This window comes from Lutjanus erythropterus, chromosome 18 (genome assembly GCF_056507025.1).
Source record: "Lutjanus erythropterus isolate fLutEry1 chromosome 18, fLutEry1.hap2, whole genome shotgun sequence".
NCBI classification, from domain to species: domain Eukaryota; kingdom Metazoa; phylum Chordata; class Actinopteri; order Lutjaniformes; family Lutjanidae; genus Lutjanus; species Lutjanus erythropterus.
The window spans coordinates 20,280,156-20,402,051 of record NC_139334.1 but is presented as its reverse complement, the minus strand read 5'-3'; the positions used below and the strand labels follow the sequence as shown (position 1 = coordinate 20,402,051).

Here is a 121,896-nt window from a genome sequence, read left to right as displayed (position 1 = left end):
TAGAAAATAGAACTAGACTTTTGCTTTGAATGCATAGAATATCTGACATCTAAAGCAATTAGTGATAAAATCTGAAGTGACATCACTGCAGTAATTTGATTACTTTGAGGCATGAATTTATTTGAGATGCAGTGGGTTAATATGACTGATTTTATCAGTGTTACAAATGCTCGCAACCCCCTTTAAAACTGCAGTTTTAACACTCTGACTTCTTGCATTGAATTTTTAATATTATAAAATATATATAAAATATCAGTTGCATTATTAAATTGTGCACATATGCATGTTTCTTATATAAAAATATTACTTGGGTATTTCAAGTTGTCTGTGAGTTATGAAAGCTACTGCAAGGAACTTCATATTCTGTTGATTTTGGAGGCTCCTGTGGACAAAAGCTGTCATATGTGAAAAATGTAACTGGTCTAGTTTGCTGATGTATGTCATATCGAGGCATCAATATTAAATTGAGACTGTTGCATAATCAATTCAAAACTCCTTGTAGTGGATTTAAGGATTTTTTTTTTTTTAAAAATGTCACAATTGCCCCAGTTACAAGTGTCTCCAGTTTATTCAGTGGCTCACATAAAGTACATGTAACACTTGGCTACTGTTTTGCAGAACAAGTTGCAATTTATTTTGAAAGCGATAACCGGAAGTCTTAGTCGGATCTCCTTGCTGACTTGCCGGTGATGATGCTGCGGTCTTGCTGGTCCCGGACCGGCCAGGAAGGCATCCATCTGGTGTGTGTGTGTGTGTGTATCTGGTTGGGAAGTGCCGTCCACGGATTGTGTTGCAGTGTGTTCCTGTCAGAAAGTGACCAGAGAGCCGAGAGGAGCAGCAGCATCAGGAGGCCCACAGTCAGAGGAGGTATGTGCCCCATCATCACCTTTATATTCTCGCTTTAATTCCCTGCAGCGGCTCCGAGTCTGCGGGGAAATCCTCCTGCTTGGAGCCCGGAGACTTTGTTTCCATGCCTGCCCTCTGGCTGCGCGTCTGGGTGTCTGCCTGCTGCGCTCTGCCACCCTGCCAGGAGCCACACACACCCTGAAGTAGCCACAACTACACCTCTTAACCCGGCCGGAGGGCTGCAGGAGAGCAGCGAGAGGCCAGTTTGTGGGGTTAAGGCGAGCTGGAGGAGGGAGAGGAGGGACTATAGAGAGTTGTGAGGCGCTTTCTAGGTCGTTAATGAAGGCTGTGTGCAGGCGATCATGCCGGATGGAGACCGGTTTCTTTGTGTCAAGTCGCACAAGTGGAAGTGTCATCATTTCAGTAATTATTTGCCTGGATAATTACTCTGTTTGATACTAACTGACATATACTTAAGATTACAATTGATTTTAATAGATTTTAAAGCACAAATCCAGAAATATAAAGACATTTTGGCTAGTATAGCAGCAGCAGGGCCTGTTGTTTTCTAATTCTGCTCTAAAGTGACTATTTAAAACGTGTTTAAACTGTAGATGCACGTATTTAATCTTCATTTTTAAATTCAGTTATGTATGATACAATTTCTTTACTCTGATTTATTGTGCAGGTCTTTAAACAGGTAAGCTCACCTGTTTATTTTTGACTAACCGGCGTCAACTTCCATAGTGCTTACTGAGCAGTAGGCCCTTTAAGATGTTATAATAATAACTTTATTAAAGCCTGTAGCTGCTCCATGCTTTAGCTCAATATGGTGCAACTGTCTCGCCTTTTAGCTTCCATCCTGTTAGTATAAATGCATGAGCACTTAGCATCCTGCACATTATCAGCCCTCAGATCTGGATGTGTGAAGGAGTCCATGCCATGCAGTAAAGTTGCCGCACCCTCATACGTACGCATCCTGCACGCACACATGCACGCAAGCACGCAGGATGGAGCACACACACACACACACACACGCACACACACATACAATACATCACATCATTATTACAGTGGTGGTGTAAGAGGGGAAGAGGGAGGAGGCACATCTTGGAGTTTCTTTGTTATTGATGTATAATCACTGACAGTAATCACATCCAGTTTAACTGATGGGAAGAGAATATTTTTTGCATTATTTTGCGTGTGTGTTTTTTGTGTCTTTTTTAAAAGATGAGAGTAGACAGTGGAGCAGAGTGGCTCATAGCCAGAGTTGTAAAAAAAAAAACTGGGCATGATGAGACCCCACCCTCACCCATCACAAAATTCCCCCCCTGCTGTTCACTAAATTTAATTTCAGAACATGAAGGTCTAATTCAATTCTCCACACTGCCATGGATGAAATTGTTATTCCATTTTTGTGCTTCAAAAGTTGTCCAATTTAAATAAAAAAAATATTAGAAGACTATAACATACCCACCATGTGTATACTTATAATTACTGAGTTGAAATCCTGACAAGTTGCAAAAAAAAAAAATAATCTGAAATTGGCATAACCTCACTGACCTCGATGGTCTGCTTGGACACAGGATGCATGTCTATGAGTTATTTTAGATGCAGAACGAGTAAAACCATACCTGCCTGAGTTGTAACTGATGACTGATGTCTGTATTTCCAGGAGCAAAATACTTACTCTACTCTGACTTAAATATCTATATACACGTGTACAGATTTCTCTGCACATTTACAGATCTACAAATCTATATATATATATATATACAGAAATAACAAAATGTTGTAACTGACCAATCAGAATGGAGAATTTAACAAAGGCATGTAATAAAGGGTAGAAAGCCAGGGGGTAGTATATGCAAAAAAGTTCCCCAGCAGGGACATTGCCTTTACATGGTATGTATCTCTACCGCTTGGCCGCCATGCCACCCCTGAATTTGCTTTTATGTTGTAACTTACCCCACTAATCCTCTGACGACCCATTTAGATTTGTCCTGCAACCTTTTCTGGGTGCTGACCCACTGGTGGGGACGCACTGTAGTAGAGAGGTACAGTAGAGCTGTTCGATGTGTGTGTGTGTGTGTGGAAGAAAACCCACCTCAACTTACTTATAGTTTTTCATATGTATCTAATTAGAAGGATATTTATGTCCTTTAGATTTATGGTATCTTATGGAGATGTTTGTTTTTTGGATGTGTTCATCCCCTGCAGTATCAGATATGGAATATCTAGATTTTGTACTCCGACATTAATTGTTATAGAAACTGATCTGTTGGATTATCTGATGATCAGCACCTGATTATTTTCAGCTGATGGTGATCAAGCACAGAGTGAATCTGATGAAGCAAAACCTCAAACACGTATTTTGGTTCTTTTTTTTGTTTCTAATGAAATCTTATAATAATATTGTGCCAATCCTAGTATCCTGGTGTGTGTGCTGGAACGTCATAACCATGACGGAACATCTGGTATGAACATGAAAGAGGCTTTATGAACTTTTATGGCTGTTGAGTGTCATTTGGTCAGTTATGACCAGGGTTCAACATGTTTTTTTTTTCACTTGGATGTGTTGGAAATATACTTATCAAAAGTCAGTTTTTACTTGCTCCTGTAGAAATTGTTTTATTTATTAGTGGTTATCAAATAACAAAAACAAAAGTTAGCTGTCATGTTTGTAAGGCTACGACATCTGTAAAATGCCAGAGAATAGAGAAAAAGTGTCCAAGGTGATGTCTTTAAATCTCTGTGCCAGTCTAAAACCCAAAGATATTTAGTTTAATATGATAATAAACAAAGAATAGCAGAAATCTCCATATGTGAGAGTCTGAAAACTGTTTTTTTGCATTTTTGAAAATAATAATGTAATTCCTTTTAACCACTTGGCTCATGGGACACGAGTTGCTTGATTTACTCGCCTGACATGACATTTTACTTTCCCCGGTCAAGCATTAAAATTGACGTAACTGTAGGGCTGCAATTAACGATTATTTTTATTGGTTAATCGTTGATTATTTTTGTGATTCATCAATTAATTGTTTGGTCTATAAAATGTCAAAAAATGGTGAAAAATGTCGATCAGTGTTTCCCAAAACCCAAGATGACGTCCTCTAATGTCTTGTTTTACTCACAACCCAAAGATATTCAGTTTACTGTCATAAAGGAGTAAAGAAACCAGAAAAAAACAGCTCTACACAATTGACCAAATGACTCTTACTAACTCCTTCATGTTCTTGTTATGTCATGGTTATGACAGTGTCATGACAGTTTTATGCACGCCCCTTCAAATGAAGTGTTACCATAAATATTTTAAAGCGATTATGATTCTTTCTATGCATCTCCATAATGAGTGAACACCATTTGTAAGTAGCTTTATGCTGCTTCAGTCCTTTCAAAATAATGGCCTTATTGATTTATTGTCTGCCTAAATCTACAAGTGGATTCAGCTCCTTTCTGTTTATCACTACGTCACTGTCCACTGGGACGTCAGGCCACAGGCGGTGACTGACACAGCTTACTCAGTCCTGTAGCTGATGTCAGTCAGTGTCTGACAGACCAGCCACAGAGCAGCATCACTGATTCTTGTCTCTTCCAGACTCACTACACTGTGTCAGGATGAGGTACTGGAAAAAAGATCTCTTTCTCAAGTTGCTTGTAGAAAAAGTAGCTGCAACTTTTCTTGTTCTTTTTGTAGGTTAGTGGTTTTACATTTAGTCATTTTTAGCAGCACCTGATGAAAATGGTTAAAAACCCATCAGTAAATGTGTCTTCTCTCTCGTTCTCACAGAGCTATAGCCATGTCTTCCAGCTCAGCGATGGTGCGGATCCTGATAAAGGGTGGGAAGGTGGTGAACGACGACTGCACCCAGGAGGCGGACGTCTACATCGAGAACGGCATCATCCAGCAGGTCGGGAAGGAGCTGATGATCCCAGGTGGAGCCAAAGTGATCGACGCCTCGGGAAAACTGGTCCTCCCCGGGGGCATCGACACCAGCGTCCACCTGGAGGAGACCTTCATGAACGCCACCACGGCAGACGACTACTACAGCGGCACCAAGGTAACCGTCCTGCTGGAAATGGAAAGAATGGAGGATTTGGATTGGAAGTAGGACATTGCCCTAATTGTTAATGTCAGAGGATGTTTTCCAGTCAAAGCATGGAATAAGAACCAGAATAAGATTCAGAAACTCAAGCTAATGAGTGCAGTTTTTGTGCTAAATTTAGCTGGACTCTATTCCTTTAACTTTAACTGCTTATGATCACAAATGTGTTGTTTTTTTCTGTCAGATATAGATCAATGAAAGCTTTCCACTGATGCTAATATTAGCCGAGATGTCAGTGATGCTACTTTAGTTTAGTTTTGATAAAATTAGACTGCTTTCTTGATATTTTGGCATCAAATGTGTTGGTTATTTTAGACACAACTTATCTTGCTGTCTGTGTAAAAGGACAACATTATAACATAAAACTGCAACAGAGAAATCTAATATGCATTAAGCATTAAAATGTGTTAAAAGTTATTTAAACTGGGCAAATGATGGCGACAGTTGCTTAGAAATATGCTGACTTATTTAGTAGTTGGACTTGGACTTGGACTTGGATTTGCATGTTCCTTCAGCCAAGACATCAATCTGGGAGATTGGAGCCCCAACAATTAGTTGATTAATCAATTAGTAAATGGAAAGAAAATTAATTACACACTATTTTGATGAAGTTGGGTTGTATGAAGTTCTTATCCATAGTCAGTGTATTACCTAAAGCAGATGGTGGTCAGCACGTCCCCAGTTTGGAGAAGCAGCAGGGGGAGCAGGAATAATGGACAGTGTCAGCAGCAAGACTTGTTATCCACCTGGCTGTTTAAAAAAAGCCTTTCGATCATGTGACAAGGAATCGTACAACACCGTCAGAGCAAAACTAAAAGCTGGTAAAAGTGGAGACATCATCAGAGACTGTTGAAAGACTTGTACACCAGCAACACCAAAGATGTGTGGCAAGTGATCTAGAACATCACTGGTTGCAAAACCATCACACATTACCAGATGAGCTACTGACATTTTATTAACTTAAGTGTTTTTAAAGTTTAGTTCAGAACAAAATATTTTTCCCTCCAAAGCAAACAGTAATCACACCTCACAGAACGCAGGAGGTGCTGATGTACCGTTGCCTCGATTGGTTAGTTTGGTTGCGTAATTGTGTGACTTTGGTATTTTAAAAACTTGTTGGGATTCACCTCAGGCACACAATAACAGAACATAATATAGCCACCATAAAAAGGTCCACCAAAGAAAATCAGTATTAGTTTAAGTGTACGCAATATTTAGACTATATTTTAAACTTTTCCAATGAGAAACTGCTGTTATATAAGCCAGATATTACTCTCTTCAAAGCTACTAGACTCCTTTGGTAAAAACAATCATTTTAACCCGCAGAATACCAGAACCAGAACATCAGAAAATTCTGCCTGATAAGATAAAGCACTGAAAATATTCTAAATACAGTGCACACTTAAAATGATGTTGATTTTTGTTGGTGAGCCTTTTTAAAGTAGGTAAAATGTGCTCTACTGCTGACCCTGTCCACAGCAGTACATTGCTTAGCTTCCTACACTGTTTCTCCTGCTGCTTCTCCAAACTGAGGGCGTGCCGACCACCATCTGCTGTAGGTAGTACACCGACTATGGATAAATACCTCATACAAGCCCACTTAAAAAAATTGATTTGTCCCTTTAAATAATTTTTAAGCAAAATGATGATGATTGTAAACTGAATGTCTTTGAGTTTTGGACTGTTTGCTGGACAGAACAAGATATTTGAAGACATCACCTTGGACCCAGCTTGCAAGTGGTTATCATAAACCAGACAAAAAGCAGACAGAAAAAGGATGATTGCTGAAAAAAATGCACATAAAACAGTGAATATCATTTCAATATCAGACCAAGCTGTGAGCTAAAAGAGCAGGTGCAAACCAGGCGCAGACGACTGGTGACGGGTGTCTTTCACACTTTTCTGATATTTTACAGATAAAATGTTGAGTCGCTTCCTCCAGAAAATAATCAGTAGATTTACAGAAATTAATTAACTTAATGCCCTACTTGGCAGTTCATTGTGTTTTTTCTGGAAGCGTTGGAGGGTTGCAGCGTCTGTGTTTCACGACATCACACAAAAATGATCTGGCACTTTGCTGGCGGCGAGGCTGCCAGAAAGTGTGTAATGGAGTCATCGTGGCTGCTGATAAGACCGGGATACCCCACTCTGCTTCAGGGCACCATGATGACTCATCACTCTGTAGCACTCCGAGATGATGGAGGGCGTCTGAGAGGTGACGGACGCCGGCCTCCGGTTGTTTCACGCAGACGGTAGCTGCCGGTAGACGCTGGTGACAGACACTATTCTCCACTGTCCTCTGTCCTCCTCGCCCCTCATTCCTCCGTCTCCCACCGTCACTCTCTCCTCCTCGCCCCTCCCCGCGCTGCTCCAGAATGAGTCCAGAGACAAATGCAGATCAGTATCTGTTTCCATGGATACCGGGGGGCTGCTGCAAAGACTGCTGCAAAGCCTTTTCACTCACGCCATTGTGCCTGGAGACAATGGTTCTCAGACCCACGCCCCCCTCGTCCTCCCTCCCACTACTCACTACTCGAGTCTCTAGGGTCAGCTGACAGATGCTCAGTGAAGCATGCACTTATACACAAAACACACTCTGTCTTCACTTGTTGTGGTTATTATAATTTATTGTAAAAAAATATATATTTAAATTTGTTTTTGGAGGATAACAAGTAAGAAGTGCTGATACTGTAAAGAAATTATTGCTTTAAATGTCTCTTACTTACACTGTGAGGGTTGGTCAGTTCTGCTTTAACTACCGGAGGATTTATATTTCCCTCAGCAGTCGTCTGCAAATAACCATAAAGATAAGCATTAATGGCAATTGAAGCTTTTACTTCCTTTACTTAGACCAAGAGCTGTGTTGATTTGTGGATTACTCCAGTATTTATGGGCTTAATAAATCAATATCTTCTGCTTTAACGTCACTTGATGCCTCAGTTTAATGTTCATTTCAGTTAACCTCAGTTTATTTTACTGAAACTGATAAAAGAAATTTAAAAAATAAAGGAAACACAGGAAAAGTCAGGATGATACAGAGATTGGGTTGCAAGATTTGGGTTGAGTTTAACAAAAGCAGGTTTAAAATGAGTAAATCCAGGTATAAAATTAGGCAGAGTTCTGTTGCACGATTAGTAAATCCAAGTTTATTTGGCAGTACATTTTATTTAGTTAATATAGAAATGGTTGTTAAACCAAATTAATGAAAAATAAAATCAAGTGTTGTGGGGAACCTAATAAATATAAAGGAGAAGAGACACTGCACATTATTTAAACTTAAACAAGGATTTTATCAGGTTAAAAAATCCTTGAACCCAATGAAGTAAGTATGAAGTCACACCCAAAAAACAAAACAAAACATTCATATTTATTCACATAAATACCTCATAAAGAACTTGAGATCTTTGTTTGTTTTACTTGTCTTCTAGGCTGCTCTAGCTGGAGGTACAACAATGGTGATCGGACACATTTTGCCAGAGAAGAATGAGTCTTTGCTGGAAGCCTATGAGAAGTGCCGCAGCTCGGCGGACTCCAAAACCTGCTGTGACTACGCTCTGCACGTGGGAGTAACTTGGTGGGGACCCAAGGTACTGAGACACTTTGTGTCCATCTACACATAATAATATTTTTTGCGCATTTTTATGCCAAAAACAACATTTTGTTGAAATGTCAGTTATGAGAACCCTGTACTGTTCGGCCAGGTTGCATTCTGGTTAAGTGACGCTGGCAAAGATTTGTTTTCTCTGTTTTTCTATGATGGATTTTGGACATTGGTTCAAAATGGTGACATAAGAAAGAAGCTCTTGCTGTTTGATTTAAAATCCTGATATTTGCTCTAGATATTTTAGACAGTAAAATAAATATACAGTCGAATAACAATATGGATACAATAAAAAGTACAGGCTGATGCTGACAGAGAGATGCTAGAGAATATTTTTACACTTTCCCTTCCTGCAGGTGCGAGCTGAGATGGAGAAGCTGGTGAGAGAGAAGGGAGTGAATTCCTTCCAGATGTTCATGGCCTACAAGGACATGTTCATGCTGAGGGACAGCGAGCTCTTCCAGGCTCTGCAGCACTGTAAGGACATCGGAGCTATAGCAAGAGTCCACGCTGAGAACGGGGAACTGGTGGCAGAGGTGAGAGAAAATCATTTCACTTCCTTTGTACCTTAACAAAACGTTACTTGTATAACTAGCTAGCTAAAATGTTAACAAAACGTTGCATTGTTTGGTAACTAAAAGTAAAAACAAACAAACAAACAAACCCCCCAACAATGTTATACTGGTTGCTAGTTTGTAAAAAAGTAAAAAACAAAACAAAACATTACATTGTTTGCTAACTAGCTAAAGGGTAAAAAAATAACAAAAAGAAACAGTCAACAATGTTACATTGTTTGCAAGCCAGCTATAATGAAAAAAAGCAACAATACACTCTTTGCTGGCTAAGAAGTTAACAAAATGTTGCATTGTTTGCTGTTTTTCTAAAAAGAAAAAAACAAACATTACCTTGTTTGCAAACTAGCTTAAAAGGTAATAAAATGTACTTTTTCTATCTTACTAAAAAATACACAAAAACCATTACATTGTTTGCTAGTTAGCTAAAAAGTAAAAAAAAAAAAAAAACATTACACGGGTTACTAGCTAGCAATAAGATTGTATAGACTAACTCAGCTAACTAGCCTAGAAACTAAATAAACTAAACTAAATAAAAAACAATGCAGTAAGGAAAACAGAGACTGCCTCACAGCAACCTGCAGACTGTTTTAATGGACCAACTGGAGCAAACAAAAGAAGAGACGCATCATAAAACTCAATTAGGTTGAGTTTGTCCCATAACTTTATTTGAGGAATTTGATTATTTTGCTTCTGTCTAGTTCATATTTCTCTTTATTATGTCTATTGTTGAATACACAAACTAAATAATTATTATGAATTTTCCCTGTAATTTTATTGATCTATATTTATTCAGTTATGTAAAATAGACTGATTTTTTTTTCCCAAATGCACTTTACCCTAATTTGTTGTATGCATAATTTATTGCACTCTCTTGCCTCCTGCCAGGGTGCAAAGGAAGCGCTGGACCTGGGCATCAGTGGCCCAGAGGGGATTGAAATCAGCAGGCCTGAAGAGGTATGATAGTCTGGATTATCCTGGTTTCCCCTCAAGTATTGCCTGTCAAGCTAACGATATGTTTCATTATATTCACAGTCTTGTCAGGAGTATTAATATGTCTGTAATGAAATAAATCTGGTCTCTGTCTTGGTATCTCATTATGATTCTTCACTGTCTTCTGTCTCTTCACAGTTGGAAGCAGAGGCGACCCACAGGGCAATAACCATCGCAAATAGAGTGAGTGAGACTTGTGTGACACAAATAAAGGAATATATAATGATGAAAAGATAAAATCAGTTTTTCTATATTCTATTTATGTTTCTGTCAGGCCCACTGCCCAATCTATCTTGTCAACGTGTCCAGTATGGCTGCAGGAGACGTAGTGGCTACAGCCAAGATGCAGGGTAAGGCCTATTTTCATACCTTAGGAGGTGTGGTGACAATAGACATGTTCTGATACCATTTTGGTTTTCACATGGGACATGAACCCCAGTCTCCTTGGTTAAAGTCCTTGGTTTGTTTGATCCATCCATCCATCCCTTCAACACAGTTTTCTCTCTCTCAATGCCGATACCCGAACTTTGCCAATACTCAATCCAGTATTTTAGGCAGAGGCTTTTCCGATTCTGGTATTCGTATCAGAACAACCCTAATTACAAGCCAGAGAAACTCAGTGAAATGGAGAGATTATCCTTTAAACTTTGTCCCTTTTTCTTAGACTCTTCTCAGCATCATTTAATCCAGTATGCATCCATATTGCTCTGCCTGATCACAGGTAAGGTGGTCCACGGTGAAACAACCACGGCCCACGCTGTGCTGAACGGCATGCAGTACTATCATCAGGACTGGATTCACGCTGCTTCCCACGTTACCGTGCCCCCTCTCCGCCTGGACCCCAGTACTCCCAATTTCCTGATGAGCCTGCTGGGAAAGTGAGGAAAACACTATAAAATCTCACATTAAATGTAATTGACCCTTCCCAAGACCCGTCCCTTTTGGAACCTCAGATAACTTTCTCCCTTCCTGTTTCCTGTTTTTAGATATATATGCACTAGGCTTGTCTATGTTGAAAAGAAAAAATGACTTTGAAGATGGTTAAAAACTTCTCATAGTCCCATCTTAAGTTAGCTTATTTTGGCAAAACACTAGATAACAAGTTAGGTACTCTACACCAATCGCTAGCTAGCTAGTTAGCTTGTGTTTTGCTCTGTAGCAAAACAACTAGAGTCCACTTGATGGTGCTCTGAGGCCCACCAGTGGTTGAGAATGGTTGGTCTAGCTAGTTACATCTGACATCTAATATTAAAAAAATGCTAGCTAAATAACTAGCTATTCTGCAAAAATAGTTAGCTAGCTTGCTAGTATTTTTTTTTCCAACATGGATGAGCCTTGCACACAGTATATCTAGGAACAGGAAGCAGGAAAGTAGGAATCTGACTGAGGTTTTTTTATGTACCACACTAGCTCAGCTGTTGTGAGCACAAAGCAAAAAGGAGCGGGACCGAGGACGGGTCAATAGGATGTCAAGTGTTTCTGCAGTAATAAATGTGACCCTCCATCTCGCTCTGTTCGGCCGCAGTGATACTCTGAATGTTGTTGGGTCCGACCACCGTCCGTTCACCATCAAACAGAGAGCCATGGGCAAGGATGATTTTACAAAGATCCCCCATGGGCTTCCTGGAATTCAGGATCGCATGAGCGTCATCTGGGAGAAAGGAGTGGTATGTGTAGCTCTTTTGTTCCCGTCTGGCTGCCAGACAACTTCCACAAATAGAACGTCTGTTTTGGTTTGACAGTTATCGATTTGAACTTTAAAAAACAGACAGCAAAGATGCAAAAAAAAACATCCTTGTTTTTATTTATTTAGTTGGAGACTGTGTCTCATTTTAAAGGGATAGTTCAGATTTTTTAATGAGGGGTTATAAGTGTAAGACACTTATCCATAGTCAGTGTATTACCTCCAGTAGATGTATTACCTACAGATGTGTACACCAGTTAGGAGAAGCAGAGAGGGGCATCAGCAAGAAAAGGTATTTTAACTGCTTAAAAGTGTAAAACACAATTCTGGTAAAAGTAGAAGTACGGTTTCAACTTCTTTACTCAAGTAAAAGTTAAAAGTACAGGCTCTGAAGTAAAGAAAAATTAAAAGTACCGCTCTGAGCGACATTTCTATCGGCTGTTTCTGTGCAAAGCTAGTTGAACCTCAACTTTTCTCCACGCAGAGGCTCACTGTCTTGTCTTTTCTGTCTTGTTACATCTTTATCAAAGTTTTTGTTTTGTTACGTTGTTTTAGTCCTCATGTAATTTACATTCTTTTTGTGTTGTGTAGTTTTTGTCTTGTTATGTCCTTTACATCGTTGTTCATCTTTTACGTCATTTTCGTCTTTTACAGAATTTTTATCTTGTTCCATCTTTTAGTTGTTGCATTTTTTTGTCTGTTGTGATAGGCACTTATGGATACATCAAGGAATTGGTCTTTTCTATGTATTAATGTCCCATTCATTTAGGTCAAAATTGCTCTTGGTGCTGGGAAGGCGGCATGCAATTATCAATAATTCCCTTCAAATTCATTAAAACTAAAAAAAACAAGCCTGTTTTGAAAATGTAAGGAGTAGATAGTACAGATATTTGTGTTAAAATGTAGTGAATAAAAATAAAATGTTGTCAGAAAAATAAATACTCAAGTAAAGTACAGAAAAATCTCCTTAAGTACAGTAACTAAGTATTTGTTTCTTTCCACTTCTGGCCAAAGTATCACTCTCTCCAAACCAACCAGACTCCTTTGAGAAAAAACAGTAATTTTACCTCACAGAACACAGGAGTTGTTGGTCTACAGCTGCCTTGATTGATTAGTTTGTTTGTGTTATTGTGTGAATCTGAACTGTCCTTTGAAAACATCGAAATCACACAAAAGTACAAACAAACTAACTGATCAAGGCAACAGTGAACCAGCAACTCCTGCTAAATAGTGTACACTAAAACTGATATTGATCTTTTGTAGGTGGACCTTTTTAGGTAACTAAAATACATTTTGTTGCTGCTGTAGGTAACACACTGACTATGGATAAGTACCTCATACAACCCCACTTCAAATAATCTGAACTATCCCTTTAAGATTACAAACATACTTTAAATTGTGTCTTTGTTGTAACAGATAGGAGGTAAGATGGATGAGAATCGCTTTGTAGCAGTCACCAGCTCCAACGCTGCCAAGATCTACAACCTCTACCCGAGGAAAGGGAGGATCATCCCCGGAGCAGATGCTGATGTGGTGGTCTGGGACCCCGAGGGATCCAAGTATGAAACCCGATCCATCCATTCATCGACCGGCTTGTCTCGCTGCAGCTTTTATCTGGACTATCTGAAGCTGGTTTGTCCGATTTAACAGGGTCATCTTTTTTTTTTTTTCTGCAGGACCATTTCTGTGGATAGCCAGGTCCAGGGAGGAGATGTAAACCTGTACGAGGGTCTCCGTTGCCATGGCGTTCCCCTGGTCACCATCAGCCGTGGCCGTCTGGTCTACGAAAATGGCATATTCACGTGCGCTGAGGGCTCTGGAAAGTTTTGCCCCCTGAGAACCTTCCCAGATTACCTCTACAAGAAGATGGTTCAGAGGGAAAAGGTAACAGACAGTGTTTGTGTGTTTGTGAAAACCACAGTGGATCAATATGAAAACTGACCTGAAATACACAGGAGAGAAGCTTACCATTAGTAACACAGCCTTTGATCATGTGATAACAGAAGCCATTTATCAAATATTATAATGAAAAACACTGAATTTGAGGCAGCTGTTCAGGTTGACATGTATAGTTTTTATTCATTTTACACAAACTCTTGGATATAGAGCTAAACAGTGAGGCTCCAGAAGTGAAAATCCCATTTATTTTCAGAAAATAAAACTTGGATTATTAGTCATAATGTCGTTACCATCCAAGGTAGACTCACCACGAGCTATGAGATTGTGAAACAATGAAGGATACTGTAAAGTGAACAGGTCATCATTGCGAAAAATCAGGATGATTCACGATGATGATGATTCCTGCATCACCCTGTCAGGGTTATTTTGCAATAATGACCTGCTCACTGTACATTATCCCACTTATTGCATGGTTACTTAACAACAACAACAAAAAAAATCAACAATTTGCCACCAAATATTGTTTTAAAGAATCTATCATTATATAATATGGTCAGAACTGCGTCCGTAGCAACAGTGTCTGTTGTACATAGCAACAGTCTTGTCAATAGAAATAACAGACCTTAGATTGATGGAACTGACCAATCAGAATCAAGTATTTAACAAAGCCATGTAATGCTGCTGTAGAAGTCACAAGTCTGATATCAACCTTGTTCAAAAAAAAAAAAAACACATTTTATTCACAGTGCCCTGGAGATTTGCAGTATAAACACTATAATAATGACAAAAGTTAAATTTAGAAAGAAACTGTATTATTTGCAAGGGTTTATGGGATGAGTAGTTCCTTCACTTTTAAATTAATTATGCACACAGTCTTGTACTGTTGCTTTTTCACCATCTTACAATCATTTTTTTGGTCCAAATCAAACATTTTATGGTTATGATTGATTCTCATGGCTGGATGGCTCAATTTCAGGCTTGAAAGTATTTATATATGGATTTTCTGAATTGTCAAAGGATTGAATGAATGGGAAATTCACTTTCGTAATCAGAGATGTGTTCCTTTTCTTTTTTTGTTATTGTGCTTTGAGCACCACAAACCGAGTGCAATTTTGTCTGACTTCTTTTTTTTTATCTCCAAAACTAACACCAAAATAATGTAAATAAATAAACAACTCTACAGCTCAGGGGAAAATGTATATTTTGGGATGATTTTGGGGTGAACTGTTCCTTTAATACTTGATTAGTTCCTTACTGTTAAACCATAACACATTTCCTCCAATAAATCATTTCTACAGCCAGTTACAAGTCAGTATAAAACTTCTGTGATTTAGGTTAACATTCAGCACCTGGTTGTATTCATTTGTATGTGTGTGTGTTGTCCTACCAGAGCCAGGCTGTGAAAGCTGTTGAACGGGAGCCCTACACAGGTGAAGTTGTCGCGGTGGCCAACTCAGGAAGGAGGGACTTGGGAGCTTCAGATCTGGACACTCCGACACGCCCGTGCACCCGGCACGGGGGCGTGAGGGACCTCCACGAGTCCAGCTTCAGCCTGTCTGGTAAGAATCAACAGATATTGGTGAACATTTCAATTTTTCTTTCATATAACGACACTACAACTGTAAGACGGAGTATTTTTTAGACCGTTCCACCTGAAAACTCAGGTATTTTTTCATACACTGGCAACTGGAGAACTTTTGCTGAAACTTGGGAGGGATGCTGTGTTTTGTCACTGCCTTTTTGACTTTTAAAACTTACAATAATTGGCCTGATGAGGGCGCCATATTTAAATAAATTTGGAGGGGCAGTGCTTCTTGTGGACCCCATACAATCAGCCATTGGCACAGTAGATGCCTACATCATTTGTGGATGATTACATGTGTGGGAAGCTAATTTTCAGCTTTTCATAAGACAGATTTGTAAATTCATAGCACTTTTCAGAAGAATATAACAGGTTGCTTTGCCAAATGAAGGTACAGAAGGCTTATACCATCCCTTTTCCTTATCTAGAAGTAAGTACACTTGCAAATTTTAAATCATAAATTAGAGATTTGACAGCAGAGAGCTGACAGGAAATGACAGGAGAGATGGGGACTGACATGCAACAACCAAAGAGGTTTACAGTCAGCAGGATTTTATTGATCCCTATATCAATGCTGATACTGCTTATCGATACAATACTCAGCGATACTCTCATTGGGCCTCGTGTATAAATATTTTCTTGCTTGTGTCTCATATCTGTTCTTAAACAAAGCAGTAGGAGGAAGATACAAAAATCTTGCGTGGGATTCATGAAACATGCACTGACAGCCAAATCTGTTCTTACCCACCTCAGTATGTTGACGAATTGCATTTGATCTGAAACTGAATGTGTACCTGGAAGTTTGTGGTTAGCATATGGAAACACCCCAGTAAAATGTTTACTTTACACCCAAATACTTGTTAGTAACCATAAGTGGTTTAAGCAGTATTTTAAAGGGAATGAGAAGAATTGCTTTGATGTTTTGACGTATACCGCGTTGCTTAAATCTCCTTGTAACTGAGCATAAGCTGTTAAGAGAATCCTTTACAATACCATGAGAACATATGGCACATAAATACTACCAAGAATTTGTAGTTCGTTGTGTTTCTCTGCTGAACCGCTGCATGTGTTCATGTTCCCTTCTGCTCCAGGTGCCCAAATCGATGACAACATTCCAAAGAGATCCTCGGCCAGGATCCTCGCTCCTCCTGGAGGGAGATCCAGCGGGATCTGGTAACTGATCAGGCGGCCAGCACACGAAACAGAAGAATGACACCTGAGGGAAACATACGGCCTGAGCAAGATGACTTGTTTTTCTTTCTGGAAGCTTAGAATGTGTGTGTGGGGGGGTAACGAATTCATGTTTTTACTTTGAACGCAGCACAGTTACATAGGACTGTAAAACTGTATGACAATAATATTGAAATACAGATCGAGGAATTGCTAAGTGGTTATTATAGCAACCAAATTTCAGTCAAATGTTAACCAAATATAAGCAGCAAATAAAAAAAAAAAACGAGTTGCCAGTGAATTACTTTGGCCGATGGATCACGTTAGGGGAAATATCTTACTGATAGTTTTAGGAATGTGAAGGTGAGTCATGGTTTTTATGATGCGATTGTGTTACCTCACTGTAAAATACGATTTTGCACTTGTATCATGTACTATTTAGATGCCTTTTTACATGATTTAATGTCACAAATGTCACAAATGTCTTTTTACCACGAGCCATGGTGAATGAATTATTACAAGGGTGTCGGCATGACATTAATATGTCAGTTATGGAAAAAAAAAAGTTGCAATTGACCAATTGGTGAAAACTATCATAATGGAAGCTAACATTTTAAATGTATTTCTTTTATTTATTTTTTATATATTTCATTGTTTGTGTTTTTTTCCGTTGACGCTACTGTGTTAGAATTATTTCCTAAACATAAACCCAATTCTAAAACAGTTGGGACGTTGTGTAGAACAGAAATAAAAACAGAATGCAATGGTTTGCAAATCCTTTTTGACCTCTATTCAACTGAGTACAGTACAAAGACAAGATATTTAATGTGCAAACTGATTAACATCACTAGTTTTTGAAAATATTCAGTCATTCTGAATTTGATGCCTGCACCACTGTGATACGTCTCCTTTTCTTTAACAACACTCAGTAAATGTTTGGGAACTGACACTAATTGTTGAAGTTTTGAAAGTGAAATTTGCAGTCTGGACTGCAGGGAGGACAGTTTGGTGTCTTTTACTACAAAGCTGCACTGTTCTAACACGTGCAGAATGTGTCTTGGCATTGTCTTGCTGAAGGGACGTCTCTGAACAGGACGTCTGGATGGCAGTATATGTCACGTGACGGTTAGCCGTGTCATGTTCAGACACCCCAACACCATTACGCCCTTGCCCCTTAAATACAGATATTTCCCTGGATTCTCTGAAAGTTTTAATGATATTATGGATTGTAGATGGTGAAATCCCTACATTTCCTTGCAGATGTGCGTTTAGAAACATTGGTCTTAAACTGTTAGACAATTTGCCCACGCAGTTTTTTACAAAGTGGTGAACCTCAGTCCATCTTTGCTTATGATCGACTGAGCCTTTGGAGGATGCCCCTTTAATACCCAATCATGATACTATCACCTGTTACCAAATAACCTGTTTACCTGTTGTTCCGAACAGGTCTTTTTTGAGCATTTCCCAACTTTTTTTGAAATGTGTTGCAGCCATCAAATACAGAATGAGTGAATATTTACAGAAAACAATAAAGTTTATCAGTTTGAAGCTTAAATATCTTGTCTTTGCACTGTGATCAACAGAATACAAGTCTTTGCAAATCATTGCATTGTTTTTATTTACATCCTAACTTTTTTTGGAATTGGGGCTGTAAGAATGAGGTCTTTGTTCTGTAGTTCATTGTCAGATTAGCGTTTCAGCTCATGTTTACAGCCTTATAGCAGAATAGACTTCTGTTCCACCCCCACCAAATGTGAATGAACCTATGCTGTGTGTACTGTGCATGGTAGCATAGTTAGAACTACTGTATTAATAAGCACTGTTGTTGCTCATGTAATACGCAGCATTCTGTTGTGTTGTGATCGTATCCATTTTTCCACAGAGAGCAAAAAGTCTCACCCAAACTGCCTTTTTCTCACCTGAGAACACTGACACCCACAAACACACCGTCCTGTTCATGCTGCCGGTACAGATCGAGACATGTTGATCGCTGTCATTTCTTTTGAGAGTGGGCTCTTTCTTTTCTTTTTTTTTTTTTTTTTTCAAAACTGCTCTGGTCTGAAACGGCAGGGTTTTAAAATGTTCCTCTGACCGACACCTCCGATCTAACACACCACTGTGAAACATATAGAGAAGGTGGAGTGATCCTCTTAAGTGTTCACAGAGTTGAAGGTAAACAGCAGCTACTCTTCAGGGGATCAAATGCCTTCATTCTGTATGTCACTAAAAACTCAGCATCATAACTGGAAGGCATGCTTGTTTAGCAACTACAGAAAAGCACTGATACTACTACTGTATTTTTTATTATAGTTGTTTTTTAGTTACAGAATTGTTCTTGTCTTTGTAATTTTGTTGGACTTTTGTCAACACTGCAGTGTAAAGCAGGGGTGCACACAAGATTTTGATCATGTTTAGACTCAGTTGTGTTCATTAATTGTTTTTTGGGGACCAGATCTCACTTTTTGATCTTTCAGAAGCTCCAGTGAATCTTGTTGTGTCTCGCCCCCCTCCCCACTGGTGCTGAACAATGTGTCGTCACATTGAATTCCTTTTATCTCTTATTTCGTCCTGCAGCTCTTTATCACATGATTTGAGTGCAAATAAACCACAAAGAAATCTCCAAATGAATCCTGTGTCTGATTGCTGACTTTTGGCAGAGAGGATGTTTAGTTAAGTACTTTACTTTGACTTTATGCTGCTTTATAATTCTACTTCACTGCATTTCAGAGGAAAATATTGTAGTTTTTAATCCACTGCATTTATCTGACAGTTAGTTATTTTTAAACCAGTGGTTTCCAACCTCTTTGGCTTTTGGTCTCTAACAAAAAATGCCCAGATATCTGATGATATGAATTCTTAACAGTCTCCCCAATAATAGTATAATAATAGTATATTTCTGAGAGATGCTCACAGTGACTATCTTCTTTGAAAACTCAGTTGTCTCACTCAGTAGGTTTTAGAACTTTTGTATGAAACAAGTGTTGAGAGTATTTTAAATTTCCATCTTCCTGTCTGGTTTGCTCACCTAAATTATAGATTTAAGGATAAACTTTCTAGGATTGTGTCATTGGTAAAGCCCCAAAATCCCTTGCCTCAACTTTTGACAGAGAGGATGAGGAAGAAGGCGAGGAGCATCCTGACAGAGAGCTCCCATCATCCTCTCTTCAGCCAGTTTGAGCCTTTAAGCTCTGGGAGGCGACAGAGTCCCTCTGGCAACAAAAAAATATTAAAGAAGTCCTTCATCCCATGTGCCATCAGTATTCTTAAGTCTGACATGACATTGAACTGCTTTTAATGTTTAATGATTAATGTTTAATATGTGATGTGAGCCTCCTCATTTGCTTGTTTTATTAACTGCTGTTGTTGTTTCTTGTCCACTCTGGTGGGCATTAAAGATAAATTCTATTCTAATAAGTGTTTGAGAACCACAGGAGTAAAACTACAATATATATATATATTTGTGTGCCAGCATTTTCTGTCTTCTTCTTTCCTACATGTTGTATCATCTAAAAAAATCCCCAGATTTATCTTTTGACCCTCAGGTTGGGAACCACTGGATTAAACTACTGAACTTTTGAAAACATCACCTACAAAGGGCCATACGTACTGCCAGTGCTTGGTTTGTCCATGCTGGGCCACTGTAGAAACATGGCAGTGCATCATGTCGGCATCTGTGGAATAAAAAAGGGGGCTCATTCTAAGGTAGTGTTTCCCAGTCCTGGTCCTAGGGGCCCACTGCCCTGCATGTTTCAGATGTTGTGAAGTATCCTTGAGTTTTTGAATTGTAGCGCCACAACAGGGGGGCCTGGATGATCAGAAAAGAAATACAGAGTGAAACAAAGTTAAAGAGTTTGCTGATGATATCTTGATTAACAGTTGATTAATCTGTCAATTATTTTCTCAATTAATCGACCAGTGTTTTGGTCTTTAAAATGTCAGAAAATGGTCGAAAAATGTCGATCAGTGTTTGCCAAAACTCAAGGTGAGTTCTTCTAATGTCTCGTTTTGTCCACAACAAAAAGATATTTAGTTTAATGTCACAGATGAAGCTCGAATCAGAGAACGTGGACTTTTTTTTACTCAGAAAATTACTCAAATGATTAATCAATTATTAAACTATTTAATTATCTGTTGCAGCTCTAGATATCATGTTGACCTTTATTTCATTAAAATTCAACTACTATTCATCCTCATCAGTCGCTTCTGCAATTATTGTTAAAATTGATAATAATTGTGGGGTTAGGGCCTCTGAAGGAGGACGTGCCACAGAAAGTTTGGGAACCACTGTCTTGTCTCATCTTATTTGGAAAAAACAAAATAAAACTTCTGGTTTTAGGAGAGTGTGGGGATTTTTCACTAGACATTATGCACCAAATAATGAATTGATTGATTGAGAAAATAAGGGCCAGATTAACTGATAATGAAAATAATTGCTAGTTGCAGTGGTAACTGTTGCATTGGCACTTTTATTTCAGTCATGGATCTGCTGCTGGCATTTTCTTATCCAGCAGCAGATGAAACATTAACATGTTTTTGTGAAGTCTGACCTCACTAAAACCTCAGTCACCGGCAGGCCTAAAATCCAAACCAGACACATCATGTGTCTCTTAGCTGGAACAGGCCAAAGTCCTATTTATAATGAACCTTTAACAGCATGGAGTCGGGCGCATGCGCGTCGGGAGCTGGATTGTTGCAGCCCCAGACAGGGCGGCCCGTTACCAAGCAAGCACTGCTGCACCGCGCAGGGTCTGACAACGACGACAGCAGCAGCGGCAGCAGGAGCGGGCATTGACACAAGGAATACTGATAACAACACAGGCACTCCTGAATACAGTGAGTATGACCGCACGAACAACCCGCTGACCCGCTCCGCGCGGCGTTTCTCTCCTGTTTTTTTGTGCGCGTGTTTGCTTTATTCCCGTGCAGGGGAGGATATTTCCCCGTGCACTGACAGTCCTGAGGTATTCTGGGAGGCCTGTAGAGGGGGCCGCTAGCAGAGCAGCAAACCAGCGTTGCGGGGTTTTTTTTTTAAACCAAAAGGCACCCAGCAGCAAACGGCCGCATTTATTGTTCTCGGCTCGGGCTGGAAATGTCAGTACCCCCCTCCGCCCATTTGTCCTCGCCAGACTCGGAGGTTTTGCACCCAGGAATTTGCTGCAGTCATTATCGCAGCTTTTCTCACAGGCCCGGCAGATTTTTTTGGAGAATAGATTCACTCCTCTTTTCTCGATACAATAATCAATATTTACCAGAAATCGCACCCACTGCGGGATGTGCGCCAGTAAACATAGCTGAACTTGTGTGTTTTTGTCTTATTGGCCGTTTTATTGTGTGTTATATGGTTGTTAGTTATAATCATGTAATTGTAGGCTAGCCAAGCCCCGTGGGAGCCTGCTGCTGGTGTAATGCACGCTGCTGCTGAAGGTGCATTCACAACATTATTAGTGCTATCACCAGAAATCACTGCTGATAATGCAGGTGATTTCTTTACTGTTAAATTACGTGACATACTGTAATTTGTCTCTCTGTCACCTGCACACACTCAGAGGAGTTTGACCTTATAATCAACATTTTAAAGATAAAATAGAACTTGATTAATCCTTAGGGAAATCCTTGAGCTCCAAATTTGCAATAACATAGAATAAATACAATAGAGTACTAAATATAAAGTGAAATAATAGTAATAAAGTGAAAGTAATATTGGTGGTGATATTTAAAAGTCATAAAAAGTGATATTGCACCTGATAATGAATGCAATATTACTTGCATGATGAAAAAATATGAAATCTGTCTCTTCCACCTGCTCACACACAGAGCAGCGTGACCTTTATTATCATCATTAAGATCAGAGCAGATAAAACAGAACTTCATAAATCCTGAAGCGAATTCTTGTGCCAGAGATTGATCCAAAATGACAGTAACATAAAATAAAAGCAACAGAAAACAATAAGAGTGTTAAATATAGAGTGAAATATGAAATATAAAGTGTAAAAGCGTATAATGCAAAACAGCAGTGCAGTAGAATAACAACAGAGGAAACATAAGTTGAGTAAAAAACTAAGGTGAAATGAACTAAAATAGAAAAGTGGCATTGCAGTGGCATTTAAAGCATTGATATTAAAACATATTTAAAAAAACAATATTGCACCTGAAATGCATTCAATATTGCACATGATATCACACCTAAAATTGTACATAATAATAATGATGATGAAAATATTTCTGACTTTTATAATCATAATTTTAAGATAAGATAAGATTAGATAACAGATTTTTTTGTGCCATAGATTTTGGAAATTACAGTAGCATTGAATGAGAACATTCAAAAACAATATACTATCAAATATGTGAAATATATAATGTTAAGTGTATATAATGTAAAATAAAATATAGAAATGCTAGTATGAGAAAATTTATATAACCATGTAAAGCCTGGCACATCATATAATTGCCAGAAAATTACATTTTATGAAACTGAAGTGTTTATTGGACAAAATCAAAAAGAAAAAAACTGTTATTAGCAAGTGTTGACTTACTAATAATTGACCCCTCCTAAATCCCACCCCTTTTCCCTCTGTGCTCCAATAACAGTTGAGCAAACTTGGTACCTTGCACATATTCTTGTAAAAGCGACATATAGGGTCACATCTTAACATTATCTTAGCTAGATAACTAGCTAATGATTGATGGAGATTAGCTAGATAGCTAGTGTTTTGCTGACATTAGCATTTGCTAACATTTGCTAACACTGCAAACAACTTGCTTCAACCATAGATCATATATTAGATAGGACTTAAACCTATTTAATATACAGTCTATGGTGCCAACTCGCTATTTGGACTGCAACACTCATTTCTGCATGTGCATTTGATACATGTTGCCCCTTTATACCTGAAAAATCATTGGTTGCTGGCCCTGATTTACAATTATGTCAAGTAAACAATGATTTAAAAGATGCAACATAAAAACAAACAAAGATAAAAACTAAGAAATTCAAGGTAAAAGAAAGCTGTTAAAACAAACATGTGAATACTATTCATAAAAATACAAGATATAAAATTGTAAAGTGAAACAGAAACAAACAGAGGCAGCATCTATGTCTTGGTTGTGTTAATGTGCACTTTTGCTGCAGGGGGAAATCAAGGTGTTACAGGCCCATTTCGACACAATGACACCATCGGAGGGTTTTATCAGGCAAGCGAAGTGAGCACACAGAGAGGCTGGTGCTGCCAGATGTGTAAAGCTGCTCACAAACATCAGGATATTTCTGTTTAATCTAGGAAGGATTATGCTCACAACACATCTGTAGATTAAAACTGAAACTAAAGATGCTTGTCAGGCGCTGTGTTTACAGGCCAAATTCAAGTGTCACCAGTGTCAGTGGGCTTTTCAGGCCCACAGCTGCAGCGTTTTTCTCGCCCAGCCCAAAATCCTTACCCCTAAAAACCCTTAGGACATAAGGAAAAATGGTAGAAACCTCCAGAAAGTTCCTCCAACATGTTGGCAGATATTTATAACAGTTTGTATAGATTATAGTAGGATGGGGCTGCATGATATGGACAAAATAAGATATCATGTTATGCTTTCACCAGATACCTTGATATGGATATTTCTTGGTAGTTCAACAACATTGCAGGGATGACTATTGGTGCTATTGGCTTAGGTTTTTGATAAATAATCATAATGTAGATATTTAACTTTAACTAACAAGCTAAAGGCAAATAATAGAACAGCTGCATCAGTCTGATAAGTTCAGACATTAACATGACTTTCATGAAACAACAACAATCAAAATATTAATATAATATTGATATATTGTCCAGCCCGAGGGTCTAATACTACCATAGTGCATCTGTCAACAATCACATTAAGAAATTATTAAAGTGAACGTAATCCAATAAAGCCCATGAATAAGTCTGGAGATGAAACAAATAGTCGATCAGTTGACAACAGAGAAATAACCAGGGGCTGTTTTATTTATTGATTAAGTCATTTATTGACATGAAGATGTCAAACTTCGCCATGTTTGAGGTCCTCTGTGTGATGATTTGCTGTTTTTCTGTTGCTGTGTTGTGAGTTAGTAAATCTATGATCACTTGGCTTTGGACTGATGAGCAAACAAGACAAGTTTAAGTTCAGTTTAGGCTTTAGGTAAAAGTTTTTTTCAGTATTTTGTTGTATTTTATATAGGGATGCACAGTGATATGGATATTTCAGTAGTTTTATGCATACCTGAGGGTAAGAAAGATGGATCATTAATATTCCACAGATTACATCAAATCTAACTGATGTCATTATTACAGCAACAACAAAGAGCAGCTCTGATTCATTAAGTGTTCATTTTTTTTCTAGTAAGATTCATCAGAACTTCACAAGTATACTTTGGCTTTTATAAAACCTGCTGATTAAACAACTGTCAAATCAGACATTACTGTATTTTATTATGTCAGTTTTCCATTCCTCTTCCCCCCTCAAAATCAAAAGTCTAAAAGAGTTTTGGAGATATTGACCGCAGAGATTTCTGCCTTCCCTCCAGTATAATGGCACGAGATAGCATGTAGGTATGGTACGCCATGTAGGAACATAATACTTTGTTCCTGCTAATCTACTGAAACTACTTCTGAATTTACCAGAAGAAAGTAGTTCCTACGTGAACTGCTCACAACAGGGTCTGTGAATTATCTTGAATAACTGAGTTATATAGGAGAGAAGTTTCTCCAAAACTTTGCAGCTCACACCAAAAGTCTAAGATGGATAAATAGCACTACAGGTCAGGAGAAAATATGTATATTTGATTTTGGGATGAACTGTCCCCTTTAAGTCCCAGATGTCTGGTTGTTTGGATAAAGTCATGGAGGAGGCCCAACTTGATTAATGATGATAAGAGCAACTGGGGCTCATCATTTACACACAGAGGCCTGTCAGAGACAGATGAAGTAATCAGTTGGAAATATGATTTGCTGCAGTGTGACTTAACCTTCAACCAAAGTCCATCGAAGTCATTAAGCTAAAAGATTAACCAAATGACATTCTCTCTTCTTCTGTTGTTTCATTCAGGTAGGGGATGGCAGTGAATGTGTACGCCACATCTGTGTCCATTGACAACCTCAGCCGACATGACATGCTGGCATGGGTCAACGATTCTTTGCATCTCACCTACACTAAGATTGAACAGCTCTGTTCAGGTAAGGCTGAAGTTTCAACTTGACAACAAATAAATCAGAAACAAGACGAAGACAAAAAGTAATTGTTGCGGGTTTGTGTTTTCCAGGAGCGGCATATTGCCAGTTCATGGACATGTTGTTTCCCGGTTGTATCCTTCTGAAGAAGGTCAAATTTCAAGCCAAGCTGGAGCATGAATTTATACACAACTTCAAAGTTCTTCAGGCGGCTTTTAAAAGGATGAGTGTTGACAAAGTCAGAATGCTTTTAATATATTATCACTATATTTTGACCATATTTAATGGGGTAGCTCAGGTCATTTGAAGTGGGGTTGTTTGAGGTACTCTTTGATATTCAGTGTATTATTACCAACAGTAGATGGAGGTTGGCAAACACTCAGTTAGGAGAAGCAGAAAGGAGCACCGGCACAGAAGCTAAGCAATGAACTGCTGTAGGCAGTGTCAGTAACAAAAGGTATTTTAGCCACTTAAAAAGGTCCACCTAAAAAAAAGAAAAGAATATCAGAATTTTTTCACAGCTTTACCTTGCCGTCAGCCTTTTCTGATAGGTAACTATCAGTAAACAATAAAAAAGTTATATGCTTGTAATTTTACCTCGTAGAAAGCTCGTCTATCCATTGAGTTAGTGTTTGCAGGTCGTCTCAAGTAAGGCTTCAAAAGCAAGCCAACAAAACGTGTTTATGCCAAATACTGCTCTCTCCAAAGCTGCTTTAGCTAAAACAATAATTTTACCTCACAGACCCCAGGAGTTTCTGGACTACCACTGACTGGTGGCTTTGGTGAATACAAAATAACCTTTTAAAACATTGAAGTCACACAATAACACAAACAAAAGAAAAGATTTAGGTGACGATGGAGCAGCAACTCCAGTGTTCTACAAGGCAAAATCACTGTTTTTGCCAATGGACTCTGGTTGGTTTGGAGAAAGTGATATTTGGCTTATATAACAGTGGTTTCCTGTTGGAAAAGGCTGTCTGATGGCAAGTTAAACCAGTGAAAATATCCTAAATATAGCGTACACTGAAATTGAGGTGGCTAAAATGCTTTTTGTTCCTCCACACCAGTACTTTACTTAGCTTCATACACTGGTACTCCTGCTGATTCTCAAAGCTAGTACCTCATACAACCAACCCAACATCAAATAATCTGAACTATCCCTTTAAAATTATTTATTGTTTAATTTTCCTGCTTCTGTGCCTCATCATATAACAGCAGCATGAGATGCATGTCATATCACATGGAGCTATTCAAGAATTTCCTGTTTCCACCCTCCAGATTATTCCTGTAGAAAAGCTTGTAAAAGGGAAGTTCCAGGACAACTTTGAATTCGTGCAGTGGTTCAAGAAGTTCTTCGACGCCAACTATGACGGGAAGGAGTATGACCCTTTACTAGCCAGACAGGGGCAGGACGTGGCCCCCGCCCCCAACCCAGGTGATCACTTTATCCACAAACCAAAGAGAAACCCAGGTAAACCAAACAGTTCTGCCTTTGCTGCACGGTCTTCCTGAGCTTTGGATGGCTCAAAAGCGCTCCCTGCAAGCAAGTGGTGTGAGCAGCACGATTCACAGAATGACCGCTGTCTTCCTAGATCCATCTCACTGCCCGGCACTCACTAGCAACATGACACTATTGTAGGTATGACTGAGCCACTGGTGGGATTGTAGTAATCACCACAGAAATGAGTGGGATGCAGCATTAACGGGGTTGAAAATCCACAGCACACATCTCCAATTGCTCTCCCCAATTCTAATTGATCATGATCGGTGATGCCAGAAGACCTGCAGAAATATCAACTATTTTCTCCAGTGTCCTGCATCAAGCAGCTGATGCAACACTGTTGCAGCTCCATCGCTTTCTGAAAGCTGGACTGAGAAGAAACGAGAGTTTGTCTCATTTTACTAACAAGAGTAACGTCAGCCTGAGCAGCCTTGCTATGTCTTCTGTGAAAGCTTTTTTGCTTGAAAATCATGGCGAACAATCTAATTTGACTTGTAGTGTGTCATAAGCCTGCTTTGTGATTTTATCACTGGGTAAGCAAATGAGCAGAATGACGGCATTTATTTTCAAAACCTTGACAATGTGTGTTGGCATGTTTTCAGTTTATTTGAAACACCTCTGCTGAAGCACTTATAGAGGCTTGGCAGGATACACGTTTTTTTTTTCTTAAATATTTTGACTCAAATAAGTGTGACATTCAGCCATTTTAAGATATTTTTAAGTTAAAGGGTAACTTTGTTTTTTTTTCATCCTGGGCTCTATTTTCCCATGTTTTTCTGTCTAAGTGACTGATGGAGACGATAGATTTTGAAATTGGTGCTGCAGCCGGCAAAAGCAAATCTTAGGTGCAATATAATCCTGTTTTTTAATCAGAAACATGTTTTTTTTGCTCTTGCAAAAGTAACCAGACTCCCTTTGCAAAACTGTAATTTTAATTTTAACATCCTGAGCATCATCATTTTCATCCTGCATCATCATTCAAACTCGGCAGAAAAAATTTAAATTTGCAGAAAACATCTTGGTTTGTCTTTCCACTGTTCCAACAATCACCAAATCTGGTTTGGTCGAAACAAACCCTGTGTGTGCAGGGTTGGATGTGAAAATATTCTGGCTGTATGTGCCATTTCTCTTGCTGTTTCTCTTATGCCTGACCTCTCCCTCGCTCTCCCGATATTTTCACATCTAATACTGTGAATTTATTTCGATCAAAGCAGAGTTGGTGAGTGTTGGAACAGCTGAAAGATGAGCCGAGATATTTTGGGGAGTTTAATTTTATTTCTGTCGAGTCTGAATCAAGAGGATGATGGTGATGTCAAAATTACAGTTTTGCAAAGGGAGACTGGTGAGTTTTGCGAGAGCAATAAAGCTGCTGTCTCTGGTTAAACAAAACATATATTATTTTTTTAAAAAAGGTGTGTCTCTGTAGCGATCCTTTCCATAATGTTGTCAGACACTTGGAATAACAATCTGAGCCGGTCAGTGGCAAAAAGAAGCACTTTTAGTGGACGTACTTTGACAGTGTCCATTTGCCCAGAGGGATTACGTTGTAGCTTAGTTTTGCTTCTGCTGGCTGCAGCGCTCTCCCTCAATGCTGGACCAGTTTCAAAACTTTTTGTCCCCAGTAGTCACAAAACCTGAAAAAAATTGAAAAATGCCAAAGTTATCCTTGATTTTTATTTATAATTTGGCTTTTTAAAATCTGGCAGTCCAAATTTGTGTCTTTTATATGAGTTCAGTTGTAAAAACAAATTTAAATCCTTTCACAAAAATGGCATATCAAAGGCACAACATTATGCTATAAGCTGATATCATCAGCTCTCTATAATGTGCTATATCCATCGCCACAGTTGCTACACAGCCATTATAAATGCCGAAAATCCATTTTAAATCAAATGATAAACATCTCTGATCATCTCTGACCACTCCAGGACCACAGAGGACATCGCCAACAGTTCCCAAAAACATGCCAACACCACAGCGGGTCCAACACAACACTCCAGCTATGAGGAAGAATCCATCTTTGTCTAGAAACGGGGGCAGTGATGCTGAGATCATGGAGCTAAATCAACAGGTAGAGTTGTGTGGAGAGGAAGGAGAGTCTCAAACCACGTCTTCTTATTCTTTTTCAGTGTAATGTCTGTTGATTCTCTGTGGATTTACATGATTTATTGCTTTAATAGGCTGTTTTCATAGAAGACTTTTTGACATGTCACAGTAGGAAAAGTATGTACATGCGTAATCGATATAATAAATGAGGGCTGAATTCCATTAAGCTTCAGTTTCAGGGTATTGTGCATGCTGACTCACTGTGTTCTTGTCTCTCCTCCCTAAGTTGATGGAGTTGAAGTTGACTGTAGACGGACTAGAGAAGGAGAGAGACTTCTACTTCAGCAAACTACGGGACATTGAGCTGATCTGCCAGGAACACGAGAGTGAAAACAACCCTGTCCTCAGCAAGATAATCGACATTCTCTACGCAACAGAGGTATCTGTCCACCATCAGCAACAAACACGGGCTGCGCTGCATCCTTTCAGTCTGCATGTTCTTCACTCAGAGTGAATTACTATAGGCAGTCGAAGTGAAACCTCACCCTGCAGGTTCTGTTCCAGAAGTCAGTAAACCTGGTTCAGAATCCCATTTACATTTGTAATAATGCAAATAAGTGATGCACGGACTGCAGTTACAGCTGCGGATTGAGCAGGCCAGGTCATACAAATTAATATTTTGAGAAACAGCAGGTGGGAAATACGGTTCGTGTCTCCAGAGAGAGGAAAAGAGATGTTTGCACATTTACACACAAGACAGCACCACAGCTTTCCTCTGGAGGGATGTTTCTGTCCTGTCAACTTTAGATTTGCTGCCATTATATTTGCTGCAGTGATATTACTGCATGCATGGAAACAAAACTTAAAGCAGCCTCTCTAATCATTACGGTAAATCATTAAAGAGAAAGAAATCAGCTGGAAAGCTTGTGCTGAACATAATTTAAAAGGTAATATACAGTAGCCTAGAGCAGGGGTTCTCAACCTTTTGTAAAAGAAGGCCCACTTCTGATTGTTAAAAAATTTCCAAGGACCACCTTCCTGAAGAAATGAGACAAAAAGGATAAAGAATATTAATCTGGGTGTAGGATAGGATTTGAATGCATTCAGGACACTGTCCTTTCAGTCCAGCATCATTGCCTGCCATTATGTACCCAAATTTAATGTATTCAGGGTTATATTTCCTCACCACACGCTTTGGAGCTACGTTTCAAAAATTGGATCCATTTTGTGTCACTGCGTCTGAGGGAATGTTAGCTAGCTAACAGTGGCAAAATATGTTGCATTCAAATGTAACTGGTAATTTAAATTATGCGGTTTATTTTAAAGTTTCTCATTAATGTGAATCTTTGAGCTTGGTAAATTAGTAGTACTACCTCCGGGGCCCACTGCGCTCCGAGGCCCACCAGTGGGTCATGTGTCAAGAATGAAAAATGGAGACTGGTTGGCCTAGAGGGACCAGTAGAGGTGCAGGTGTGGGTCTCTAGATTGGAGAAAAATAGTATGTTTGGATTTGTGGCAGATAGATGATTTATGCTTACATGCAGACATGGATGAATTACTAAAATTTCAGCCTGGGAACAGAATGCACTCGAGTATATCAAGTGGCTGCCTCCATATGTTTTAGAAAGGATGGTAATTAAAACATTGTTAATTTAGTAATTTATTAAATATTTTTGCCTTTAACAAAGACGTTCTCCCAAAAGTCATAGTAGAGATTGGAGGTTGGAGCCACTCACTAAAGAGAGATGGGGGTGTAAGGTTCAAGGGGTTTTAAGGGGCTGGGAGAGCGAGTACTGAGATGAAGTAAGCAGTTAATACAGCAGTTATGTTACACACAAATTCAGTAAATATTAGAGGTACACAGTAGTGTAAGTGACATGGTCTCGCCTCGTCTTCGCAGTTCATATCAGCTAGTAGCAGGTAGGAGGGATGAGTCGGTGAACGAGCGAGTGGAGATGAGGACTTGTCACTTCCAGTTCAGTGAAAAGAGTTGTTTGTTTTGCACAATTCATTCATGACTCACACATCGCTAAGTCCCAGACAATCTTGGGTGAAATGTCATAGCTCAACAGACAAGGTGTGTCCATGGGCAAGTCAAGCGTCATGGCATGTCTGGACATGTAATAACAGCAGGAACGTGGATGTATTAAGGAGAACTTGATACCAGGTTCAAAAATGACACCTCTTTCAATGCAAATTGAAAGTTGCTCTCTGGGCGTGCACACTATAAAGGTCTCTGTGGCCTTCCTCACGCTTCTATGTTTTTGAGCCTGTAGAACATGCACACAAGGGACTTTTTCCAGCCAAACCAGTTTAGAGCGTGTGCATCAGGTCCAAGACCTCCTCTGACTGAGCCGGCTGGCTTTTCATTGGCTAATTTTATCATACATCTCTTGTAGACCAGTTGGTCTCAAATAGAGGACCACTGGATAGTAGATTAAGATAGTCAAGAACTTAACTGTTTTGTGCAACCAATGAATTTAGACACCAAAGTCTATCTGTGTGAAACTGGCCTCGGGACTTCAGCTGTCTATGTAGAGGACAGTGCTTATCTGTTTTGATGTCCTCTTTTATCAGGCAAATTTTGTGGCTTACAGAAAATAAAATAAAGCGGAAAAACTGAACAATATGTTTCTTATTTCCCGTTTTTCAGGAAGGCTTTGCGCCTCCGGAGGATGACGAGCTCGATGAACAAGCTCACCTGGACCAGGATGAATACTGAGCCCTTCATCACCCTCCCCCCTCAACATCTTCATCACCATCTTCCCTTTTCCTTTTCTTTTTGCCCTCATTTGTTTTCTACTCTCTCTCTCTCTCTCTCTCTGCACGCTCTATAAATACTCACCATTATCCCTGCTGCTCTCTGTCTGTCTTTTCCTTTCTTTCTCATGTGTATATCTGTTCGTAAAACCTCCCCCCATTAACCCTCTGGCCGTCTACATACTGTACACAACTACTCTGCATCATCATTTGCTGCTCCCCCCCTCCCTGCCTCCACTTACACAGTAACAATAACCGTAACGTACAACATATCCCAGTTATTTCAGCATGAGAAACGCAGAACCGAGCCTGGCATGGAGGTTGTTATGGCAAACAGTGAATTTTAAGTCTGTAAATATTACCGCCGTTGTGATTTCTGAGAGAACAACGTCTTTGCTCGTGATGGAGTTATTTATTTGCCTTTGGTGCGCTGTGATACTTCTATTAGAGCACAGAACAACGCTGCTCCAATGTGCCATCAGGACACTCCCAGAGCTACTAAAACTGTAACAAAAGTGACTTTTTAATAACAATTTCTTATTTATTTAACTTATATTTAATTTAGATTAACTTTCTGTAGCAAAGATTGGTGCAAAACCTACTGTACATGATGTGAAAGCTGAGGCCATGTGTGTTATTTCAGTCATGGTTTGTGCTCGAGTCAGCATCAAGCTTTTTTGGTTTCTGTTCTGGTGGGTTCATGGCATGTAGAAACGCTGAAGGAAATTCTTTGGTGTAATGACTCAAGGCATATGATCAGTGCTCTGCGATTATTCGTTATTGATCAGCAACATATCTGAGCATGAGAATGTTACACATTGACTGTGAATGAGTGATATTTTGTATATGTATGTATTTTGTGTGGAGATTTTGTCTGATGTCGCACGATCCTGGTTAAATTGCAGTTGTATCGTTTAGGCCGACATGCAGAAAACATATAAGTTTAAAATTTAGAGGTGGAAAGCCACCTGCAGACTGACAACATGGTTATAGATTGTAGCAGTTCTAATATTTTATCCTAAAATATAAGGGAGCCTGACACTGAATTAATACAGACACATTTTCATGACAGCTTCTATCATATTTTTCCTGCTATAATCTTGTGTTATACAGTTTTAATTTGCTGTTCCAGGTTGCCCAGGGTGTATGAGTTGTAGTTTAAAAGAAAGTCTGTATAAAGAGAACCGCAATCAGTTGACTGGTCATCATTAGCATCCAGTTAAACAAAGGAAGTCTCCTTAACCTTCCCCAGCTATTTTTATTTTGCAAGCTGGCTGTCGTCTGCTCTGGAACTTGCATTCATTGACCATGTAAACATCAACAGAACACTCATCTTTTGAGTTTTGAATAAATAAACAGTTGTGAAATAAATGGTTGTGGTTTATTTTGAGTGAGAATGGATTTGTAATGCCAAAAGTGATTTGTTTGTTTAGATACTGTATGCGGTGTCAGTTAAAGGAAAGCTCAGTAAAGGGCAGCTCACACTGCACTGCCAAGGCTAAGAAAGGTTTCACACTGGCAGATTTAGTCTAAGACCTGCTGACCCTGATCTGGACCACACTTAGCCCCGAGTTTGTAGGGTTATCTCCTGAAAATTGACTAAACCCAGGGCTAAAATGTTTGGTGTGAATCATATAGGTGTGGTCTCAGCTTAATTCTGGAATAACAATGTGTGGGTGAAAGAGGGCTAATTTATCCCAGGGTTAACTCTTAGCTATTTCTCAAGGTTATACCTTTAACTCTGCACTTCTTCTAGCCCTGGGTTTAAATGGACAGTTCACCCCCAAATCAAAAATACATATTTTCTGCTTGTACTGGGCTGTAGTGCTGTTTATCCACCTAGATTTTTGTTAGTGTGAGTTGCAGAGTTATGTAGGAACTACTTTCTATATGCAGGAGAATCCACTGGAGCTACTTTAGAATCTACCTGAACTAAATAGTTCCTATGTGAAACCACTCACAACAACATCTGTGGATTTGTGCTTTGAGCACCACAAGTCGAGTGCCATTAAATTCCGTTACTATACTGGAGAGAAGGCAGACATGTTTACAACCGATATCTCCAAAACTCTGCAGCTCACACCAGAAAATCTAGATGGATGAATAGCACAACAGGCTAGGGGGAAAAAATAAGTATTTTTGATTTTGGGGTGAACTGTCCCTTTAATGTCAATTGCTACAGTAGAGGATGTGAACATTCTAGAATGTTCACATCCGCTACAGTAGCGGAAATCTAGAATGTTCACATCCGCTACAGTAGAGGAATGTAGCGGAAATCTAGAATGTTCACATCCGCTACAGTAGCGGAAATCTAGAATGTTCAGAATGTTCACATCCGTTTCCGTTTCTGTGACTCTTCTGTCAGCTGATCTGTTTAGTTGTCTGACAATGTGACCTACACTAAAGCTGATACAAATGTATCACTAGGACACACTATTATCTGAAGAGATACAAAAAAGAAAATGATTATGAGCCTCATACCTCTTGAATTTTAATGTTCATGTTCACGCAGAGTTTTGTGTCCCATCTTTCCACCATCCGGTTCCAACACAGTGAAATATTAAACCTATTAGATCAGGGGTGCAAAATGTAATGTCTTTGTAAAAAAAAAATGCAACAACAGAGTTCCCTGGAAAAATACAATGCATTCTCGTTGTGGTCATATTTAAATCTTAAGGCAGGTGATAGTTGAACTTTCTTCCGCATTAGCTTCACTTTATGTTGTGTTGTGATGCAGCATTATTATCCAGGAGTGGAAATGTCAGGGAAAAAAAAACATTTCTAGAACTCCACAAGTTGTGCAAATAATACAGTAATAGTAAAAAACAAGGCCTATATTGCTGTTCAGTTTCAAAATGCGTAAATGTTTTATGCATTTGTAGATCCGCCATAATGTCTTTATTGTAGTGTACAACTCCTGGTTGTACGTTCAATTATCACTGAATGACTATAGTAAAGTAAGTGGGGGATTAGCTCAAATGGTAGAGCGCTCGCTTAGCATGCGAGAGGTAGCGGGATCGATGCCCGCATCCTCCAGTAAATCTTTTTAATCTAACATCTTACTGTGTGTTTCGGACTGCGAACTACTGTTTTACCATCTATTGTCTTAAATAAAATCAACTATTTGTCAGCTTGCCGTCGTATTGAGCGAAGAATATCATAATGGAACCATCCGTCCGCAGTAACTAACTGACTAACAGGTAGACTACCTTACGTACCTTTTATCCAGTAGAAACTGCAAAGTCGTTTGTCGGGATAGGAAACTAATCGATCCATGAATTTCTACCGTGCTCAACTCAGTTTAAACAAAAATCTCAAATATATCAGCCATATTCAGTATTCTAACGTCTTGTGATCTAACTCTAGCGTTAAATTGTAAAAAGTTAAAACCTCTATTGACAGAAGTCACTGGTCCAATTGGAGTTTCATTGTCTTTCAAAAAAACAGAATTACGATTATTTTGCAAAGAAAATGTAACGCTAGCGTTAATTTAGAGGAGCCGTTTGATGAACTGACAGGCAGTATGTTGTTTCCATTTATGGCCAGCAGGTGGAAGCAAAGCATCGCATATGTGTTAGGAGCTATTCGTGAGCGGTCTAATGAAGTTAGACTGTCCCAAAGACTGTTAGGAAATGTAATTCATACACAACCCAACAAAACAACTACTAAAGACATATCAATTAGCAATGTCTGATTCTGGATCACTGAATTCAGGTTTTCAGAGGGGGATTAGCTCAAATGGTAGAGCGCTCGCTTAGCATGCGAGAGGTAGCGGGATCGATGCCCGCATCCTCCAATGGTAACTTTTGCTTTAACGTCTACCACAAATATTGGCAGCTATCGACACTTCCGCCCTTCCACTTTCTCCGCGTCGATCAGCAAGGAATTTCATAGTGTTCCTTGCCGTTATGTAACTTTATCTACTGACCCTCGTCAAAAAGTCCTGAGCCACAGGATTTTATTTGTTTTCCAATAGAATCCCTTATGATTCCCATAAATTTAGAAGATACTATAGAAATTCAAGAATTATGAATAGGACTCTTATCCGTTATTTAAAGTCTAACTTGGCTATGATGCATTCTTGGAAAATCATGTCAAAATATCGGACGCCACTGCACTACAAATAGATGGTCATGTTTTTAATTGTTGAAAAAAAGAAAATTCAGAATGTCTTTCTCAGGATGGCTGTTGCAAATTAACATTCACAATACTGATCAAATAAACCATAAATAACAGATGACTGGACAGATGATGTTAAGATTAGAAACGTTTGTAGTTGTCACTTTATTCACAAATTCAAAAAGTCAGACAAATACTGCACACTGGTGAGTTCACAATAAATCAGCACAAAGGTGACAGTCTTACCTAGCAACAGCAACAACCACAACAACCACAAGAACAAAATAAATGGTAATAATAATAATAATAATAATAATAATAATAATAATTTGAGCAAGACAGAAATAACCATCATTGTGAAATAATACCAAACTTGAGTTTGCTGTAATGGATTCTAGTGATTACATGTCAATATGAGAATGAGCTTGCCTTATTGTGTACTGTAGCTGTATTAATGCTTATAATCTACAACTTGATGGTGTCTTTTGTCAAGTGGCAAAAATTTTTTTCAAGAACACAAGGGCAACATACAAGTGAAATGATTTTCATGTGTGTGACAGTAAGATCCAGCAGATGTCTCAGGCCCCCAACATTTTCTTCACCATGTAACCGGGCATGTTGTAGAGGAAAAGAGCCAAGATGGCCAGCAGCAGCAGAGCCGTGAGGATCTTGATGGTCAGCCACCTGTACTGGTCACAGATCAGGTGTTTCGCAGCTTTGAAAGGGATGAGGAACCAGAGGAGGGCGATGTCTGGACGGCTGGTGGAGCACAGAGATAAACAGTGTGTTAGAAATTTGATAATGTAAACTCAACTAAAATTACCAGACTCAATAAGTGTACTGAGTGTTTTTTTTTTTTCAAAATTAAAGTTATCACTGTCATACTGAATAATTTCCAGTGAGATATGTGAGCCTTGAGACTATTTTAACAGAGTACAGAGGGGTGATAGCTTAACAACATGATGTCACAGTGAATTTGACCTTTGACCTTTTGGATATGAATCGTCATCACTTCACTGTTTTATCCTATTAGATAATGAGCATACACATTTGTGAGTTATGGCCGGAAACATGTCTCGAGAGATATTACAGTGGCCTTGACTTTTGACCTGAGTCCAAGTGGACATTCGTACCGAATCTGAAGATATTCCGTCCAGGTGTTCCTCAGATATCAGGTTCATAAGAATGAGACGGACGCACAAGGGCACAGTGACTTTGACCTTTGACCTCCAAATTCTAATCAGTTCCTTGAGTCCAAGTGGATGTTTGTGACAAATTTGAAGAAATTCCATTAAGGTGTTCTTGAGATTTGAGATGGACATGAGTTCACAGTGACCTTTGACCGCCAAAATCTAATCACAGGAATGGGACAGACGTGGACAGACAACCCAAAACCATTATCCCTCCGGCTGTGGCTGTCATCGGTGCAGAAGCATTAAAAATCCATTGGTGCTGTAATAAAGTGCTGCTAAACCCTCTCAACCAGGTCTGAAAGTCTATAATTTCAAGAACTTCACTGATTGCCGTCATGTAGATATTAATTTGTCTCTTTTAAGACATCGAACCCCGTAGATTATTTGAACTTTTGAATGTCAACAGGGGCCAAGCTAGTCTGAGGAGCATAATTTATGTGTAACCCTCTTTGTAAGTAAGTAGCTGCTTCAGTTTCGGCTATTTAGTACTTATACATGGGAAGTTAAATGCATGCAATAGACCAAGTCACATGTTTAAACTTTACAATTATTGATGATAAAATATTAATACTCATACATACCTCACAAACTAGGACATATATACACAAAAGACAGGACTGGCAGAAAATTGGATGGTTCAGAGGTCAATTTATGCACAAATTTGAAATATCATACAATGACACATAAACAAGACAAAACAAGTTTGTTCAAGCAAGAAACTATGAACTCCAATAGAAGCAAACTATGCTGAAAATGCTTACTTTACTTTTCTTTAATCAATAAATCTTCAACTCATTGTGTTTTCATAAGTGAGAAAATGACATTAAATTTGAATAAAGAAAACCAGATTACAAGAAACAACAAAAAATGGTTAGTTATCACACCAAGAGCAGCAACATGTTAAGATTTGTACACATTAATAACCAATGATGGATGCACTCAGGATTTTATATTAGTATTTCTATTGTAATAGACCTTTTTCGCAGCAGCTATATTGATATGAAACAGTCAGGTAAACACAGGTGTTACAAAAGACACGAATTAAGAAGCAGAACCTTAATTAGTGTCATTGGTAATACCTGTGTTTACCTGACTGTTTCATATCAATATGGCTGCTGTGCTCTTTTAAATAATGCATCAGTTATTTTCTCAAATGGTAAATTGCAAAATGTTCACAAAACAATGCTAATTATCACTGAAAGCACACCCTTTGAAAAAGTTATCATCCGCTGGTTCAAACTCAGGCCCCCAACATTTTCTTCACCATGTAACCGGGCATGTTGTAGAGGAAAAGACCCAGGATGGCCAGCAGCAGCAGAGCGGTGACGATCTTGATGGTCAGCCACCTGTACTGGTCGCACACCAGGTGTTTCGCAGCTTTGAGGGGTATGAGGAACCAGAGGAGGGCAACATCTGGACGACTGGTGGAGCATAGAAAGGTAAACAAGAATTACTAAAAGCCAAAGACAGTCAACACTGATAGTTCGTGTCTTTTTGAGGCGGGGTTGTATATTATTGTAAATTACCTACAGTAGCTGACGGTTGACACGCCTCCAGTTTGGAGAAGCAGCAGGAGTACTGATGTAGGAAGCTAAGCAATGTACTGCTGTAGTTTAACATATTTTAGCCACCTACAAAAGGCCCATTTTAAAAAAAATCTACGTATATCAGTTCAAGTGGATGCAATATGTAGAATATTTTCACCACTTTTCACCATCAGACAGCCTGTTCCAACTGGAAATTACTGTTATATAAGCCAAATATTGTTCTCAACCAGACTCCTTTGGCAAAAATAGTGATTTTACCTCACAACACACAAGTTTCTTGTCTACTGCTGCCTCGATCTGTTAGTTTGATTGTGTCATTGTGTGATTTCAGTGTTTTATAGGATTAGTTTGGATTCACACAATAACACAAATAAACTAGCTGATCATGGCCGCAGTAGACCAGCAACTTCTGTGTTCTGCAAGATAAAATTACTGTTCTTGCCAATGGAGTCTGGTGGTTTTGAAGAGAGCGACATTTGGCTTATACAACGGTGGTTTCTTGACGGAAAAGGCTGTCTAAAGGCAAAGTAAAGCGGTTAAAATATCCTCAATATAACATACCTTTAAACTGATAGTGGTTTCTTTAGGTGGGTCTTTTTTGAAGTGCCTAAAATACATTTTTCTGATAACCCTGCCCACTGCAGTACATCGCTTTGCTTCCTACTCAGGTACTCCTGCTGCTTCTCAAAACTAGGTCTCTGCCGACCACCATCTACTGTAGGCAGTACACTTACTCATACAACTTCACTTCAAAAAATCTGAACTATCCCTTTAAAATAATGTACATAGAAGGAGGAAGGTTCTTACAAAGTATTGATATAAGCTGAGGGAGGACCAGCTTACACCAGGGAGGCTATTCTTTTTGGTGCAGAAGTTGCATGAAGACAACAGATTTGGCAGAAGGAGCCATGTGTTCGAGCTCTTTTATTACGGAGAGGTTTCTTGTGTGTTGAATGGCTGTACGGTGAATAGTGGTTCATCATTCCTCGTCCATAATGGTCATAAAGTGTTCATTAAAGTAATAACTTCTTTATGACTCTGTGGTAAGAATTAGATGACAAAATCTGATTCTGAAGTTCAGCTGAAGCTAATATGAGGGTCTGGTTAAGACCCTAATCAAGTGGGTGTCTTCAAAACTTCCAGTCTTTCAAGTACAAATTTCCCTCTGTGTTATTATCCTTCCACTGCAGCTCAGCAAAAAGGCAGTTTGGCAAAACACAGAGAGAAAATTTCATACTTTATAAACTTTGGAGGACTCACACTTGATTTGGCTACTCAGGCTGCTGAGGCATCATATTAACTTTGGCTAAACTTTTGAGAAACACAGAGGACTGCAGATTTTGTCCCACATCAGTTTCACTGAAGCCATGTTAGGAAGGCATCATGTCACAGCCACACCGTGGAGGAGAGGAGGCATGATTAATGTGAACGACAGCTGTAACATGCGAGTATGTGCGAGTATTGTGTTTAAATCTGAACTCACCCTTTATGATCACTTAAATCTTTCTCAGATCTCTCATTCTCATTTCCACACACTGTTTGGAGGTCAGGAAATGTTTTTATTCAATTATTCAAATTCGGTCCAATTTTGAAGTGCAAATGAACATTCATTTCAAACCAGAATAAATCAGAAACTAAATCAAAATTAAGAAATCCATAAATCCACCACAGTGAGGGGCTATATTTAATTTCATACACAGTGAGCATGACCACAGGGAAGTTTAGATTGGTCAGTTTCATGAAGATTTGGTTCCAGGTTTCTGCTGTACCTACGTTAAGTTGTTGCTTATAGTTTTCTTATCTTCATTACCTCTTAATCAAGTGAAATAAAAGAAAGAACTGTATTCTTATGATTGAATGAATTAACAAATCCCCTTCAGGAGAATGTACAGAAGTTATTGCTGTGATTTAAATATTAAAGCTAAAAGTGGAAAATCTGCTTTAGATCTACATAAAAAAAAAAAAATAACTATAGAAAATTTAATAAGTTAAAATGTGGAGTGACTAGGCAACATCATATCTTCATACCACTTCAACACTAAACTGAACTGATGCACTTAAACTTATTGTTATTTTTCAAATATGCCTTAGAGTAGTTTTTTGGGTCACATTTTATTTACACCAATGCTGATACTCAACTAATTAGGAAATTACAATGACCATCTTAAAGGACCAATATGTGGCAAATGCACATCCAAAAATGAGCACTGCAGTCCAAATGCCAAGTTGTAGCCATTGACGATAAAATAAATAAATAAATAGGTTATAATCATATTTAATATACAATCTATGGTTATAGCGAGTTGTTTCTCCCCACCCCATCCTCCCCAGACTGGAGGAAGCTCAGGCAGGCTGCAGGAACGCTGCAGGAACACGTGCAAGACGAGTGCAACATTATAATTGGACAACAACAAGCAAGTTGGAGTTCAGTGACTCCATTAATGTTTATCTGTTATAAAGATCCACTCCTTATAAAATAATATTAATTATTTCTTTTGACTCAATAAGCAAACACTAACTCATTCGGTGTATTTTCAGCATTAATTTTAACTCTTAATTAACCTGAAATGGGCAAACAAAAACAGTTATTTCGGCCTGGAATAGAGATTTTAAAGGAGGACTCCGCGGCTGTAGCATTGTTGTCAAAATGAAAAATGCTATGATTGAAGGGAAACTGTGGTAAGAAAGCAGGAAGAGAGCAGGTCAGAGGCCGTCTGGTTAGTGAAACTGCTGGAACCTTCTGCAGACGTGTCTGAGCAACATCTCAAGCTCCCAGCATTTTCTTGACCAAGTAACCAGGCATGCTGTAGAGGAAAATAGCCAGCAAAGCCAGCAGCAGCAGAGCAGTGACAATCTTGATGGCCAGCCACTTGTACTGGTTGCAGATCAAGTGTTTAACGGCTTTGAAGGGAGTGAGGAACCACAGAAGGCTGGTGTCTGGACGGCTGGAAAGATAAAAAAAAAAACAACAAAAAAATCATGTAAAACACTATGGCTCTAATGTGGCACTCTTTATAGGATTAATTTAAATGTAAATATAATAAATATTACTGATAACAGGCCAAAACTAAATGAAAGACAGAGAAACAATATGCAGTATTTCGAGAACTTCAAGATAATTCTAGGTAGAAATACACAAAAGATATGAAGAAACAGCAACTTACCATGTAAAGAAAGAAGATCGTTGGTGTAAGTCCAGAACTTGGTTGAAGTAAATGCGAAAAGTCTTTCCTCGTTTCAGGAAATTACTTATTTTATTTAATGTTTATTTTATAATTGTTTAAAAACATGTTTATACTTGTTTTATGTTTTTTAGGAATTCGAGTTTTCAGTTTAGGATTATTTTATCTTTGTATTTATTCATGTATTTATTATGATTTTATTTATCATTGGATTTTGTTATTTCTGGTCTGTTTCGCATTCGACCAGTTTTTGGGATATGAAGGGTAACGTCAGTATCTTTCAACCTGGACTTTATTTCCCAGTGTTTTTGTGTCTTAAGCAACTAATGGGGACAAATTATTTTGAAACTGAGCCAGTACTGACCAAGAGCGCCGCCGCCATCAGCTGTGAATCAGGCTGCAATGTAATCCTTACAGGGAATTGTGGACTGTCAAAGCACGTCCATCAAAGTGCTTGCTTTTGCCGTTGACAGGCTCAGTTTCTCACAGCATTATGGAAAGGATCCCTACAGAGATAGGCCTTTATGCTAAAGAGTAAGATATGTTTTGTTTGACCAGAAACAGCTGAGTAATCACTCTCACTGAAGTCACCAGACTAGTTCACACAAACAGGAATTTAATCGTTGTAAAACATACTTCATTCAAACTTAAGAGAAACAAAATAAAGCTCACCAAAAACATGAGCTTCTGAGCTTCTCAGTGGCACAAACAAGCACTTATACTAAATGTACTTTGACGGTTCACAACTGACCACAACCCGTTGATTATACACGTCTGTGCTGCGGTTTTGATCCGTCCTTCATATGATTGCAAATCCCTCAGCAGCTTTTCTGATGCATTTCAGCAGTGGAGCATTTTGCCTGCCTGATTATGATTACAGATTTTGTTGGTTTGGTCACCTAGTTTTTGTGTTTATACTGTTAATAAGTATGCTACATCATTACATCGTTTCTTTTTTTTTGATCAAAAGTCTGCATGGAGTCTTTTATTGTGAAAATTGACCAGATTCTCTGTGGTGTTTCTGAGTCTGACTTCCTGCCTGCTCAATCTGTTCTGTGCAGCTTAACGTGGCATCCATCAAAAATAGACACAACGCATATTTGAAGTGGAGCAGATAGAGACGCTTCTGGGACACGCTGCAGCACTTCAGGTGGAATCACAATCACCGCGCAGAATGAGAGCGATCAGCTCCGGTGGACGTGGTGCAGCCAGTACGTGATGCAGTCGTGCCTGGTGGAATCAAGCCGTAAGGATGACACTGCAGCCTGTTTCACAGGTTGCAGTGGTCTCACTCAAAACTAGACCAATTTCAAAAATTGTTATCCCCATTAAAATGGACACATGCATGAACATGGGAAAATAAAGTCCAGGTTTAACTTTTTTAGTCAAGCTGGACTTGCAGAAGCTGAACAGTATGTATGCCTGCATTTTCGTGTCAGTGTCAGGGTTGCCAGGTCTGTGTGACAAAACCAGCCCAAGGCATGTTGTGTGTGTGCGCTGTGGGCATGTGTGCAATGTGTCCCATGTGTGTCTATGTGCTGATCTGGAGTCTGTCTGGTAGAATCTGGGTATAAATAAATGATTTAATTTAAAGCTACTGCAAGGAACTTTTCTATTTTGTTGATTTTGGAGCCTCCTGTGGACAAATGCAGTAGTTTCCACCATTATAACCAAAAAATACAACATCAAAAATAAAAGTATCTAAATAAAAATCTCCTCCTGCCTCTTTTTAACTGTCTAATGTGCTTCTGGCTTTAATTTTTCCCTCTGAAAATGTAAACACAAAGACAATCTGACCCTGCAGCCATTAAGAACAATACCACTATGACTAGTCTTCTCGCTGATCTTGTTTGCTTAGGTAAGTCATACAGAGACATCAGTATTAAACTGTTTCATAACCAGTTAAAAACTCCTTGTAGTAGCTTTAAAATATTGCTTTTTAATCATAAGCATTGTTATATTATTGCTGTAACTTGCATGCAGACCAAAATATCCAACCAGCAGCAACACTTTAAAAGAAGCCCAATTCTGCTGAGCAAACCACAGACCTGGTAACCCTGGTCTATGTGTTTATAGGAAGGGTGAAAGGCAGCCAAGCCACAGAGTAAACTGTACAATATAACTGAGAGAAATGTGTTCAGTGGGGTGATAACTGAACATCCTTCATACTTGGGTTTCTCCAGTGGCTCTGGTTCGTTGCGTCCTTCACCAACTGGGCTTCTCTCTGCCTCCTCTCCTGTCAGAAGGTGCAGCTCTGCTTCCACTTTTCCCTGAAAAAAAAAAAAAAAAAATTTAAATAGATTTTTATTAGTTCTTGTGGTCATGATCAAGATTCTAGGTTAGTTTTTACTTTGACCTACCGTGAGTTCAAACTCGTCCTCTTCGTTTCTGGCCACAAACGGCCACCAGCCTTTGATCCTCTTCTGTTTGAAGATGGAGACCATGGGCATCTCTGCTTCATTTGTCACCATCTCGATGGTGCACTGCTTGGCCGTCTTTGCACCACGTGGAAAACGGTTCAGGTCCAGCTCAATTGCACCTGTAAAGAGACATTATAGAAATGAATTGACATGTTGGAATAAATGAGAGATGATTAACAGACAGATCAACGTCTTTACAAAAAAGATCTGATGAGTTCCATTGCAAAATGTGGCAAAAATTTGTAGTTAAAAGTGATATTTGGACAACAAAGCTGTCAGGTTAACCCATGTACAACATCAGATCTAATTCTGTCAAAAGGTTAAATGATTGTCCACTGCACCTAAAAAGTCATCTGCAGAGAAATGGTCGGCGTCCCACACTTGCAAATTAAGGCGAGCTGGGATTTTGTATTCGGTCTCATCCCAGGCAAACATGGACTCTTTTTTCGATATGACGATCTTCTCTTCAGCCATGAGGTAGTCGAAGGGGTACACAAAGCGCCAGTTGAAGTTGCCCTCCCCTGTGATGGAGTGGTAGTGGACATCTGTGTCCTGCTTGTCCTCCTGCTGCCCTTTCAACCAGCTGTTACAAGAAAAGGTGTAGGACGGATTCATAATCTTGAACAAAGCAACCGCTGTTTTTAGAAATTGGTTTTCTTTTCTTCTCAGTCTAAATTAGATTTAAATAATTTTGTTTCCATGTATTATGAATTTGATTTGGTCTGGTTGGGACCAAAACTAAGAAGACAGAAAAAGAAGAGAAAATTGTACCCTCGCACAAATATGTCACTGGATTTCTCGCCAGTGAAGATATCATCGTCCTCAAGAACGACCTCATCTGTGTTCCAGACGATCACCCTCAGTTCAAACCTGGACAAAAGCAGAAATACAAGATATACTCTCAACAACGAATATTGAAGATAGTAGTATAATATTAAACCAGCTGACCTAACGCATTGATTGGCACCAACCATGTCATGCCAGCTTGTCGGAAGGGGAGCTAAATAATGCCACAAAGTCAGGCACATTTTAGTGTTCATGCAAATACCCTGCAGTTTTGGGCAGAAACCATGCAGTTTTCTGCATACAGTATAAATGTGTAATTTGTACCTGCTCTAAAAAAATCGGTATTTGAATATTTCTGCATACTGGGGTCTCCAAGCAGTATTGGGATTGCATAAATTGGCTATAACTGGAAACCAGGACTCTTGTTGATCCAATGAACCCAACTGTATACACGTGTGAAGATTTTAGACTCCACAGTAGCCATTTCATTGTAGTGAGACCATTTTTAGAAATGTCAACATGATAGTGGTTACCTGTTGTGAATTCAGTCCAGTTACTTGCTGTGACCTAATCAGCTCTACACCAAAACATTAACCTTCTGAAAGAACCAGAACTTCCTTTATGACAACCAGGCTTCAATCTTTGACTAGGCAGTAGGTGCTTCATTTTCATCTCTTGCCTGGTGGAGATCTGCACCCTACTGAGTGCACTCATCTAGTTAAACCTTAAAATTTATTAAGTAGCACTCCTCTGGCTATTCGATTTGATGAGCCCTGTTGTACAGATAGAACATACTTCTTTGGTTTCCTTGGTGAAATGTCAAGGGCGGGGCCAGGTGCAGTCATATCCTTCGGGAACATATCCACCCACATCTCGATTCGCCCCTGAAGGTAAATAAACACACAAAAGTACGGCCTTAAAGCGTGCAAACAAAACTGCATGGTGAATGACGCATCTTGATTTAACTGCGTAGCTGGCTGGAGTAGAGCCAGTAAACCAAGTGACATACTTGTTCGATTCCTGGTTTGTCTGGGTGGAGCAGTGGTCTGGTTTCCACGTGTTCTGGGACAAGTTTGCAGCCGACCCGAGGGATTTCCTCCCAGTGCCTCAACACGGTCAGAGCCAGATGTTCATCTGTCTGTTTCTTCAAACCTGACAAACAGCATAATAATAAGCATAATTCTGCATCTGCAAGAAGTGATAGAGGTCTTGTTTTTCCGATAAGACTTTTTCTTTAAAAGCGTTTGAGTGAAATGTAAATGTACCATTTTCATCCTCTATCTCAGTCTGTGCCATGAAGACACGGTTCTCCACCTTCACTCTTCCTCCGGGGCCATAGTGAGGCCCATCCAGTTTGCCATCCTTACACAGCTTAGCCAGGATCTGGGTGGGCTTCATTGGGTCCCGCCACACATTGTAACCATGGCTTCAGAAATGAGCAAAAGCAGTTACAGTTACATGAAGGAAAATACATTATATAAATCTATGATAACCCTATAGAATGTAATAAAACATAACTTCTTTATAAAACATGTAAGGACAAAACATTCAGTTAAAAAACACATATGCAGATACATTTTTCAAAAATCTACAACACACTGCTACAGGGAGTTTCAGTCCTGGATTCTTACATGGCGTAGTTATTTGTGATACCACATGTGGCTCTGTGTTTGCTGTAGAAACGGTTCTCAAGGTCAAGTTTGGTTTCTCCAATCAGATCATCGGTTCCCACCAGGTCCCAGTCATAAATTGACACGGTGAGTGTGGAATCCATCGGGAATGTGGCCTCCACGTCAAAAGATCTGATGAGATGAGAAATATGTATTTTGTGATACTTAAAACATTACATAAGGAATGATGCTCTAATCGTTAATAAAGCATTTCTACTCACTTGCCAAACAACGGGTTCAGCTGTTTTGAGATGTAGTTCTCTTTGTCTTTGATTTCTGTCTTTCCCAGTTTGATTGCGATGTATGGATCAGCTTTCCCATTAATGTCAGCTGGATGCAGATCAGTTGCCTACCAATAAAAAAAGATAACTTAAGAATGCCATGGGTAATCTGAGCATTTTAGTATTATATACAGTATTAAAATGCAGTAAAGTGCAGTACACGTACCCTGATGACATAGATGCGGACGAGGACATTAATGGGATCATTGTGAGGAATGTTCTGAAACATTCCCATATTGGAGTCGAAGTTCATGTCTCTGGGCGTATCATCTGACACTTTGTACATGCACAGTGAGCCCTAAAGGGATGCAATTAAACAAATACATAGCTACATTGCAAAACATATTTGGAAAAACATTATTCCTAAAAATGGTTACATAGCTAAACAAAAGAATAATCTATGACGAGATTTTTCAATAAGTAAAATATTTACACACAATGTAACTTAAGAAAAAATTATTAAATCCTGTGTGAAACAATCTGTTCTTACTTTGAATTTTCCAACAATTCTGTCTTCATCTGTCACATTTTGGTCGTCATCATCGCCACCTTTTCCCCTGTAGAGGTTAAAACTGTGGAGCCAGTCCTCAAAGCTGTCAAATTCACCCTCCAGTTCCTTGGGGTACACCTTGTTAGAGAACACAGAAAACCTGTGTAATCAAGTCTATTTACAAAGGCACTGACTTGGGTTGAACACTGGGGGCCAAAAAATGTCTGTCTGGCCAATTTGTTTCCTACCCCCCATCTTTAACTTTGGGAGGGCATAAAACCCGATGCCCCCCTGTAGTTTGAGCCTATGTAAATATATACAACAGTTTGGTTGAGAATTGCTTTCAGTCATAGTGTTGGTGCCGAGTCTGGTACCTTCAGCTCATCCAGCTTTGGCTTTTTCTTCTCAAACGGATCTGCGGTCTTCTTCTTTTCTTTCTTCCCTTTTCCTCTCTTGGTGCCTTTTACAGGAGAGTCATCAGGTTTGATATCTGAGTACAGGTTAGCAGTGAGGACGGAGTGAAGGTGGGAGGGGGCGGAGCGGGGATGAGGGGGTTGAAGGAGCAGAGCACTCGAGACATGAATTCCACATGAAAGTTGCCAAAACCAGCTGTTACTATATACAGCAAGCATACCATTGAATTGTATACTACTGAAGTATACAGTTCAGTGGGGATACTTGGTGGTGTGACAGGATCCTCCAGGCTGCTGTGTAGTCTCTGTAAAGCTCATAACTTGACTGGTTCTTGTCATGATCATCCACAGTCAAGTCATGACAAAGTATTTGTATAGTAATATGCAACAGTGTGTACTACATTTGCATGCACACTATTATTTCTTCATATAAATAGTTGATTCTGTGCAGCCTGTTTGGCAAACACAGAATCAAACATGTTTCAGATTTATTACATATCACTAAAATAAATTTTAGTTAGTTTGTTTTTTGATCCACTGCCATTTTTCACTGACAACTTTCATGGCGAGTATACGGATAATATGCATACTGTATGGGAGAGAAAAAGCGGTTGTCCCACAAATGGAAATTTGGATTCATGTCAGCATCTACATCTTGGGCTACGGGGGTCTAAGAGGTTCACTACTGCACTGTAGAAGGAAACAACAATCAGAGTTAGTGAGCTTATAAAACATAAACATGCATGAGCATAAAATAAATCAATATCAGTTTAATTGTGCGCTATATTTAGAGTATTTTTTACCATTTTACCTTGCTGTCAGACAGTCTTTTCCAGTGGGAAACCACACTTATATAAACCAAATATCACTCTTTCCAAAGCCACCCAATTCCTTTGGCAAAAACAGTAATTTTACCTCGCAGTACTTGATGGTCTACCACTGCCTTGATTTGTTAGTTAGTTTTTGTTATTGTCATCTAAACTCACCCCTTAAAACACCAAAGTCACACAATATCATAAACAAGCCAACTGATCAAGGCAGCAGTAGAACAATAACTCTGGTGTTCTGTGAAGTAAAATGCCTGTTTTTAATTAAGCAGTCTGGTTACTTCATTTGAGGCACATAACGATGGTTTCCCATCAGAGAAGGCAAGGTAAAGTGGTAAAAGTATTCTAAATACAGCCAACGCTTGGCTGGACAATAAAAACCTTGGACAACATGAATAAAACATCTGTCTTATTAATTCATTTTACCTCCGCCATCTGCAATGTCCATGTCATCTTTGTCCTCTGAATCTGAGAGAGCAGCTTCTTGAGCCTTGAGAATCTGCAAGAGCAGAAAATTATATCTCAGATGGATCAATCACAACTAAAAGACCTGAGCTGACTCAAAATGGCTAAACTATTTTCTTGTTACTAACCTCTGTCAAAGTTTCAATGGAGGCAAAATACTTGGACCACCAGTCCAACATGCTCTCGTCAAGCTCCTCCTCTTCGATCTCATCACCCTTCTTCCTCTTCCTCTTTTTCCCCTTTCCATCCTTATCATCATCCTTTTTATACAAGATGCATTAAACATGTTGTCAGTTAAGATTTAGGGTTTCTTGCAACGACGTAAAATCTTTTAGTTTTGATTATATAACCTTAAAAGCACTTTGCTTACCTCAACTTTGACCACAGCATCAGAGCACTGCATAGAGAACCAGATTACATAATGTCAAATAATGTGACAATTCTTTGAATAAAAGTTACATCAACTTAAAAAAAAATAAACTTACAGAGTCTAGTTTGACCACAGTGTCCATCTTCTTATATGCAGGCTCAGTTTCCATGTTGACAACAATAATTTCCTCTGAAAGATAAACAGATAACATACATTTGTTTATCTATGTAATCAGATACACAACCATGTTATTGCACAGGCAAACACATACTGTATTTCATTTGTTCAGTTTGAAATATTGTTTATTGTTCCTAAGTAACAATAATGTAAAGAAAATGTATATGAAGAAGAGGTTAAACACGATTCAATCAACTAACAATGGAGTCAGAAAGGTTAGTCACTGATCGAAGTTTGTTGCTTTAGTCTGTGGCATGGACCAGATGTTTGACATGACACAGAAAGAGAAAATTAACTGTTCAGTACCTAACGAACTAACTGTCCTGTGATGTAATATGACCGCAGGTCTTAGTTTATACCTGTGGTGGTAAAGTTGTTGGCCTGCTTGTCTGTTGCCCTGTAGATGAACTTCCGCAGGCTGGTGACAGCGTTGGATCCGACCAGAGTGTAGCGGCCGAAAGCTCTGCAGTCCACGACTCGGATGTTCAACGGTGGGTGAAGCAGCTCATTCTCAGGCAAATCCTGACACACAAAATCAGTCAAAATTAATTTGACTGAGGACAGTAAGTGATAACACTTTCTATAATCCATTATAAATACAAAAATAAGACTTCATAAACTCTTTATAAATGCTTCTAATCATGCTTGACAACTCTGAACAAGATTTATAATGTATTAGTAGAAGTATTAATAGCAGCAGTAGTGGTGGACATAATATATTGTAAAGTCAAACAGCAGATTCTGCTCATAAATCCTCATAATTGTCTTATGGTATCATACAATTGCTAATAGGCTTATACATGTTGTAACTTTCACTGAAGCAAATTCTGTCACACATTATTGATGTTTATAAGATATTATTACATTGAAGAAACACAGAACTTATAGTCTGTTATGATACATTAGCACAGTTCTCTATGTGTCTTTATAACTAGCTAATGTCTTGATAGTTATAATGCACTGTGTAATCCAGGATTCAGTGTCACTGTTGTTATGGTGAACTTATAATACATTATATCCAAACACTTATACTTTATAAACTTTGTTGTACACTGTTATGCATGATTATAAACATAAAACATTATAAATGTATTATAATGTTGTATGAATTATCTTAAATGCATTATAAACGTGACATTAATAGTGTGTTCCTGAATTTGTTTTTCAGCAGTGCATTCAGTGCTTCTTCTCTGATGTGCACGGAATACAGACATGAACTAATAAATATTAATGCAGTAATTAAAATGATAAAGTACCACTTCAAACCACTTGACAAGCGTGCTGAAGTTGGGGTTTTTCTTGTAGTTGGGGATGAGGGCAGACTGCACTCCCTTTCCGGCACATTCGATGTCCACACGAGGCCGATCCACCTGGGCCAGATTCACCCTCTTCAGGTCCCTCAAGCCCCAGAACAAAACCTGATGGTTGAGGAGGTTCAGTGATTCTGTTGTTGTTTTCATTTACATTTTGTTGTTAAGAAATAAATTACACTGGTCAAGTTTAAAGCTAAAACTGTGGAGACCCATTTCAGCCAATGTGATTAAAAAAAAAAAAAGATCCTGAAAATTTTTGGAAAATAATGACTTAATATCTTAAAACAATGATTTACTTATCAGAGAATAATTACTTTGTATCACAAAATAATGAGAAACTTTATTAATTCTCATTATTTTGAGTTACTAACTCATTATTTTGACATACTAAGTTATTTTTTTTAGACTTTCTCATTTTGAAATACTAAACCCTTATTTTGAAATATTCACTCAACAGTTAGAGACACTACACCCTTATTTTTATGGAATTTCTCATTATTTTGATATACTAAGTCATTTTTTGAGATATTAACTCATTATTCTGAGCAGGATTCCCATCACGTTTAAATACTAAATCATTATTTTGAGATACTAATTGATTATTTTTGGCAAGTTTCTCATTGGTTTTAAATACTGAGTCATTATGTTACATATTTTGAGATACTAAGTTGTGAATTTTCAGATTATAAATGATTGTTTTGAGGTTTCTCATCATCATGACTTACAGGATCTTTTTTTCATCACATGAGTGGATATGGGCTCCCATATAAAACAAAATCTTCACCTCAATCCTGTATTTGCTGAGCACTGGTCTGATCCCAAGTGGTACAGGCAGGATTGGGCCGCGGTCCATATCTGTGGGACCGTCTATGGGAGGCAGGTCAGCTTTCCCATTGGGGCCAATCTAACAGACGACACAGGAAATCATTTAGTTTCAATATGATCTGATAACTTCACTCCTGTAATCAGTAGCCTCTGTATCTGACATGCTGACCTGCAGCAGTTCAAAAGCCGCCAGCATTTCTCCAGCGGCGCCGTTCCCACGATAGATCTGATAGTACTCCAGCTGTGGAGGGAAGCGTGGAGGACCGTAGTGCTCGTCTGCCATCTTGACCACTGGCTTGGCAAATGTTCTGCCCATGAAGTCAGCTTTACCCTGCAAGCATAACGGTAAAGAAAACCTTAAATACACGACACCACAAAACATGAATTCTGCATTTGAATATTTGAAAGAATGGTCTTTTTAGCCTACCATATCCAATCCATCAGTGTTCGTGTTACAAGGTCGCTCATGGTGTAATCATTAATTATTTGATTTGTTTTATCAGCAGGAAGAAACATGACTTCAGATGCACATGTTTCTAGAAAGACTACATAAAAAGCATTGAAAGTAAACAAAAGCAACATATCTAAAATAACCAGTGAACTGCAAAATAGGTGTCTAATTATGTTATGTCAAAAGATCATTGGATGATTATATTTTTAAAAATATATAATATTATATCTCTTTTGCAGTTAGTGGTTATGAAGAGTCCAAATTCTCTGTTGGGAACATACAAGAAGCACAAAATGTCACTTAAAGGAATGCAACAGGTATAAGTTGATCATGGAGGATCCATCTATCCTTGTGGATGTTATCTTATTCCTCTTGCATGCCTTTCAATACAATCTATTCTGCACACATTGCAGCCCTTCTACAGTATATCAAGCCATCAGAATCCACACTCTACTTATCCAAAGGGTCATCCAAAACAATGGTGTTATTCCCAGGAGCAAATATAGAGTTGACAGTCAGCAAAAGCATTCTTTCAAATATAATTTATATCGATTGCTACTGAAACTAAGTTAAAATCAACTCAACTATTTACCTTAAAAAGTAACAGTAAAAGACGTTACTGAGGACATTCCACACACTGGTTTTAGGCTCATTAAGTAACATGTTTAGTGTTACATTTCATATGAAAGACAGGCAGACTCTTAAATTATTAGGATGATAAGGACAGACAATTGCTATCTGGAAATTCAAGCTGTGTGAAGGTCGACTGTTTGCTCGCATTAATACACATGGAAACAGACAGCGTCTCTATTTCAAAAACAACCCTCACCACTGTGTCTTGATCATAGATTTCAATGACGATAATAGGAGGGTCGTCTCTCAGTTCGTTGGCCTCTCCAAACAGCTCCACGTTCTCAAAGACCAGCAGCTGGTCCCATGTTGGACACAGCGTTTCAGCCAGCACCTGAGGGAAGAAAACAAAACATTTGATAATTAAAATGCACGTTCTGCCTGACAGGTGACTCTCTAAAAAGCCTTTTGGGTGTGCTCACCTCAGTAACCTGGCTTTGTGTTGAGAAGAAGACTCTTGCAAAGGGATCAGACAGACCTGTGCTGTCAGCAGCAAACAGGCTACGAGCCTGATACATGTGGACCCTCAGCTGGAAGATCTGTTTCACTGAGGACAGATTAAGATGCTCATAAATTAATCAATTAGTCCATTTTTGTTAATAACTTTAAGGGTAACTTGCATTTTTCAACCTAGACCTTATTTTCCCATGTTCTTGTTTCTATGTGACTAGTGGGGACAACAGTTTCTGAAACTGGTCCAGTATTGAAGGGGAGTGCTGCAGGTTTCAGCCATGAAATAGGATGCAGTGTAATCCTTATGGGCAATTGTGTACAGTGAAAATACTTCCACTACAAGCCACTGACAGGCTCAGATTGTTATTCTAAGTGTCAAACAACATTAAGGAAAGGATCCCAACAGAGTTACAGAGTAAGATCCTGAATTTTTCACCAGAACTAGCCAATTTATTGCTCTCGCCAAAGCCACCAGACATTATTGAAACTCAACAGATACCAAGTAAAACTCATCAAAACTACCTGGGTTTGTCTTTCCACTTATCTGACAATAATCAACTCTGGTTTGGTTAAAATAAATCTTTAATTAACCAAGGTGGATGTGAAAATATTCTGGCTGTACACACCGCTTTTCCCTGCAGCCTCTCTGATGTCCGACCTCCCTCTCACTCCTTTCCCAATATTTTCACATCTAACTCAATGAATTAAGGGTTTATTTTGCCCAAAAAAGAGTTACTGATTGTTGGAATAGTGAAAAGATGAAACAAAATGTTTTTGGTGAATTTATTTTTTGCTGTTGAGTTTGAATTAAGTGTGTTTTATGATGATAAAATCAATGTTTCTGTAAATGGAGTCTGGTGGGTTTGGTGGAGCAATAAAACAGCTGTTTCAGGTTAAAAAAAAGGATCTTCTTTACTAAAAAATGTCTTTCTCTGCTTTTCATTATGTTGACAGACACTTAGAATAAGAATCTGAACCCATCAGTGGCAGAAACAAATGCTTTTATTGGATGTTTATAGTGAGCAGTTGACAATAAGGATTATGTTGTAGCCTTTTTGAGAATGACGGCTTCAACCAATTTCAAAAATTGTTCTTCTCAGTCACTTAGAGACAAGAACGTGGGAAAATAGGGTCCAGGTTGAAAAATACCCTTTAACATACTTATATTGTAAAAGAATAGAGTGCAAAAGAATCTCATTTTATTTTTTAGGCCTTTAGTTGAGACTGTATTTAAAGTTAACATAGAGGAAATACTGAATTGGTTGACGGTCTTACTCATGTAGGTGAGGCTGATGGGAGGTGAACATGGCAGCCCAGGTCCTTTGGACAGCTTATTTTCTTCAAATCCATTGGGGAGGCCGCTCAGGTAGTCTTTGCGATGTTTATTCAGACCCAGCCACAGATAAATCTCTATCTTGGACTGGACTGTCCAGCCAGCAGGCCCAAAACCTTTCTTACCAGGGATCTTCAGTGTAAGAGGAAAAAAACAAACAAGATATTCTGATCATGGTGAAACAGTATGATCATAGAAGGTGGAAGGGAATTTTATGCAATATTTAAAAGACAGAGCAGATTTGATTATCTTACTATATTTAGTGTAAACTCACCCTGAGAAAGAGTGTCTTGACTTTGCCACAGTCCTTCCCTGTCTCCTCCTCTACACTTGAGTAAAGGATGTCTTTGGAGGGAACACGTGCATAAGCAATGCGCTTGCCGTTACTTATCATCCATATGAAAACATCAGGAACGCTGTGTTGAGGCTGCATCGAGAAAGATTGCTCACATTAAACATGAAATGACCACAATGAATCAAGCAAGTACAACAAACAGCATCACGTCAAAATGATAAACAAAATGTTGTAGATCTTACTTCATCAGCCAGGAAGCGCAGCTTTGTCAGGAAGTTGTGAGCCAGCTTGATTTTATCTCTCACCGTGCTTTTCTTCACCTGTGACCTCATGGCTTTGGCCTGCTGGCCGATTGTCTCCTAAACCCAGAAACAGCACAGCATTTAAGAGAATAGTACAACATTAACAATCAACAAATAGAAGAATAGAAGAAGAAACCATAGCTCCTTTTTTGCTGACGTACCACTTCTGACATGCACAGCTTCAGTCTCTCCCGGTCAAGTTTGGTTCTGCCAGACTGGTTCTGGTCCTTGTTTGCCAGCGAAAGAAACTGACTGAAAGAAGAGGAGCTCAGTCACTCTCAAAGTCTACATTAGTTTATTAAACCTAATTTGAAACAACTGGATTTTACAAATATAATGTGTAGTTTAAGGCAAGACACTACAGGTGAACAGGTAAACTTGTCCATTTGATTGATATTAAGACAATAATGTTTTCTGATTTTTTTTTTTAAATATGCAGATTTGCAATCTTTATCTAATTTAGTTGCACAAATTTACATAAATTTCCAGAACACAGAATATTATAAAACTTTGGCTGTGAACGATATATTAACAAACCCCTCGGTAAAAACCTTCAGAATATAAATGAGGAATAAATCTGGAAAGTTTGGTGAATGTAAGTGTTACTGAAGTGGGGAGTGTGAGTGCAGGAGAAACTAATTTTGAGAAAAAAACTGCAAAATACCATACATTTTGCAAGATAATGCAGGTGAATACACTAAAAAAAACTCAAAAACTAATAGACACCATGATGAAACTTCCCCAGTCGATTACTTACATTAAGATGATTATTTTTTGTATTACAGGTTTTCTGACATTTTATTTTAAATATGCAAATTTTTCTAATTAAATGAGTTATTTTGCATACATTTCCAGAACAGAAATCTGAACCTAAGTGTGTCTTTTGGATGTTTTCTTTCCAGTAGTTTGAAAGAAGACATGTTGTGACGTAAAATAGGCTAAAATGTTTTGGCTTATAATGTCTTGCCTTCAATTTGTGACTACTGTACAGACCTGCAGCCCTGGCTGAGCTCCTCGAGGACGCCTCGCAGTCTGCGCTCAGGATATGCTTTCTCCGTCTTGATGATCTCTTGCACGTCATTCAGTCCATCCTCCTGTAGGAGCAGCAGAAGACTTTTAGGCTCACTCAGCAAAAGTCAGAGACTGTATGCACCTGCCAACAGACAAACTAATTCACTATAATAACGTTAATGCTCATGCAGTAATTGGTAAATGTATCACTTGCCAGCTTATCTGCAATGTTGTCTATAATGTTGGCATTGTACAGCCTCCTTCTCTGGTCCTGCCACCAGCTCTTGATGTAGAAACATGGCTTCCTCTCAAAATACGGCAGGTGGAAGTAGTTTCTGAGGATACAAATGAGGAAACGGGATAAAAACCTATTCATTGAGGTGCACTAATACCACAAAAAAATGCATCGAACAAAGTGAAGAACTCTAATATGTAAAGGAAATGAAAAAAAAAAAGAAACAGCTTATGCCTCAGCTTTCCGTTTTTTGTCAAATATGTTCATGAATCTGAACTACAGTTGTTTGTTTTTTTGCACTGTGACTCTATGATGATGATGATGATGATAATTTTTTTTCTCTGACCGGTCAGTGATGACAGGTTTCATGGGGGGCGTCGTTGCCACTGAAGTCAGGTCCCCGTCATCATCCATCTCCTCCTCACTGGAGTTGTGGATCAGTTCAGTCTCCTCCTCGTCACCATCTCCTCCCCCCTTCTTCCCCTTCATTTTTGGCTTGACAACCCCATCGATCTCGTTTCCATAGTAACCTGGCACACGGCAGCTATGTTACTAGTCACATACTTAAATGTTCTTTACCTTCAACTCATGATGAAAACCATACTTAGTCTCCAGATCGGCTTGTTTTCATATTAACTACAGCAACAGTACAATGATGTTTACAACTTGTGGAAATTTGCATTATACAACTTTCACGTTGGGTCTCGTAAATGTAGAAATATAATGAATTTTGCTCAGAAATTACACTTTAAATGGGCTTAAGAGGATAGTTTTTTAGAGTGGGGTTGTATGAGAAACTTTTCCATAGTGATTGTATTATCTACAGTAAATCTGTGTCAGCTGTGGACAGGATCAGCAGTAAGGCTGTACCTAATAATTATTCTTTAAACAAGTAACCTACTGATTTTATTTTGATTACTTGATTACTCTAACAAATAATTTACCCAAAATAAATATAAAAAAAACATTTGTCGTTAATATTTCAATATTTTATTCAATCATAAGCATGAAAAATAGACATAAAGCACATTAAAATAATGATAACAGTGGCATATTTTTAAATTAGTTAATTAATTTCCACTCTGTCTCTGTCGATTTGCTCGATTGCTGTGATGCATATTTATTTAATCACTAATTACTGTGTCAGTCCTTTCCCTAAAATGGTCCATCAGTATTTTTACTGAAGTGTGTAATTTATTTCATCACTGGAGTAATAGGCAGGTAAGATACTTTATATTCTCTTCAGAAAAGGCTGTCTGGTGGGAACGTAAACTGGTGAAAATATTCTAAACACAGCTGAAAAATAATAAATTTGGCTGCTGAACCTGTCCACAGCAGTACATTACTTAGCTTTCGTGCTGGTATTCACTACTTCTCCAAACTGGGGCTGCATCAACCACCATCTAATGCAGATGATACACTGACTATGGATAAGTACCTCATAAAACCCCACCACAAATAATCTGAAATATCCCTTTAAGCGTCAAAAGATTCCACTTGAGCTTCAGGATGAGAGATATTAGGAGAATTAGATAAAGAGTAGGGAATGTAAAATACCTATGGTGACTTCAAAGCTGATGGGCTTATCACCAATCTTTCTGTCAATCATTGTGGCCTCCAGGAAAGACCCAAAGAGGAAAAACTCCTCAACCTTCCCGGTAGCAGTCTGTAAAATAGACAAACAAGTGTGAGTAAGTGTGAATGAAGCACTGTCTCACTTTCTTCACTTTTCTTTCAGTAAATATGAGTTAGAAACTAAACAAGACACTTGAACGCATCACATTTTGACAGCTGTAAGACTTTGATAACATATAATGTAACGTAGTGGTTCTGACAACCCTGTAATACAAGCTGTCAGACAGTGAGAACGTAATCCCTGAGGACTCTGAATTACGGTCCCACTGTGCTCAATTGAATTTGCTGTGTGACTTACATTGTCCACCAACAAAAAGAAGCCACATTAATGCAAACAGCGTGTTAATAATGCAGCAGGTGGGCTAAATAAAGATGATGAATAATTCACAATAACCGCAGCACAATGACCTGTCAGCAGGAGCAACAATCGGCTCCCTCTGCATGGCTGCTCATCCACGCAGGGACCCACCTCTGAGATGTTGGGTACTCCCTCCAGCTGCACCTCTGTGGAGTTGGTAATGTCAGGCGAGGAGGGGTCCAGGATCTCCACGCCCAGGCTGATGAGCAGACGGGCCCTGAAAGACACGCCCTCTCCGAGCCCTTCGTTTAACTCCTGGTATTCGTCCATCAGGGTGTAGGTACGAGTGGAGCCGTACATGTTAACCCAGGCAGGTCCCAGCGTTGGAAGGAAGCCTGAGAAATAAAGAATATGGTTTGCAAATTATAAATGAAACGGTGCCTGAATAAACCCGACCGCAAGGTCAAAAACCTGCATGCTTACTGTTTACTTCTACTTTTGAGTAGAAGCTGTTCAAACTCCAAGTCAAATCTCATCTTAAATGAGATAACAATTAACCTGGAGGATTCTTCCCAATATTATAAAAGGCACAGCCACTAATCTGGGTCTGTCCATGTCAAAGTAATGTTTTACAAATTCAGAGGGGAGAACTTTTAAGACAAAAATTGGTAGCACTTTCTATTAAAACCACATCCTTACTGCATTATGGGAACATTTATATTGAAATATAATGCATTCATAATGCTTAAATACGCCATTAAACACATAATGATTTATGATGAACTATATCAAGAATTACAAAATATTGTAGATTTGATTTAGAATTAGTTGTAATTTGTAAGTGTCTCATGGATGCTCATGACTAGTTATAAACTAGTAGAGCATGGAGCATCCCTGAGTTCCAGCCCCCCCTCAGTTTTGTCTGCTCTGGGGTTGTCAGAGACTGATTTGCACACATCAGGTACAATTTATGCAAAAGCCTGTAAACAAAACTTTTAAAAAAATACTTTTTTCCCCTCTTACTTTTTATTGGTAAGGTTGTGTTTGTATAAATCTATTGTATTAAAACAAAATATGTTAAGATTATATTAGAAAAGAAACATTTACCAAAAATAACAGCTCTAGGAATGGAAACAATTATAACTGATATTAATTTTTGACAGCAAAGCTCTGGAATGAATCTATTATTTTGTGTACAAGTAGTTGAAGCTCCGAGGAAAAAGTTTGGGAGCCACTGAACTAGAGGTTGACCAATGGGGCTTATGATATATTATAAACATTTATACTCATCTATACACACCTCAACGGTCAACTGTAGTAAGGAATCATAGTATTGGATAATATTACACTTATTGCATCAACATGTACTTCATTTTACTTAACACATACAATAACAAGAATGGCCCCATAACAAACTATAGATGGAGTCTTCATAAAAAGCATTATTAAAAAGAAAAATGATATATCACCTTTGTCCCCATCATTGGAAATCTTCCGCAGGTCCAGGAAGTGTGTTCCTATAGCAACATCATTCACTTTATCTGAGTCACGGATCTGGATCTTCATGCGTTTGCACAGAGGCGGAAACATCTCAGTGAAAACGATTTGCTCGTTCCAGATGGGCTCATAGCAGCTCTTTTGAACTGACGTCTTCCCCTGTAATCACATATGACAAATATGTCTATATTTGAATCAACTCAAGAATTGTACCGTCAATGTAATTTATATTTTGACCTGGCTGAGATGAAATAGATACAAAAGCAGAAGGCAACAGTTGCTTGTGATTTGTACTGCGACTTACCTTCTGCCCAGCAAACTGTACTTGGACATAAGGATCAACCAGGTCCTTATTTTCTCCTATAAAGGCCTTTTTGACGTTGGCCATGATGCTGGTGTTCATTCTGGGGAGTCCCTCGGCTCTGTAGATCTTCAGATAATAGCGAGCCCACTGCCGCTCTGCAGGCACCCCCTCTGGTAATAAGAGATTGCTGAAACAGAAATGAGACACAATGAAATAACATCTGAGCTGGAGAAAAGGTCTTTTGCTTTAAGTTTAAATGCTTAAATCAGAAATGTTGATTGAGAAAGCAGTCAAAACACTCCTACTACTGTTATTAAATTCTGCAAACTCCTCAGTGATCACTATTTGAAGTCTACCCACACTCCGTCTTGTCCATTTATATTTTTAAAAGAATAACAACACAACAACAACGTATGTACCCTTCTATGTCATCTTCATCTGATTCATTGGCCTTGTGTGGCGTCTTTATGGTGTCTCCTTTGGCCACAACTGCAATATCACATTTAATGTAGCCTTTACAGCCCGCTGAGATGTCATCAGGGTCAGACAACAAAGCCCACTTGTGGTAAAACTGATGTTCTGCAAGACAAACAAGGAGACAAATTAACTGAAATATCACAATTATCAGTTCAATGATAAGAAAGCTGATTTTCATTGAGTCTTTACCAGGCTGAGAGTAGATTGTGCCAACATCCAGTTTAAAAGTTCCAACCAGTGTTCCACTGCGCAGAAGATTTTTGGAGTGGACTACCTGATGGGTTCAGGGACACAAACAATGCAACATTACATACAATTGTCTCGTAAAAAAACAGGGAATTATGTGAATCAGTTTTATGTTTTTAATCAAACAACTTACAGACAACTTCAGGATTTTGTCGAACATGACATCTGGAGGGACGTGGAAGTCGAACACAAAATACTGAAAAGAGAAAAGATTTAGTGACATTATTGTTTCATAGTAAGCTTTTTCCAAGACAGAAATTAATAGATGAAATATATTGTAATGACTGACTTCATTGTAGTATGGGCAGTTGGTTGATTCCTTCATTGAGGTGTACTTCTTATCTTCTCCGATCTCCACACAGACCATTGGATCCATGTTTAGTCCCACCAGCTGCCTGGCTTCAATCACTGTCACACTGACCTGAAATGAAATGATCAAGTAATCGACGGAGTAATGACCTAGTTGACCCAAGATAATCCACGGACCTTGTTGTGAGCAGCTTCATGTAGAAAGTACTTTCTTTCTACCAAACCTATCACTGCGCTCACTAGCTCAGCCGAGGAGGACGCCATTAACGTTGATGGTTGGCTGGTGTAGTTTGGAAGAAAGAAAACAGATCCGACTAGAGGTGCAAAGAGATGTCATTGTTTGAATTTGTATCTGTTCAACAAAAAGCAATACCTGTCAAATGCCAAATGTTGTATTTTCTAACTTAAAATGCAACTGTAGTGCATTCAATGCATCAAGTTGATTTAATATTGGCATACAATTAATTATGAAAAATAGAGATGAATGAATAGCACTACAGGTAAGAGGGTGAACTGTCCCTTTAAGACTAACCATGCCTATGCAACCACAATAACATGAATACATTCTGCAAAGATATGTCAGTAATTAATCAGTGCATGCTCAAGAAATTAAAGAACTAGACCAATAAAATGATGAGGAAGATTTCTCTTACCTGGTAATCTACTGGTCTCCCAGAGCTGGGCTCCATCTTTATGTCTGGCTTCGATCTGCAAGACATCAAGGGGACAAACACTAGTGAGACTCTTCAGACAGATTAATATGATGAACAGCAGCAATGCAAATACAAATAAAATTGCACCCGTATGCACTACGAAACGATGCTTACCTTTTATTCGATACATTGGTGGTGACGGCTGTGACTGAGGCCAGTGAGATGGTGTCAGGATCTGGGCCTCCTCCCATGAACATGCCCTGACGATCCAGGTTCTCTGTCTCCAGAATAGCCGGCTCATCTTCGCATCATATGGAAAACATACAATAAGGACGACTTGCACCAAAATTAAACTTACTTAAAATGGTGACTGTGTTTTTTTCCTCTTGGCTTGGCATCTTTTTGTAAAAGTCAGTGATGTTTTGCAGTGTCTCAGCACTACACCTTCACCAGGCAAAGTTTGCATCAAGGAGAAGCCATCTTAAATAGAGTTCTTGTTAGTCTGCAACCAAACACATTCCCCATGTGCAAAAAAACCTCCAAAAAAATACAAATCACCTGCTAAACCTATAGGGATACATTTTATCAATCACTGAATAAACAGAGCCCTACACAATAAATACATTAAGGCAAACACTCCATTGGTGGGCACAAAAACACTAAATAATAATAAGATAATAAATAAATAATAATAAGATTTACCTCTACCCGATACAGGCTGCATATCTTACAATAAATAAATCCTACAGTCAACAAGGAATAATAGCAGTAATTATGCAGGGTTCTATCCATTCATTCAATCATGTTGTTCTTAACTTACTGTGTAAATGTATAGGCTATAGGCTCCTTTACAAATGTGATCTGCAATACTTAGAAATGTAATATAAACTTTTGTAGGATTTCTATATTTTTTGAGAAGGTGTTCTAGCTCCGTCTTGGGCATTGTATTGTGTTTTTTTTTTTTTTTTTTTTTTTTTTGCCCATGAGGAATGTCAACAACCACTCCCTAATTAAAATGGCTTCTCCTTGACACAAACTGTTTGCCTGATGAAGGTCTAATACTGAATGATCGCGATTCAATGCTATATTACAAGTTAGATAATGTGCAGCAACTTTTTGCTACACTCACCCCTCTCCTATGCAAACAGATGTGCAAAGTGTTATTTTTTTATTAATGTTATGACAAATGAAATTGCCATACACAAGATTTAAAAGCAGAAGCAAGGTGTTATATTTGCAATGATGTTGAATGTATTTTAGTCTACTGCAGGAAAAGAGAAAAGAAAGAATGAAAAACAAGATGAAAATAAGGAAAATCAAGGAACTTCTCCATAGGATATCTAAAAAAAAATTGACATTTTGCTTTAACAAAATGTTCTCTAGTGAGCTGAGGAAGGCTGAAAGGGGCTGTAAGCCAATAGGAGTTTGTAATATCAGCCAGGATTTCCGAGCTTATTTGACCGCTTCTGTCATCCATCTTAGCTACTGATACCTCCGTTTCTGTCCTCCTTGTGTCCACGGTGCTTACTGCGCTTCATGGTTCAAAACAATTCTTTGTGTGTTCGCTCTGTGAAAGAAATTTTAAGAGGTTCACTATTTCACACACAATAAGCTTGCACTTTTAGGAAGAAAACATAAGCATAGACGGTGCAATCAGTTAAACATATTTTTCACCACCTATTTTCAGTTGATGAAAAAACAAAAAAGTTAACAAATGTTTTTGTTCTGCAGTCAGAATCAGACTTCTTCAATTTAAACAGCTACAAAACCTGTTGCTCAAAAACAGAAGCCACAACAGACTAGACCATGATGCTCTTCTCTAATGTCTTAGAGAAAGAAGGAGGCTGACATCTAATTGATATCAAGTCCAAGAGCCACTGGAAAATGCCTAAATTATTAAGAACATCTAAAAGATTTAATGCAAATTTATTTAAATCCAAAAAAATTATGACTTAGGACACATATTTCAAACTGCAGTAACACAACTAAAGTAGAGCATGTATCATTTTAGGAGGGGTGTCTGTGTGCTGCCACACCCTGGCTTAGCCTTCAAAAGAGGTTTTCAATTATTCAAATCAGCTGACCTTAATACATCAATTAAAGAGGATACATTTCACATGCACTGTGAAAAATAATACACTTACAATAATTAATCTGCTGTAACTAATCAGCAAAGTGCCCTTTGCACAATTTTAATCTAAAAAGTTGTGACTTTTTTGACGTGATCAAGCATTTAATTCCGAGATTGGCATTTTCAAATATTTACATAAATGACCTTCAATCCTCCATAAAGGATTACACTTATTACACTTGTTTCCTAAAATGCTTTCTTTACTTTTTTAGACATTTTCAGACAAGTGTGCAATAGCTGTAAACAAACGACAGCATAGAACACATCAAAAGTATGCAGCATATATTTTAAACATGCCACAATGCTTGAAAGTCAGGAGCTCAGCAAAGTAATGAAATACGCCCATGAGCTGCATGTTGCACAAAAAACACTCATGAAGTTTAGAATAACCAAAAACATGCAAGTAAACACAACTGCATAAGGCCAAGAAGTCCTGAATATTTCTGCAGTATCCAAAACAAAAAAAATCCTCTCAACAACTTAAAACAAATTTTAATTAATCAGAAAGTCCCTCCTCAGAAACAATCCCAGTCATGTATGCTGCAAAACACTGACGCCTAAATGCCAAAGATGAAATAATGTGTTACAATACATACCATACAAGAAAATGATGCTCTTGTCTCCCTCCTCTGAGAAGCTCCAAGAGGTTCCCTGCAAGAGAAACAGCAACTTCTTGTCTCTTGTTTTCCTCCTGAGACGGACACTACATGAACATTTTAGACATTTACACAGCCGTAAGAATAAGGCAACAAAGTAAAGTTGTACAGAAAAGAATTGGGTTTGTCCAGGTCTGAAGTTGGGCAGGAGTGATGTGATACACCAATGAATAGTGCATGAGTGTTGAACCCGAGACTGGTAACTATAACTAGGGTCTGCTGAGAGACGTCACTGTGAGCAGAGTCTGCCAATCCACACAGGCTGCGCACGAAACAAAAGAAAATATTAAACATATCTTTTCTTTATGTTTTTCTTTCTCTCTCATCCTTTAGACGGTCGCTGAAAAGCAAACCACAACTTTTACATACAGGCCTAGAGGCCATCAAGTCGATCCAGCTGATGAATTGTATTATTACACAGTTTTGTTAAATACTCCATTCTGATTGGTCAATTATGGCCTTATAAAGTCTGTTATTTCTGAACAGCAGACCGATACCATGATTACCTGACTGTTGCTAAGGATGCAGTCCTGATTATAGACTACGGAGGAGAAATAAAATATTTTTTAAATTCTTTAACATTTTGGGTAATGCTTTAGTTTATAGTACACTGATGCAACAAGCCATACTTTGTATCAAATTAGACAAAAAATAGAAATAATATGTTCTTTATTAGACACTATAGATCTAATGGTGCACTAATAAGATGCAACAAGTTGAGGATATTTAGGAGGGCATTTAGGGACACATCAAACTGTACTGTAAAACTGTACTGTACTGTAAACTAAAGTGTATTATTTCCCACTGTTAGTCCTTTATTAAACTTTATTAGAGGGTAATTTGGTCCCAGTACAACCGAACTGCATTACTGCACTAAACTGAAACGACATATGGGTCTAATTAAGGGTCTAATAATTTCTAATAAACAACATATTATTGCTAGTTTTTGTCTAAATTGATACAAAGTACCCCTTTTTACATCTAATTAGTGTGCTGTTTGGTGTGTAGTGTCTAAATGGGTATAGTTGTGTTTGTTTACTGCCAAATAAAGAACATGTTATAAAAGTAGGGCTTATTTTGTCTTATTAGTATGCTGGCTCTCAAACTGGAGTGCAGGGGGGCAGGTGCAGAGCCACTGAAGGAGAAATATATAGAGAAAGAAAATTGTATAAATATGAGTTTTACAGGGGAAATAAACAAAAAAAACAGTTTGCTGACTTTTGAGTTTGGGAAGTTCAGTATTTGCTGTGCAATTAGCTGAATAATGAAAGTGAGTAGGTCATTATTGCAAAATACATCTCCTGCTAACTGGATATTACATCTTACATTTATCAGTGCTTCTGCATTGTGGAGCTCAAAAAGCCTCGTCCCAACAAAAGTAATGAATAGTCACAAAGTACACGATGTTGCCTTTTAAGAATTCCAGCGGTTACATTCAAAAACACTTTAACACTGTGTATGTCTTTGTGTTGTAATATCAAAATCTCTGGAAAACCCTCTAACTGTGTGAGAATAAGAGAATTTTGCTATGTCACTAGTGATAGAGTTTCATGGAAGTAAACAAAATGTCAGCCCAGCCTAGTTGGAAGAATGCGCCCTTTAATCTTTAATAGGGTGCTGCTCCAAATTAGGTCTTGGTGAAGACACACAGTCTTTTGTCATGGAATTGCCAGTCAGTGTCAAACCCTATTTGCAACGCCTTGTGTTTCAAATTAATTTAGATTTGCGCCTCAAGGTTTAAAAAACAATTTTAAATCACACATGTCTGTACCAAGTGCAGTGATAATTTTTTTTAATGTAATGTTTTTTAATTAATAACAATCAAATAAGGAAAACATAGTTTGGTGAGTGTCCCCACAAACTGATAAAAAGCAGTGTTAAAAGCACTGATTATGCTGCATTATTTTGCTGACTTGAGGCATGCTTTAGCAACTTCTACTCAATGCAACTTGAATGCTGAAGTACAACTCATCGTCTCATCAATTACACATACAGCCAGTCTGTAAGCCATACGTCAAAGTCTAAAGTTGCTGGTGTCCGATGAAACAAGTCTCTAAATTATTTAAGCTCTCCAGTCAGTGTTGCATGTGGCATCCTCATTATGTGGAGGTATCACTGTTCACAACAAAAGAAATAAATTTTGTTTAGAGGGAATAACAGGGAAAAACAGTGTCATTGTCCTTAAATTGCATAAATATCTTGTGTTTTACCCACTTAAGGATATAACAGCATTCTATGGTCTAGGACAAATACACAAACTAATATTTAGTAGATCTATAATAAAAAAAACAATCATGCTTAGCTTAATGCAGCTGCTTTCCTTGTCATGGCAGAGAACTGTGACAAATGCATCCTTTTCCTGCCTGCTCAGCTGGAAGTGGGAGATACTCTCGGTGACACCAACCTGACCACTCTGTTGAGGGATTCTGCCCTTAATTACATGATTCAATACGGCTACGAGGGGTTGAGGAGATGTCCTAGTTCCTCCAGGACGGCAGGTAACCATGTCACCAATCGTGCAAAGTTACTGGTTGCCCCTGTAGGCTAATATACTGACCTCATTCTCTGATTGGTGTTGTCATCAAATGCAACTTTAAACACTTCGGAGCGGACATCAGCCACCAAATCAATGTGCCATGGTTGGCTTTTCCGGGCTGATAAAGAAGAAAAGGTATTAAACTCCATTAGAAATGTATTAAATTAATCATACTTTTCATCAGAAAAGACATCTCAGGTGCAAGATATCAGTTAAAAAGCACAAACATCTAATATCTACGCAATTAAAATGATTTATTACTTGTATTTTGGATGAATAATTAGGCAACAGTAATGAATATGTATGACCAAGCAACCAAGCCCTTAAATTGACACCTTTGACAATGTCGTCTAGGGTGAGCCACAGAATGACTTGATACCAACCATGCAATCTTATCCCATGTAGGTCCAGTGTCCAAAGGCCTTTTTTGGCTGTTGGTTGTAGGCGGGTGATCACCATCTTGTTTGTGCTCCAGTGACTCTGTGGGCACACCACCTGACTGTGGTGTAGTGTATCCTTATGACACATTTCAGACTCTCAGATGGGGGAGTTTGGCAAGCTTTATCGGTGAAACACAGCCAGAGGGCATTGTTACTGTTGGTGCCAGGGGGGGGGCACTGTACTAGGCAGCAAGCACGTAGGGCCCCAGGCAGACCTGACCTCAAATGACCCCAGGAACTTAAAATGAATCACTCAAAAATCTGAGTGGTGTGTTTATTCTATGATTTAAAGTGTCCTCTATATCAACAAACCGTTTCAGCCCATGCTGCTTAAATGCACACAGGTTCAGCCTACAAACCTTTTTCACAGCAGCCATTTCGACATGAAAACTAATCACGACCTTAAACATTTCCAGCAGCAAAATGCAACATACACATTAATGCAGCAATAATATTAATTCTAACATACCGTAATACAATAGTAAACCGCTGATGGGGATCATTTTTTGTGCATCATTAATACTTTCACTTTTAATACTTAAAATACATATATATACTTATATACTCATATACTTATGAGCAAGATTTTAATGCAGGGTTTTTACTTGCAGTGGAGTATTTTCACAATGTGGTATTAGTACATTTACTTAAGTAAATGATCTGAATCTCTTTTCATCACTGGCAAAGAGTATCACTTGTAAAAGATTATATATCATAGAAGAAACATACGTTTGTCATGTTTCACAGCTTTGAACATGCTTGCAGTGACAATGCTGACATGCTGATTTTTAGCAGGTGTATTGTATACCTTGTTCAGCATCTTAGTTTAGCATGTTAGCATGCTAACATGTTTTAGTAGCTCTAAACAGAAAGTACAACTGAGACCGGTGGAAGTGTCTTATGTTTTGTAGGTGTTTGGTCATTAATCAAAGTACTGGACAAATTCAAAACTTGTCTGAATCTACAATCAAAATCCATCTAATGGATAAACTCATAGTCAGGCTTGTGCCATGAATATCTGTTTAATATCTGTTTCTAATTTGTATGAAAATTCATGTAACAGTTCTTGAGATATTGCTCAACTCGACTTATTTTTAGTTGTAAAGAAAATGGGGTTTGACAACTTAACCTTTTAATTTTTTATATTCAAGTGTACTATAGTGACTGTTGGCTCTCAAAATATCAGAATAGTTAAACTGGAAAGGCTTAATGTGGCCCAGTGGTTGACATCAGATAAGTCAAAGAAATGATTTCAGTTTGATAGAGCTTTTACTCATTTGGCCCTGAATAAAAACACACACATTTAATTTTAGGGCTGTGCTGACTTCAGCTTTTTCTCCAGAAAGAAAGACCTCCATCTAGTGGTCACATGATTTCACTTACCAAGGAGGAATCATGGGTAAAAAAAAAAAACACTCAATTTTTGCCTCATCTAATTGAGGACACTGACTCCATCAGAGAGAGTTATTGTCCAACCAATGTATGTCACTGAATATTATATACCATGGATGTCATGGTAATTATTCATGAGGACAGGCTCTCAGCTTTGCTTTCATTTTTTCTCTGTCTCCAGGAAACGCTGCACCCCTTTGGCCACTTCCATCTAACAGGCAGGCAGGCAGGCAGGCAGTGTGGTGGGGGAATTAAAGTGACACAGCTATATCATGCTGAAAGTAAAGCAGAGCAGCTCACAAGGGTGAGATCTTTAAAGGGGGAGTAGCCTTTTTATAGACGAGACTCATTGAGGATCAGAATCTCTCCAGACTTTAATAACCTTAAAGGAGACAGGAGTAATTTTCCTCTGTGCACAACCTTTGCTTTCTATCTCTAACTGTCTGGATAGGGATATAAGTGGATGCTTTGTTTTCATGCTTTTTTTCTCTACTGGTTTCTAAGGCACAGATGGACAAGCAGCTGATGCAGAGGGCAGCTCCTTGCACAGCGCACTTGGAAAGCGAGGACCCGAAGGCATCTTGAAATAGAAATTCAAAAGAGGAGGAGAGGAGAGGAGGAGGAGAGAAAGGAGGGGGGTTTTGAGAGAGAGCATTGGTATGCCAGGCTCAATACCTAGCATGGCTGTGCAGAAGAAGCAGAGTGTCATCCCTCCATCGCAGGGACCACTTTCTACACGTACCATTGAGAGCCAGAGGAAGAGGCATGGATATGAAAAAACTGGAGGTTAGTAGCTGTTATTTGTGCTCTTGTGTAAGAAGGATTTGTGTCGTATCTGATCAAAACAAGCCTCCTTGTTGAAGCAAAGGCAGCATGACTGTAGATCATAAATACAGGATCATCTGGTCACATTGATGACGCATTAATAGAGTATATAGATTACACATTATCTTTGAGAAACCATTTTTAATTGAGAATACCTACCATAAACATGAGAAAACCAGGGGGCATCTGTGGAGCCAGATTACATAATACACATAAAATAGTAAGCATCCTGTGATTGGTTAACCCTACAGGAATATATCCATGTGATTTTTCCCCCCTTGTGCATTTATACGATTAACATCAGTCTTGTGTTTACACCTCCATATCTTGACCTTTTTTCTTTTTCCTAGTCATCTTCATGTGGAATGGTCAGGTGCTAGCATGTTCTCTTCGCCTTTTAATCGCAGGCAGTTTATAATGGCTCCTTTATTCGCAGCTGACCCTAAGGCAATGTTAGTACATAACAGCCACTTTTTGTGACAGATTTTGTAAGCTGATTTGTTTTTTGGTTTGTATTCAACAGCTTTTTGCATAATCTGACGTGCTAAAAGGTGCATTTAGAGGTAGAATCCTGTGAATGCTTACAGGAAGTAGAAAATACAAATATCAACACTTTACAGTAAGGTAGTTACCCGGGAACAAATGAGGAACTAATTGCTAATGAACCATTAGAAAGTAATCACAAGATAATGAGGGACTATTTACTAACTACTCAGTATTGTGTGTGTACAAAAAGTAAGTTATCATAAGGTATTGGGGCACCACTTATTAACTTCTCAGTATTGTGGATCACTTTACTTGAAGGGACACAAAAAGAAGAAGTAATGTTTGAGTAATGAGCGTTAATCAGGACCGATTCATCAAGAAAGTGGTCAGTACTATGGATTCACAGATATTCACAAACTAATCATCACCTAGTGGTTCATTAATATAGGCTCTCTCAGTCAGTTCTATAGTAACATCATTTTAACATCATCAGGCAGTTCCTGATTCAGTCCTCACTCATTTTTTAATGAACTAATCATTAATGAATCATTAGCAACTCTATAAAATTTGATTAGTCGTCACTCAGTAACTAATGGTTCCTCAGCAGTCAGTTCCTCATTCGTCTCTCATTTGTTCCCTGGTAATGACTCAAAGTTTTGTTTACTGTTACCACATCAAGAGAATATTGAGCTAAATAAACCTTGAATAGGTCAGAGGTATTGCTGTGTTTTTTTTTTTTTTACTGAATAACCTGCTGTTTTTTTCCCTCACTTTTAGGCGATATCAAACCAAATCCACAGCCAAACAAAACTGCCTGTTTTGTCATCAGGCCTGGCCAAATCTACAACAGTGCAGGTTTGATACAGCTCTGACATTCACCCTTTAATCTGACAGCTTTCATGTTATTAAAGGGTTAAGATTGATTTTTGTTTTTTCACTTGCCTGATTTGGCACATGGGTCTGAAATCTCCCAATCAGTCCATAGGCAATTCTTACTTTCCCTCGTAACAATTTATTACCAGTTATCAAATCACAAAAAAAAAAAAAAAGAGTAAAATTGATTGTCATTTTCAATCTTGGGCTGCAGTGTCTATAAAATATCAAAAAATACTGAAAATTGAAATAAATGTCTTGTTTTGTCAGTTTAAAACCCAAAGATAGTCGATTTAATACGATAACAAACAAAGAAAAGCAGGAAATTCCCACATTTTATTGGCTTAAAACAGCGATTTCTGCCATTTTTATATGAAAAAGTACTTAAAGGATTAATCAATTATCAAAATAGTGTAGTAGTTCCCTTTTCACCACAGACCCTGTCAGGCAAGTGAGTTACCAGATTTACTTGCCCAACATGTTATTTTACTTACTCCAGGCAATCCTGATTGTTGTGGTCTGTATAGGACCATGACAATAGACAACATCTTAGATTTTTGATATTGTTATAGCATGATGTGGTATAAGTGTTGTCTTCTCCTGGTTTTATAGTAAAGTGACGTAATTATCTTAACTTGTTCTTGTATTATTTAACTTTATCCACATAATATTTGTGAAGGCACCAACAGGAGGAATAACTGACAAATTAATCACTAGTTGCAGCCCTAGTAGATATCATCACAGTCAGATATCGTGACATCATTAGTCATCCCTTCAATGTTGTCACAATATCAATAAGTATCGATATCAAGGTATTCGATCAAAAATATTGTGATATTTTTTATGTATATAATCAGGATATATTGAACAATGACTTACAATAACTAATAATTGTACTTTTGTGTAAGTTGTGGCATCAAACCAGCAACTAAAAAGCATCATTATTGCGTTTTAGTGACTAATGGAACAAATGTTGATGAGAGGCTGAAAGCGGCCCGGGAAAGACGGGAAGAGCACCAGAAATTACTTGGTATGTGAGCTCCTGCACGGTGCTAGAATTCACACGCCACTGTTATAACGCAGTGCCCTCAATTTTTTGTAACATACATAACTGATTATAGCTATTTATAATGGTTAACTATTTTTCCTCAGCCTCTCGGGAGCTGAGCAGGTTGGAGCGGGAGCAGCGGGCCAGGCAGTACTATGAACAACAACTGCAGCAGCGCAAGAAGAAGCTCCTGGAGCAGAGGCTCAAAGAGGAGAAGAGGCGTGCTGCTGTGGAGGAGAAGCGCAAGCAGAGACTGAGGGAGGAGAAAGTGAGTATAAGATGGTGGGAAATCAAAAATACTTTTATTTTTAGAGAGGGCGATGCTTTTCGCAGCTTTAGAATGAGTAACATCTACGCTTGTTTTTCCGAATTGAGGAGCGGCATGAATCAGCGGTGCGTAAGACGCTGGAGAAGAGCCAAAAGGCCCAAGTGAACAGTCAAAACTCGAGAGGAAGGAAGCTCACCAAGAACGGTAAGTAGAGATGAACACGTTGTCTCTTTCCCTCTCTTTTAACATGATCTTTCCAAACTCTTAACACAATACTTTACACTAGAAGTGCCAGTATTCCAAAACTATTAGAATGGCCATGAGCAGTTATTTTGACCATCTCTCATGACAAATACCAGACTGAGAGACTGATGCATTTATTCTTTTAGCTTATATTTTAAAAATAAAATAACATCAAGATGTACATTTTTTTAAAATATATTTGTATAGTTATCAATATGCATGCCATCATGTGTAGTAAACTGTAATGCAGCAGAAGCATTTTCCCGCCATCAGTGATCCAATTAAAATTTTAGATTAATCTAGAATTATTCAGAGCTTATATGAATAAGATTATAAACATCTTATTTAAACATTAATAGCAAATTTCCACCTAGAACCATCACAGCCTATAGGAAAAGGCTGAAAACGAGTGCAAATAAAACAAAAAACAAGTGCTATCTGTAATTAGTAACAAAACTTGGGACAAACATTTTGGAGATTTGACACAAAAATTCAGTGAACTATTGGTGCTGAGACAAAAAGTGTTACAACCATCCTTGGTCTCCACTACTTTACATGAGTCTAATTAATTGATTATTTGTATTTTACTGTAGGGAAACTGGAAATTGATACCAGTTGTTAAGTTTTATTGACAGAGACAGTGACAATAACCAAGGTGACAATTTCTGTGTGGTCAGTATGATCACCTATGACCAAAATGGGTAACAGTTATCACATTTTCTTTGCCTTTTGTGTAATTGACATATTAAAAAAAACATTTTAAATAAAAATACAGACACTTTTAAGGAAAAGTCAGGTACCAGCAGCATTGTATTTTTTAAATTGTTGCACATATAAATTTGAAAACGGTTAAAATGACTGCCTTGGCTGTTCTAGTGTTAACAGTATCTTTTCTGTGTAACATATCTTAACACAGCAGTTCTTGGAGTGCCTTATCTTTTTGTTATTGCTTCACTTAAAACTTTATACTGATCAATATGCTAGTTCCACGTCGCTTACCACTGACACCGTGGGAGAAGAACTTGGTCAGTCGCCTCCTTACCCCCACATGCTCTTATCTGGCCAGGAGCAAGAGTGCTGGTTGTCAGTCAGGAGAAGAAGGTACTCTCCCTCATGATAACAGAATGCACCCATTTGCTTTAAAGGGATAGTTTGGATTTTTTGAAGTGCAGTTGCCTGAAATGCTTATCCAAAGTCAGTGTATTACCTACAGGCGCAGTTTGGAGCGGCAGCTGGAGTACCGGTGTAGGAAGCTAAGCAGTGTAGAACTGTGGACAGGGTCAGCAGCAAAATGTACTACAGCCACCTAAAAAATAATACAAGTTTAAGTATATTTAGAATATTTTTGCAGCGTTACCTTGCCATCAGACTGCCCTTTTCCATGGGAACCTGCCGTTGTTTAAGCCAAATACTAATCTCTCCAAACCAACCAAACTCCATAGGCGAAATCAGCGATTTTACCTCACAGAACACAGGAGCTGCTGGTCTACTTCTGCCTTGACTGGTTAGTTTGTCTGTCTTATTGTGTGACTTTGGTCAAACAGTTAGTTCAAATTCACCAAAGTCACACAATAACACAAACAAACTAATGATCGAGGCAGTGGTAGACCAGCAATTCTCAACGTATGTGAAGTAAAATTGCTGTTTTTGCCAAAGGAGTCTGGCTGCTTTGGAGAGAGTAATATTTAGCTTATAGCCTAAATATTGCATACAGTTTACTTGGCATATCTCTTTTTAGATGGACTTTTTTTATGTAGCTAAAACAGGTTCTTCTGCTGACCCTGTCCACTGCAGTACATTGCTTAGTTTCCTACACTGCCACTCAGTGTTGTGCAAGTTCATACTTACAAAGAGCTAGCTCAGAGTTCAGTTAACAGAGATTAAATTGAACTAGTTCATGTTCATAATCTCCTCCTACAAGGGACACTAGAGTCTATATAATTACATCTTACACAATATTTTATGTTTTGTTTTTAACATGAATATTGGATGGGCAGGATTATTAATATCTTTAGTTATTTACAACAATTTTAGAACATTTTACACTACAGCAGACAGCAAACTTGACATTTTTAACTGACAAGTTGAAATTCCAACTTTCCAGTTCAAATTGAATGCACCATAATGCATGAGGAATGCAAGGAGATGAAGAGGGAGCTGAGACAGAGGAGACGAGCGAATATGATGCAGATCTGTCAGTCTGTTTCTGACTGTAACACAAACTCCCATCTGCAGCGTAGTTCATACACTTCATGCTACATGATCAACCAAAGTATTTATATCACCTCCATATTTGCACACTCCCTCTGTCTCTGCTGCAGTCACTGTTCTGTTTTTATCAGCTGACCATGTGAGTGCTGTTATCGCACTCAGGAGTGAACGTTCATTGATTGCAAACTGATCAAAAATATGAGCGCATTAATGCACAACACTTGCTACTCTTGCTGCCACTCCAGACTTCAAAAAATCTGAACTATACCTTTAATATCATAGCAATGCAATGCTAATGGTTTGTAAATACTACCTCAACTAACATTTCCAGGCTCTTTGATTACTAACGCTGCTCATTTTCCTGTCTGTTCACGCACCGTTTCACATTTCCGCCACCGTTTTTCACCATTTGTCCTCATTTCCTCCACTTTGCCATGATTATGGCACAAATCGCTGTCTCAGTTGTCCATATTTGTCGCCGTGCAGTTTCATTCCACTCCATGAATTCCACCATCACCACCACCCCACCTCACAAACCCCAGCACACCCCTGGTCGAGTGAACAACAGGCCATCTGCCTCCCCCAGTCCCAACAACATCCAGCACAGAAGCATCAGTCTGACACAGGTAATATATCAATTATTATTTTAGAGCATCACTCAACCGCACTCTTAGAAATAAGGGTGCTAACGAGAACCAAAAAGGGTTCTTCAGCTTGTCCCTGTAGGAGAACCCATTTTTGTTCCTGTTAGAACCTTTTATAAAGCATTCACTTGGAACCCTCTCAGAGACTTCTACCTGGAACACGGCATAAAGGATTATACCTAGAACTATCCACTCCTATGAGAGGTTCTACAGAGAACCACTTCTATGGTGTAATAGTTCTACCCTGTACCCTAACTGGGGGTTATATTTAGAGTCTTTCCATTTTCTAAGGGTGCCAACAAGAACCTCCTACTGACAACCATTTTTTATTTCAAAGGTTTCATCTAGAACCCACCAAAATGGTTCTACAGAGAACCTTTATATATTCCATGGGTTTCATCTAAAACACACTCAGGGGGTTCTTCAGAGAACCTTTTTGTATTCCAAGGGTTTTATCTAGAACCCACCAAGAGGCTTCTACTGGGAACCTTTTTATATTCCAAGGGTTTTATCTAGACCATGCTCTGGGTTCTAGAGAGAACCTTTTACAATCCACAAGTTTTATCTAGAACCCATGAAGGGGGTTTTATCTTGAACCATTCTGTATTCCAAGGGTTTTATCTAGAACCCACCAAAGGGGGTTCTGCTGTGAACCCTTTTAAATTATGGTACAAAGAACCCTTGACGAAAGAGCTCTTTGAGGATTTCAACGATCTTGTATTTAAAAAATGTTCTCAATGAAACCTTGACAAACACCCCTTTTTTTAAAAAAAAAACAAAACTAGTACTTCAGAAGCAAATTCTCCCAGGTAGAACCTCAGCTCTTCAGGAAGAAACATTCTGGAACCCTTATTTCTAAGAGTGTGTCTCTTTTTTCAGTGTTTACATGTTTAGTCAGATTTTTGGAGAAAGGTTATGTAAAGAAATAGTTTCATTTTCCTCTTTTTGGTTTAGATCAAATCAGTCAAACAGAGAAATGCTCCTAAGAAGAACCCAAACAGTGTCTCAAATAGCAGATCACCTGCAGTCAACGCCAAGGTCAAACCAGCCGCAGTTACAAAAAGCAGAACAGCCTCCCCCTCACCAGAACGGTAGGTTTGAAATGTTTGTGACCAAAAACATCCACTGTGCGCTCATGACATCATAATCTGAACAAAGTGGGACATCTGTTTTCTTCTGCTGGATTTTAAAGGAGCCCCAGAAGATCAATCAGCAGACACTCGACCCCGCTGCAGCTCGAGCTCCCGTCTGTCCCAGAGGAGGATGTTTCTGTTTGCAGCTCTGCCCTCTCTCCTGGTAACTCCAGGCCTGTCAGGACGCCAGCTGAAGGTCAGCGAGAGAAAATGAGGAACGGAAATCCACCTGAGACTCCGTGTTTGAACCTGCCCGACATAAAGACAGAGGCTGTAACCAGAACAGCAGGAGATGGAGGTAAGTTAGAGAAATGCTTAGAACACAAGGAGCCGGTTTCACAAACACTTTGAATATGTAAATCAGGTGCCCAAACCTTTTCCGTTGGAGGGCCAAAACGGAAACTTATCATAGGTCATGAGCCAGCAGTTACTGTTAAGATGCAAAATGGTCCCAAGTTGCCTTAATTGACAGACTTCCTGGACTGGAGCAATTTCAAGAGCGTCCTCGCTCTGAGGTCGGTATGAGCCGTAATTAGGAATCCTACATATTTAAAGAGATTTTTTCGCCTATTGCCTTTATTGTACAGGACAGGTGTAGATAAACAGGAAAGGTGAGAGAGATGGAGACGACACGCAGCAAAAGGTCACAGACTAGAACCTGAGCCGATGCAGTAAGGATTATAGCCTCAGTGCATGGAGTGCACCAACCAGACCTACCGGGGGGGCATTTAATGACAATTTTACCTAAGAAAAATAAAAGGGCATAGATAATGATTTATATTTTATTTATGCTCTTATGCTTTTAGCTATAAACATCTAGCAGGCAGAATCAAATGAAGAGCAGTGTGCATTACAAAGGCTAAATGAGTTTTCTTTTTTTTCCTCCTTTCGATAAAGCCTCATTTTACACTGGACAAAAACCACGTCTGGCTTCTGTCTTCAGTGAGACAGAGTTCAAAGGGGAATTTCCTCACAGGTCAAATCCCTCTGCATTTGCATGTCTCAAATATTTATCGGCTCCAGCTCCAATCAGCAGTGATGGAAAAATGACAGCCGGGTCCAGTAGACGCAATGAAGGCTTGTTACCTCCATCAGTAGTTTCTGCAACTCTTTTGACTCAGTTTGGAGTTTGCATCCACCTACAGGTGTGTATATAACTGATGGCCGCTTGTGCCCACTTTTTTTCTATAAATTCTTCGCAATTAAAGTCCCCCATTATTTTGACATCTAAAAGCTTTTATTGTGAAGCAGCAAAATCAGGAAATGTTGGGTTTTCTTCAACGGTAACTTAACACGACTCTTATTAGCTGAAAGTGAACATGAAACAGTAAAATGAGGCTGAAAGTACAAACAGGGACACAGGAGTGAAACTAAAGTTCAAACCACGGAGATTCAGTCAGAAACTACAAAAGCACTGAGAGCACCAGTAACGGTGTTTTCTGTTCTATTCCAGTTTTTTTTAGCACCATTATTTACTTACTTTACTCCAGGACCCCATGGGCTCTGGCTAACTAAGCCAAATTTAAGCCACGTCTTTGAAAGCTACTTTAATGTCCTGTACATGTTACATTCTACTCCTGGATTAATCTAAGCCCTGTCTGTGAAACCGGCCTAATGTGCAGTATTTACAGTGGTATTTAATGTGTTTCGGATATATATCTTGAAGTTGACATTATTTCTATTCAGGTCGTCCCCAGACGCCTCCTAGTTCAGCTCCACAGCCTCCTCCAGTCACGCACAGGCCTTCAGCCGGTACTACAGATCCAGAGGAGGCCTCGCGCATCATGGCTGAAAAGAGGAGAGAGGCCCGACTTCAGCGGGAGAGAGAGGAGCAGGAGCGGCTGCAGAGAGAGGAGGCCGAAAGGTAAGCAAGCACGTCCACTTACTGTCAGGGTTCCTGCACATTTTTCTTTGCAAAATTCCACACTTTTTAAGACTCAACTTTCCAGACTTCTCTGGAGATTTTTCAGACCATATTTAACATTGAGCTTTCTTTTCCCATCTTGAATCCTTCACCAACCAGGCTTTTTATTCAGAAAATTCACATTTTTCAGAAAATTTGCATTTACCCATTGTGTCAAACATCTCTGCCAAAAGAGGAAGTACACTAACCGGTGCAACCTATACTTTTTTGTCTTTTTTATAAATAAGAACAGCAAATGAGTTGAAAAAAGTAACATGATTTAATTTACCCAGCCTCTGTTGAGCCTTGTTTATTCACTGTGTCCATGGAAACGCTGATAAATGCAGCCATAAAGGCGCGGTTTTCTTGCACAGAAAGATAGTCTGTTTTCTTTTCTGAGAAATGAATCACTGCATAACTCATAAACAGGGATTTCCACAGAGATATGGAGGGTAAAAGTACCTAGTTCAGAGGGTCCAGGGGCAACAAGTGTTTTTCCACACTCTTCTTTTCTTCATACTAATTTCATACTTTTCCATACTTGCTTAGGAACCCTGTACAGTATTAGACAGAAGCACTACAGTGTCAGGCCATTAAAGATGGTTGTATTACATTGTTTGACCTGTCCAGGCGGAGTCGTGAAGAACTGGAGCGCAAGAGGGCAGAGGAGCGAGCACGACAGCAGGCCGAGGCTCAGCGTCTCATAGAGGAGAAGAGGAGGAGGGAGGAAGAGGAGCAGAGACGAGCCGAGGAAGAACGAGCTCAGGCCATGAGGGAAGCCGCCCTTCTGCAGAAACAGGTAGGAAATGCAAATATTCCTCAGTGAAGTGACAGCAGAGACCACATCTGCACCTACAGGTGGATACTTTGTGTGCTTGTTCTCATTTGCATTTAATAGATGATCACAGTTTTCTCTTTTGTGTGTTTTTGACAATATAGAGAGAGGAGGAACAAGCCAGAGAGAGGGAGAAGGCCGAGCAGCTCAAAAAAGAGCGAGAATTACTCGCGCAGAAAGAAGAGGCAGCGCGTCAAGCAAGGAAAAAGGTTTGAAAAAGTTTAAAAACATTTGATGACTGCATCTGTGGACTTTGTCTTCATCAAACGAATAACATCAAAAGTTCTGTCTCCTGCAAGCGGCTGAATGTTTTCACAAAGCTGTTTTCTTTCCCAGCGACTTGAGGAGATCATGCGGAGGACCAGAAGGACAGATTCTCCAGATACGGTGAGATTTACTGTGCAGTTTTGAAAAAGTACATTGCCCTAGGGCTCTTATGACGCACATCCAGCATCCACTAATGACTAACTGACTCAACTTCTAAAAGCCAAACAGCTTGTCCTTGACTAAACTAGTTAATGCTTTTTAACAGAAGTCTGTACCGGTGAGGAATTCGCCCAGTGAAGCCCAACCAAAGGAAAACACACAGCCTGTGCACAATGGCACTATAGAAGATGCTGTCAAGCTGCCAGTGGGGACGAAGACTTCGCAGCTCGGGCTGAATAATGAGGAGGACATGGTACCTGTTGTGGCCTTCAAAGAACGCAGGTCTCTGAGGACTCTCACCGGCCTGGATGAAATCCAGACCCACCAACGTGCAGGTGAGACACGACCAGCTGATCATTTGAGAGCGCTCGTCGTCAGGGTGGGAAATTAACAGCAAACACCAACCAGGTCTTTATCGGGAAAAAAACAGATGAAGACCTTTTTACTTTGAATTCTGTCTGGTTTGCTTGACAAAGACATTGCAGGTCAAGATGTTTTATTAATAACAACAATAATATTTAATCATTTTCCAGTCAATACAGTACCCCTTAAAGCAGCAGTTTAAGTTTCTGTCATATTTGTTTAAACTGTCACTATATCCTGACTAGAGCTGTGGCATGAAAGTCAAAGATTCGCATCATCTGTTGGAGACCCCTCAGTTCAAAGTTCTTCAAAATAAAACAGATAGGAGCTTACAAAAATGCACAGGGATAAGATTTCAATGATTCTCCAACAACAAACCACAACCCTAACAGTGATAGAAACAGTGTGATGCTCTGTCAACCACTTTACCAGAGCGCTGCATGGTGCATGCAGGGCAGGTGATGCTTGCTTGTGTGTTTTTGACATCGAAAGGCCCAGACTGTCATGACAAATGTCAGACAACATTATAGAAAGGATGTTGTGTGTAACCAGACACAGCTGTTTTATTGCTCTCGCCAAACTCGATTTGAAAAGCTGTACTTTTAACATTACTCAACTCGACAGAAACAAAGTAAAACCTGTTACAGTCGTCTTGATTTGTCTTTCCACTGTTCCAACAATCACCACCTGTGGTTTGGTCGAAATAAACCCTTAAATCATGGTGTGAAGGAGCGCACAGTGTGCAGGGAAGGTGATGTTGTTACTTCCTCTGTGAAAATCTGATGTTTGCACATCACAGATGATGAAGAAAAGTGTTTTTAACACTTAACTGGTAAAACAGGTAGACTGATATAGGAATTTAGTGTGGTGCACTGAACTGAAAAACAACAAAATGAACTGACAAATATTTGAATATCTATCTGAATCAGATCTGATTTGAAAGATTCTTAGCCGGGACACCCGTAACCCTGACATCAGAAAATATGTTACTCTTATAGATGCCACCACCTGTAGCTTTGATGAAAACTCTCATTACAAATGTTCTACTTACGTTAAGCTGTTCTGAAACATTTTATTTTACACCTTATCTCTTTTGTCTCCCTGTTCTGCATTTCTTCAGAGGTCATCTGAGCATCTGCAAAGTGGGCAGACGTTGTAAAGCTTCGTTGGAGAGCAGTGATTCCTCTGTGAAACACAGGAGTTTACTGCAGCACAGCCGTTGTGCTGCCCTTCAGCACCTTGAAAGAGCATGTAAAATTACAGCCTTGCCTCTCACTGAGGACGTCAGCATTTGCTCACTTTTCTGTGTGTAACCAGTGGCACAAATATTGGGCAAGCTATTTATTACTTTCTTCAGTACAGCAGGAACTGAACTAATAATGACTATCCAAAAAAAAACAGTAGATGTAGACAGTGATAATGATAGTTTGCTGGATAGAGTTGCCTCTGTGAAATACTAGGAATAGCCATTCTAACAGTCACAACATATGTTAGCCATATGCTTTTTGCTTATTCCTGATATTTCTTGCCGTCTAAGCACTTTTCCTTCCTCAGTTTTGTCACTGTGGAATTAGAATAGCTCCAGTGGCTGTTTGCGCTAAGAACACAAGAGCTTAGGTTGTTTGGTGAGAGCTCAATTCCTACATAAATTCCTGTCTTACCCTTTGATTTTGTGAAGTATAGCAATCACATATTTCAAAGCTGCTAAGGAACTTAGTTTCCAAAGACTTTGCTTCAGTTTTGTGAGTGTTGTTTTAGAGAATATGATGCACAAAGCGTTTTATTGCACTGACAGTGTTTGGTTATTGCGCAATCACTTTTCAAAGCAAAGTTTGAGGCGTAGAGGTTAAGTGAATTTATTATAATAAAAGCATATAATAAAAGCATATAAAACAATGTATCTGATCATCAATATTTGATCTTACAGTTTAAGTATTGCTTATACCTTGTATCACTTGTTATCCTGTTAAATTGAAATATATGCCATATTTAAAGTTGATACTATGCCGCATCTCTGCCTTGTTTTTCACTTAATTTGTTGACTGTAAACATAAAAACTGATGTAAAATAAACGTATTAAAACACCACATAAAAATGCAGCTTGTCTGTACAGTGCATGACTGCAAACCCCTCTTATCGTTAACACTGTGCACATCTCTCAGTATTTGTACTGAGAAAGTCAAGGGTTAACAGAAGATGGAGACAGAGGCTGAATCATTTGCAGCAGCCGTCTGGTTTCCTCCGTCTGCGCATGCACCTTCCTGAGCTGAACCTCCAGCTCACTGTCAGCCAACAGGGATGAAAAATCTCCATCTGCAGAGAATAACAGCACAAAGCAAGCTGAGTGCTACTGAATTACAGCGCCTGATTATTTTAAATTTGCTCACAGATATCTATGACATCATTTAAATGGCTGCAATATACTGCAGAAGTGTACAACCAATACAAACCTTTCTTGAGGTTGAATATTGTAACTATGCTGAGGTGCTGGAACTTAACATCTTTCTTTTTGAGAAACACTAACAGGTAGTCCAACATGGCGATGTAGTGAGGTCTCAGCAGCTGGACCATTTCTCCTGGGTAAAAATGTACATACAACAATGATAATGATATTTTATATTCATGAGATAAAACCGAGCTTATTATTTAATGTTTTCTATCAGCGAGTAAAAACATTACCAGTCATTTCTAGTTTGCTGATGACGGCTGCACTGTTGTATGACAACTGAGGATTCTGTATTTGTCCTGAAAACTTCACAAGTCTTGAAACTTGTTCTGATGTTATCCTCGCAGACAAGTTAGACTTAAGCGGATCTGAAATGAAAGACAGAATGTGAGGGATTGTGAAAATGATTCAAAGACAAAGGGATCAGTAGAGCAGTAGATATTTGTACTGTAAACCCCGATTCATCCACAAGACTGTCAAAATGGCATGGAAACTTTATGCTCAACCTGACACAAACACTCATCCCTTGAGAGTTTAGCATATTTTTTTTTTGTTAAAGGAAAAAATTGTAATATATTTGCTGTAATAAACCATAAAATGGTCATGTTATCGTCAAGTCATCAGAGATGACATCAAAGAAAACATGTTGACAATAACACCACAGCTGCTGTTTTTTTTTTTACTTGTTTCATATTACTTACAATTCAAATTAATGCAGAATGTTCCCCAAATGACTCAGTGTTTATGAGTCATAGTGTAACGGTTAAAGTGAGCAAAAACAAGTGTGTAATTTCAAATGTAACAAGACAAAAAAAACGTGAAAGACGACAAGAAAACAACACCATAAAAGACATAACAAGGCAAGCAGCAGCAAGACAAAAAAGATTTGACAAGATAAGACAAAAACAATGTAAAAGACGTAAAGAGACAAAAAAGGCATAACAAGATGAGAGCGAGACTCGACCGTGGAGAAAAGGTGAGGCTCAGTTCAGCTTTGTACAGAAATAGCCAGTAGAAATGTTTTTCAGAAGGCTACTTTTTACTTTTACTTTTATACTTTTTAAGATAATTTTTTGGGCTTTTGCCTTTATTTTGACAGGGACAGCTGGAATAACATGCAGCAAATGAGCCACAGGTGGGAATCGAACCACTGACCGCTGCAGAGAACCAACAGCCTCAGTACATGGGGCCAACGCTCTACAAACTGAGCTATGGGAGCACCCTTACTTTTATTCTTTGAGTACATTTCAGAGCCAGAACCTGCACTTTTACTTGAGTAAAGAAGTTGAATCGGTAGTTTTACACAGGTATCAGTAGTTCTACTCATGTGAAACCTTGCCACCTCTGCTGCCTGGCAAATCAAAAATAATACTTTGGCAGGAAAAGAGTTAAAGTTCAGTTACACTTTTAAGTTGAGCTCAAAATCAGTTACTGTGCACATTAGAAGTATTTGTGTGCACACTGTGTAAAAAAAACTTTAAGTTGAGTGACCGAATAAGATTTTACAGTGTATATTCCACAGCGAACATTTAAAAAGGAACAGATAAATACTATTTCATCACCAGGTCTCTTACCCCAGGTCATCAGGTGATGCAAGCACGACGTCACATGCAGCAAAGTCTCATCTGACAGGGCGGGAGACAGAAGAGCCCAGAGGAGTCCTGATACACACAGACTCTCCGTCACAGCCTAGATAACAATGATGGGATTCAGCATGACTTTATCCAGAGTTCATCTGTCTCAGGCACCACGCACAGACAAATCACGTGTTAACTACAGACACGTGACATGAAATCGGTGTACCTGCTGACCCGTGCAGGAGCTACACAGGTCAGTGATTATCCTGCAGCTGTGTGTGATCATAACAGAGCTCGATCTGTGATGATGAAGCAACCGACCGATTTCATCCAACAGTCCTTCACTCACAAGGACGTCCTGGAATTAGAACCAAAGAAATATTATCAATATTGGGATTTAAAGACAATAGTTAGCTCATTTCTGCAGTTACCAGTGATGGAAAGTAACTAAGTTACTACTACAATTAATGTCAATAAATGTTACAATATCATACCACAAATGTAAGATTAGAGAAAAGTTTAAAAACTTAAAACAGATTTGTGCCTCAGAACTTTGTTTTTTCTTTTTTCCTCTGCCATTAATCATCATGACTAGTTTTCAAAGACACAAAATCTGATTAAACTGGAACGGCTTGGCAGAGCACACTTCATAAGAATACATGAAACTGTAAGAGGTTCCTCACACTTTGACGCTTCATTATTAAAGGAGAAATCTGTAATATATTTATCGTAATAAATCATAAAATGACCATGACGTCATCAGAGATTAAGGAAACATGCAAAGTTGAAATACTTGCCTCTCTGACAACAACGCTACAGACACACTCTGAAATTTCTATTTAAGCCCGTAACTTGTGTTGTTTCATGTTAATTAGAGTTCAAATGCATGTACAATATTCACTGAATGAGTAAGCAAGTGTCTGTTCATGAGTTGCAGGAAATCATTTATAATCTTTTAGAGAGACTAGATGTCATAACGGTTAAATTAAGCAATATGTAAATGGGAGTCTGGCAGGCAGAAGGCAGGAAGTCACTGAACTCCAACTCCAGGGTGTGTGTTTTCAGAGCAGTGGGCTTTTGTTTTCAGGATTACAGTGTCTTGTCTTGTGCTTCTGCAATGTTCCTGCAGCCTGCGTGCAGCTTTCTACAGCTGGGAAGGAGGAGAAATAACTCGCTTCAACCAAAAATCGCATATTAAATAGGATTTCAACCCATTGACTGTACTGTCTATGGCTCTAACTCGCTATTTTGACTGCTATACCCTTCCTAAGTCCTGCTGTGTTTTGCTTTGTGCTCCAGTAACAGCTGAGCAAGCTTGGTACTCAGTGGAACCTCAGTCAAATTTTTCCTGTTCCGTTTCCTGTACTGAGATACTGTGCTAGGCTTGTCTATGTTGAAAAGAAAACCACATTTTGCAGATGGTTAAAAGATGTTGCTGGGGGACCTGTAAGAGCCACATACAGTCACATCTTACGTTAGCAAATTTTAGAAAGCTAGCTAACTTGCTAGCTAATGCCTGCTAATGCTTATGTAATGTGAACTTTGATCTAAACAGAGTTGTAATGGAGTATGTTTACATTGTTCTATTGGTACTTTTAAAGATTCTCAATACTTCTTCCACCACTGGCAGTAACCTTTCTTGACATCCAGTAATTACTAGTTCAAGTAAAGGAAAAATAATATCCCAATAGATGAGTTCTTTTCAACCGTTTCCCAGCTATAATACACCACAGTTACCAACTTGTGTATGTGATCATACATTGTTTGGTGGGTGTGCAGACAGTGCAGACAGTAGTGTCATGGCGGACTCAGGAGAGGACGTTTTCAGCAGCGTCTTCAGAGGTAACACACAGTCAAGCTCCATCAGCTGCTCCTGGATTAGAACTGCACAGAAAAATCACAAACAGCATCTGCTTCTTTGGCTATGGCGTCAATTTATGGCCTCATTGTTTATAATTACCATTCTTTGAGAGAGCTTGTAGGCATCTGCATGCTTGTGTTGAATTCTGCATAAGGAATAAGAAATATTTTTTATCTGATTTACCTTCAAATTTATCTGTCAGCCACAAAAAATTATAATTACCTTCTGCACAGAGGAAGACATGAGAGTCACAAGAGACTTTAGCAAAAAATGACCCCCGATGCTGAGCAACTTTGGATGGTTCTCCTGGACAGCAGCGATGTTGCACAGAGCGGTGCAGCTGTAAAACTGAACCTCTGAAACAGAGGACTGCAGCAGAAGTACAAGCACAGGAATGGCTCCTGCTTGACACAAGATCCTTGTTGACCAATCTGGAAAAAAATACAGAGAAAGTTGTGGATAGTATTTACATGGTGCATTCAAGAGAAGTAACATTTGAAAGACAAAAAATGTGGGACATTGTGTAAAACGTAAATAAAAATGGAATGAAATGAATTTGCAAATTCTTTTCGACTTGTATTTAATTGAATATGTTACAAAGCTACATCTACAAATGCAATTTAAGCAAATACCCACATATCAACAACATCCTGAAACGCTGCAGAAACGTTTCTCTGGAGCCGGAGCTCATCTGAGACGGACAGACGCAAAGTGGAAAACTGTGCTGTGATCTTCACTTTCTTTCAAATTTCTTTTGGGGAATCATGGATGTCATATCCTCAGCTAAAAAGGAGCAGCAGATTGTTACCAGCGCCAACTTAAAAAGTCTGTGAAGGTCCCATTAATGCTGAAAGGTACAACAACAGCAACATATGCTGCCATCCAGACAACGTCTTTTTCAGAGATGTCCCTGCTTATTTCAACAAGACAACACACATTCTGCATATGTCACAACACCGTGGCTTTGTAGCAAAAGAGTTGTTGCAGGCATCAAATTCAGAATGGGTGTATATTTATAAACAATATTAAAATTAATCAGTTTGAACATCAAATATCTTGTCTTTGTACTGTATTCAATTGAATGCAAGTCATAAAGATTTTGCAAATCATTACATTCTGTTTTCATTTACATTTTACCCAGTGTCCAACATTTTTTGGAATTGAGGTGATAACAGAAACAGAAAACAGTGATATGAAGTCATTAGGGAACATACTGATTGACAAAGTCCTGAAAGATTGGAATGACAGAATAAACAACCTGAGAGATATGACAAAAAGTAAACATTGGGGTTTGCAGGATTAAGGAAATTATCCCACCTGACTGTGTGAGATGTAACAGAGCCCAGGTTGCGTTCTGTTGGACCTGTGGGTCGTAGGATTTCGCTAAAGCCAACAGTGGTATGACTCCATCCACCATGACAGCTTCCCTGTTTGATTCTGTTTGAAAAGAAAGAAAAAGAAATACACAGAAATGCTCAGATGATCTAGATAAAACTGTATCTTTAGTGGTAAACCAGTGTGGGTTTTTCAAAAACCGATGCTGATATTTAGAGACCAGGGACCTCCTGGTCTAAACAAACCTGAGGAGGCCAGCATGGTTACACAGGCACACGAGTGACACTGGGCAGCAGCATCACCAGACTGGAACAGATCCAGTATGGGGACCAGCATCCCCATTTCAATCACCAACTCTTTGCACACTGAAATCAGATTTAATGGACAGTGAATCTGTGACACAGCATCGATTTGACCCATTAAGTTAAAGGTTATAAATGAACAAAAGAAGGTTCTTATCTCTTACCATTATTCCTCACTAACAGATTGACCAAAGAGAGAGAGATGGTCTTTTGCACATCCAGGTCCGCTGATAAAAGTAATGCCATGACTGGCTCCATGAAGGCTTCTGGTAAGGGAGATTTTACTGTGACACAATACAAAGACAAATGCGCCACACATTGTCATTAGGAGACCGGTCTGGACTGCAGGAAGGTTCTGTTACACAGCCTTATGTGCAGAGATTTCCCTGGATTTTTTGAATCTTTTACTGATATAATGGATTGCACATGGTGAAATCCTTAAATTCTATGCAGAGTTGTGTTGGGAATCACTGTTCTTAAAGTGATGGACTAATTGTCCATGAGTTTTTCCACAAAGTGATGAACTTCACCCTGTCCATCCATGCTTGTGAATGACTGAGCCTCTCAAAGACCCTCCTTTAATATCCAATCATGGCATCTTATTTCTATTTTATACACAGCATCCAAACTTTTTTGGAATTGGGGTTGTGTTTTTAGAAAATCCAAGAATGATCTGCATGTTGAACACAGTCTAAATTAGCTGTCAGTGTAAGTAGATACAACAAAAAGTTAACTATTAATGATAAATATTTGACTGCATGTGTGGTTGGTTTTAAGCTCAAGTCCTAAAAGCGAACCTCAACTAAGTAAACACAGGAATCTGTCAACTGCCACGTAGTATATGCAAAATACAATATGTGGTCACACATTTGCACACTACTGGATACAACCTGCACTTATCTTATCGATAAAACGATCTGACAAAAGAGAAAACTGAACTACAAGTAATACAGTCACTTTACATGAGCCACTTTTCCTGCAGCTACCAGTTAAACATAATCAAAGGATATTACACTGAGGGATTTCAAAATATAATCAATTTGCTTTTTCTTCAAAATGACACTGAAGCCCACACATGCTGGGAATTATCTGCCAACGGTGGACAAAAGAAAAAACAGTTGAAAATTTGCATGATACTAGTCGTACCCGTCAGGGAGCTTATCTGTACAGTGAGTGAGAGGAGAAACCTGCAGTGCAAACAGTGCATTCATTTCATGTGCCACCGATGTGCAAGTCATTGCTATCATAAAGAGAAGCAATATAAAAATCTCTGTTTTATTTCTTTACTCACAATGATGACTGAGATGTAAATAAAACATGGCTGCCGTCATCTGTAGATCGGTGTTTTCTGAGGTAGCAAGTCTGTTCAGTGCCTGTAGACTTTCCTGACTGAGTAGTTGAGCTTCATCATCTAAGAGAAGAAAACAGATTAACAATGATGAACATACAAAAACCTAAGAGCTGATCGGTCCAAAAGGAACAGAATTAGCTTTATTCTCTCTCAGGCCAACACAGACACATTAACGCTACTCTTATTTCCCTTAGAAAGTAAAACTCAATTACGACTGACTCTTTGCTCTGATGTCTTCCAGTAACAGTTGAACAAACTTGGTCCCTTTCAACTTTCTCCGGACTGTTTCTGGTACTTAGACGTGGAAACTAAAAGGTTTTAAGTGTATTTATACTCAAATATGCGCTATGTGCTAGGCTCGTGTATGTTGGAAAAAAAAAAAATTGAAGATGGTTAAAAGATGTTGCTGAGGGACCTGTAAAAGCAACATATATATGGTCATATCTTAAAGTTGCTAATTTAGTAAAACACTAGCTTACCAGCTAGCTAAAGATTTAGGTAGATTTGCTAGATACTGAACTAGTGTTTTGCGATAGCTGTAAGACGTAACTGGCTATCTAATGATTGTTTTAAATTAGCTATCTAGTTAGTGAGAGTTTTGCTAAAGAACAAAACATTAGCTAATTAGCTAAAAATTGTTGTAAAATAACCAATTAGCCGGTGTTTTTGAACATGAGCTAACTTACGATATGGTATATTTACAGGTTTCCCAGGAACGTCTTTTAAATATCTTCAAACTTAAAGACAAGCACATAGCATAGTACAGGAAACAAGAAAAGAGAAAGTTGACTCAGGTTCCAAATGGGTGTGGCTTAGTCTAAGTCCCGCCTCTTTTTGCTCTGTGCTCCAATAACAGCTGAGCAAGCTTAGTCCTGTAGAACCTCACCTCGCATTCCAAAGCACATACTTTTTCTTTTTTTTTTTTCGTACATACTGCAGCTCCCCTTAAAAAGTATACTGTTGCATGCAGCATGCATACAATTGGGACATACTACTTCCTCATAACATTCCGCCTTGAACTTTGACCCTCTTGCTGTTAGACCCATCACAAGGGATTGTGGTTCAGAAAAGCCAGAAAAGCACGCTTGCTTGCATACTGCAAAATGCGACTAAATAAAGTAGGACCTCTTGGTATTTTTGGCTTACTGCATTTGACAAACTATGCATTGAGACACACTAAATCTTTTTCTGGCATACTAAACAGTATGGTAGTATAGGTTAGGAACGCACAGTCAGGCATTTTTCTCCTCTCTGTTTACTGTACTTAGCTATGTGGAAGGCTCGTCCATGTTTAAAAGAAAAACAATTTTTGAAGATGGTTAACGACATGTAAAAGTGACATATTCTGTATAATCACATCTTATGTTGTCAGCAAAAAGCTTCCTAACTGGCTACATAAAAATTGGTGTAGATTAGCTTTCTAGTTAGCTTGCACTTTGCTGACATTAACTATTAGATGTAACAACTAAAGACTGATGTGGATTAGCTAGCTAGTTCGTTATCTTTTTGCTACCATGGTCAACTTAAGAGCTGAGTATCTCACTTTTACTGGTCCCTAAACAACACCCTTGAAATGTTTTCAAAAAAATTTATTCAACATAGACAAACCTAGCAAATGGCAAACTTAAGCACAGGAAACGGGGAAGGCGAAAGACGGCCGAGGTTACAAAGGGGGCGGGACTTAGGAGGGTCAATGACCCCTAAACTTAGAACAAAAACCCACAGTGAGGCCTAAGGAGGAGGAACAGCCTGCTGCAAAACCTGAGGGCTGCAGAGAGCATTGATATTTTTAAAAGCATACTCGAGACCTATACTTTTTAGTCTGGCTTTTGACTGAATTTTATTTATTTATTTATAGTCTATTTCTTTATACATTTTTATCTGTTTTACTTGTTGGTATGCCTTTTATTATTGTTATTAGTATTAATATTATTACCATTACATATTATATAACTTATTTACTTTTACTTCTCTGTTTTTTTCCTTTAAGTATGTCATTATTTCATCTTGTATTTACTTTTTATCTGTTGTTTAGAATCTTTACTTATTGATTAACTTTAATATATTTACCTTTTCTATATATTTTGAGTTTTATGGTTGCTATATTTTGTTTGTATGAAAAGTCCGATACAAATAAAGTCTGATTGATTGATTAATATTCTGTTTTTTATTTTTTTTACACTATTCTGTAACTGCCATGCATACGGGATTTCATCAACTACTTGTATGAAATGATAGAATTCGTTTTCTTAAATGACAAATACATTACTGACGTAACTTATCTACATCTGTATCACCTGGTTAAACATCTGTCTCACAGAGACGGATGTAGACAAAGGCTGTACAAGTGTGTTCCTCCTCCACAACAATGCTTTCAACAACAAAGACAACGAACAGGTTCAGTGCTCGTACCGTACAGAAGGTGCACAGACGTTAACCCTCGAGTCATCCTCCTCAGACTCGTCTCAGGTGTGTTCCTGAAACAGGTGCACTGACAAATTTCTCTGAAAACGTCCCTGATTTTTTGCTCAAACTCTCTGCAAAATCTCCTCAAGTGAGCGGCGAATTCTTTGAGCAGTCGGGAGCAGTTTTCACAAAAGCCGGCAGCCATGACTACATCTTCAGCGGAGGGGAGTGGCTGACAGCACCTGCCTGTCCACGACCTGCACGGAGACACGCCCCCTGGACCGTCACGTGACTGTGAGGTGTAGTTACAGGACTTTACGTTGTTTAGACCCTTGAACACAACTTGTTCTAGTCCTGTAAATTTACATATGAATTATGGGGGATGTTAATAGTTAAGAATATTTTTCATAGATTTTGTGTTTGTTTTGGTTTTTAAGTTGGATTACTTGATTCCACTACATTCTTGTATGATTATTTTACAGTGTGGCAGAAGGAAGAAATCAATTTGTTTTCTTTTTCGTCTTTCTTTTTTTGCAGACAGGAACAAAAACAAGAATTCACTTCAATCTCTCGTTTATTGTTTTAGCTGCAATACCAGTGTAAACCTTAATATTTGCACTGCCTATTATATTTTCCCACTGTGCCACCTTCTAAATAAGAGTTACCTATACTAACCTCATTGCCAGGAGCATGAAAGCTTCATCTAATATATATATATATATATATATATATATATATATATATATATATATATATATATATATATATATATATATATATATACATATATATATATATATATATATATATATAAATATTTTTTTATTTATTTATTTTTTTTTTCAAAGGCACTGAAGAAGATTGTGTTATCATTGAGAGTAGTTTTATTATGTTTAATGTTCGTGATATTAATTACCACACAAAAATAAATTTTGGAATTAGGGCTGTCAAATTGTTAAATTCTTTTATTAAAAAATGATCATATGTACGATAAATAAATAGATAAATAAATAAATGGCTACAAAATATACATAACTGTTGTGACTGTTTCATCTGGATTTTTTGTCATTATTTTTTGTCTTGTGTTAGGTGCATATCCGAACAAGTGCAGGGCAAAGATGGAGCTAATGAACCTCATGCAAGAGCTGTGATAGGTGGAAAGGGGACACACATAAGAGCCCCGGCTCTGGAGGGGAGATTCATAACAAAAAGATGAGGATGTACAGAGACAAATTTACACACATGATCATGAAAATAGTTGAGGAAAGAATACAAAATAAATCTGAAGTTGTAGTAAACCTGGACTGTCAGCAGAGGGCAGCCTGCATCTATTTGTGTGCACAAAGGCTTCTGGGAAACTTTCTAAAGACAGAAACAGCAGCGAGATGAGGAACAGAAAGTTACTACATTTGCCTTAACAGTCCACAGGGACATGTTGCATGTACCTACTCCTCCTCATCTCTTCTTTACAGTTTCACAAAGACAGGTGTGCCCAGATGTGTTTTGCATGATTTGAATGCATCACTGCTCCTCAGAGTTTAAGTTCTTCTGTCACAGAGAGTCTGAACTGTTTTCATGCACTCACACTGAAAACTGCATCAGGATGAAGTTTCCAATAACTCTGATTGTCATGTTGGGTTTTCTGAGTCAGGGTGAGGAGTTTTCTTTAAATAATTATCAAACATTATCAAATATTTGGTGGAAATATCACTCGCCTTTTGATTCAAATCTGGCTTTAATTAATGAATAATTTATTATAACCTGAACTGATGATTGTGAAGATTTATATTTAATTTCTCATTTCAGAGTCTTCTGCCAACAATTTTCTGAACCAGATTGACAAATTCAAGTCTGTCAGTCTTGGAGGGACTGTGACCATCAGCGCCACAGGGAGTTCAGATATTGGTGCTGATCTCAGTTGGTACCTTCAGAAACCTGGACAGACTCCCAAACTTCTTATATACAGAGCATCAACTCTAAACTCAGGAACTCCGTCTCGATTCAGTGGCAGTAGATCTGGTTCTGACTACACTCTAACCATCAGAGGTGTTCAGGCTGAAGATCTTGGAGATTATTACTGTCTGGGCGTCCATAGTGATGACTCGTTCACACAGTGATTCAGAGTCGTACAAAAACCTCCTTCAGTTTGACTGAAGTGAAAACGGCCTGCTGCAGGTGCAGAGGGTTGATGAAGAGACTGTGATGAGGAGAACTGGTCCAGTGAACACAACACAAGAGTCATCAAGCAGAAACACAATGAATCTAAATAAAACTGACAACAAACTGACAAACACACTTAATTATATGGAGACATCATTTCTATAGAGAGGAAACTTTGCATCATGAGGAAATTTCAAATAACTGTCCAAATGTTTCATTATGATAAGGACGTATTCTTTACTTTTCTTTACTACCATGTGATTTCACTTTCATTACCAACTAAAAATGGAGAAACATTAATATTTACATGCTCAAGTCAAAGTCTGAGCATGTACCAGAGACAAACATCAGCTGAAATCATGAAACTATTGAATTTATTTTTACTCTTCACAAGATATGAGACAAAACATAAACTTACTGATCAGTTGAAGCTTTAGAGACCAAACACTTGTAAAAGTTACATTGTGGTATCGAGCACAAGGACCAACTGGATGATAAAAACTGTTATTTACAGAGCCATATTAAATCAGAATATTTTACCCCTTAATAATAATCTAATAAAAAACTAATAAACATTTGAAAATAATAAGCAGAGGTGTTTAGTGTCATGCAGATGACTAAATGAATAGTAGGAGGTATAACTCTGCTTTGCTTCATTTGAACTGAAAAATTATAATTTTGTTCAAAAATTTTAATCATTTGAATCATTTCATGTATATTCTTTGTCATACTTTTATTTAAATATATGTACAGTGTTGACTGTCTTTAATGTATTCATATATATTGATCTAGTTTTATGTAAATTAAGAGCATTAATGTTCATGATGTAATGTGGTGTGTATTTGTATGTTAGGTGTGGAGCTCAGGAAGACTAACTGATTACCATCAGCTGATCAGGATCCTTAAAATAAACAAATAAACACCTGATAAAGTTACTGATCATTTGAAGCTTTATTAGCAGAAACATGAATCATCAACATGACAGTTATTAAGCACACTCACATCTAGCTGCTGAGCTACACACATGACTCTCTAAGTTGTTGTTGTCCAACACTTTACAGCAGTGTTGTTCTCTGTCACACAAAGCTTTAGTTTCCTCTACAAACATTCAAACTCATATTGATGAGAGCAGCAGGTGTGTTCCTCCTGCTCCCCCCACACACAGCTCCTGTCCCGGGCTTCACTCGGCCCCTCTAGTCCTCACACTTGCTCCTGTGGAAGGACTGGATGAGACTGCGGTCATGATGGAGGACCCTGCAGGAGTACAGCTCTCCTTTCATCCAGCGCTCCTGGCTCAGGCTCAGGGTGCTGCTGCTGCTGTAGCGTCCGCTCTTCTCCTCCTCTGAGCTGCTCAGGACCCCCTCTGTCACCTCTGTACCGTCCACCTCCCAGCTCACCACGGCTCCCTGAGGAGAGTAGCCGCTCAGCAGGCAGGCCAGCGTGGCCGAGCCCCCAGAGAGCTGCTCAGAGGAGGGGGGAAGCAGAGAGACTGAGGGCCTGACCGTGGGGCCAGCTGGAGGGGAGAGCAGAGACACACAAGGAGCAGATTAACCTCCACTGTAGGACACACAGCTGGACATGAGACACTTATGAGACATGACAGAGGTCAACACTACTGTGGATCAGCTGTGTGCAGGATACTGTGATCAGACAGAGGAGAGGAGGAGAGAAATGGGAGGAAATGAAGGTTTAACAAATCAAACTAAATGATCAAACTTGACGTCATTTTGACATTTAAAGTCATGAATCTTCTTCTGTGACGCTCATCATAAATCACTAAGAATTACACAATAATATGCAACATGACTGAGCTGTAAATGTTTTCAAATACTTTGATAAATTGTATTAATATATCATCTTATTTATAATGAGTGACAGTAAATAATTCATCCCTGTGATGATTTTCTTGTTAAAAAATGTCATGTCTGTAAACAGTTAAAGACTTTGTCATCTGTCTGTTTCACTTCCTGTTCACCACTTTAAACTAACGAACTGTGAACACAAACTGCAGCGATACTGGATAAACATATAAACTCACTTATTTTTTACATATTATATGACAACCACATTACAGTTTATACATAACAATAGTTGAATTTTAGGAATTTAAAAATAAAAGACAAGTGATTTTCTGAGTCATAAAATGCTTCTCAGAAAAAAATTCGAAACAAAGTTTATGAAACAAATATTTGATTACAACAAAAAAGAAAATGTATCTTTTTAGCATATTTTTCATCATAACATTATTCAAAATAATCAAAGAATATTAATCTCTGCACAAAGTTTTACCAAATTAGGTATCAGACCAGCTTAACTGATAAAAAATATCCACAACATGTAAATTTTTCAGAATCGTTTCTTGTTTTTTCACATTATTTTGCTAAAAGTAGTTGAATATTTCATGTTGAAGAAAAAAGATAAATCTCTGGTACTTACAGTGAATTATGAGTTTGGTTCCTCCACCAAAAAGCCACCACAGTGATACAAACTCAATAAGTGGCCGTACAAAAACCTCCTGCACTGTGAACAAACATCTATACACTGAAAATTCACTGATTTTCCCCTCAAAACTGGTTTGGCACAACTTTATTTAATGCACAAAATGTTTGACTGTATGGAAATTAAAATTTCTTCTTGATTCTTGGTAATTTTATCACTTTTAAGTGAGTGTTTACAAGTGACAGGAAAACTATCAGATTTTTCTTTTCACAATTTTTGATTTTAATCAGCATTTTACATGGTTTTACATTAGTTTACACACTGTTACAAAAAGATAACTTTTCTAAATCATCATAAATTACAAGATGATTTTATTTTTTGTTTAGAAAACTCTCAATGTAAAAGACATGAAAAAAAGAAATACCAACCACTCCCACAACAACATATGTTGTTAGTCCTCAGCTGTTTTTCTAAAATATTTTCTTGTGTTCCATTAAGATGATAGATGGTGTAAATCCAAAGAGTATTTCTCCTGATTTTGTGTCCCATGTTGCCTTGAGTGTGTTGAGAGCAGAGAAATGATTTCCATAGAGAGGAGGCTTTGCATGGTCAGCTGATCCTCCAGTGAAGTCAGAAGGTTTATAGTCCTGTGAGTTCAACACTGCAGGACTCAGATCTGTCAGTCAACACAGCAGAAAGCACAACCACCATGACTCTCATCACCATCCTCATCTGGACGCTGGCCTGCTGCTGTTTTACAGGTTCATTCACTCAGCAACATTTCAAACATGATGTGCTGCCTTTTCTCTCATTGATTTGTGCTGATAAATGAATGATTTGTTTTTGTCTGCAGGATGCAGCGGTCAGGCGACTATGACTCAGCCTCCAGTAGTGACATTTACTCCAGGATCCACTGTCACTATCTCCTGTAAAACAAACTTTAATGTTATCTCATCATCTGATCGAAGTGAGGTTCTGCACTGGTATCAACAGAAATCTGGACAGCCTCCAAAGCTCCTGATATATAATATGAACAGACGTCAATCAGGAACTCCAGCTCGGTTTAGTGGCAGTGGAAGAAGGTCTGACTTCACTTTGACCATCAATGGAGTTCAGGCTGAAGATGCAGCAGGTTATTACTGTCAGACTCCGTTCACACAGTGATTAGTTGTCGTACAAAAACCTCCCTCAGTCAGACTGCAGAGACACTGAGCTGTTACAGCAGGAACCGACTGCAGCTGCTGAAGAGGAAGAGACTCTGACACAGACCACTGAACACAGAGCTGACAGTAACCTCACCAAGAACAAATGAAAACGGGTAGAAGTCAACGCTAAAGCATCGATTCTGATGCCTCCGCCTGCAACAGTTTCATACAACTGTGACTTTTTGTGTTCCCTACACCTGATTGAACCCATTGATTCATTATAAATCCTATTTGCAAGTGTCCCAGGAGTTTGAAAATTATGGCTTTTTTGATACAGTATACAGTTAATGAGAAAAGATTGCAAGGAAAAAGCTATTACCTTTATTACCTAATAGTATCCAACATAGTTATTCAAAAATATATCAAAGTCAAATATAAAAAAGCTTTAAAATTGACGAAGTTATTGGCATAAGTGTGTTTTTAGAGACAGGTCAGTCAGGTGGCCATTTTGTGGCCATCTCGAAAGCATTGGTCTCCAGAATTTAATCAGTTCATCAGAGGTTGCGCTAGACTTTTTCATTGTCTGTCATTTTGACTGACAGGGTCATAAAAATCCTGGACCCTGGTTCAGAGTGATCAGGCCTCCATCTGCAGCAGTGTTGTTTATTCCCTTTTTTGTATCTGGAATCACCTACTCCAGCACTAACTATAGATCCATATTTTACATCTTTTTAAAAAATATTATTTCTCAGCATGGTGGCACAGTGGTGCAGTGGTTAGTACTGTTGCCTTACAGAATGAAGGTCCAGAGTTGAAGTCCCTCAGGTGGCTTGGGAGGTTGGGGAGTTTGTGGCTGGAAGACTTTTCTGTGCAGAGTTTACATGTTCACTTCCTGTCCATGTGCCTTCTCTCTGAGTCCACTGGCTTCCTCCCACAGTCCAAAGACAAGCAAATAATAGGTTAATTGATAACTTTAAATTGCCTGTAGGTGTGAGGATGAGTGGTTGTCTGTCTCTGTGTGTCAGCCCTGTGATAAACTGACAACTTGTCCAGGGTGTACCCCGCCTCTCACCCAGTGTCAGCTGAGATGGGTCTAGAGCCTATCTCATGGATGGAGATATCTCTTTTATTCCACATTTTAAAAAAAGCAACATTGATAACCAGCATCCCATGATTCACAGACCAATGTATCAACAGAAGTAACTAACAAAATGCATTACCTAGCAACTCAAACACACTTAACACTAAACATGTTCCTTATCACATCAAAAAAATATGCTCAACGGTTTTGTAAACTAACTCATTTGCTTCCTTTCAGAGAAATACCACTCTTACATCTGTCAGTAACATATGAAGCTGAAGTCAGCAGACAGTCAGCTGAAGTTAGCATAAAAATTGTTGTGGTTTCACTATGTTACAGATCATCTCTGGTGTAATGATATCCTGGAATGTCATCGTTATCATGAACTTATGGAAACTTTAGTTTTTACCTCAGTTACTGTGTTTCCTGTGTTTCACTGGAAGTTACAGCCATATTTGTCAACTGTGAGACCTCAAATATAGGGAGAATTTTGAGACCAAAAAATGTGAGTTTCAGATATTTTGTTTCCTGCATTGTACTATTGTTTAAAGAAAGAAAATCACAAAAAAATAAGTACACTGCCACAAAATTAGTTTTACCTTAAATTCTCAGGAAAGAACACAGAATAATTTGTCCTTCTAACATGAATGTGCATAAATCTCTGGCACAAACTGATATTCATTGTTTTCCACTTTCTTTCATCCATTTATTTTTTGCCCTGGCCTGAAAAAAAATTGACATAGCAGATTTTACAAAATGCCTGCCCTTTTTCTTTAAATCTTTGATTAAGATGAGGGAATACTTCTTAGAAAGTCTGGTTTGGTGTAGCTGAATTGTTGTCTCAGTGGAAACAGTCGACTTTTAGAGTCATATAGACCTTATACACACTGTACCGTGTCAGAAACTTGTTGTGATAATAAAAAGGCAGATTAAAGATTTTGGAAGTTAAAGTTGGACTTCAAGTTAAAGACTGAACACAAAATCAATCTTATATCAATATATGAAGTTGTTATGAACCTGGACTGTCAGCAGAGGGCAGCTGACATCTAGTTTTGAGCACAAAGGCTTATTGGAAACTTTGCAAAGACAGAAACAGCAGAGAGACGAGGAACAGAAAGTCAAAAGTTCTTACATTTGCTTAACCAGTCCACAGAGAGATGTAGCCTGTACCTACTCCTCCTCGTCTCTCCCTGACAGTTTCACAAACGTGATTTGCATGATTTTAATGCATCACTGATCCTCGGACTTTAAGTTCTTATGTAACAGAAACAAAACCTAATATTCTGGTCAGTTTATTCAGTCTCTTAATGAGTAAACTATGAGAGTCAAATTCATGTTGGACTTTTCCTACTGATTGTTCAAAGCAGGAATAAAACTTTTAAATGTATTACTATTAATTCTTAACATTCAAATGACATCAAACTCAAAATTTAGTATTTTTTCATTAAATGTCACAAGGTATTAAAAATACAACCATCTCCTGTAATATGAGGTACATGATAACATCAGTTACTGAGATGATCAAGAAAGTATTTTCCATAATGGATAAATTATAAAAGAAATACAAAAACACTGAGGTATTTCACAGTTTGATATCAGTTGATACATGGTTAAGTGAACATGATGTTTTTTTTATATTAATAACAATTTACAAACTAAATTTAGTCAGAATTGAAATGTATTATTTATCAACAATAAACCCTGTAAGTAAATGAAAGTCAGACAGACATATCATACCAACCACAGTGACACAAACTGATCCTTAAATCCTCGACTTCACTTCTAATATAAATATTTTCTTGTGTTCCATTAAGATGATAGATGGTGTAAATCCAAAGAGTATTTCTCCTGATTTTGTGTCCCACGTTGCCTTGAGTGTGTTGAGAGCAGAGAAATGATTTCCATAGAGAGGAGGCTTTGCATGGTCAGCTGATCCTCCAGTGAAGTCAGAAGGTTTATAGTCCTGTGAGTTCAACACTGCAGGACTCAGATCTGTCAGTCAACACAGCAGAAAGCACAACCACCATGACTCTCATCACCATCCTCATCTGGACGCTGGCCTGCTGCTGTTTTACAGGTTCATTCACTCAGCAACATTTCAAACATGATGTGCTGCCTTTTCTCTCATTGATTTGTGCTGATAAATGAATGATTTGTTTTTGTCTGCAGGATGCAGCGGTCAGGTGACTGTGACTCAGCCTCCAGTAGAGACATTTACTCCAGGATCCACTGTCACTATCTCCTGTAAAACAAGCCAAGATGTTGCTAACTGTGTTAATGGTGAATGTCTGAACTGGTATCAACAGACATCTGGAAAGCGTCCAAAGCTCCTGATATATACTGTGAGCGATCTTGAATCAGGAACTCCAGCTCGGTTTAGTGGCAGTGGAAGCAGCTCTGACTTCACTTTGACCATCAGTGGAGTTCGGGCTGAAGATGCAGCAGTTTATTACTGTCAGAGTTACCACTACATAAACAGTGCTGCTGTGTTCACACAGTGATTTGTTGTCGTACAAAAACCTCCCTCAGTCAGACTGCAGAGACACTGAGCTGTTACAGCAGGAACCGACTGCAGCTGCTGAAGAGGAAGAGACTCTGACACAGACCACTGAACACAGAGCTCACAGTAACCTCAACAAACACTAACTACACATTCACGTTAATAAACTGGCATATTTTATATACTTTCATTTTCATTCTCTGTTAAAAGTCTGACACAAACATTGTTGTGATAACCAACTTTTCCTGATGTTTATTTTTCACAGACAGTAGTATCATAAGCAGTTCCATTACTTTCCATATGAACCCAAATACACAAGTAATGTGAAACATGTAACTAAAAAAACACACTGAATATAAAATTTTTGAAGAATTTTGAGGTTTGATTTTAAGACCTTGTCACTCATTTTCATTTTCTCCACACTGAGCTGTGAAACTGATTTGTCCGTATTTGGGTGATTGAAAACTGAGTGGTTGCAGCTGAAAATATTAAATTATTAAACATTATTCACTTTCACATCACTGAATTTACTCAACAGTTTCTGTCAGTTTCACATTATTGGTTTTTTTTTTTGGCACTTGACCATGTAACAAGCAGGATAATGTACTTTGTTTTGGGGAGTAACAATGTAATAACAGGGATCCCTTACATAAGGAAATGCTCGCTGCACATTATCTCTTACATGTATTCCACACACACTTTCAAGATGTGTGGCAAAGGGGGAAAACTTTTAAGCATTTCAGCTTGTGGCATTCATCAGCTTGATGAAACGTGTTGGTCTGAAAATTTAAAGTTTGCAGTGTCATGTCCTGTTGAAAACGGCACCAGTGAAGTAAACAGAGCTCTTTTTATCACCTGGATTCAGCTGCACCTTCATCAAACCATGCTGGTCTCGGAGGTCTACAGCCTGGTTCACTGATGTTGTAATAGTGTAAATGAAAACCACAAGTTTCATGGTAATAATTTGTCAGTTATGACTGTCACTGTCTCCAGAAGCTTTAAAGCCTCTGTAAAACTAAATCCACTCTTCTAACCATGTAATTTAGAGTCTTATCTACATAATCATATAAAAACTATTAGAAATCAGTTTTAGTCTGAATTTGAAATATTGTGTTTTTATTACACATTTTGAATAAAGAACACATTTAAACACAAAGTGATTTTTTTAGGTGGCCCTTTGTTTATGTGGCTAAAATACATTTTGCTGCAGCCTGTGTCCACAGCAGGACATTACTTAGCTTCCATGTTGGGAGTCTTGGGACACCACCAGTGATAACAACCCACCACCTTCACACACACAGAGAACAGGATCTGGATCTTCAGCCTCTCCTCTTGTTTTTTTTTTTCCTTCATGCTGTCTGTGTGAACTCTATGAACTCTTCTCTTTGTCTCTCATGTGTTTGTCTGGTGTGTCCTCTTTCCGGGTCTTACTGTGGAGTGGAGGTCCTGTGGTTCAGGTTTTATGTGTTTGATGACACCTGGAAGTTGTCTGACATCCTCCAGGATCCATATTCTTCATTTAGGTTTAAGTTCTATCAGTAATTTTGTCTTTCTGATTGTCTATTCTGTCACTTTAACATGTTAATCTGTTTTATACACATGACATCTATTGCATGGTGGTCCGTCCTGGGAGAGGGATACCCCGCTGCTGCTCTCCCTGCGGCTTCTTGCCTTCGTTTTTTGAGGGGAGATTTCCTTTTCTGAATCGAGGGTCAAGTGGTGTTGTTTGCTGCGCAGACTGTGAAGCCCCCTGAGGCAAACTTTTGATTTTTGAGGCAGGGCTATAAATGAATTAGACATGACTCCAATCAACAGAGGAATCAGAAATCATAAATACATTGTATTATTCTTTAAGTTCAAACCTGCTATGATGTTGTGAATATTATAAAGTGAGGACGGACACATCAGGTGATTGGTCTGTCACATTCAACAGTGATGAGGATTTAAGCCTTACAAGTATTTCTGTGACTCTCAACACAGCCTCAGTATCAGGATGATAAAAATGAATATGAAAATAAGGCAATTCAAAGTTAGGACATCAGTGTTAATGCAGTTTGCCAGCAGGGGTGCCATTAATCTGTAACAGTAATGAGTCCAAAGTAACAAGAGACAAAACAAAAGTGAATGAGAAATGTTCAAAATGAAGAGAAACAACATAAAAATGCCTGAAGTCAAAAAGTTTAAATTATCTTGTATGAATAAACGGCTGATGAACTGTAACCTATTTTTTTTCTCTGTTTCACATCAACAGGTGTGTGTTTGACTTCTTCAATATGTTTTGCATGATTTGAATGCATCACTGCTCCTCAGAGTTTAAGTTCTTCTGTCACAGAGAGTCTGAACTGTTTTCATGCACTCACACTGAAAACTGCATCAGGATGAAGTTTCCAATAACTCTGATTGTCATGTTGGGTTTTCTGAGTCAGGGTGAGAAGATTTTAACATTCATGTTAAATTGTCATATTTGGTGTAAATATCACTTATCTTGTCTTTTGATTCAAGTTTGGCTTTAATTAACGTATCATTTAATCCAATCTGAGCAGTTGATTCTGAATATTCATATTTAATTTCTCATTTCAGAGTCTTCTGCCAACAATTTTCTGACTCAGTCTGACAAATTCAAGTCTGTCAGTCTTGGAGGGACTGTGACCATCAGTGCCACAGGGAGTTCAAATATTGGTGCTGATCTCAGTTGGTACCTTCAGAAACCTGGACAGACTCCCAAACTTCTTATATACAGAGCATCAACTCTAAACTCAGGAACTCCGTCTCGATTCAGTGGCAGTAGATCTGGTTCTGACTACACTCTAACCATCAGAGGTGTTCAGGCTGAAGATCTTGGAGATTATTACTGTCTGGGTGACCATGGTGGAGGAGTGTTCACACAGTGATTCAGAGTCGTACAAAAACCTCCTTCAGTTTGACTGAAGTGAAAACGGCCTGCTGCAGGTGCAGAGGGTTGATGAAGAGACTGTGATGAGGAGAACTGGTCCAGTGAACACAACACAAGAGTCATCAAGCAGAAACACAATGAATCTAAATAAAACTCAAACAAACTCACAGACATACTTAATTATATGGAGACATCATTTCTATAGAGAGGAAACTTTGCATCATGAAGCAGATTTCAAATAATTGTGCAAATGTTTCATCGTGATAAAGACGTATTCTTTACTTTTCTTTACTACCATGTGATTTCACTTTCATTACCAACTAAAAATGGAGAAACATTAATATTTACATGCTCAAGTCAAAGTCTGAGCATGTACCAGAGACAAATATCAGCTGAAATCATGAAACTATTGAATTTATTTTTACTCTTCACAAGATATGAGACAAAACATAAACTTACTGATCAGTTGAAGCTTTAGAGACCAAACACTTGTAAAAGTTACATTGTGGTATCGAGCACAAGGACCAACTGGATGATAAAAACTGTTATTTACAGAGCCATAATAAATCAGAATATTTTACCCCTTAATAATAATCTAATAAAAAACTAATAAACATTTGAAAATAATAAGCAGGGGTGTTTAGTGTCATGCAGATGACTAAATGAATAGTAGGAGGTATAACTCTGCTTTGCTTCATTTGAACTGAAAAATTATAATTTTGTTTTATAATTTTAATCATTTGAATCATTTCATGTATATTCTTTGTCATACTTTTATTTAAATATATGTACAGTGTTGACTGTCTTTAATGTATTCATATATATTGATCTAGTTTTATGTAAATTAAGAGCATTAATGTTCATGATGTAATGTGGTGTGTATTTGTATGTTAGGTGTGGAGCTCAGGAAGACTAACTGATTACCATCAGCTGATCAGGATCCTTAAAATAAACAAATAAACAACTGATAAAGTTATTGATCATTTGAAGCTTTATTAGCAGAAACATGAATCATCAATATGACAGTTATTAAGCACACTCACATCTAAAAAAGATAACTTTTCTAAATCATCATAAATTATAAGATTTTATTTTCTGTTTATAAAACTCTCAATTAAAAAAAAATGAGAAAAAGAAATACCAACCACTCCCACAACAACATATGTTGTTAGTCCTCAGCTGTTTTTCTAAAATATTTTCTTGTGTTCCATTAAGATGATAGATGGTGTAAATCCAAAGAGTATTTCTCCTGATTTTGTGTCCCACGTTGCCTTGAGTGTGTTGAGAGCAGAGAAATGATTTCCATAGAGAGGAGGCTTTGCATGGTCAGCTGATCCTCCAGTGAAGTCAGAAGGTTTATAGTCCTGTGAGTTCAACACTGCAGGACTCAGATCTGTCAGTCAACACAGCAGAAAGCACAACCACCATGACTCTCATCACCATCCTCATCTGGACGCTGGCCTGCTGCTGTTTTACAGGTTCATTCACTCAGCAACATTTCAAACATGATGTGCTGCCTTTTCTCTCATTGATTTGTGCTGATAAATGAATGATTTGTTTTTGTCTGCAGGATGCAGCGGTCAGGTGACTGTGACTCAGCCTCCAGTAGAGACATTTACTCCAGGATCCACTGTCACTATCGCCTGTAAAATCAACAGACCTGTTTACAGAGACAGTGATGGTGATTGGTTGCACTGGTATCAACAGAAATCTGGACAGACTACAAAGCTCCTGATATATTATGTGAACAGACGTCAATCAGGAACTCCAGCTCGGTTTAGTGGCAGTGGAAGCAGCTCTGACTTCACTTTGACCATCAGTGGAGTTCAGGCTGAAGATGCAGCAGTTTATTACTGTCAGTGTCTCCACAGTGGCCCAGTGTTCACACAGTGATTTGTTGTCGTACAAAAACCTCCCTCAGTCAGACTGCAGAGACACTGAGCTGTTACAGCAGGAACCGACTGCAGCTGCTGAAGAGGAAGAGACTCTGACACAGACCACTGAACACAGAGCTGACAGTAACCTCAACAAACACTAACTACACATTCATATTAATTTTATCTATTGGTACATTTTATGTTTCTCATATACATTTAAATTTTTATTTAATGTCAAGCAGCAGCATCAGTTGGAGTCAAACCTCAAATATAAATAAACACGTCATTTTTCAGTTAGACTGGGCTGCACTAACAAAGATTAATTTAAACTAAGATTCGGTCAAACAGAGTTGGAGCCAAATTATGTTAAAAATGAGTAAATATTGATTTAAAATTAAGCAGAGGTTTATGGCACAATTAAAAACTAAACTTACGTTTTAAAGAGCTTTAATCTTCAAAAGGAGGTGGAAAAATTAGAGCTTCTCTGTTGAGCTGCCATGAAAAGGTAAACTAACTTTCCAATAACACTCAAATTATGTATTCATTTATTTTATTATCTATTTATTTAAATTTGGGTAAATAAGCATCTCCACATTCATTAAACTTAAAAATTTATTTTAGTTTACATCAATATACTTGGATTTACTAAACTGAGATTAAAGCTTCAACTGCAGTTTAAAGTTTGAGAGCAACAGAATTAAATTTAATTTAGAGTTTAGAGTAAAAACTAAACCGAGGCTTAAAGAGAGGTTTAAATTTGATCTAATTTAAATGTTTGGTGCAGCATTAACTTAGAGTTAAACCACGGTTTAATCAGGTTTAAAATTAATCCTTGTTGGTGCAACCCAGCCTTAAAGAAATATATTCAACATTTTCAGAAGTATTTTTATTTGCCTTCTTGCTGGTTGACCTCTGTCAGATCTGTCTTTTTAATATGAAGTTTATGTTTTCTCAGCTCAGTACAAACCTGGACCTCTAAAACTCACTGATTAACATGTTATATTATTTACAGTTCATATTTACTGTACGGTATGAGAGTGGTTTTGATGTTATTTAATTGTCGTCAGGAAATCAAAGAAGTAAATTTCCTAAATGTTCAATCTATTCCTTTAAGATATAAGACACTTTATTTGTGATCATGCAGTGGAATTATGTTGGTAAATCTCAAAGACCAGCAGCTATAGAAAAACAACATTAAAAAAATAAACAGTGAGAATCAGATTAACTGGGTAAATTAAAAAAACTAGATAAATATAAAGTCAAGTGCAGATCTCTGTCAGGAAACTCAAAAAGGATGTAACACTTTGATCAGTAAAATATATGGTTTTTTTTGTAACTGTAACAGATTACAATTACAAAAATGCAGTTATTATGAACAGACAGATTCTTACAGTTGATTGACTGACTGTATGTTATGAGCTGATATGAGCTTTTTCTTGGTAACTGTAATAAATAATTTAATTACATGTAATCAGTTACATTAAACCAGTTACAGCCTTGTTTTAACCTGCAGTTGTTGATGGTTACTGGAGGAGTGAGCAGTCAGTATAGGTTATATACAGGTTATATATAGGTTTTTCAAGGTTTTTCAAAAATTATGAATATCCCAACCATGAGAGGTCACTGAGCATGCACTCATAGATGTACACAAGAAATTTTAGGTGTCCAGTAGTATGTCACACATACAAGACTGATCACATGATCTCCTTCAGGTTTACGCCTGGTTTAAAGGCACTTGGACAAGGCGGGGAAACAGTTCAAACTGTATAAAAAGGTGTTGGACAACAAACTAGATAACAACAATTCAGTCTTCAGTCCTCAGTCCTCAGTAGCTGTGGAGAGGTGAGGCGATGGAGGCTACAGCTCTGTGGAAGAGGGACTTAAACTTCATTAGGTTAACATCAATCATCAACATCAAGTTTAGACTCAGGTCTTTCTGCTGAGATGCACACATCACTCTGTAGGTGGAGTCCAACACCTGATAACAATGTTCTCCTTTTGTCTCAATGAAACTCATCTTATATTGGTTCAGATGGGTTTATATCACTTTATCATAAAATGCAAAACCTGGATCTGGATAATAAGGATGAATTAAATGTCAGTTAACTTAATGAAAAAAAAAATTCTAAATCAACAAAAATGGTGTCATTTCTTTATAGACCTGTTAATGAAGACAAAGACGTGAGACGATAAAGAAGTCAGATCAAGAATATTCACAATGAAGACAGGGAAAGGAAAAAAATTCTTGATGGACACTGGACGCCTGAATGATCCTCAAGATGATGAACTGTTGCTCCACCTCACCTCTGCTTTTCCTGTTTCACATCAACAGGTGTGTGTTTGACTTCTTTGATGTGTTTTGCATGATTTGAATGCATCACTGCTCCTCAGAGTTTAAGTTCTTCTGTCACAGAGAGTCTGAACTGTTTTCATGCACTCACACTGAAAACTGCATCAGGATGAAGTTTCCAATAACTCTGATTGTCATGTTGGGTTTTCTGAGTCAGGGTGAGAAGATTTTAACATTCATGTTAAATTGTAATATTCGTTGTAAAAATCACTTATCTTGTCTTTTGATTTCTGCATCTGGCTTTAATCAGTGACTAATTTATTATAACCTGAACTGATTATTCTTAATATTTATATTTAATTTCTCATTTCAGAGTCTTCTGCCAACAATTTTCTGACTCAGTCTGACAAATACAAGTCTGTCAGTCTTGGAGGGACTGTGACCATCAGCGCCACAGGGAGTTCAAATATTGGTGATGATCTCAGTTGGTACCTTCAGAAACCTGGACAGGCTCCAAAACTTCTTATATACAAAGCATCAACTCTAAACTCAGGAACTCCGTCTCGATTCAGTGGCAGTAGTTCTGGTTCTGACTACACTCTAACCATCAGAGGTGTTCAGGCTGAAGATCTTGGAGATTATTACTGTATGGGTGACCATGGTGGAGCGTTCACACAGTGATTCAGAGTCGTACAAAAACCTCCTTCAGTTTGACTGAAGTGAAAACGGCCTGCTGCAGGTGCAGAGGGTTGATGAAGAGACTGTGATGAGGAGAACTGGTCCAGTGAACACAACACAAGAGTCATCAAGCAGAAACAGTGAAACTAAATACAACTCAAAAAAACTCACAGACGTTCTTAAATATAAAGTTTTAAACTTCTCTGTCAAGTAATCTGATCTTTTTGTGAATTAATTGGGAAAGTTAACTACTGGACTATTTCTCCTGATAGCTCCACATTACAATCAAAAATATCATCAGTCCAAAATGAGCACAAACATGTCAAATTCAATGATCTTTATTTAAATATTCCAATTGATTTTATTCTCAAAGTGTAGTATTTTCTATTTAAATGTCACAAAGTAAAAAAAATGCAACCATCTCCTGCATTATCAGATATATTATAATATCAGTTATGATACTGAGATGATGAAGAAAGTATTTTTCATAATGAATAAATTATCAAAGAAATACAAAGACACTGACTCATTATAATCCACAGTTTTATTTAATGATGGTTTAATATTGATGCCACATTTCTGATGAATGAATATTTTCTTTCAGAGCAAAACTGATAATATTCAGTTGAATTTGAAAAATAAAGAACATGAAGCAGAATATGCAGAAGATGAGTGTTAGAAAGCAACATGCAGACTTAAACACTGAGCAGAGAGCTGTGAAAGTGTGAGAAATATGTGAAGAGAGGAGATGTGTAGCTTGATGAAGATCTCTATGAAAGCAGCAGCATCATTTCCAGACAGGACGTGTTGCTGAAGCTCTACTCTGAGCAGCGGTCAGGGTCCAGGCTTTGAGTGACAGGGCTCTGTCCATTCAGACTGGCCTCACAGCTCACTGAGCCCGCCTTCCTCCACCGGTCTGCAGGGAGGCTCAGGGTGCTGCTCCAGCTGTAGTGGCCGTCGCTCCCCGTGACCTCCGGGCTGTGTGACACCCCTGAGGAGGTGCTGCTGCCCCCCACCTTCCAGCCCAGACTCCAGGCTGAGGGGAAGCCCCCGCTGGCCAGACACACCAGTGTGGCACTGCCCTGCTGCAGCTCCTGTGTGGAGGGGGGGAGGACGGTCAGGGTGGGCCGCACCACACCCACTGGAGGAGACAGAGGGGGGAGGAGAGGGGGGAGAAAAGACAAAGGAATGAGAGTGAAGGCTTGCTGATCAAGAAAAATCACATCCTGCTCATTTCTTCTATTTAATCAAATCAAAGAGAAGAACTTGTGCTGCTGTTGCTCTCATAAATCACTCAGTATCAGACCATCACACACATGATTCAAGTGTCAATGACACTAAAAAGATTCACTGATGATGATTATTGATGACATCTTCATCTGTGTCTCATAATGTGTGACAGTGAATAAGTCGTCCCTGTGATGATTTTCTTCTGTTTCAACTGACAGAGCTGAAACACTCATGTGAATACAGTTCAAACCTTTGTCATCTGTCTCTTTCACTTCCTTTTCACTACATGTCAAATCAATGAAGCGTCGACGCAAAGATAAGCCGCATTTACTGATAAAATCATCTTTGTCTTCAACACGAATCACATTTTTAATGTAAAAACTGTTTGAATGTTTAAAATTAATACATGAAAATAAATTTAAACCGTTGGTGTCTTCAGCATTAACAGTTTTACATCAACAAATTCTACTTTAAAACATTTTCAACCCAAGACCAGTTTTAAGTTATAAAAGTTCATTTTCAACGAGACTATTAGAAAACAGATGCCTTACTTATTCATACATAAATACTTTAATATTTTCTAAAATTAAATTATATTGATTTCTGCAAAGTTTACTTTCAGAATGTGAGATCATCCTCATTTCACAAAATAACAAATATTATATAAAACATACAAACACTAAAATTGATCATTGCTTAATTAATGTTTGATCAACGTTATATTTGATAAATGTAGTATATAATAAAGTTTTCTGGTACTTACAGTCAACGACGAGTTTGGTTCCTCCACCAAAAGTGTACCACAGTGATACAAACTCATTAAGTGGCCGTACAAAAACCTCCTGCACTGTGAACAAACATCTATACACTGAAAATTCATTTATTTTCTTCTAAAAACTGGTTTAACATAACTTTATTTAATGTATAAAATGTCTGAATGGATGAAAATTTAAAATTTCTTCTTGATTCTGAATAATTTTATCACCTTTAAGTGAGTGTTTACAAGTGACAGGAAAACTGTTTTCTTTTCTTTTTTTTTCAAATTCTGATTACAAAAACATTTTACATGGTTTTACATTAGTTTAGACACAATTACAAAAAGATAACTTTTCTAAATCATCATAAATTACAAGATGATTTTATTTTCTGTTTATAAAACTCTCAATGTAAAAGACATGAGAAAAAGAAATACCAACCACTCCCACAACAACATATGTTGTTAGTCCTCAGCTGTTTTTCTAAAATATTTTCTTGTGTTCCATTAAGATGATAGATGGTGTAAATCCAAAGAGTATTTCTCCTGATTTTGTGTCCCACGTTGCCTTGAGTGTGTTGAGAGCAGAGAAATGATTTCCATAGAGAGGAGGCTTTGCATGGTCAGCTGATCCTCCAGTGAAGTCAGAAGGTTTATAGTCCTGTGAGTTCAACACTGCAGGACTCAGATCTGTCAGTCAACACAGCAGAAAGCACAACCACCATGACTCTCATCACCATCCTCATCTGGACGCTGGCCTGCTGCTGTTTTACAGGTTCATTCACTCAGCAACATTTCAAACATGATGTGCTGCCTTTTCTCTCATTGATTTGTGCTGATAAATGAATGATTTGTTTTTGTCTGCAGGATGCAGCGGTCAGGTGACTGTGACTCAGCCTCCAGTAGTGACATTTACTCCAGGATCCACTGTCAATATCTCCTGTAAAACAAACCGAGCTGTTTACAGAGACAGTGATGGTGATGATTGGATGCACTGGTATCAACAGAAATCTGGACAGACTCCAAAGCTCCTGATAAGTTATGTGAGCAATCTTCAATCAGGAACTCCAGCTCGGTTTAGTGGCAGTGGAAGCAGCTCTGACTTCACTTTGACCATCAGTGGAGTTCAGGCTGAAGATGCAGCAGTTTATTACTGTCAGAGTTACCACATCATAAACAGTGCTCGGGTGTTCACACAGTGATTTGTTGTCGTACAAAAACCTCCCTCAGTCAGACTGCAGAGACACTGAGCTGTTACAGCAGGAACCGACTGCAGCTGCTGAAGAGGAAGAGACTCTGACACAGACCACTGAACACAGAGCTGACAGTAACCTCAACAAACACTAAGAACTGTATTCTTATATTTGTTTCTCTCTTCCAAGTATTTTTGTTTTCACCATTTTCATAGCAGAGAGTTCTTCTCTATTTTATTTGGTCCCTTTGCAACATTATCATCCTGACCTTGGTTCAGAGTGATCAGGCCTCCATCTGCAGCAGTGTTGTTTATTCCCTTTTTGTATCTGACACCACATATTCTAGCACTAACTACAGATCTGTATTTTACATTTTTAAAACATAATATTTCTCAGCATGGTGGCACAGTGTTGCAGTGGTTAGTACTGTTGCTTCACAGCAAGAAGGTCCTGAACTTCCTCCAGCTGGCTTGGGGGGGTGCAGAGTTTGTGGCTGGGGCAGGACTTTTCTGTGTGGAGTTTGCATGTCCTCCTTTTATGTTCTCTCCAAGTACTCCGGCTTCCTCCCACAGTCCAAAGACATGCAGCATAATAGGTTAACTGATAACTTTAAACTGCCTGTAGGTGTGAACATGAGTGGTTGTCTGTCCCATGTGAGATGAAATGGTGACTTGTCCAGGGTGAACCCTGCCTCTCACCCAACGTCAGCTAATTTAGCCACAACTGCTTCAGCATCTCTACCATGTGTAAAAATAACCGTGTCGTCAGCGTACTCCAATACATATGAAAGGCAGGTCTTTGATGTACAGGCTGAAGAGCAGTGGTCCCAGTATTGATCCTTGTGGCACTCCAACAGTTCAAGCTCTCAGGGGGGGGAAATGTTTTATCCTTGATCCTTACACACTGACAGCAATCAGTTAAATATGGTTGAATCCGTTAAAAACATTGTCAGAGAATTTAAAATTTGACCATTTAGACAGAAGCACAGAGTCAACAGTATCAAAAGCTTTACAGAGATCCAAGAAAACCATGCTCACCACTCTTCCTTTGTCAAGACTAGTTCTGATGACCTCGAGGACGTAGAAGCATGCAGTTTCTGTGGAGTGGTTTACCCTGAAACCAAACTGCATGGGATGAAACTGATTTTCATTGTTGAGGTGTGCAATTAGCTACTCAGCGGCAACTTTTTCAATAACTTTAGAGGTGGTGGGAAGTGTACTGATGGGCCTGTAGCTGCTAGTTTCCTGTCGGTCACCTGATTTAAATATTGGTGTTACAGTGGCTGACTTCAGGGAGGATGAAAAAAAACATTCCAACATACATTTCCTTTTTAATTTTAGTTCCTACCTGCCATTGTTTTAGGAGGGATGGTTTTAGTGTAACAGATTCAGAGTAACAAGTACAACAGTAGAGGACTCTGGAGGTGGGTGTGCACTCTTTGACATGTTGGTGTTGATGAAGGAAAAGAAATTATATCTCACTTCTTAGCCACAGGCCACAGTGACTGGAGAACATCAACCAAGAAAACCTGCTGTTGTTGTAAAACTTAGGGAACTTCCTTTAAAAGTAACTCTGAAGTCATGAAAATGTACTATTTCCCTCACTGACCACATTATGGTGAAGTTGCTCCTTAGTCTGATGAGGAATAAAATCCTGGCGTCTCTCTTTGCTTTTGCCTTTCTGAGCCACCTGGTTTTTGGGGACTTGATTAAAGATTTTGGAAGTTAAAGTTGGACTTCAAGTTAAAGACTCAACACAAAATCAATCTTATATCAATATATGAAGTTGTTGTGAACCTGGACTGTCAGCAGAGGGCAGCTGGCATCTGGTTTTGAGCACAAAGGCTTATTGGAAACTTTGCAAAGACAGAAACAGCAGAGAGACGAGGAACAGAAAGTCAAAAGTTCTTACATTTGCTTAACCAGTCCACAGAGAGATGTAGCCTGTACCTACTCCTCCTCGTCTCTCCCTGACAGTTTCACAAATGTGTTTTACATGATTTAAATGCATCACTGATCCTCAGACTTTAAGTTCTTATGTAACAGAAACAAAAACTAATATTCTGGTCAGTTTATTCAGTCTCTTAATGAGTAAACTATGAGAGTCAAATTCATGTTGGACTTTTCCTACTGATTGTTCAAAGCAGGAATAAAACTTTAAAATGTATTACTATTAATTCTTAACATTCAAATGACATCGAAGAAAAAATTTAGTATTTTCTAATCAAATGTCACAAAGTAATAAAAATAGAACCATCTCCTGAAATATGAGGTACATGATGATATCAGTTACTGAGATGAAGAAAGTATTTTTCATAATGAATAAATTATAAAAGAAACACAAAGACACTGAGGTTTTTCAGTTTGATATCAGTTGATACATGGTTAAACGAACATGATGGTTATTTTTTATATTAACAATTTACAAACTAAATTTAGTCAGAACTGAAACGTATAATTTATGAACAATAAACCCTGTGAGTAAATGAAAGGCAGACAAACAGACATATCATACCAACCACAGTGACACAAACTGATCCTTAAATCCTCAACTTCACTTCTAATATAAATATTTTCTTGTGTTCCATTAAGATGATAGATGGTGTAAATCCAAAGAGTATTTCTCCTGATTTTGTGTCCCACGTTGCCTTGAGTGTGTTGAGAGCAGAGAAATGATTTCCATAGAGAGGAGGCTTTGCATGGTCAGCTGATCCTCCAGTGAAGTCAGAAGGTTTATAGTCCTGTGAGTTCAACACTGCAGGACTCAGATCTGTCAGTCAACACAGCAGAAAGCACAACCACCATGACTCTCATCACCATCCTCATCTGGACGCTGGCCTGCTGCTGTTTTACAGGTTCATTCACTCAGCAACATTTCAAACATGATGTGCTGCCTTTTCTCTCATTGATTTGTGCTGATAAATGAATGATTTGTTTTTGTCTGCAGGATGCAGCGGTCAGGTGACTGTGACTCAGCCTCCAGTAGTGACATTTACTCCAGGATCCACTGTCAATATCTCCTGTAAAACAAACCGAGCTGTTTACAGAGACAGTGATGGTGATGATTGGATGCACTGGTATCAACAGAAATCTGGACAGACTCCAAAGCTCCTGATAAGTTATGTGAGCAATCTTCAATCAGGAACTCCAGCTCGGTTTAGTGGCAGTGGAAGCAGCTCTGACTTCACTTTGACCATCAGTGGAGTTCAGGCTGAAGATGCAGCAGTTTATTACTGTCAGAGTGCTCACTACATAAACAGTGCTGGTGTGTTCACACAGTGATTTGTTGTCATACAAAAACCTCCCTCAGTCAGACTGCAGAGACACTGAGCTGTTACAGCAGGAACCGACTGCAGCTGCTGAAGAGGAAGAGACTCTGACACAGACCACTGGACACAGAGCTGACAGTAACCTCAACAAACACTAACTACATACAGTATTCACTTTATTATATTGGTATATTATATATTTCACATATGCATCTTTCATATTTTCATTATTCCTTGAAAAAAGGTGGGGAACTTACAGTACAATTCGAGGTTGAGGCTCATATGTTTATGTTTATGTGGACAGTTTGCATATTTAGTCTGCAAGAAAGTCCTTCCTACATGAAATCTCTCACAATGTTTGTGGATTATTTTGAGAAACCATATCATGATTTCTGGAAAGAGTCATTGACTTTGGACTTTGCAGTCTGATTACATTGAAAAGAAGACAATCATCTCTGCAACTCACACCAAGAAAATCTAGATGGATAAATAGTACTACAGGCCAAGGGAAAAATATATGCGGCCTGTTTCTGAAATCTGGTCCATCTAAAAAAGTAACTGAAAAGGCCTCGTTTGTTTGATAAACATCAATCAACAACATGACAGTTATTAAGTAGATTCACATCATTCATATGAGATGCTCACATTACTCTCTAAATTTTATTCCATCATGTTGTAGCAGCATTGTTCTCCTCTCATTGTTGTAACCATTCAATATTGGACCCAAAATACGAGCACAGCCTGGAGACAGAGAGAGGTTCAAAACAGTTTATTGTGGGTTCTTTTGAAGGTTGAGGCTGGTTTGAATGGCTGAGCAGGGCAGGCAATGGAGCTGGTGGCTGAAGACAGAGGCGAGGCTGGTTTGAGCAGAGCTGGCGTGGAGGATCTGAGGCACAGGGAAAAAGGGTGTTACAGAGATCCAGAAAAAACATCCAAAAACACACTACAAAACTTTTAGCTGACTAGAGCCTAGATATCTGTACCACTAAGGTGACTGAACGATCTGGTAGAGTCTGGAAGTCTGAGCCGGGGTATATACTGCAGTGGCTTGATGGTGGATTGGGTGCAGGTGAGCAGGAGAGCAGCCGCAGAGGATTAGGTGGATGAGCAGGAGGAGGGAACCAAGAGTCACGCCCAGCAACACAAACAGAGACAAACATGACACACTGGGGGAAGGGAGAGACAAGGCCCAAACTCTAACACTCATCTGTTTCTCAACAGCGTTGGTGTGAGATTATTTATCTACAGTAGGAGATTTCATGACTGCAAAGATCTCAGACAGAAATACATTCATCTACTGGTTGTTTACGATGTTGTACCACAAAGAAAAGAACATTTTTATACATTAATTAAAGTGGAGTCACGTCTTGATGTTGCTGTGAAGTGTGGTGAGAAAGATCAGGTGGTTGAGACGGTCGACTGAAGCACTGAACAGACTCTAAACTAAACTGAGCTCAGATGGGTTTATATCACATGATCCCAAAAACAACACCTGGATCTGATTATGAAGAAATTTAAAATCAATGAAAAAGTCTGTCAGATTTTTAGTGAGTTCAGTGTTGATCCAGTTTTCCAGCAGAGGGTGATATAGACCTGTTAATGGTCCCCTCAGAAACCTGGACAGGCTCCCAAACTTCTTCTATACTCAACATTAAATCTCTTCTCAGGAACTCCATCTGGATTCAGTGGCAGTAGATCTGGTTCTCACTGCTCTCTAACCATCAGTGGTGTTCAGGCTGAAGAAGACTGTCTGGACCACCATGGTGATGGAGTGAGGGAACTGGGAGAGTTCAATTATTGCCAGAGTAGTTATGCTGAGAGCTCCACAAAATAATCAAAAACAACAGCAGACCAAAGCAACAAACAACAATTTCAAATTTATTACTTCATTCAAAGATCAAGTTGAGAGAATCTGTGAACCTGTATTTTCTTTATCCAGTGTCCACATTCTTCACTCTCATCATGATGAATTTTCATACTGACACTTTGCATGGTCAGCTGATCCTCCAGTGAAGTCAGAAGGTTTATAGTCCTGTGAGTTCAACACTGCAGGACTCAGATCTGTCAGTCAACACAGCAGAAAGCACAACCACCATGACTCTCACCACCATCCTCATCTGGACGCTGGCCTGCTGCTGTTTTACAGGTTCATTCACTCAGCAACATTTCAAACATGATGTGCTGCCTTTTCTCTCATTGATTTGTGCTGATAAATGAATGATTTGTTTTTGTCTGCAGGATGCAGCGGTCAGGTGACTGTGACTCAGCCTCCAGTAGAGACATTTACTCCAGGATCCACTGTCACTATCTCCTGTAAAATCAACCCTCCTGTTTACAGAGACAGCAATGGTGATTGGTTGCACTGGTATCAACATAAATCTGGACAGACTACAAAGCTCCTGATATATTTTGTGAGCAATCTTGAATCAGGAACTCCAGCTCGGTTTAGTGGCAGTGGAAGCAGCTCTGACTTCACTTTGACAATCAGTGGAGTTCAGGCTGAAGATGCAGCAGTTTATTACTGTCAGAGTTTCCATGTAATAAACAGTGCTTATGTGTTCACACAGTGATTAGTTGTCGTACAAAAACCTCCCTCAGTCAGACTGCAGAGACACTGAGCTGTTACAGCAGGAACCGACTGCAGCTGCTGAAGAGGAAGAGACTCTGACACAGACCACTGAACACAGAGCTGACAGTAACCTCAACAAACACTAACTACATACAGTATTCACTCTAATGTATCTGTACATTATTGGATAGATGCCAGACATGTCTGCAACTCACACCAAAAAATCTAGATGGATAAATAGCACTACAGGCCAGAGGTCAAATATGTATTTTTTATTTTGGGGTGAAGTGTCCCTTTAAAGTTTATTGCAGGTGTATTCAAATTGTGGCCTGTGGGTCGAATGTTGCCGTTTGATTATTCATAAATGAGAAAAAAAGTAGGTCATGGTGATTTTATTAAATAACATGCTAATATTCTAACTTCATGGATGTTAACATTGTTTTTTAGAAGATCATTAATTCATGATCAGGATAATGAGACGATTAATTGTTTATGTGTCATGTTAAGCACAGAGACACTAATATTTTTAAAAGAAAGTTTTAATTCAGGCTGTTTTAGTAGAAGGAGTTTTGAAGAAACAAACTGGAAGAATTTTTCATTGTAGTTTTGTACATAATGTTTAAAACTAATATAGAAGAGAAAAAAGTCAAAGGTACATTGTATTACAAATTTAAATTCCTAACTTTTTCAATTCAGACATCTTTACCCTTTGTACTTAACTGTTTCTGAAATCTAGACCCTCTAAAAAAGTAACTGAAAGGGCCTCGTTTGTTTGATAAACATCAATCAACAACATGACAGTTATTAAGTAGATTAACATCATTCATATGAGATGCTCACATTACTCTCTAAATTTTATTCCATCATGTTCTAACAGCATTGTTCTCCTCTCATCTGTTTCTCAACAGGGTTGGTGTTTAATTATTTATCTACAGTAGGAGATTTCATGATCTCAGACAGAAATACATTCATCTGCTGGTTGTTTAAGATGTTGTACCACAAAGAAAAGAACATTTTTATACATTAATTAAAGTGGAGTCACGTCTTGATGTTGCTGTGAAGTGTGGTGAGAAAGATCAGGTAGTTGAGACGGTCGACTGAAGCACTGAACAGACTCTAAACTAAACTGAGCTCAGATGGGTTTATATCACATGATCCCAAAAACAACACCTGGATCTGTATACTGAGGATGACATACAAGATGATGAAGAAATTCAAAATCTGTCAGATTTTTATTGAGTTCAGTGTTGACCCAGTTTTCCAGCAGGGGGTGATATAGACCTGTTAATGGTCCCCTCAGAAACCTGGACAGGCTCCCAAACTTCTTCTATACTCAACATTAAATCTCTTCTCAGGAACTCCATCTGGATTCAGTGGCAGTAGATCTGGTTCTCACTGCTCTCTAACCATCAGTGGTGTTCAGGCTGAAGAAGACTGTCTGGACCACCATGGTGATGGAGTGAGTGAACTGGGAGAGTTCAATTATTGCCAGAGTAGTTATGCTGAGAGCTCCACAAAATAATCAAAAACAACAGCAGACCAAAGCAACAAACAACAATTTCAAATTTATTACTTCATTCAAAGATCAAGTTGAGAGAATCTGTGAACGTGTGATTTCTTTATCCAGTGTCCACATTCTTCACTGTCATCATGATGAATTTTCATACAGACACTTTGCATGGTCAGCTGATCCTCCAGTGAAGTCAGAAGGTTTATAGTCCTGTGAGTTCAACACTGCAGGACTCAGATCTGTCAGTCAACACAGCAGAAAGCACAACCACCATGACTCTCATCACCATCCTCATCTGGACGCTGGCCTGCTGCTGTTTTACAGGTTCATTCACTCAGCAACATTTCAAACATGATGTGCTGCCTTTTCTCTCATTGATTTGTGCTGATAAATGAATGATTTGTTTTTGTCTGCAGGATGCAGCAGTCAGGTGACTGTGACTCAGCCTCCAGTAGAGACATTTACTCCAGGATCCACTGTCAATATCTCCTGTAAAATCAGCCAAGATGTTAGCTATTGTAGTGGTGGTGACTGTCTGCACTGGTATCAGCAGAAATCTGGACAGCCTCCAAAGCTCCTGATATATTCTGTGAGCAATCTTGAATCAGGAACTCCAGCTCGGTTTAGTGGCAGTGGAAGCAGCTCTGACTTCACTTTGACCATCAGTGGAGTTCAGGCTGAAGATGCAGCAGTTTATTACTGTCAGAGTGCTCACTACATAAACAGTGCTTTGGTGTTCACACAGTGATTAGTTGTCGTACAAAAACCTCCCTCAGTCAGACTGCAGAGACACTGAGCTGTTACAGCAGGAACCGACTGCAGCTGCTGAAGAGGAAGAGACTCTGACACAGACCACTGAACACAGAGCTGACAGTAACCTCAACAAACACTAACTACACATTCACATTAATATATATACTTTCTTTTTTATTCTGCCAAATTTGTGTGAAAAAAAACAACCATTTTGTATCACCTGGACATCGAAAAAACTTAAGCATCAATTTAAAAAATACATGTAAAGTTTCATTTGCATTTTATTTACTGTCTGGCTGACCAGTATCACTCTCATATCTGACCAATAAATATGAATCTACAGCCAGTAGCCAGTTAGCCTAGCTTAATAAAAAAAATAAAAGTAGGGGAAACAGCTGGACTGACTCTTTCCAAAGGTGTCAAAGTCTGTCCACCAACACCTCTTCATCTGTGAGCTGTTGACCTGATCATAGGATGATTTTCTTGTAAAGGGAGAGACGAGGTGTTTACCCCTGTTATTAATCTTCTCATTTAATTTCCACCAAGAAATTCAATGGGTTTAGATCTAAAATACCAAAAATTTACTTTTAACTTTGTTACATAAACATCAGTTAACATCAAAACAGTTGTTAAATTTAGACTCAAATCTTTCTGATGAAAGAGTCCAAGAGGAAAAGTTTTTTTTATTGAACATGTAGTATTTTCTATTTAAATGTCACAAAGTAATAAAAATACAACCATCATGTAATATGAGGACATTATAATATCAGTTACTGAGATGATGAAGGAAGTATTTTTCATAATGAATAAATTATAAAATAAATACAAAGACACTGACTCATTATAATCCACAGTTTTATTTAATGACGATTTAATGTTGATACCACATTTCTGATGAATGAATATTTTCTCTCAGAGTGAAACTGATAATATTCAGTTACATTTGAAAAGTAAAGATCATGAAGCAGAATATGCAGAAGATGAGTGTTAGAAAGCAACATGCAGACTAAAACACTGAGCAGAGAGCTGTGAAAGTGTGAGAAATATGTGAAGAGAGGAGATGTGTAGCTTGATGAAGATCTCTATGAAAGCAGCAGCATCATTTCCAGACAGGACGTGTTGCTGAAGCTCTACTCTGAGCAGCGGTCAGGGTCCAGGCTTTGAGTGACAGGGCTCTGTCCATTCAGACTGGCCTCACAGCTCACTGAGCCCGCCTTCCTCCACTGGTCTGCAGGGAGGCTCAGGGTGCTGCTCCAGCTGTAGTGGCCGTCGCTCCCCGTGACCTCCGGGCTGTGTGACACCCCTGAGGAGGTGCTGCTGCCCCCCACCTTCCAGCCCAGACTCCAGGCTGAGGGGAAGCCCCCGCTGGCCAGACACACCAGTGTGGCACTGCCCTGCTGCAGCTCCTGTGTGGAGGGGGGGAGGACGGTCAGGGTGGGCCGCACCACACCCACTGGAGGAGACAGAGGGGGGAGGAGAGGGGGGAGAAAAGACAAAGGAATGAGAGTGAAGGCTTGCTGATCAAGAAAAATCACATCCTGCTCATTTCTTCTATTTGATCAAATCAAAGAGAAGAACTTGTGCTGCTGTTGCTCTCATAAATCACTCAGTATCAGACCATCACACACATGATTCAAGTGTCAATGACACTAAAAAGATTCACTGATGATGATTATTGATGACATCTTCATCTGTGTCTCATAATGTGTGACAGTG

The 121,896-nt window shown here is 38.6% G+C and overlaps 5 protein-coding genes, 1 long non-coding RNA gene, 2 other non-coding genes and 2 gene segments (V, D, J or C); 6 read left to right on the top strand and 4 right to left on the bottom strand.

Annotated features, from left to right (window-relative positions):
* The first annotated feature begins 709 nt into the window (after positions 1-709).
* Positions 710-17,376, top strand: dpysl5a (dihydropyrimidinase like 5a). The gene is made up of 13 exons (XM_084742536.1): positions 710-867; positions 4,640-4,910; positions 8,384-8,542; positions 8,913-9,092; positions 10,017-10,085; positions 10,260-10,304; positions 10,396-10,471; positions 10,843-10,999; positions 11,647-11,788; positions 13,222-13,364; positions 13,482-13,689; positions 15,095-15,263; positions 16,378-17,376. Exons 2-13 carry the CDS (start codon positions 4,650-4,652, stop codon positions 16,461-16,463), a joined length of 1,695 nt encoding a protein of 564 aa, XP_084598662.1. The 5' UTR covers positions 710-867; positions 4,640-4,649; the 3' UTR covers positions 16,464-17,376.
* A 3,757-nt stretch (positions 17,377-21,133) lies between these two features.
* Positions 21,134-33,313, top strand: mapre3a (microtubule-associated protein, RP/EB family, member 3a). Of its 2 annotated transcripts, none has more exons than XM_084742345.1 (7): positions 21,134-21,289; positions 25,514-25,641; positions 25,728-25,873; positions 26,914-27,070; positions 29,065-29,207; positions 29,469-29,621; positions 31,836-33,313. In XM_084742345.1, exons 2-7 carry the CDS (start codon positions 25,521-25,523, stop codon positions 31,902-31,904), a joined length of 789 nt encoding a protein of 262 aa, XP_084598471.1. In that variant the 5' UTR covers positions 21,134-21,289; positions 25,514-25,520; the 3' UTR covers positions 31,905-33,313. The 2 variants fall into 2 exon arrangements, with proteins under 2 accessions (XP_084598471.1, XP_084598470.1); XM_084742344.1 differs by having other exon boundaries at positions 26,914-27,106.
* Positions 33,314-34,905: 1,592 nt separating this feature from the next.
* On the top strand, positions 34,906-34,978 carry trnaa-agc (transfer RNA alanine (anticodon AGC)). Its single transcript has one exon. It is a non-coding gene; the product is annotated as a tRNA-Ala (tRNA).
* Positions 34,979-35,665: 687 nt separating this feature from the next.
* trnaa-agc (transfer RNA alanine (anticodon AGC)) lies at positions 35,666-35,738 on the top strand. The gene has a single exon. It is a non-coding gene; the product is annotated as a tRNA-Ala (tRNA).
* A 458-nt stretch (positions 35,739-36,196) lies between these two features.
* Positions 36,197-63,717, bottom strand: LOC146310985 (otoferlin-like). Its single transcript, XM_084742632.1, has 41 exons — positions 63,642-63,717; positions 62,324-62,450; positions 62,150-62,204; positions 61,477-61,608; positions 61,317-61,383; positions 61,131-61,211; positions 60,884-61,043; positions 60,465-60,651; positions 60,133-60,319; positions 58,835-59,058; positions 58,288-58,396; positions 57,077-57,260; positions 56,710-56,830; positions 56,478-56,578; positions 55,646-55,736; positions 55,425-55,541; positions 55,162-55,314; positions 54,830-55,019; positions 53,524-53,648; positions 53,301-53,435; positions 52,190-52,351; positions 51,980-52,099; positions 51,139-51,300; positions 50,242-50,404; positions 49,821-49,894; positions 49,706-49,732; positions 49,464-49,595; positions 49,297-49,369; positions 48,005-48,120; positions 47,631-47,768; positions 47,307-47,438; positions 47,081-47,208; positions 46,821-46,991; positions 46,455-46,615; positions 46,199-46,341; positions 45,985-46,073; positions 45,175-45,273; positions 44,745-44,986; positions 44,344-44,522; positions 44,153-44,253; positions 36,197-36,820 (listed from the first exon to the last, which is right to left on the bottom strand). The coding sequence occupies exons 1-41, from the start codon at positions 63,685-63,687 to the stop codon at positions 36,640-36,642; spliced, it is 5,385 nt and encodes a 1,794-aa protein (XP_084598758.1). The 5' UTR covers positions 63,688-63,717; the 3' UTR covers positions 36,197-36,639.
* Positions 63,718-69,534: 5,817 nt separating this feature from the next.
* Positions 69,535-82,661, top strand: map7a (microtubule-associated protein 7a). The gene is made up of 15 exons (XM_084742936.1): positions 69,535-70,090; positions 71,393-71,470; positions 72,444-72,518; positions 72,641-72,804; positions 72,912-73,008; positions 74,032-74,148; positions 75,721-75,884; positions 76,857-76,993; positions 77,095-77,333; positions 78,722-78,899; positions 79,569-79,737; positions 79,878-79,982; positions 80,110-80,160; positions 80,306-80,534; positions 81,683-82,661. The coding sequence occupies exons 1-15, from the start codon at positions 69,964-69,966 to the stop codon at positions 81,691-81,693; spliced, it is 1,941 nt and encodes a 646-aa protein (XP_084599062.1). The 5' UTR covers positions 69,535-69,963; the 3' UTR covers positions 81,694-82,661.
* On the bottom strand, positions 82,403-92,094 carry LOC146310983 (uncharacterized). 2 transcript variants are annotated; one of them, XM_084742935.1, is made up of 13 exons: positions 91,847-92,094; positions 89,375-89,494; positions 88,248-88,367; positions 88,027-88,146; positions 87,764-87,883; positions 86,669-86,877; positions 86,546-86,591; positions 86,345-86,469; positions 84,812-84,943; positions 84,583-84,697; positions 83,242-83,376; positions 83,013-83,135; positions 82,403-82,875 (listed from the first exon to the last, which is right to left on the bottom strand). In XM_084742935.1, the coding sequence occupies exons 1-13, from the start codon at positions 92,043-92,045 to the stop codon at positions 82,742-82,744; spliced, it is 1,698 nt and encodes a 565-aa protein (XP_084599061.1). In that variant the 5' UTR covers positions 92,046-92,094; the 3' UTR covers positions 82,403-82,741. The 2 variants fall into 2 exon arrangements, with proteins under 2 accessions (XP_084599061.1, XP_084599060.1); XM_084742934.1 differs by having other exon boundaries at positions 83,013-83,138; positions 91,847-92,092.
* A 2,842-nt stretch (positions 92,095-94,936) lies between these two features.
* On the bottom strand, positions 94,937-96,808 carry LOC146310982 (uncharacterized). The gene is made up of 2 exons (XR_014772328.1): positions 96,437-96,808; positions 94,937-95,513 (listed from the first exon to the last, which is right to left on the bottom strand). It is a non-coding gene; the product is annotated as an uncharacterized LOC146310982 (long non-coding RNA).
* A 17,796-nt stretch (positions 96,809-114,604) lies between these two features.
* Positions 114,605-121,896, top strand: part of LOC146310973 (Ig kappa chain V-III region MOPC 63-like) — a 71,503-nt gene continuing 64,211 nt past the window's right edge. The window contains 2 exon segments of the V gene segment in view: positions 114,605-114,934; positions 115,027-115,350. Of these exon segments, the coding sequence occupies positions 114,883-114,934; positions 115,027-115,350 (376 nt within the window).
* LOC146310972 (Ig kappa chain V-III region MOPC 63-like) overlaps positions 121,032-121,896 on the bottom strand; it is a 63,159-nt gene continuing 62,294 nt past the window's right edge. Inside the window, 1 exon segment of the V gene segment in view lies at positions 121,032-121,633. Coding sequence covers positions 121,311-121,633 — 323 coding nt within the window.

Bases quoted from the DNA above. Each gene is read 5' to 3' on its own strand.
- LOC146310983 (XM_084742934.1), bottom strand. From the start codon at position 92,045: ATGGCTGCCGGCTTTTGTGAAAACTGCTCCCGACTGCTCAAAGAATTC. The intron at 89,495-91,846 runs GTACGAGCACTG...TTCTTCTCTTAG, and splicing joins GTCTGTGCACCTTCTGTACG to ATGATGAAGCTCAACTACTC. The intron at 84,698-84,811 runs GTACACCGATTT...ATTGTTATCTAG, and splicing joins GCTCCTGCACGGGTCAGCAG to GCTGTGACGGAGAGTCTGTG.
- dpysl5a (XM_084742536.1), top strand. From the start codon at position 4,650: ATGTCTTCCAGCTCAGCGATGGTGCGGATCCTGATAAAGGGTGGGAAG. The intron at 10,472-10,842 runs GTAAGGCCTATT...GCCTGATCACAG, and splicing joins GGCTACAGCCAAGATGCAGG to GTAAGGTGGTCCACGGTGAA. The intron at 13,365-13,481 runs GTATGAAACCCG...TTTTTTCTGCAG, and splicing joins TGGGACCCCGAGGGATCCAA to GACCATTTCTGTGGATAGCC.
- map7a (XM_084742936.1), top strand. From the start codon at position 69,964: ATGCCAGGCTCAATACCTAGCATGGCTGTGCAGAAGAAGCAGAGTGTC. The intron at 74,149-75,720 runs GTACTCTCCCTC...TCGCTGTCTCAG, and splicing joins TTGTCAGTCAGGAGAAGAAG to TTGTCCATATTTGTCGCCGT. The intron at 79,983-80,109 runs GTTTGAAAAAGT...TTTCTTTCCCAG, and splicing joins CGCGTCAAGCAAGGAAAAAG to CGACTTGAGGAGATCATGCG.
- LOC146310985 (XM_084742632.1), bottom strand. From the start codon at position 63,687: ATGAAGCGCAGTAAGCACCGTGGACACAAGGAGGACAGAAACGGAG. The intron at 59,059-60,132 runs GTGATATATCAT...TTTATTTCTCAG, and splicing joins TTCCAATGATGGGGACAAAG to GCTTCCTTCCAACGCTGGGA. The intron at 52,100-52,189 runs GTCAGCATGTCA...GTCGTCTGTTAG, and splicing joins CGGCTTTTGAACTGCTGCAG to ATTGGCCCCAATGGGAAAGC.
- mapre3a (XM_084742344.1), top strand. From the start codon at position 25,521: ATGGCAGTGAATGTGTACGCCACATCTGTGTCCATTGACAACCTCAGC. The intron at 25,874-26,913 runs GTCAGAATGCTT...TCCACCCTCCAG, and splicing joins AAAGGATGAGTGTTGACAAA to ATTATTCCTGTAGAAAAGCT. The intron at 29,208-29,468 runs GTAGAGTTGTGT...CTCCTCCCTAAG, and splicing joins TCATGGAGCTAAATCAACAG to TTGATGGAGTTGAAGTTGAC.